The 144,179-nt window shown below is 38.5% G+C and overlaps 1 non-coding gene and 2 pseudogenes across 1 annotated transcript; 2 read left to right on the top strand and 1 right to left on the bottom strand.

The window, feature by feature from the left end:
• The first annotated feature begins 17,887 nt into the window (after positions 1 to 17,887).
• On the top strand, positions 17,888 to 18,410 carry LOC112317667 (phosphatidylethanolamine-binding protein 1 pseudogene; annotated as a pseudogene).
• A 71,954-nt stretch (positions 18,411 to 90,364) lies between these two features.
• On the bottom strand, positions 90,365 to 139,593 carry LOC112317721 (transmembrane emp24 domain-containing protein 2 pseudogene; annotated as a pseudogene).
• Positions 97,260 to 97,394, top strand: LOC112317897 (U4 spliceosomal RNA). The gene has a single exon (XR_011651172.1). It is a non-coding gene; the product is annotated as a U4 spliceosomal RNA (small nuclear RNA).
• Positions 139,594 to 144,179: the final 4,586 nt, after the last annotated feature.

Raw genomic sequence — 144,179 nt, 5'->3', positions numbered from 1 at the left:
GTATATTTTTTCCATGTGGTACATGAAGGATGAGGCACAGAACAATTCTCTCAACCCTGAAAGTCTGTGACAACAATAAAAGTTAAGTTAAAAAAGAAAGAAAATGGAATGTTCTATATACTTAATATAAAATAAACAAGTAGAGAAAATTGATTGTGTTACCAGATATAAAAACATTTACATATAATTTTAAATTTGCTAAATGGGTGTCACACACCAGGTGATGTCTTCTTTTCTATTAAATATATAGAAAGTTACAAGTCCTCCCAAAGTAAAAGTTAAAATATACAAAAAAATAAGCTGGTATGATTGTGCCCATTTTGCATAAGTGCAAACTGAACCTCAGAGAGACTAGGCAACTCACCTCAAGTTATTCACCTACTAGGGACTCAGCTCAGAAACAATTTCAGGGAAAAAAAACCAAAATCAAGGAAAAGAGTTTGAAATCTGTTGCAATCATCCAAGAAAGAGACCATTGAGGATGGTTTGAATTAATACTACAAAGATGCATATATGAAAAGTTTGTCTGGGAGACTTAGCAGAAATAGACTGGATAAGGCTTGGTGACTTACTAGATGAAGCAATGACTCCGCAAATAAAGATAATCTATAAAGTGCCATTTTATAAGGAAAAAATGGAATCTAATCACTATAGAAGGAGAGTTTTTACTCCATGGATTCAGGTTTACCATGTACGATCTTTGGAAATAAATACATATAATACAAGTCTATTACACTTTTAGTCTATAACATAGATGGAAGTTCTGTCCCCCACTGCTAACACCATTGTAAACCAAATTTCCGCCAACCTAAGCAGTATAATATATACTGACAAATAGGAAACTGTTTCTAAAGTAATTGCTGGGTTAACAGTTTACTTGTGTGGTTTTATTTGTGCTTGCTTCCAAACAATGGAAAATAAATGAAATAAGCTATTATATTATAGCTCATTTCTTCATCAATATAGCCTGGTGGGGATCAAAGGAAGATGGCAGCTATTTTCTATTTCTATGTAAATTCAATACCAACAAGACTTAGTAGCTTTAAATTTGGAGAGCTACTAGATATACATAAAATTTTCATGAGATGAAGTAACAAACAAATTAGCAATTTGATACCTTTGACCATACAGTCCTTAGCATATCCAAATGTACCAGGTTTTATGGCAATTAACTGAAACTCCAAACTAAGAACACAATAACAATACACACAAGTGACTGAAGGGAAGTTTATGTTTATCCCTGTGGATATCTGTGTTTTCTAAACAGAATGTCAGCTTTCCAAAATGTTACAATTTTCAGGAGACCCAAGATGGCAGAGATGTAAGTGGAAGCTACACTAACTTTCCCCCGGGACCAATCAGGAACTACAGCTAAATTGTAGAGAAATCATCCAGAATAACCAACTGAACAAGAGCAAGAAAGAAGTCTTATAACCAACAACAAACAGAAGAAACCACTTCACCACAACATGACTGGTAGGGAGTATGGAGGAGGCGAGAGAGGGCTGGCTGGGCTCCCACAGGTGGCAGCTGAATTTCTGGAAGGATATTTCAGTGGCCAGGAGTTCCCCGCGAAAAGTGTAGGGTCCAAACCCCAAGCTGTGTTCCCCAGCCTAAGCAGCAGAGCTGGGAAAGGAACACAGACAACATACAGCTTGAAAAGCGGCAGGGTTTCTTTCCACCAGGGAGAAACAGTAGCAACACAGAGAGCCTCTTAAAGGGCCAGTGCACAAAATTTCATTTGCAGCCACTTACCCTGGGCTCTGGCAGAAGGAGGGCAGAGGTGAACTAAAGATACTTGAGGAGAGTCTGGGACTGGTGGCTCTGGGGAGATAACCAAAGAAACAGCTGCCAAGGTCCATGTGCTGAGTCATTCCCCATACTGCAAGAGCTATCTTTCTCAGGCAAATCACTCCTCTCCCAGTGGCATCAACCTGAGGGGAATAAATAACCCCAAGCACAAGAATTACTCTGCCCCACCCTGTGGAGCTTAAGACAGGCTGCTGAGCATAGCTTGAGGCTATATATCAGTGATTAATTTAACTACTAAGGCTTATCTCTGAGAGCTCTGAGACTTTAGCTGACCCTACAGTGGCCTGATGCTGATAAAAGCCCTGTTGGTGTGCAGCCTGGTTCTTTCTACAGACAAATAGGTGAAGCAGTGGGAGCCACATGCTGTGGATCACTGAAAGCTCCAAACAAGTTGCCTAGGGCAGTCACGAGCAGCATCTGACAAAGGCCTATACCTGAGTCTTTGCAGATATACCTAATGTATAGAAAAATATAAAGAAGCAGCCAATGGGAAGATAAAGTAATAGACCCCAAAGTAAAATAACAAGAGAATTCTTCAAAAGAACTATGTGAAATGGAGGCAAGCTGTTTATCAGATAGAGAGTTTAAAGGAATGATTATAAGGATACTCAAAGCATGAAAAAAGGCATAGAAACCATAAAAAAAAGACCAGTCAGAAATAAAGAATGCAATATCTGAAATAAATAATACACTGGAAGGATTAAACAATAAGTTAGATGAAGCAATGGATAGAATCAGTGATTTGGAAGACAAGGTATAAAAGGGAAAAAAAAGAATTTTAAAAAATGAGGAGAGCTTAAGAAACATTTTGGACAACGTGAAGTGTAACACCTGCATCATGAGAATACCAGAAGGAGAAAGAGCGAGCAAGGGATTGAGAACCTATTTGAAGAAATAATGACTGAAACTTCCTTAATTTGAAGAAGGAAAACAACACACAAGGCCAAGAGGATCACACAGTCCCAAACAAGTTGGACCCAAAGAGGTCTACATTGAGACAGATAATAATTAAAATGACATGGCTTAAAGACAAGAAGAGAATCCTAAAAGCCACAAGAGAAAAGGAGGCAGTTACAAACAGGGAGCATGAATTAGATTATTATCTAATTTACCAACAGAAATATTATTACACGCCAGGAGGGAGTGGCATGAAATATCCAAGGTTAATATTCAAGAAACGTTCAAGAAAACATAGGTAGCAAAATCTTGGATATTGCTCATAGCAATATATTATAGGGTGTATCTCCCCAGGCAAGGAAACAAAAAATAAATAAATAAACAAAGGTCACTACACAAAACTAAAAAGTTTTTGTGCAGCAAAAGAAAATATCCACAAAATAAAAACACAACCCATAGAATGGGAGAACATATTCACTGATATATCTGATTAGGGGTAATATCAAAAATTTATAAAGAACTTACAAAACTCAACACCAAAAAACAACCCAAATAAAAAATTGTCAAAGGACCTTAATAGACACTTCTCCTAAGAGGACATACAGATGGCCAATAGACATATGAAAAGATGTTCAACATCACTAATCATCAGTGTAATATAAATTAAAACCACAGTGAGATACCATCTCACACGCATCAGAATAGCTATCATCAATAAATCAACAAACAAGTGCTAGAGAGGATACGATGAAAGGGGAACCCTTTTGCATTGCTGGTGGGTATGCAGATTGGTGCAACCACTGTGAAAGCAGTATGGAGATACCTCAAAAAATTAAAAATGGATGTGCCTGTTCACCCAGTGATTCCACTTCTGGGAATATATCCTAAAGAACACAAAACACTAACTCAAAAGAACATAAGCACCCCTATGTTTGTTGCAGTGTTATTTACAATCACCAAGATATGGAAGCAGCTCAGGTTTCTATCAGTAGATGAGTGGATAAAACAACTATGGGATGTTTACACAATGGAATACTACTCGGCCATAAAAAAGAAAGGTTTACCCTTTGCAACAGCATGGATGGACCTGGAGGACATTATGCTAAGTGAAAAAAGCCAATCAGATAAAGACAAATACCACGTGATTTCACGCATATGTGGAATCTAATGAACTAACTGAACGAACAAGCAAAATAGAGACTCATAGAGAGCAGGATGACAGCTAAGGGGAAGATGTTAAAGGGTGGAGTGACTGAGGGGAAAAAAGGACTCATGGACATGTACAACAGTGGGGTGATTGGGGGGGAGGGGCACATAAGGGGACTAATGGTAATAGAAAAAATACAATAAAAATTTTTTAATAAAATAAAATTTTAAAATGTTATAATTTGCTAGATCCTTGAAAGTCATATGACTCCTATGGTTCTCCTACTGGCCTGCTAACCACTCATAAATTTATTCTTAAAGGCTTTTTTGTTTCATATATTTAAGGACAAACTCATTTAGAAAAATAATTTAAATAAAGTAATCATTTACTTTGCTAGAAATTCAGAAGGAAATAATACACTTTGATAGGGTATAGGAACACTTGAGTTAAAGTAGTGTAAGGATATCACCCTGACAGAGGATTCTAAACTAAGATCTAAAAAATAAGATGGAGGCTGCAATATGAAGAGATGAGGGCAAGCTTCTTAGGCAAAAGTGTCATCAGCCTTACCATTTGGAGCAACAAAAAGCCTTGAACACAGAGTGTTTAGGGTAGGTCATGGAGCTCGGAAAAGAAATATAGGCCTGGAATGTATCATGGAGGGTCTACATGACCAAGAATTACTTGTTCTGGCTTGAACTGCAACACGCAGTCATGTTTTAAGCCATAACAACCCCCCAAATCTTTCTGCTTGCTTTCAAACATTGACTCCAGTGTATCTCCTCAGCCTCTGAATCTTACCAGGTCTCCCAGTCTAACCCAACACTTCATGCCTTGTGCTGAATTACTTAATGGCCAACTCAGCATCACTGCCTCCCCCTTTTTAAATTTCCTTTGATTGCAGAGGGAAAGCTGGGTACTACATTTCCCAGAATCCCCTCCCCTCTACTTTTCCTAATTAGACCTTGTCACTCACTGAGTCTTAGGGAAAGGAGTAACCATTTTTGAAAGGCAAGTTCAGCCACACGCTGTGAAAGTCAAAGCAGGTCCTTGATAAGATCTTGAGATGTACGCACTTCATGCATTATGGCTCAGATTGCCAATGGCAGCTTCCTCTGCTCCTCTGATCTTCCAACAATTCTAGGAGCCTCAAGTTCCTCAACCTAAAACCCTTCAAATCTGTGCCGTAGAGGGCAGCTTTTATATTTCATACCAGAAAACAGAACTTCAAAAGATAGGAATGTGGAATCAAATCTATGGGCTGATTAGATTTAAAGGTGGTAATAATGTCACTACCAGTAAAAAAAAAATGAAATAATAATAATCCATGAAAAATGCTACTGCATGTATCAAATCTCATTGCATGGAATCAAGTGCTTAAAAATGTCAGTTTGGAGGAGAAAACCAAGATGGAGGCATAGGTAGAGACACTGCGCCTCCTCGCACAACCAAAAGAAGGATAATTTAAAAATAAAAAACAACCAGAACTGACAGAAAATCAAACCACACGGAAGTCCAACAACCAAGAAGATAAAGAAGAAACATTCATCCAGACCGGTAGGAGAGGCGGAGACGGGCAGCCCGGGCAGACAGGACGCCCAGCAACATAGCCGGACCCAGAGACTTGGAGGATTGTGGGACGAAGGGGGCAGGCAGTGTGACTGCTAGCAGACCCTGCGGCCCCACACTTGTGCACAGATAAACCGGGAGGAACGGAGGGGGACTGAAACAGACTATGCAACCCAGGGCTTCAGCTCAGGGAAGTAAAGCCTCAAACCTTTGATTGAAAATACTCTTGGGGGTTGAGAAGGCAGCAGGAGAAACTCCCAGCCTCACAGGAGAGGTAGTTGGTGTCAGGATGGGCGGGGATATCCGCCTGGCAGCCTGAGCCTGAGGGGAACCACCCATGATGGACTGTGCCTTTGTTCAAGGAGACCAATCCCTAGCCCCCATGTAGAGAGCCAACCAGAATTTGGTGCATAGAACCCCCCCATATTCCTTGCTTGGGCTCGACTTCCCCGGCCCAACTCTGCGGACCAAGGAACCTCACCCAGGTGCTCAAACCCCAGTAAAGCTCTGTGCTGCCTAATTTTGTGGCTGATTGGCATTTCTTCCTTGGCGGAGTCTAAGAAAACCTTTCATTTGGTGCCCAAACCCGGGAGGAGTTGTTGTCTGCTGAAGACCACTCCTCTCCCTACTCCCTGAGGAGGCCTCGTGGCCACCCCACCAGTCTGGACTAAGAACCAGGGTATGTGCTGTTGCCCTTACATTTCTGGTCCCCGAACACTGATTCTGGGACCCTGTCTGCTGGGAGAAACTGCTCTCCCACCAAATCGCAGTGCTGCGTCAGGGTGACCCTTCCGGGAGAGGCTGCTCTCCTTCCACTGAGGGGCTCTAGGCACCGGAGGAGATGTCCTTGGGCCTAGATCCTCATTTTTACCTGACCGGATCAGCAACTTGGGTTGAGGGACGCCGATTCCCACTTGTTAATCCTCAGGGGACCAGGAATGGAGGGGCAGGAGTCCAAACCAGACCCTAAGTCACCTCTAGGGTGCCTCCTGAAAAATTTGCCAGCTATTGATCCTGGCCTCAAGCGAAAATGGCTGATTCTTCTACCCACTATGGCCTGGCCATTATATCAGCTCGATAATCACAAAACCTGGCCTCCTGAAGGTACTTTCGATTTTGTTACCCTTACTGACCTAGATAATTTTTGCAGACGGGCTGGCAAAGGTCTGAGGTCCCATACATTCAGGGCTTTTGGGCCTTGCGCTCCCACCCTGATCTGTGTGCCCAATGTTCCACAGCTCAGGTTCTCCTGGCCTGAGGGAACTCTGACCTGTACGGCCTCCTAAGCCAACTGCCCCAGAACCCCCTTCCTCCTTTTCTGATTCCCCTGAAGATCTTGCTTCTTCTCCTCCTCCTCCTCCTTATCAGCTCCCACCCATGGCTACTCCAGCCCCAGCCCTCCCCTCTCAGCTGGATTCTGCCCCTCCCTCTGAAGACCTTTCCTCCCCAGTCAGCTCACACACCCACTCTCGCCTGAATCTAGAGCCCCTAGACTCCCATATTTTCCCCCTCCGGGAAGTGGCAAGAACAGAGAGTGTTGTTTGGGTCCATGTCCCCTTCTCACTAACTGACCTCTCTTCAACTGAGAAACGCCTAGGCTCTTTCCACCTCTAACAACTGTAATTCCCAAAAGGAGGGCTGTGCCTTCCCCTTGCCCTTCATCTCAGGCAGTCAATTACGATAAACTCAGAGAAGTCACCCAAGGCCCCGGAGAAAATCTGGCCCTATTTCTCAACAGACTAACCGAGGTAATGGTGCTCCATACCCACCTTGACCTGGCTTCTAACACTGGGGCTAGCTACTCATTTTATCTCTCAGTCAGCTCCAGACATTAGAAGAAAATTTAAAAAGGCCGAGGATGGCCCCCAAACCCCCATCCGAGATCTGGTAAATATGTCATTTAAGGTTTTCAATAATCAGGAAGCAGAGGCTGAGGCTGCCCTCCAGGCACGCCTACAGCAAAAGGTGTCCCTGCAGACCCAAGCCATGCTAGCGGCCCTGTGGCCGACAGCAAACACCGGCATGGGGGCGAAGCCTAAGTCTGGGCCAAAGAACGCCCCACTGGGGGCCTGTTTCAAGTGCTGCAAAGAAGGACACTGGGCCCACCAGTGTCCTCAACCTCAGCCACCAATGAAACCCTGACCCGATTGCCGACAGCTTGGCCACTGGAGGGATGCCTGTCCCCTTAGAGGCTCGCCCCGGCTCCTCCATGCAGGGGACCAGCCAATCAAGGTGCGGACTCTTCCCTGGCTGCACCGGAACTTCTCCAACTCCTAGACGACTGAAGCGGCCTGGACTCAAAGATCCCCATTACCCTCATCACCCTCGCCGAGCCCAGGGTAATGCTGCAGGTAGTGGGTAAGTCCATCTCTTTCCTAGTGGACACGGGGGCTACCTACTCTGTTTTACCATCTTTTTCAGGACCTCTCACTCCTTCCCAGATCTCAGTCATGAGGGTTGACAGGACCCCATCTGCCCGTGGTGAACCCCTCTGCTTAACTGCAGTCTGGACGGCTTTCCCTTTTCCCATTCATTCCTTGTCATACCCTCCTGCCGTATCCCACTTCTAGGAAGGGACGTTCTCCAACTACTAGGCACCACTCTCCAGGTCACACGAAACTCTACCTCTTCAACCTCCCTTATCCTTCCGCTGTTAGAAAATCCAACTCCTCCTCCAGCTCCGCCTATTTCCCTTTCCCTCGTCAACCCACAAGTATGGGACACTTCTACCCCAACCATAGCTTCCCATCACCCCCCAGTTGTCATCCATCTAGAACAGCCGACCTCTAGCCCCTCCCCTCTATGCCTCCCGAACAGCCGGAAGTAGACAGATCAAACACAGAGCCCCTTATCCTATCAAAGAGGTCAAAATGTCAGGACGGGCGGGGACATCACCTGGCAGCCTGAGCCTGAGGGGAACCACCAATGATGGACTGCGCCTTTGTTCAAGGAGGCCAATCCCTAGCCCCCACGTAGAGAGCCAACCAGAATTTGGTGCATAAACCCCCCCCATATTCCCTGCTTGGGCTCAACTTCCCCGGCCCAACTCTGCGGACTGGGGAACCTCACCCCGGAGCGCAAACCCCAATAAAGATCTGTACTGCCTAATTTTGTGGCTGATTGGCATTTCTTCCTCCGCGGAGCCTAAGAAAACCTTTCAGTTGGAGAGACCCACAGGGGCCTAGAGTGTGCACAAGCCCACCCACTCGGGAATCAGCACTAGAGGGGCCCAGTTTGATTGTGGGTAGTGGAGGGAGTGACTGGAATCCCGCAGAGAGTGGAGCAAGCGCCATTGCTCCTTCTCAGCCCCTCCCCCATGTACAGTGTCACAGCACAGCGACCAGTGTTACCCTGCCCCGGTGAACACCAAAGGCTCTGCCCCTTTACATAACAGGCATGCCGAGACCAAAAAAAAAAAAAAAAAAAATGTCCCTCATGAAAGAACACATCAAAGCTCCAGAAATAATTCAACTAAACAGTGAACAGATAGCCAACCTATCAGATGCACAGTTCAAAACACTGGTTATCAAGATGCTCACAGAATTGGTTGAATTTGGTCACAAACTAGATGAAAAAATGAAGGCTATGCTAAGAGAAACAAAGGAAAATGTACAGGGCACCAATAGTGATGCAAAGGAAACTGGGACTCAAATCAATGGTGTGGACCAGAAGGAAGAAAGAAACATCCAACCAGAAAAGAATGAAGAAACAAGAATTCGGAAAAATGAGGAGAGGCTTAGGAACCTCTAGGACATCTTGAAACGTTCCAACATCCGAATTATAGGGGTGCCAGAAGGAAAAGAGGAAGAACAAAAAATTGAAAACTTATTTGAACAACTAATGAAGGAGAACTTCCCTAATCTGGCAAAGGAAATAGACTTCCAGGAAGTCCAGGCAGCTCAAAGAATCCCAAAGAATCTGGACCCAAGGAGCAACACACCAAGGCACATCATAATTACATTACCCAAGATGAAACAGAAGGAGAGAATCTTAGAAGCAGCAAGAGAAAAGGACACAGTTACCTACAAAGGAGTGCCCATAAGACTGTCAGCTGATTTCTCAAAAGAGACCTTACAGGCAAGAAGAGGCTGGCAAGAAGTATTCCAAGTCATGAAAGGCAAGGACCTCCATCCAAGATTACTGTATCCAGCAAAGCTATCATTTAGAATAGAAGGGCAGATAAGGTGCTTCTCAGATAAGATCAAGTTAAAGGAGTTCATCATCACCAAGCCCTTATTATAGGAAATGTTAAAGGGATTTATCTAAGGAAAGGAAGATGAAAAATAGGAACAGTAAGAATGACAGCAAACTCACAGTTATTAACGACCACACCTAAAACAAAAACAAAAGCAAGCTAAGCAAACAACTAGAACAGGAACAGAACCACAGAAATGGAGATCACACAAAGGGCTATCAATAGGGGAGTGGGGAGTGGAGAGAGGGGGGAAAGGTACAGAGAATAAGTAGCATAGATGATAGGTAGAAAATAGACAGCGGGAGGGTAAGAATAGTATAGGAAATGTAGAAGCCAAAGAACTTATATGTATGACCCATGGACAAGAATTATAGGGGGGAATGTGGGAGGGAGGGGGTAGGCAGGATGAAGGGGGGGAAATGGGACAACTGTAATAGCATAATCAATAAATATATTTTTTTTAAAAAGAAAAGAAACAACAACAACAAAAACACATGTCAGTTTGAAGGAAACAAACTTGTTGATATGGGCATCCTGAATAAATAATTCTGGAGTCAATGTTTTAGCTTGAGATAGAAATGTTTCTACCAGTTTCTACCAGAGAGAGAAAGAGAGAGAGCAATCGACTTGTCGTTCCGCTTATATGCATTCATTGGTTGATTCTTGTACGTGGCCTCACAGGGGATCAAATGAATCCACAACCTTGTTGTTGTATCTGGGTGATGCTGCAACCAACTGAGTATCTGACCAGGGCTTAAAACACTTTTTTTATTCTAATTCATTGTTTATAGCAATGGCTGAAGTTTTTCTCAAACTGTGTTCCATGAAACACAGGTATCTATCAACATATTAATAAAGATTCCAAAAGCAAAGTTTCCATGGTTAAGAAAGTTTGGGAAAAACTATGCTAAACATAGTAAAATAAGTCCTTACTGTGGGATTTTTCTGAACATTTAAGGTGTCAATATGTACTGCAAATGCCTGACAGGAATAAATATATATATATATATATATGGCATTTTCCAAACTTGTTTGCCTATACACCTTTGGGGGGAACTTTCAAAGTCTACCAAACACCTATATTCAGTAAGACATTGGCTTCCACAAAGTGCCAGTTAGTTAGCACTGTATTCAAAGCTTCCTTACCTACAACTGGGCCTTAGTTTAGCTTTCTGTCTTACCTCCCTACTACCAGCCCCAGAACAACCACACTGGACAACCAGCCACCCCCGTTTGTCACCTCCACACTGCACCGTTCTACCTACTGTGCCTATTCTGTTCTCTCTGCCAACCAAACCCTACTTATCATCCCAGAGCAAAGTCATCAACCTCCTAAAATTATTCAGGCTAAATAAACCCCTTAGTCCTCAGTCCTCTTAGAACATCTTTGAGTATGTGGCAGTATGCATACAGATGAGATAAACTGTGTATGTCTCTCAGGCTGTGAGCCTTCTGCAGGTAAGGGGTGTGTCTAATACATTTGTTATGCATTTAAGAATCTTCCATAGATAGCATAGTAAGCGCTCAATTTGTTATTGTAGAAGTTACATGATCTGTAATTTAGCTTTTAAAGAATTTACTATATTTCTTGGAAAATCAATAATTGATGTTTTATATATAGTAACAATTACTTAAAACTTTTGATAAACTGCAAATTCCTTATTACCTAATTATGCTGAATAACAATTTGAAATGGGGCTTTCAGAAAGATTTTTAACATATCTACTAGTAAGTCTTTCTGAAGGATACAGACCAATCAAATTGAAATTAATCTACTTATAAACTGATAAATTGAATGTGAAGAATGAACATGGATAATTATACAATTACCACCCAAATTATTGATTGACAGTTACAGCCTTGAAATATGGTCCATAATTTGTAATGAGTAAAAAGGGACTACTTCTCCTTTACCCCCAAATTTCCTTCTCCCCATGACATATCTTTGTTTTGTTTTGTTTTGTTTCCAAAGTCATTGTCTGAGTCAAACCAAAAGAAAAGCATGTGGAGCTAAGGAGTTCAAAGGTAATGAATGAGGACCAACATTTTTAAGGAGAAAGAACTTTCAACTTGCATTTCAGAAATCTACAGGCAAAGTAAGCTCCCCCAAAATATGAAGTTAATAAAACAGACCTCTTCTGCATCCATTCCCCATTTCCTCCCTACCCCTTCCCTCTGTCTTCCTCTTTCCCTTCCTGAACTTTTCAGCCTGAAAGGCTTTGAGATTGGACAGAGCAATGCAGATAGCTATGCAGGGACACTTGATGTAGGGTGTTGGGACTCAAACTCTCTGGTGCACTGAGTATTCTACCTACTAATCATACAACTAGAAAGTTTGTATTCATCTTATAGTGTGAATGCTTAAGACCCTGATGAGGCTTAGGGAAAAGCTGATGGTCTTCCAACCTGGTATTGAGATGGAAAAACAGAGCTAGGGACAATTTCTCTGATGTGATCCTTTAATGTGCCCCTGATTATGCCAGGGCAAGGGCTGGTTTTCCTAAAGCACAAAGTTTATTATAAACTCAGGGAACCGGTTTCCCTCTCTTGCAGTCTGATGCCTGGTGCTGCTAGATCTGTTTGCTGCCCCAAAGTGCAAAGGCAATAGGGATACCCAGTCCAGCTACTATTCTTATCCCTGTGAGTTTCTGTCAGTAAACCCTGTTCCAAAGAACTTGAGATGTGTGTGCTGTCTGGCCATTCATCATCACTTTTTTATTAGGGCTCAGGGGAGTAATCTAGTCTTTGGATAATTTTTTCTATAATATTAACTCTACTGTTAATTGAGCATTCCATCTGTTGATCATAAAAGAGAAGGCAAGCCTAACCCAGTGAGAAAGTATGAAGTTGGTTGTTGACAGCTTACTTGACAGTTTTACACAGAAGACTGTCTGATGGGATTAAATTCAGAAGCAAAAGTAAATGCCACTTTCCAATTATTAGCCTTGAATTTTTGTTTTCACTGAACCATTTCCAACTCCCGCATGTCTTCTCTCAATTGTCTGAAGACATGACCATTACTCTAATTACCTCCTTTTTTTTTATTAAGACAACCCATCTTAACAGTTCATGGTTAAACATTCTTTCTCATAATTTTGCTAAGAGAAAGAGCTAGAGAGATTTTCATGTTTAGTTATAAGTGTTAACAACAACACCACCCAAAAACCTAGCAAGTAAAGGCAATAGCTAGGCCTATACAGTATTTGGAAGGATTCTAGGTTATGCCTAATAAGGCTCAATTTATAAACATGATAAGAATTCCTACCCACACAAAAATAATAATTACAGACAGACTGCACATCTTTAAGGACACAGAAAAGAGTCGTAAGAGCAATGTACTAGCAAAGTAAGAGAGTGTTGGCTGAGCTCTGAGGGCATCTATGCAATTAGAAGAGTCTGAAAAGAGGCAGAAATATTGTGCTATTTTAGCTAAACTCAAAAGTTTATATTTCTGTTCTACCAAGAAGATGAGTTCTCTTGTCCACTGGGTTCAAGTGTTATATACCAAAGCAGGAAGTATACGATTCTTAAATAAACATTCTCATGTGTCTTGAATTTGGATTCTTCCATGGATTCTTTTTAATACCCCAAGCCCTCGATGAATCACTGTAGAGGCCTGGTAAGTAAATGTGACTATTATGGCACTAATGTCATCCTGTCCTTTTGCTTGTTTAGGGCCAGGTTCAATTCCTGGTCAATAATAGGCTTACAAGTTTATGCCAAATAGAATTAATATAGGGAGATAATTCTGAAAACTCAATGTGATTCTTAAAGGCCTGAGTACCCATCCTTTTCATGTGTAGCCCAAGGAAGTTGGCCTGCCCCATCATAGGCTTAAATAGCACCTTGAAATAGGTCTTCATAGAAACTCTAGAAAAAATTATTTTCAAAATACATAATGGAGATGATTTTAAATAACTTTGGACATCACCAAAATAAATCAAGACTTATAGCAAAAGAATCTACCTTTGCTATAAATGTTACCTTCTGTTCCCTTTGGTGCCATAGATTCACAAAGTAGTCCATTCTAAAGATACCATTTTGCACCTAACCTCTATTCCTTCCCCCCTCCTTTCTCCTCCCCCTACTTTTACCCTTAAAACTCTATTGAGAGCTTATCACTTATTAGATAAATTGAGATAAATATACAAAGATAATGTGGATGTACAAGATAATGTACTAAGGGCCATCTGTTTCCAATATCTTACATGAAATCATCTCCCACTAGCCTCATAAATGTCAAGATTTCCCAAAAGTCTTATTTCCTTGTTGAAACTAAGGCTTCAGTATCCACATATACACTGATGACTCCCAAATGCATAACTTTAGTTCAGAACTCGCTACTGGCTTTCGACACATATATTCAATTTAAGAATGTTTCCACTGTGGACATGCCATTATGCACATGTCTAAAATAAAACATCTTCCCCCAAAACACCTGTTCATTTTTCCGCATTTCCTATCTGTGTACTAGCATCACAGACCTGTTGATCCAGAGACGTGGAAGACACACCAGAGACATCACTTTATCGTCTCTTTAATCTGCCCCTTCTCTCCCCCCACCATTACTGCCTTAGTGTCCTCTGCTCTTTTCCCCGGGATATTGCAGTAGTGTCATAATTAGATGGCCTGCTCACAGGCTTGCCTGCTTCCACTGCTTCTCCCAATTGTTGCCAGAACAACGTTCCTAAAATGTAAATATCATTTGTCTCCTCTGCTTAAAATCCTTTTGTATATCCTTGTAATTTTCACATGAGATTTCAAAAGTCTTCACTTTATACACATAGTTCTTCATGACCAAGCATTTACCTACTATAACTTTTTTATCACTCCATCGCATGCTACCTTCCCTAAGTCCCACATTGACGGATTTATAATGATTTAAACATATATGCTCTTTCAGACTTTTCTCCACTCAAGTGCCTTTTCCTTCCATTTTCAAGCTAATTCTTACCCTTTCAAATCTCAACTCAACAGCATCACTTCTGGAACCATTTCAGAATCCTTCTTGCTTCCATCTGATTTGTATTCTCACTGAGCATGCTTTTGTCATACATAGCCTTTATCTGACAAGACTAAAATAGTTGATCTACAAATTGATCCCCCCTATTATACTGTGAGCTCCTCAGGCCTCTACCACATCTGCTTCTCTAATCTTATTAGTGCCTAGAATAGTGCCTGGTAAACTCATTCTTCAATGCACAGCTGATGAATTAATTGTTGAAAGAAGGGATACAAAGCATGTGCCACATTTAGCAAAATTCTTAGACTTTGGGAAGTAATCTTTACTCCAGGAAAATACCTAAGAAAAAATTTATGTGATAGTTTAGGCCAGGTTTCTTTCTCCTAAGATAACATTTAAGGGATATGAGAAGAATCTTCATCAAGATTTTACAAAGGGTAAAGAAAGAAAAGTTTTCAATTTATATATATATGAAATTCAAAAAATGTAAATATAATAGTCCAAAGGGCAGAAAATGAACATAAAAAATCATGCAGAATGTTTTTTAAAATAATCTTTACATATATTCCTCCCTTCAGTCACATTAACACAGTATAACACTCATGAGAATTAGAAATTTCAAGGAGAAAAATATAAAAAATGCAAGTCACTACTGTATTAATTTTTTTACATGCTCTCTAAAGAAAACTCACACATGATGAAATAGTGTAATGGAAGTTTTCAAGCTATCCAGGGAAGATTTGGGGCTCACTAAGAGCACTGGCACTAACGCTTGCTTCCTACTGATAAATGAAATCTCTAGGACTTTTCCTGAAAAATCATGAGCGTAAGTACTGTTTACAGTAGCAGAACTAGTCACCCATTAGCTTTTAGATAAATAAAGAAGTATTAATATTCTAGCTACTACATCAAGAATGACCCAGGCAACAGGTGCCTTCCACAGGATATAGTCATAATATTCCTATTCACTGCATACCCAATTATTTAAATTGAGGTATAACAATTTACAAATAAATCACTTTCCTTTAAAAATACTTATCAAACAAATAAAGAGATTACATTTTAATGAAGCCATTTTCATGTAAATTATTGGGCATTGTTTCAATCCAAAGCAATATTATGAGTTACCAAATAATATACATGTTGGGAAAGAGAAGACTGTTATGTTAAAGTCACTCTATGTCTTAGAAGTTAATGACTATCCCCAATGGTCATTGTTAAGTTAACTTAAGGAGTACTAAAGTCCAACAGTAAGTGGAATTTCAGAACCATTGAAAAGTGTTAAGTAGGAAAATGAAAAGGTTGCATTTGAATTTTAGCAAATAGCATCTGGATACCCCTGGGAGAACAAATTATATGTGAACAATGCTGGAAGCTGACAAGTTTTAGAAAGCCATAGTAATAAGGCAAGATACAATGATGCCCTGTGCTAAGAAAAGGTGTCAGGAAGTGGCAGAGGACAGAAAAATTGACATGGCACAGTATCTCATGTTTACATGTCAAGGAGGCAGATGGGAGAACCACAGATGACACTGGGTTTGTGTTTGAACACCTGTGTGATTGGTGAGGGCATTCAATGTGACTGGAACAATGGACCAAAACACAAACTTTGTGTGAAATATGATGACTTCAAACTGTAAGAAGTTCTCTAGCAATACAAGTCGTAAATGATATGTGGCAAAGAAATGGCAGAGTCTCAGTGCCATAAGGGTTCTGAGGAAAGGTAGACCTTATGTGGGCAGAAATGTCCTCATCAGGAACAGGTTTATCCTGGACCTCTAAAATCCAGAAGGAGGTCAATAGACAGAGTGAAGGTATGAAGGCATTAAAGGTAAAGTCACATGAGCTAAGCATCACAGAAGCCAGAAACCACATGTTGTAAAACTTACCACAAAAATTGGTGGAGAATGTGGTACTTAGCAAATGAGTAGAAATTAACTAAGATCAGAATTTAAGAGTAGATATATTCAAAATACATAAAACACTGAGGAAAAGCAGTCTCTCTTCTGGGTTATAACATTCAACATGAATAGCATATGGCCAAGTTCACTATATTTTGCCTTACATTCCCCTTCAAATAAGGCAAGTCTCTCTTTCCTACTGCAAGTTGATGATGTTTACACCAAGGAGTGACATCAGTGAGCACTTAAACAGGAGCAACACACTAACTGGGAAAGGCTATAAGGCTTTTAAAAATATTCATACTCAACTATTCTTTCATTATGCTTACAAAGAAAGAAGGAATAAGAAAAAAAGTGAATAAATAAGCATGGGCAAAAGAGGATAATCTATAATTTATTTATATTACTTAGAAATCTTTGACAGCATTGCTTAATGAAGACTACTGAGAATTTAATGTGCATTTGTGGTGTGAAAAATACTTTGTCATGAATGGAGTGAATTGGTTCAATGTCAGTAGAAAAGGGTTACTGATAAACAGGCACTGTTTTAAAAAATATTAGCACCTATTCTGTTCCAGGCAATTAATATAAATTCATTTAATTTGGTCCATCCAAACTGGAGAGCATTATGCTAAGTGAAATAAGCCAGGAGGTGAGGGACAAATACCATATGATCTCACCTTTAACTGGAACATAATCAACAAAAGAAAAAAGCAAACAAAATATAACCAGAGACATTGAAATTAAGAACAATGTAACAATAGCCAGAGGGGAGGGGGGGGAAAGTGGGGAGAGGAGTCTACAGGAGCTACCATAAAGGACACAAGGACAAAATCAAGGGAGAGGGTAGAGGTGGGGGAGGAAGGTGGGATTGGCTGGGGTGGGGTGGAGGGATGGGGAGAAAATGCAGACAATTGTAACTTCATAAAAAAATAAAATAAAGAAATTTTTTTAAAAATTTAGTCCATCCAACAACACTATGGAAGAAATGTTACTGTTGTCACTAGTGTGATGAGAAAAGTGAACATTGAAGACCAAGAGAAAACCTCTGATTGAATCTGAGGAGGATCACATTAATTTTATCAATCAAATAGGACTTTTATAAGAAAACTGTTTTAAGAAACCATTTGTAATTCTGAAATTATGACCTTTAAAATCTCTGGAATGTTTGTTTGTTTTACCAGAGAATGGTACATAGAAGGCAATGTTAATTCTCCAATTTCAATAAATTCTTTATTTATGTTTAAATAATATTAACCTACAAAGTATTGACTTTTAAAAATGCAACCAATACAAAAATCAAAATATGGCACTATGAGTTTGCAAACTGTTTAGAGTAGGTGCTATTGATCTGCGCCTGGACTTCCGCATCTCTCCCAGTTGTCCTCCCACTTGGCCCAGAGATGCTGGTGGACCTCAGCCCATAGTCCATGCCCTTGAGCCTGCAGGAAGTGGACGAACAGCCACAGCACCCACTGCAGGTCAGATATGCTGGGGCAGAGGTTGACGAGCTGGGAAAAGTGCTAACGTCCATCCAGGTTAAGAACCGGCCCACCAGTATTGCATGGGATGGTTTTGATCCGGTAAACACTACACCTTGGTGTTGACAGACAGGGATGCTCCAAGCAGAAAGGACCCCAAATATAGGCAATAGCACCATTTCCTGGTGGTCAACATGAAGGGCAATGACATCAGCAGTGGCACAGTCCTCCCCTATTATGTGGGCTCTGGGCCTCCTTAGGGGGAGGCCTTCACTGCATCATCTGGCTGGTTTACCAGCAAGACAGGCCATTCCATTCTCAGCAACCGATCTGGGTATATCTTTCCACAGAAAGTATGAGGTCAGGTCCCCAGGGGCCAGCACATTACCAGGTGGAATGGGACGACTATGTGCCCAAGTTATATGAACATCTGTCTGGGAAGTAGGGGAAAGCCAGGAGACAGGTAATCCCCACAGGCCCCAAGCAGTGTTCTCAAGTTCAGTGACCCATGTGGATTCCTCCTCTTCCCTGTTCCCATTCTCACAGGTGAGACCAGAGCAGACAGTGGTGCAGGGTGACATTTCCTTTTGCCTATCCTTTATTATTGTACAGGGTCACACACCCTGGTTCATGTTTTGATCAAATTTGAATTCCATTTTTGGGACTACTTTGGTACTATGATATAATCATCATATTGTTAATATAAGAATAGCAACCCAGAATTTAAAGGAGAAAAAAATTAGATAAGAACAGGTCTACAGTAATATTGCAGAGCATCAAAAAATAGAACCAGAGACACTGAAATAAAGAAAAAACTGTCAGTAACCAGAGGGGAGGGAAGAGGGAATAATGGGCAAAAGAAGGGGAAGGGTCATCAAGGAATGTGTATAAAGGACCCATGGACAAAGACAACAGGTTGGGGAGGGTTGAATGTGGGAGGTGGGGGTGGGTAGGGTGGAGGAGAGTAATGGGGGGGAAATGGGGACAACTGTAATTGAACAACAAACAAACAAACAAACAAACAAATAAATAATTAAATAACATCTTTAAGAGAGAATAAAAAAAAGAAATTCACTGCCTCTGCCTTTGTGAGCTCGAATTCAGACTGTGCATGGTAGCATATTCTGAGATGTGTTTTCACAGCCCTGTCTCTCTCTAGGCAACCAGAGGCTGGCATGTCCACTAACCCCCAATACAGTACATCTTGGATTGGTTACTAGGTGATTAGTATCCTGATCCAGCTCTTACAAAGCAGTACTGGAAAGCGCAGCAGGGAGAGCTGTTTTCCTACTGAGGCACAGGGTCTAGAGGAGCTGCAAGGCTGGGTGAGAGGTTATCAGAAATCGCCAAGTCTGAGTAAATACATTCGCATGTTAAACTGATCACTCTTCATTGGTGTAACAAAAGCCAGTCTGGAGTTGTTGAATGTTGTGTTAATTCTGTTGTTTGCTTATAGTTGAATAAAAATAAAAACATTCTGTAGGCAAAAAAATACGGCATTATGAGCAGACACATTTTATTCTCTCTTCCCTATAAACTTTTCATCAATTTAGCTAGTGATAAAAATTTTAAAAATTCTATTGGCTACATTCAGGGTTATATAATGCTTTTGTGCATTGCCAAAACAATGCTTTCAGTGGAATCCAGAGTATTTCATCAAAATGGAATTGTGAGATAGGCAGTATAAGTTTATTACATGTTATCTGAAAAAAAAAACAGAGTTATGATATGATACTGATATAATAACCCCAACAAATCTTATCATTTAAGACAACCAATTTCTAAATTGGCTACCAGGCCCAGCTAGGACTAAAAGTTTACAAGCTAACTCTTGTTGACAACCCAAATTTTTACTGTTTTATTTATTTTTTTTAATCTAAAGTCCCCTGTAGGGCATTCCTACCAATGAAGCTAATCAAAGTTGTTAGGCTGTAGTGACAACTACATTTCAACAGCACTGTGGTTTTGCTTGCACTCTCCATTTCAGGTAAGCCCAATGAATATAGGAATACAGAGTTAGGGGGAAATTAGTTGAAAAATATGACAATATATTCAGTATATCTGGTCTCATTTTTAATACATTGATTTTCTTGCTAAATAAACTTCATAGCACACTCAACTACAGTGGATTACATCTTTCCAACTTGAAAAAATATAGATAATTACCACTAGTATGTGATATTTCACAAATATTGGAAATTCTGTTTTTAAAAAATTCAGAGCATCTAGAAGGAAATATATCAACATAGCATATATCAGTACAAAGAAAGAGGGTCACATGTCTTCCAATTGCTGTTGAAGAACAGGTCTCATATGATGGTTCAAATGTATTCAAATCCAAATATATTAACAACAATAAAGTAGTAAAAGAGGTGCTTATTGTAAGTTTTTCAGAAAGTAAATAAATATATTAGAGCTCCATCTTCCTTGTTTTTATTCCTTAGAGAAAAGTCTCTCTTAACCTTTCTTTTTTTTCATTAAATACTATTTTATTCTTTTTTTTCAATTTTTAAACCATATTATTGTTGTTCAATTACAGTTGTCTGCATTTTCTCCCCACCCCTCTACCCCACCCCAGCCAAACCCACCTCCCTCCCCTGTTTCCACCCTCTTGGTTTTGTCCATGTGTCCTTTATAGTAGTTCCTGAAAACCCTTCTCCCCACTATCCCTTCCCCCTCCCCTCTGGCTATTGTTAGATTGTTCTTAACTTCAATGTCTCTGGTTATATTTTGTTTGCTTTTTTTTTCTGTTGATCATATTCCAGTTAAAGGTGAGATCATATGGTATTTGTCCCTCACCACCTGGTTTATTTCACTTAGCGTAATGCTCTCCAGTTCCATCCATGCTGGATCAAAAAACTATGGTACATTTACACAATGGAATTCTACGCAGCAGAGAGAAAGAAGGAGCTTATATCCTAACCTACTTTCAAGGAATAAGACTATCACCCAAAGTCCAAACCTGGTATTTAAAAAATCATGTAGCCTTGAAAAGATAATTAGTTGAGCATCCAGAAATAGGTGTTATGTCTAGCCTCTCTGCTCTGCATGTCTTCTCTCTGAACCAACGTCTAACTCTCACATTTGTGCACATGTGTATAGATGTATAACTCTCCTTTTAACTTTTCTGATGCCATGAACCTAAAGCCATTTTAATATTTTAAATGAAGTTATACATTACAGCCTTCGTTTATTTGCTTTATTTAATCTTTTCCTGTGGCTCCTGAAAACTTCCTACACTGTGGGGTGAATCTGAACAACCCTCACCCAGGCAAAAAGCAATGGGTGGAGACAAACACTCAGGCCCCACTGGCACTGCCCCTCTGTATTGCAGTGAGTATAGCCACAAATGAGCATATATAAAGATGCATCACACAGAAGCATATAAAACACTTTCATAGTTGTTACCTTGCTTCATACTCAAAGCAACTCTGCAAAGTTGGTAAGATGCATATAACACAATTTACACATGAAGAAAGTAAAGTTTAAAGCAGTCAAGTAGTTTGCTCACATCCAAATATCTAGTAATCAGTGAATTCAGGTGCTTTCATACCAAATTCAGTGTTATTTTACTAAATTACAATATTTCCCTAAACCATGTTACAAAAGAAAGGATCTCAGCCTGAAATATGAAGAAGTGGATGTGAGGAAAAGAGAAGAAACTAAAACCCCAAATTTTTACCAGAGCAAGTTCTCCTTAATTGAAATGGGGAAAGCCAGGAGGGAGGAGCACTGTTGTTGGCAACATAACAAATACATTGTATACTTTACATATGGAGATTTACATTATTTTGATATCTCAATGTTAGTTACAACACTCAATAAGTATACACACTTATGCAGGGGGTTTGTTACACAGAATAAATTCTAGAAATAAATAGATTCATAATGTTTTAGAAATATATTAAGGCTTTTGAAGTGTAATGCCATGTTGACTTCTAGAAACATTATAATGAATTTTACAAGCAATGTATAAGAATCTCCACTTTCTACTACTATAAAGGACACATGGACAAAATCAAGGGGGAGGGTGGAGGTGGGGGAGGGAGGGGGATTTGGCTGGTGTGGGGTGGAGGGATGGGGAGAAAATGCACACAACTGTAATTGAATAACAATAAAAAATTAAAATAAAAAAGAAAAATAGAGATGTTTATCAAAGAAGATACAAGATACAAGAAACATTGTAGAAGGACAATGATGCCTCAGTCCCCTTCAAAGTAGGCACCTTGGGACCTCACACAGTTCTAACTGACATCAGCTGCCCCATCATATTTTCCTGTATCTCATCAATGGTCTGAAATCTCTTCTCTCTTAAAGGTGATTTTAGTTTGGAGAAAAGCCAAAATCACAGAGTGCCAAGTCTGAGCTGTAGGGGCCTGAGTCACTTGGGTGATTTGATGTTTCACCAAAACACTCTGCACAAGACAGTGATACATGAGTGGGCACATTGTCATGATGAAACTGCCAATCTCCAGTTGCTGTGGCCTTCTGAATCATCCAAATAGTTTCTACAGAGGAATGTTTAAGCTTAATGCCAAATTTGATGCAGATTCATTGCTCTACTCACTCAGTCATTTTGAATGTGATGGCCACAAAGTACACATGCTCACTCAGGGGTGTCTACTGTCCGCACTGACCTGTACAGTGAAGTTGTCATTGTTCACACATGCATATTCCAGTCCACTCTCCTTGGCTGCCAGTTTACATTGATGTTGTGCAAGCCATTCTTGTTATATTAACAATGGCTGGACATTTTTTGGACAGATTTCATATGTGCAGAAACAAGCATTATAGCAAAATATCCTTTAATAAGGGCTGGTTAAATAAATATTGATATGACACTATAATAAGCAACATGTAACAATGATAATTTATGTTCAAATTTGTGTAGAACTTAAAAATGTCTGAAAAACTATCTATTAAATGTTGAAAATGAAAAAAAAAAGAATCTCCACTTTCTAAAACCATTCCATCACTATTTTAAATCTCTATTAATTTATGGATACAAAATAAAATTTTAATGCTTATTTGGTGTTTCTTTGATCACTGGAGATTGAACATTTTTACCCATATTTTTAATCATAATTTTTATGTGTTTGTGTGTGCATTGATTGTTTGATCATATTTTAGCAATTTATGCTAATAAGGTATTACTCTTTGTTAAATTATAAGCTCTCTTCACATACTTGGGATAATAATGCTCTTTTCAACCACCCCAAAAAGTTGTGTGAGAAAATAATACAGGCCAGAGTAGAAATAAATGACATAGAGACTAAAAAGAACTTACAGAAGATCAATGAAGCCAGGAGTTGTTTTTTTGAAAAGATAAACAAAACTGACAAACCTTTGACCAAACTCATCAAGAAAAAGAGAAAGAGGACCCAAATAAATACAATCAGAAATGAAAGAGGAGAAATAACAACTGACATCATAGAAATAGAAAGGATTGTAAGAAAATTCTGTGAACAACTATATGCTGACAAATTGGATACCTTAGACAAAATAGATAAATTCCTAGAAACATACAATCTTTCAAAACTGAATCAGGAAGAATCAAAAAATCTATACAGACCAATTACAACTAACGAAATTAAAGCAGTAATCAAGAAACTCCCAGCAAACAAAAGTCCTGGACCAAACGGCTTCACAGGCAAATTTTACCAAACATTCAAAGAACTAACACTATTCTTATCAAACTATTCCAAAATATTCAAGGGAAGACTTCCAAAACCAGATAAAGACACTACAAAGAAAAAAAATATATAGGCCAATATCCCTGATGAACACAGATACTAAAATCCTCAACAAAATATTAGTAAACCAGATTTAGCAATACATTGAAAAAATCATACACCATAACCAAGTGAGATTTATCCCTGGGATCCAAGGGTGGTATAATTTTCACAAATCAATAAACAAAATGAAAGATAAAAGTCATGCAATTAAATCAATAGGTATAGAAATAGCATTCAATAACATCCAGCACTCATTTATGATAAAAAAAAAAATCTCTGCAAAGTGGGCAGAGGGATCATACCTCAACATAATAAAGGCCATATATGAAAAACCTACAACCAACATCACACTCAATGAGCAAAAACTAAAAGCATTTCCCTTAACATTCCCTTAACAAGACAGGCATGTCCACTTTCAGCATTCTTATTCAACATATTACTGGAAGTCCTAGCCACAGAGATCAGACAAGAAGAAGAAATAAAAGGCATCCAAATAGGAAAGGAGGTAGTAAAACTATCATTATTCACAGATAACATCATATTGTATGTACAAAACTTTAAAGACTCCACCAAAATGTTACTTTATCTAATAAATTAACTTGGTAAACTAGCAGGATACCATTTTCATAGTTGTTACTTACCAGGATACAAAATTAATATTCAGAAATCAACTGCATTTTTATATACCAATGATGAACTATCAGAAACAAAAACTAAAAACGATCCCCTTTACTATTGCAACAAAAAGTATATAAGGTATCCAGGAATAAATTTAACCAAGGAGGTTAAAGACATGTACTCAGAAAACTATAGGGCATTGAAGAGAAATTCAAGAAGTTACAAATAAGTGGAAGCATATACCGTGTTCATGGATTGGAAGAATTAACACCATTAAAATGTCCATACTACCCAAAGCAATTTATAAATTCAATGCAATTCTTATTAAAATACTAATGGCATTTTTCACAGATCTAGAACAAATATTCCAAAAATGTATATGGAACTAAAAGAAAAATAACCTCAGCAATCTCAAGAAAAAGCAAACTTGGAGGTATCCTGATACCTGATATCAAAATATACAACAAGGCAGCTTAGTACTGACATAAGAACAGGCATATAGATCAATGGAACAGAACAGAGAGCACAGAAACAAATCCACAACTTTATGGTTAATTAATATTTGACCAAGGAGGCAAGAGCATACAATGGAGTAAAGACAGTCCCTTCAATGAATGGTGTTGGGAAAAATTAAACGGGTACATGCAAAAAAAAAAAAGTGAAACCAGACCACCAACTTGTACCATACACAAGAATACTCTCAATATGGATAAAATACTTAAATATAAGTCACAAAACAATAAAAATCCTAAAAGACAATACAGGCAGTAAAATCTCAGATATCTCATATGGCAATATTTTTGTTGATATATCTGCTAAGGCAAGGGAAACAAAGGAAAAAATAAACAAATGAGACTACATCAAGTTAAAAGGCTTCTGTACAGCAAAGGAAATCATCAACAAAATGAAAAGGGAACCCACTGTAGGAGAGAACATACTTGCCAATAATACATCAAATAAGGGGTTAATTTCCAAAATAAAGAACATACACAACTGAACACCAGGATGACAAACAATCCAATTAAAAAATGGGCAAAAGAAACCTGAATAGACACTTCTCCAAAGAGGACATGTTGGCCCATAGACATATGGAAAAATGATCGATGTCACTAATCAATAGGGAAATGCAAATTAAAACCACAATGAGATATCACCTCACATTGGCCAAAATGATTACCATCAACAAATCAACAAACAAATGCTGGCGAGGATATGGAGAAAAGGGAACCCTGGTGCACTGTTGGTGTGAATGCAGACTGGTACAGCCACTGTGGAAAACAGTATGGAGTTTCCTCAAAAAACTAAAAATGGGATTGCCTTTTGACTGAGTGATCCTACTCCTGGGGGTCTATCATAAGAATCCTGAAACACAAATTTGAAAGAATATATGCACCCCTATGTTTATATCTGTGTTATTCACAATAGCCAAAACCTGGACACAGCCCAAGTGCCCATCAATAGATGAGCAGATATAAAAGATGTGGTACATTTACACAAGGGAATACTATGTGGTTGTAAAAAAGAAGGACCTCTTACTTTTTTTGACAGCTTGGATGGACCTGGTGATTACTATGCTAAGTGAAATAAGCCAGCCAATGATAGACAAGTACCATATGATCTCACTTATATGTGGAATCTAATAAACAAAATAAATAGACACAGAGACATGGACACATGGAATAGAAGCAGCTATTAGGGTAAGGGGTGGGGGAATGGGTACTAGATGAGAGAAGATCAGAGGATTAGCCAAAGAAAATATACAAAGTCAGTCTAACCATTATTAATATAATGAGAACAGTTTGTGTGACATTGATGTAACCTGGCAGCCAAAGAGAGTGGACTGAAATGCACAATTGTAAATACTTACCACTTCACCATCCTAGTCAGTGGGGGCAGTAGACACCATTGAGTGAGAATGTGTGCTGTGTGGCCATTGCATTCCAGATGACTGAGCAAGTAGAGCAACAAATTTGCATCAAATTTTGCACTAAGCTTGAACATTCTTCCACAGGAACTATTCAGATGATTCATAAGGCTGCAACTTTGGGCAACTGGTGACTGGCAGCTTCATTATGACAACATGCCTGCTCATGCATCACATCTGGTGCAGAGTTTCTTGGCAAAACACCAAATTTCACAGGTGACTCAGGCCCCCTACAGCCCAGATTTGGCACCCTGAGACTTCTAGCTTTTCCCAAAACTAAAATCACTTATAAAAGAGAAGAGATTTCAGACCATCAATAAGATTCAGGGAAATATATCGGGGAAATTGATGGTTATTGGGAGAACTGTGTGAGGTCCCAAGGTGCCTAGTTTAAAGGGGACTGAGGCGACATTGTCCTATGTACAATGTTTCTTTTATCTTGTATCTTCTTCACTAAATGTCTCTCCTTTTTATATTACATAGCTGGATACCTTCTGTACAGACCTCGAATGCATAACCTGTTGACACAGAAAATAGTGTGGTGGTGGGCTATAGGAAGAAAGGACAGGGATGGGTGGAAGTGGGCAAGGCAGGGGAAACAGGGACATCTGTAATAGTGTAAACAACAAAACAGAGAATAATTATGTGAGATGATTGTGTACAGGTATTCCTAGAATATTTTCTAAGCTACTTCTGATCAATGAAAATATTTTACAGGCAATAGTTTCCATGTAAAATATTCCTTATAGTGCTGAAGAGATAACCTCACAGATATAAATATTTATAAATGAGGAAACATGGAAAGCTTTTACTATCTTGTCTAAGATCACAGAGCTAGAGAGTAACAGAACCATGGCTTTTATTGTTATTGGAAACTAGAAAGGATCCTTGGAAATTGTACTTTATACAAAGAGAATGAACATTTCCGGTCTTACTACAGAACTATAAGTTTTTATTCACTCTAATCTTATCCAGAGAATTTCACATTGTTTAAATTTGTCAACAATGCTTGCTAAAAGCAGCTCCCCAAAATGCCTTAATTTGTGACTTTTTAGAATAAGAGACTACATGTGCAAATGATTTAAATGTGGAAACCACTTTTAACCTGGCATCCATATTTGAAAGTAGAATATAAGACTCACATGTGCCAACTGTCCCTATCAAAATAAGAAAACATAAAATAGAAGAATATTCTAAATATTGAGAAACCTGGCAAAGATTCCTGATGAGTCATAGACAATTAGTGTAAATATTGCCAATGATTCATAAATGGTAAATGCTTGGGAGTAAAAAGTCAGATGGAGAGATAAGTGGAAAGAAGACAAACTGGCACGACCATAAATGAGAACTAGGTTCAGGACACGGAATCTTGCCCCAGAATTGAGAATTGGTATATAGCACTCAAAACATTTTGGAGGCATCTCTTAAGATATGTACAGATATGTACCATAGGAGAAATTACATCAGAGTAGGCATTAAGGCACATGAAATAACTAAAAGTTAAAAACAAAGTCCTCACAAAATGAAAACTGTGTGAAAATATCTCTCTCTCAAAAAAAAAAGCCATTTTCCACCATACACATCAATGGTGTTCAATACTGTCTTAAAAAATAATTAAAAAATAAAAAACAATAAAAAAGAATGCATACTAGTCTTTAGAAGCACAACATAAATACAAGAGCACTGGTTTTACTTTAATGAACTACTTTTCTGTACTGAGCAACTGAGTTGAATGGATACCAGTGCAAAATCTTAAGACTGAGGGCCCAGATTTCAATGTAACAACTTGTAGTGGTAGGATCAACTATAACTTACCAAAAAAAGACAAGAAATACAAGAGGATTTTCAAAGACAACATGAATGCCATGAATGATATTTAGACAATTGGAAAATGTCAATCCACAATTGAAAACTTGATTCCAAGGAATCAAGGAATCAAGAAAATAGGTAATGTTTTTAAAGTTTTATGAATAAACTAATATACTTAGTATCACCCTACTAATTCTGAGAAACAAAATAAATTTATGTAATAATGTTTTCTTATTTCTGCATATACAAAAGGCTAGATTTAAGGGAATTTTTCTGACAATTTAAATGTCCAGTTTAAAAAAAAAACATATACTCTCACTTATTTACACTAGAAAATTAGGTCCTTGGAGGCAGAGGTTCTTTTTCACCTCTGCCTTCCCAAGTAGCTGGGATAGTATCAGACAGAGTTGGCACTCAGTTAACATGTACTAAATAAGTAACTGAATCATTTCCAATATGGAAATGTTATACCATCTAGAAAGATATAGTGATAACTACACTAGCTTAGTTTCATTAAGCATTTTCCCAGATACAGTTCAGTTCTTACTAACCTATGACAAGTCATTCCAAATTCAAATCTAATACAAGACTTCATTTATTTATAAACATCTAATAAGAACTTCATTATCTCAAGCACAGGCACTCTTTTGGGTTCTCTCTGGGAAATTAGAAATGAGAGACTGAGATGGGAATTAGGCAGTTGCTGCTTTGAGAGCTCACATTCTTTTTTTTTTTAGTAACAAAATATATTTATTCATTTAAAATATTTTTCAATTACAGTTGATGTACAATAGTATATAGATTCAGGTGTACAACTTAGTGATTAGATATTTATATGACTTACAAGTGGTCACCCCAATAAATTTAGTACCCATCTGATACCATACATACTTTCTACATTATTATTGACTGTATTCCATGTGCTGTTGTTTAATCCTCACGAGGATAAAATGAATTAACACATTGAGAACAGTGCTTGAAATATGTTTCTCCTTCTCTTCCTCTTCTTTCTTCTTTTTGTTATTATTATTATTGCCATCTACATTAGAATGTGAGCTCTCACTAGATAGTGATATATGAAGCTCTAAAAAAAAGTACCCTAACCCTGAATTGAAGGATCAAGGCATAATGGGGTAGAGAACATGGGTTCCCTGAAAATAGGGGAATCCAACCCAAATCCTTCAAAAACACAGGGAGTCGGGGGCATGAAGGAATACCCACAGAGGGGAAAGTACAGAATTTGAGGCATAACAAAGGCAGATTAACAGCTCACGCCTTCCTGAAGGAAGAAGCCTGCTGCTGCCCAGGGCAAATTGTGTACACGGCTGTGAGAACATACACCAGCAAAGTAACTCAGCAGAGTGACTCATGACATGGCCAGAGGGGAAGCTCATGTGACACCTGCCTGAGCTGTGGGAGTAGTGGATGCCCACCCGGATGCCTGTGTGTGGCTGGGACCTCTTTCCCTGACTGACGATGTCAGCCAAAAGAGGGTCAAAGACACTGGGAAGCTGACCAAAATGGCAGGCAGACACTAACACACTATAGGAAGGGCTGGATGTTCGGCCGTACAGGAAGTTCTGAACCAAGCCTTTAAAATTAGAGCAGGCCGAGTAACATGGGGTCTACCATGAGGTCCGGAGGTCTGCTTGTAGAAGAGGGTGGCAGAGCTGGCAGAGCTGGCAGAGCTGGCAGAGCTGCAGGGGCCCTGCCCAGCCAAGCTCCCAGACACACTGCTGATCTGATGGCTGGAGTAAAGGGAGCTTCAGAGGAGAGAAACAGACACTGTGGGAAGGACTCAGGCCAATGCACACAGACTCATGAGAGATGCTTGGAGCTGAACTGTGACCAGGAATGCTGAGCTGCAGACTTCTGCATTTCTGAAGGATGGTACCTTTGAGTGGCATATTCTGAAACTTGTCTGGCTTAGTAGAGGGAGGCAGGGTTATTCATTTTGGGTTTTTTAAGGGAGAGGAACTTAATAGCAGAATGGTCCCCCTCCTCTCTTGCTTGTGGGCCCAGGAGATGCCAGGCCCACCAGGGGCTTAGAGCCCCCATGGATGGAAACCCACTCTGGGAGGCAGAGTCCCTGGCTGGGTTGTGTGCCTCCCTGGGCCCCAATACCTGGGACACCATGATCCAGTGCAGCATGGCACACTGTTCTGGGACAGCTACATGGCACACTGTTCTGGGACTGCTACATGGAGACCAAGAGCCACACATCCCAGATCCTGAAGGAGAACACTGCTGCGAGAAGATGGCAACTCTGAAACCCACAAATGCACATCCCAGAGAGGATGGAGACCTGTCTGCATGACCAGCTGATGGACAGATAAGGACATGGGAAACTTCTGGGTATGGTGTTGGCTTGTAGTTTTGGGGGAAGCAAGGGAAGTTCTGGGTCTCATGTAAGAGGAGAGTTCAAAGCAGGAGTGGAACCCTGTTAATAAAAACCTATTTCCTTCAACATAAATCGTTGGGTCATGTGACTTCAAGGTGCCAGGTGGCCAAAACCCAGTTTGCATGGTTACAAAGGAAGTCCTCTTGGAAAAAGTAACATCTGCACTTAGCCTTGAAAAATGCATCAGGCTTGCCAGACAAGGAGAGGATGGGGTAAAGGGGATACAGGTTGTGCTACACAGTAGAAAAGGCAAGGCTTCGGTTAGTTTGTAAAGAAAAAATGAAGATAAGCCCTCCCTTTTTCCTCGCCACCCACAGATGCATATAAATCTCATATTCCCTCTAATTAAAGACACTGACAATTATCTAGATTTTTCACTATAAAATGTAGATGAAATCTACACCTTTGAATCAATGACACTCTACATGCAGGTTTCTATTAACAATGTGACTTCACAGAAGCACAGGAGCTTCCTGGACATGGACATAAGACAATTTTAAAAGAAAGCCTGCGATGTTTCAATTGTATATTTTTACTTGCCAGGTTATACTTACCCTTGTTTAAAAATAATATAAGAAAGTTTATAAAATATCTGCCATATAAGAGTTTTTAAAAATAAAATCTAAGACAAAGATGGAATGAAGACTTCTTAAAAGTGGGAAAGAAATTTGGCTCTGAGATTATTAGTGATTGATCTAGCAAAGTAAACACAATTAGTTATTCAAAACACAGTTTTTCTTACATGAAAATAAACAGTAACTGTCAAGAAGAAAAATTATCTTCCCCTACTAAGCTTTGGAAACAGTTTATCCTTTCATTTCTTATAAAGAATACATTTTGAACCATGTGATTTCACTCACAAGTGAGATTAAAGAAAGCAATAAATAAAAAACAAGCATGCTCATAAACACAGGCAACAGAAGGCTGGTTATTAGAGGGGGAGGTAGGCAGGGGGAGGATGAAGAGGATCAAACAGATGGTGATGGAGAGGGACTAGACTTTGGGTGGTGAGCACACAATGCAATATATAGATGCTGTATTATAGAATTGTATATTTGAAACTTACATAGTCTTATTAACCAATGGTGCCCTAATAAATTTAATTTTTAAAAAGTGAATGTTTCTTCTTAAAACATCTACTAACTACAATTTATTAAAAAGCAATTCAAGGAGGTGATAAAACAATTCACTCTAAAATACAAACATACCTCTCTGACAATCTGGCTTAATTCGTGGATAAACCCTCATGTCTAAAATGGGGAAAGGATGGACTGTGTATCACTCATGTAATCCTGAGGCTGAGAAAATGGACAATCTCAACCTACAAAAAGCATTATGTGGTAGTAAAATCAAGAGAATACTCTCCTCACAAAAACCTGGACTGTAGCTATTGTATTTTTCTAATTGGCTCAATCAGCTGAGAGTTTAACATCATTCTGTTAATACAGAGAGGCTTAATCACAATATATTTACAAGTAAGGGTGCTCTTATAAATATTTAACCACTAATAGTATGGCATAACATACCAACTTTAGTGTAGAATGGGGCCCAGTAGTCCCCCCTACTAAGCCAAATCTTAACCCTTAAATTGATGGATTATGGATAGGTATAGACAGGTCCGGGATTAGGGGCTGAGGTGCAGGGGCAGCTGGGGCTGCAAGCAGGTACTCAGAAGGCTTGGAGGAAGCAGCTATTCTGTGTCATGTATGGAAGTGCTCAATGTTTTAACAACCACTATTGCTGTACCAGCCAATGCTGCTGAATTTCAGTAATCAGTAAATTCTTACTTTTGTAAGAATTGAGTTCCAGTAAGAAAAAACTATAGTAAGCCAAAAACACTGGGTAAAATTTTTATTTTACACTGCAATGTTTTCTGCCACAATTCTAGTCATTTTGTGTCTCCTTTGTTCCTCCTTATTTATATAAAATTCCTCTAATAGTATCTATTCTATCTCTTACTTACCCTCAAAATAATATTTTAAAACATATTTTTAAAAACCAGTTAAGATTATTTTGGAGCCTGGAAAAAGGAGATGCAGGCAAGGGCATAGTCATACTGAGTCTTTAGTTGTATTAGCCGCTGTGCACAGGCAGGGGGAATGTGAGGCTTGGCAGAGGAGAGCTAGTGAGGTGTTTTAAGCTCAACTTATATTCTCGAGGGCACACAAAGTGAAAGATATTAGAAAAACAAGAATAAAAGATTTTTAAAAATTAAACATAGACTCTGTGATCTGTGGGAAAATATTAAGCAGATTAAAATAAATTTAATTTTACCTTCAGAAGAAGAAAATAAGACAAAATAAATAAGAGCAAAAGTAATTGATTGATATGGATGGCCCAAGTCCTTTACTCTGATATTCTTTTTTCATTTGTTCCTTCTCTTCTTTGGTTCCTTTTTACTCTTTACCTGCTGTCTTTTGGACTAAGAAAATATAGTTAAGTATTCCATTTTATCTCTTCTCTTGTTTATTTAACTATATTTCTTTGCTCTTTAGTTAGTTGCTTTAGAGATTAAAATATTAATTCTTAACTTATCACAATCTATGTCTCTTTCTGTAAAGTGAAAGAAAACATCAATGATAAACTTCCATTTGCATCAATTGAAGATGGGCAATGTATTTGTACAGATACTTCATAAAAGAAGTTATATTAATACGCAACAGGCTCATGAAAATACATTCAACAGTATTAGTCATAAAGGAAATGCTATCATTAGTGATAGCTCCTTGATAGTCATAAAGGAGCTACCATTACACACTCACTAGAATGGGGGAAAAAAGACTTCCCATGCCAAATGTTGGCTAGGATACAGAGCAACCGGGACCCTTCTACATTGTTGGTGGGAACACAAAATGGACAATAATTTAGGGAAACTGTTTAATAATTTCTTGTAAAGTTACCCATACTCACACCCCACAACCCAGTCATGCCACTTCTAAGTATTTTCCAAAACAATAAAAACACATGTCTACAAGAAGCCTTGTATAAGATTGTTCTCAGCAGTTTTATTCATAATGGCACTACCTTAAGTGTTCTATACCTTGGTAAGTGTGGTTACATTGGAGTATGCATCTCTTAAATTCATTGAAATTAAAATGTGCATTTCAAAGTAAACTCATCGTATTTTAAATATAAAAATATTAACTAATAACAAAATCATAACTAAAAATTGTCAGCACATGTATTACTCACACTTAGATGTAAGAAGTAAGTCATGCTAAACTCAGAAACGAATGTTTATTTAATGTCTATGGTCATTTTTTGGTGAGGAAGTTCTTTGCCTGTCCCATATTTCAACTATATTTACTTTTCCAGTCCCAATCAGTAAGTGCTGTCTTTGTTCTAAATTATATGAACGAATCCAACATAGTCAAAACTCTCAAATCAATTTGTAACCACATCAAAAAACTACAGCATGATAATCTACATATCTGAACATCAACTGCAGATAAACCAGAAAAGTGGCCTTCACAATCCATTCCAGGTAAAAATAATAGTCTTAAATTTGTATAACACGATGAAATGAAGTTTCCTTTATCTATAGGTTATTTAATTTGCAATGGAAAAAATTAAAATCATGACAGAAATCTTAGCAATGTTTTTACACTTGAGCAATGATATGATAATAATCTTTGATGTCCACCAAGATAATGTGGACCTATTCTCTAATTAAAAAATCATACATATTCTCTAATTATAAAATCCCATACAAGGCAAGAGGCATTAAGGTTGTCCTGTACTACTGTTTCCAACTTTTCCCGCACCACCAGGCCTCAGGAATTTTGTTACAAGCATCTTGGCCAAATGTGATTAGCAAGAGCAGTAAATGACCTTTCTACTGTATCACTGCAAGCTGTGATCAGAAGCAGTAGTTTCCTTCCTAACAGTGACACTTTCTAACACTGGACTTCTTGCTAGTCTGCTTATTTCTCTTGCCTTGGACTGTGTTGGCCAAATTTTTGTTACATTTTTTCCAAAACGTAAAAGACACATTTTTAATTTTCAATGATAACTTTACTGATTTGGATATTTTGAGTAAGTCAGCTATCTCCCTCTATTAGCTTCCATTGGGTAGAGACCAGAGGTGTTGCTAAACATCTTCCAATACATAAGACACCCTCACAGCAAAGATTTATTTGGCTACAATGTTAATAGTGCCAAGAAACTTTGCAAACCACTTTTGACAAGTATCATCAGTCACAGCATCTTCACCATACACTGAACAAAAAATTTTTTTGGCATTTCAGTTGCATGACCCTCTCTGAAATAATAAAGCATAATATGCAGAAAATGTTGCATAACCCATCTTCAATATTAAAATGGCTGTAGAAATTTTCACCAATTTTAGTAAGGTTTTTAAAATTATGCTGATATGACAGCTGTCACAATGCAATCTAACAATATTGTTTTGAATGAAGTTAAAGACAACTGAGTACTACTTGAGCCATCATACAGAAAAAATATAATGGACTTTTTGGCCACCCCAATAGACATTTGTAAGATATCTTTAACATAAAGGAATAATGAAGGCTGACTTTTTTTTTTAAGTATAGGCATAACAAGTAGGATGTACCATAAGTTAAAATCCTTAAGCTATCCGTGTTTTAAAAAGCAGGCTTGACTTCCAGTCAAGATAGAGGCTAGGTAAACATGGCTCGCCTCCTTGCACAGCCACATCAAAATTATAACTAAACTATAGAAACCATCGCTCAGAACCATCAGAAATCGAGTTGAATGGAAATACAACAACTATGGAACCAAAGAAACCACATCCATCCAGACTGGTAGGAGGGGTGGAAACCCAGAGATGCAAATGGATAGGTCCCACAAATTTGTGTTGGATAAAAAATAGGAGGGATATCTCAGGAGTGAGGAGCCCCAGCCCCATACCAGGTCCCAGAGCCCAGGTTTCCAGTGCCAGGAAGATAAGTCCACATAACTTCTTGCTGCAAAAATCAGTAGGGATTGAATCAGTGGGAGAAACTGCTGGATTCCCAAGCAGTTCCCACACACAGGGAACTTTAGGGCGTACACACTCAGACTCACTCTCACTGAGCTCCAACATTGAGATAGCAGCTTGAAAGGCACCAGTGGCATACAAGGAGGAAATTAAGTATCTAGCCTCAGGACAAGACCTTGGGGGACAGCTTTCTCCCAGAGAGAACTGTGGCCAGAGGCCATTGATCCTTTTCTAAGCCCTGCCCTCCCAGAGCCACAGAGCCAGCAGCTGGGTGCCTCATCTGAGATTCCATCAACATGACTTACACTGTTTGCTTCATCATTGTGAGTCCCTGCGGCTCAGCTACACTCAAAATACAACCCCCTCAGCCCGCTCAGTGGCTTTTCCATATGAATGGCTTGTCTTAGCTTATTGTCTTTCCTTAGGAAGTTCAAATCTTCCTAAATCCTTTCAAACAAGCAGCAGCTAGTGAACCTTCAGCTCCCTCACCTCTTGCGAAGTAGTACCAGGCTCAGCACTCGTAGCAGCTAGCCTCAGTTTATAGCCAGGCTTTGCTTGGGCACCTCCAAGTCCAGAACAACTAGCAACCATCTGCAGATCACTTTATCGTTTATCCCAAGTGGCCCCAACAGAACACAGGTGGTAGATGACCTAGGCCTGCACCACCTGGGAAACCCCAGAACCCACACTTCCAGTGGAGAGCTACCAGCACATCAGAGTACCACCACCCAACCATCACCACAAGCGACACACTCAAGGGCAGACGAAGCAGGCTCTGGAGCCCTGCTGATGTACAAGGTCTATCCACAAAGTATCCAGACATGCAATATGAAAAATAGAGACATTTATTGAAGAAGATACAAGATACAAGAAACACTGTACATAAGATAATGACACCTCAGTTCCCTTCAAAATAGGCACCTTGGGACCTCACACAGTTCTCCCAATCACCGTCAGCTGCCCCATCATATTTTCTTGAATCTCACCAGTGGTCTGAAATCTCTTCCCTTTCAAAGATGATTTTAGTTTTGGAAAAAGCCAGAAGTTGCAGTGTGCCAAATCTGGGCTGTAGGGGGACTAAGTCACCTGGGTGATTTGATGTTCTGCCAAAAGTCCCTGTAAGAGATGTGATGCGTGAGTGGGCATGTCATTGTGGTGAAGCTGCCAATCACCAGCTGCCCATAGCTGCAGCCTCCTGAATCATCCAAATTAATTCTGTAGAGGAATGTTGAGGCTTAATGCAAAATTTGATGCACATTCATTGCTCTATTCACTCAGTCATTTTGAATGTGACAGCCAAACAGTACACATGCTCACTCAATGTCATCTACCACAAGCACTCATTAAGTATGGTGGAGTCATCATTATTCACACATGCTCATTCCAGTCCAATCTCCTTGGCTGCCAGTTTACCTCAGTGTCGCACAAACTATTCTGATTATATTAACAATGGATGGAATTTTTCCAGGCAGACCTTGTAAGTCCTGCTCTGGGGAGAGGGCCACTGCACAGCTGATCCTCCACAGAGGGCAGAGGTTGATGGTCAGAGCCAGTCCTTGCATCTGACTGGCCTGGGTAAATCCCTCCCACTGACCTGTCAACAGCAATCAAGGTCAACTACATAAAGAAGGTGTACTCAGGGAAGGTACACCTCAAGTACCTTTTGGGTGATTGTGGAGGCTGTGCTACTGGACCTCACAGGATACCTACTACATTAGGCCATGCTACCAAGACAGGGTGTCACAGCTCTACCTAGTACATAGAAACAAACACAGGGAGACTGCTAAAATGAGGAGAAAAAGAAACATGGCTCAATGAAAGAACAGAACAAACTCCAAAAAAAGAACTAAACGAAATGGAGATTAGCAATCTATCAGATTCAGAGTTCAAAACACTGGTTATAAGGATGCTGAAGGAACTTAGTGAGGGCCTCAACAGCATAAAAACTATCTAGTAAGAAATGAAATATACAGTAATTTAAATAAAGAACAATTTACAGGGAAACAATAGTAGAATGCATGAAGCCAGGAATAACATCAATGATTTTGAACATAAGGAAGCAAAAAGCAACCAATCAGAACGACAAGAAGAAAAAAGAATCCATAAAAGGAGGAGGCATAAGCAGCCTCTGGGACAACTTCAAGTGTTCCAATATTCACATCACAGGGATGTCAGAAGGAGAAGAGAACAGCAAGAAATTGGAAATCTATTTGAAAAAATAATGAAAGAAAATTTCCCTGATTTGGTGAAGGAAATAGACATGCAAGTCCAGGAAGCATATAGAGGCCCCAACAAGATGGACACAAAGAGGCCCACTCCAAGACACATCATAATTAAAATGCCGAAGGTTAAAGATAAAGAGAGAATTTTAAAAGCCTCAAGAGAGAGGCAGTTAGTTATCTACAGGGGAAGTTCCCATAGGACTATCAACTGATTTCTCCAAAGAAACTTTGCAGGCTAGAAGGGATTGGCAAGAAATATTCAAAGTCATGAAAAGCCGGGACCTACGGCCAAGATTGTTCTACCCAGCAAAGATATCATTGAGAATCAAAGGGCAAATAAAGAGTATCCCAGACAACAAAATACTACAGGAGTTCATCATCACCAATCCATTATTATAGGGACTTTTTTAAGATAAAGAAGAAAATCAAAACTATAAACAATAAAATGGCAATAAATAGTATCTTTCAAGAATTGAATCTAAAAGACAAAATAAGCAAACAAGAAGAACAGAGATAGAATGATGGATTTGGAGAGTATTTTGAGGGTTTCCAGGTTGGAGGGGTGTGGGGAGTGGGTGAAGAGGTGAGGGCATTTAAAAAGTACTAACAGGTAGTTACAGAATAGCTATGGGGATGTAAAGTACAGTATAGGAAATGGAGTAGACAAAGAACTTATATTCATAACCCATAGACATGAAAAGTGGTGTGGGGAATACCTGAGGGTGCAGGGAGTGCTGGGTAGAGGGAGGCAAAAGGAGAAAAATTGGGACAACTGAAATAGCATAATCAATAAAATATAATTTAAAGAAGGCAAGCTTGAGCAGCCTCCCTCATACTCCTGTTATAAAAACACACTTGATTCTACTTAGGAAATGCTTTATGTCTAATGAATACAAAACTAAAATATTCCCGTAGTCCTAAACCCGATAGCTTTAAAAATAATAATAGGTCTCCAAAAGCTAATGTTAATAAGTAATGTTGCACATTCTAAGGTGGTACCAATGAAACAGAATGTCACCTAAGGAGACTGGCATCTGTCAACTAAAGATTTCTAAGATGGTTATTTTCCACAGTAAATTCATTGCAGGAGTAAACCATGTTGAGGAGATACCTGAATTTGTGACCACAAATGAAAATAATCAGGTTTTGGGGGGCAGACCACATTAACTTAGCTCTCAGACAGTAAAATGACAATTGGACCAAATCAGAACTTTTTTCCTTTAAACAAGCTACATGAGGATACAAATTATCATAAATTTGCTTAGCAAGTATAGCTTCAAAACAACAGGAGTTAGTTGTTAAGATATAGCTCTCAAGTAAAGGATAGACTTGTCAGCATTATTTCTTCATGAATTCATTCAGTATGTATTTATTGGGCCCCTTCTATGTGCCAGTAAACAAGAAATGCAGAGTGTCTGCTCTCATGGAGCTCACGTTAGGAGACACGTATCTACTTGGCCCTTCTCTCCATCAGCAAGTGTGATTAACAAGCTCAAAATGGGCTCTTCTGACTGTTGTGTATCAGTGTACCCATGGCACATCTTACATTCTCCGTGCTGAGCACAAAATCATCGATGAGGTTTCCTCCCTCCAATTACAATCTCATTGCCATACTTTCTCCTATCAATGACTCTATCGAGTTCACTTCTATTGGTGTTCCCTTACTCATTGGCCACATATTTGCTCTTAGAAATCATTACATCTATTATTTTTGCTTGATTAAACTCTCAGAAGAAAATCTAGATTTCTAAGTTCTTGGAAGGTACTTCACTGGGTCCCCAATCCTGGCACAAAGAAATAAGTTCACTTTTCTACAATAAATAAATTAACCATATATTTGTGCTCTATTTTGTTATTACCTCACCTACCTTAACAAATATTAGACTATAGTGTTCATTTTTTAAAGTCCATTATTCTCTTTTCAGAGGTTAAACTGCATACTATCTGCCACCGTTTAGTTACAAAAACAAAACAAAACAAAACCCTTCATCCTTAATTAATAGCTGCATTCTTAATCCTTTCTCTGTGTACCCATGAGGTCATAGCAGGAGGCTGAATATCACTGAATCTGAAAACAGTTTTCATCTTAAGGGGCCTTTACATGCATGGAGAATCTTGAAATCATGTCCTCGAGAAATATTACTTGGTTATGGCTGGAAACTTTCATGCACTACTTACCAAATTGTATTCATATGGGCAGGCATTTACACTGTGCAACCTAATCACCACTACTGGTTTGATGTTTTGGAGGCAGAGGTAATACGCCTATAATCGCAGCCTGATTGCACTACCCCTCACTGCTTTCACAGCAGCACTCTGCATCGATTCATCATTTCCCTTTCAGGAGAGGACCTTTGCTGCTTTGTTTCGATATGACCTTGAAAGTCTGGCTGGTCTCCACCAGATCAGGAGTAGAGATTTGAATTATCCCTTTGATAATAAATGATAGGACCTGTCTGAAAAACATGAAAGAGCTTTTTTGCTAAAAGGAATTGTGCGTCCTCTCTATACTTGAAAAGTTAAAGTTCTTTATTATAAATCTAGCTTTTTAGCTACATATGCAAGGACAGAGCATTGGCAAATAAGATGTTATAGGACAGTTGTTTCTATTTGTGATCGGAGATACCTTTGGGGTTTCCAGGGTCTTCCTCAGAATGAGAAGGGAGGAATTAGTGGATTTCCCTGGGATTGCCTTCAGCCCCCAACCCCTCCCATATCCTCCTCACTTCAGCCAGGGAAGCCTTTGTGTCTTAACGTAAAACGTATGAAGCTAAGCTTCAAAGACCCTCACTTGCACAGACCCTTCTGAGCCCCCTAGGAACATTTACATGGTCATATGTTTTGTAAAACGTGTGAAAGAAAAGAAAATAACCACAATTAATTAAGGCCACTGTCTTTCTATTACAACTTCCCCTGGTTTTAAGTGGCATTGAAGTGGTCACAGGCATTCTGGGGACTAAAGTTAAGAAGTTTGGGGATATATTTTGTTTAGGTATAGCAGGCAGGGGTTAACTAAAGTAAGTTTACAGTTGTGAGCATGCAAAACAGTTTATTCTTGTATTATTAATTTATTAACTATTGTATTATTTTCCATGTGAACAATTGTAGACCTACTTTTGCCTACCCCTGTATATGAGCTTTATAGTCATGCCTTGTATGACTGAGTCATTGCCAACCACCACAGCACAGGGGTGGTTTCCAGGAATGTTCCCATCACTCACTGTGAAAATTCATCTAGCATCATGACACAAGGGTATACCACCGGAGATGCTACAGTGATAAGAACATGGCCTATGGAAAGAAAGCACCAAGGTTTGAAATGTATGAAGCCAGAAGTTAGTTTGTATAAAATTTCTTTTATCATCAGACATGTAAAAACATAAATAGACCCTTAAGTTCTCACTTATGCTTAGTTTAAAGTGCGAGCTCTATACTTGTATAGAGAGAGGGTAAGAGATAATCAATAAACAAATAATCTATAGACATAAAATCAGATAAGAATACTTCTATAAAAAATAAAGCAAGAAAGGATAGTAGGGTTGAACTTTTAAATAGGATGATAAGGAAAATAAGGTAGCATTTGACCCACTATTTCATAACGAGATGTGGAGTATGCCAAGTATCAATTTTTATTAAGTGCCTGCTATGGGTTAGATGCTACTGACACCACTGTGAACTATGTATGAATAATCCTGTTTAACGGAGCTTCCAGAATACAGGGTTATACAGCCGGTAAAGAAGCAATTGCAATTTAGTGTGTCATGTACTATGGTGGAGAAATACTATAAAGAGACTCTTACTTGACTTAAAGGGTGATAAAATTCTTCCTCATAGAAACACTTTTATGCCAAAGTCTAAAGAATAGGTAGGAGTTATCAAAAGTGAGGTAAAAGGGAGGGAGGATACTGCTATCAGTGTAAAAAACAAGATGCAAATGGCCAGAGACTAAAGAGAATGTGTTCTGTGCAGGGAATTGAAAATGGTTTAATAAAATGCATAAGACAAGAAAATGAGATTGGAGAGAAAAGCGAGCTGCATTCAAATCAAAACTTCATATACCATAGATAGGATTTGGGACTTCAGGATGGTTTTTAGCATGAAAAGATGAGGACATAATGATAAGAATTATGTATATATATTTATCTTTACCTGAGGACCTTGTCTCATTGCTTTTAAACAGACAGAGAGAAAGAGAGAGAGAAACATTGATATGAGAGACAAACATCAATTGGTTGCCTCCCATATATTCCCCGACCAGGATCAAACCGGCAAACCACAAACCTAGTTTTGTGCCCTGACCAGGAATCGAATCTGCTACCTTTTAGTGTACAGCCCAATGCTCCAACCAACTGAGCCACCTAGTTATTTCTTCAAAATTACTCCAGAATTATATTTCTTCAAAATTAGTCCATCACATAGAAAAAAGTGGAAGAATGCAATATTGGAGGGAAAGAAACCAGCAAGGGGTTATTGATATTACCTAGTAAAAAAATAGCAATGGCCAAAAGTTGGAGGTGCAGTTAAGATTCATAGTGGTGATAAATTTGAGAGATATTTAAGAAAGTAAATCAAAGGTGACTACTGAAAGTGAGAGGGTAGAGAGTAGTGAAGGTCAATGTCCAAATTTTTGGCTTGAGTAACTGGTTGCTATCTGTTATGGCCTGAATTGTGCCCTTCCCAAACTTGTTTGTTGAGGTTCTAATTCCCAGTACCTCGGAATGTGACCGTATTTGGAGATAAGACCTTAATAGAGATAATTAAATTAAAATGAGGTAATTATCATTAGCCCTAATCCAATAGGACTAATGTCCTTATTAGTAGAGATTAGGACATAGAAACACACAGACAGAAGATGTGAAGGCAAAGGGTAATGACAAAGACAAGGCAAGGAGAGAGGCATCAGAAGAGCTAGCCCTGCTGATACTTGACCTCAGACTTCTATTCTCCAGAACTGTGAGAAAATAAATTAGTCCACCCAGTCAGTGGCACTATGCTATAAGCAGCACTAGCAAACTAGTATACTGCTCTTCATTGCGAAAGAAAATATACAAGAAATGAGGCAAGTTTGGGATGAGATGTTTCTGAAAATATTGACTTTTAAGTGTTTGTGATACTGGAGGGTGCACCTGTCTACAATGCTGTTGAGCCTTTTACAGATGCAAAATTTTAAAAACTGAGGCATACTTCCACAGTGCAGAATACTCTTCATTCCTATGACAAACAACTTCTAGTGTGGACTAGCTCTCAAGGTTACAAACCGTGCAAGAAAATAATTCTTTGAAGGTGTCACCTACAGCAATGGGGGAATGAATGTGCACACCAAAAATGAATATAATAATCTAAAAAAGATTGGAATAGAAGCCATAAGGTAAGAAAAGAAGGGTTGGAAAAGCAATAAAGTTGAAAAAATAAATTCATGTTAGAAGTGAAAATTAAAGTCATTGAAATAAATAATTCAATGGATAATTTGAAAAGTAAACTAGTGAACTGAAATACATTTAAAGTAATTACCCAAAATATGAAACAGATGGACAAAGAGATGGGAAATATGAACGGCTATACAAGAGTCATGGATGACAGAATTGGTAGCTCCAAGAGATGTATAATAAGAGCTCTCAATGGAGCAAATATAAAGAATGCAAAAAATTATGTTTAAATGAACAACTGAAAATTTTCCTGAATTAAAGAAAGACATGAGTCATTGTCAGATTGAAGACACAACATATCCCAAATAGGATAATCAAACACAGATCTACATGTAGTGAAATGTAGAACATCAAAGTCAAAGAGAATATTTTACAAATTTTCTGAGAAAAAACAAATAACTATATTGACAGGAAACCATAAACAATAATATACTTGCCAGAAAACAATTTTGAAGTGCTGAAGAAAGATCACTCTTTCTTCAACCTATATTCAGCTAAACTATCATTCACAGGTAAGAGTGAAACTAAAATATTTTCCTGCACAGTAAGTCTGAAATATCTGTGACTCAAAGACCTTTGCTGAAATCACTAATACAATAAGTATAGAACTCAGCAATGAGAAAATTGAACCAAGAAGGAAGGCTGGGGAAGCAAGAACCAAGAGTAAGCAAAGAAATTGCTAAATATGATGAAAATTTAAATAAATATTGCTAAAATAGTAATAATAATCATTGATTATAGAGGGTCAGAAAATAGGATGTAACTAAAATACTCAAAAATAGCACTGAAGTTAAAGTATGGAAGGTCAGAATTCAAGTATTTAATTTTCTTATATTGTTTGGGAGAAGAGTAGAACATTTGACACTCAAATTTTAATTTGTTAATGTTCACATTATAAAGGAAGAATAATAGCTAATAAAAAATAAATTGAATGGGGAGAAAATGCAGACAACTGTAATTGAATAACAATAAAAATTTAAAAATAAATAAATAAATAAATAAATAAATAAATTGAATGCATAAATTTTCAAACCAATAAATCAGAAAAAAGGGCTTAATCTGTAGTAGATTCCTTACAGGAAGCATCTAATGTGGGTTCTGCAACTAACCTGGGTCGATTCCCTCTGATGTTCCCCATTGTATAGTCCTATAGCACTGCACTGTTGCATTCACCCAACAACCACAAACAATTTAATCAATGCTTTTTGAAAACTTATACAAAAAAAAAGAAAAAGAGAAAAATCTCTTTAAATATTTATTTATTTGATTGTTTAGGGAGAGGGCAAGGGAGAGAGAAAGAGAGAGAGAGAGAAACATCCATGTGAGAAACACCAATTGGTTGCCTCTCACCTGCACTCCAACTAGGGACCAAACCACAACCCAGGAATGTGCCCTGACTGGGAATCAAACTAGCTACGTTTCACTTTGCAGGATGATGCTCAACCAAGTCGCTCTGGTCAGGGTGAGAAAAATCTTTTTAAGAATCTATTTCTCTTTAATAAACTACCCTAATATAATCAATTACAAATAACAAAACAGTCAATAAATGGGTAATGTAAATTAAATGAAAATGAAACAAAAGAATAGGAAAATTTCCCCCAAACAGTAATGCATTAATAATAAACAATTGATTGTACTATTTATTTTCATTTCTTAGCAACAATAGTAGGTTTTGTTTATAAGTGACTCAGTTGAGATATAGGAGGATCATAGTAGCACAACCAGAAACTTCATAATCACTAATGTAGGTTTCATAATCTCTAAATTTCTAATACATATTTCTAACTCATTGTATAGCTTCATGAGATCAAAAACCATTGGTTTATTCTTTCATTGCTCTAAATATTTTTAATGCCAATATGTCTTCTATTTCAAGCATTGGGACCTCTGGCCAAGATGGAGGCATATGTAGACACACTGTGCCTTCTTGTGCAAACAAAACAAGGACAACAACAAATTTAAAAACCAAAACAACCAGAACTGACAGAAAATCAAAGTGTATGGAAGTCTGACAACCAAGTAGTTAAAGAAGAAACATTCATCCAGACTGGTAGGAGGGGTGAAGACGGGCAGCTGGGTGGAGAGGACTCACAGCAAGGCAGTAGCTAGAGGACCAGGGCGGGCAAGGTGGTAGCTGGTGGACTGGGCGGTCCCACGTTTGTGTGCAGATAAACCAGGAGGAACAACTGGGGAGTGAGACAGACCACACTACCCAGAGTTCCAGCAAGGGGCATATAAAGCCTCAAACCCTCTGAATGAAAAGACCTGTGAGGGTTGAGGCAGTGGGAGAAACTCCCAGCCTCACAGGACAGTTCATTGGAGAGACCCACAGGGTCCTAGAATTTATACAAGCCCACCTACCCAGGAATTAGCACAAAAAGGGCCCAATTTGCTTGTGGGTAGTGTTGGAAGTGACTGAAAGCCAGCAGAGAGCACAGAAGGAGGCATTGTTACCTCTTGACCCCTCCCCCACATATGGCACCACGTGGGTTGCTCTGCCCTGGTGAACACCTAAGGCTCCGCCCCTTAATACATAACAGGCACACTGAGACAAAAAAAAAAGTGGCCCAAAGGAATGCACAGATCAAAGCTCCAGAAAAAATACAACTAAATGATGAAGAGATAGCCAACTTATCAGATGCACACTTCAAAACACTGGTAATCAGGATGCACATAGAAATGGATGAGTATGGTCATAAAATAGAGGAAAAAATGAGGGTCATGAAAAGTGAAATAATGGAAAATGTACAGGGAACCAACAGTCACAGGAAGGAACCTGGGACTAAAATCAACAGTTTGGAGCAGAAGGAAGAAATAAACATTCAACCAGAATGGAATGAATAAACAAGAATTCAAAAAAATGAGGAGAGGCTTAGGAATTTCCAGGGCAACTTTAAATGTTCCAACATGGAATCACAGGGGTGACAGAAGGAGAAGAGGAAGAGCAAGAAATTGAAAACTTATTTGAACAAATAATGAAGGAGAACTTCCTCAATCTGGCAAAGGAAAAAGACTTCCTGGAAATCCAGGAAGCCCAGAGAGTCCCAAGGAAGCTGGACTCAAAGAAGCACACACCAAGGCACATCGTAATCACATTACCCAAGATTAAAGATAAGGAGAGAATCTTAGACACAGCAAGAGAAAAGGACACAGTTACCTACAAAGGAGTTCCCATAAGACTGTCAGCTGATTTCTCCAAAGAGACCTTACAGGCAAGAAGGGGCTGGGAAGAAGTATTCCAAGTCATGAAAGGCAAGGACCTACATCCAAGATGACTCTATCCAGCAAAGCTATCATTTAGAATGGAAGGGCAGATAGAGTGCTTCCCAGATAAGGTCAAGTTAAAGGAGTTCATCATCACGAAGCCCTTATTATATGAAATGTTAAAGGGATTTATCTAAGAAAAAGGAGAAGATCAAAACTATGAATAGTAAAGTGGCAACAAACTCACAACTGTCAACAACTGAACCTAAAAGACAAAAACAAACTAAGCAAACAACTAGAGCAGGAACAGAATCAAAGAAATGGAGATGACATGGAGGGAGGGGTGGTTGGGGGAAAAATGTACAGGGATTAAGAAGCATAACTGGTAGGTACAAAATAGACAGGGGGAGGTTAAGAATAATATAGGAAATGGAGAAGCCAAAGAACTTATATATATGACCTATGGACATGAACTAATGGGGGAAGAATGCTGGAGGGTGCAACACTGCAGGGTGCTGGGGGATAAAGGGGAGGAAAAAATGGGACAACTGTAATAGCATAATCAATAAAATATACTTAAAAAATAAAAAGATCAAAACTATAAACAGTAAAATGGCAATAAATACATGTCTATCAACAATTCAATGTGAAAGACAAACTAAGCAAACAAGAAGAACAGAGACCAAATGATGGATTTGGAGAGTATTTTGGTGGCTGCCAGATGGGAGGGGTGTGTGGGTGAAGAGGTGAGGAGATTAAGAAGTACAAACAGGTAGTTACAGAGTAGTCCTGGGGGTGTAAAGTACAGTATAGGAAATGGAGATGCCAGAGAACCTAGACACATGACCTAGGGACATGAACTTTGGTGTGGTGATTGCCTGAAGGAGTGGGGGCTGCTTTGTGCAGGAAGGCAAAGGGGGAAAATTAAGACAACTGTAATAACACAATCAACATAATGTAATTAAAAGGAAAATAAGTGATTTATATATTGCAGTTGCAAGCTTCCACTACAGTGAAATCCTCCACAATTTTCTAAATGGGAAACATAATTAAAACTGGGTTAACAGTCTGTTGTATTTAAGAGGCACTCCATGCTGTTTCACTAATAAGATGAAACTTTTGACTTGATACCAACATAAAAAAGAAGGAAAAAAAGGCTTTCCAGAGTGTGGTGAAATGCAAATTTGCCATCTGCCTTGCATAGTTGCTGAGCAATGGGTGGAACACTGAGAAAACCTCCCTTAAAAGGTGCTTACGGTCATTCTGTAAGGAAGAAGCAGTGCAGCAAATATAGGCATCCCCAGGGGCATCAGCTTGAAACTGGGAGTTTAGAAAGCTGGTAGCTATACATTCTGATTTTAATTTTTGCCTCTATTTGTTTTATAATTTTAAGATTTGTATAATGTGTGGGTACACTAAGCAATCCCCAATGATCAGTTAGTTTTTTTCTCTACATAACAATTTCCATGTTCCTCAGATTCTGAGCTTGCAACACTATAGGAATTATAGGAATATGCCTGAATTTATAAATAAATAAATTTTAAAAGCCTGGAAATATGTAAAAATAATAACTAAACTATTATAAATTTTAAAAATAATTCCATTTTTTAAAAAAGAAAAAATTACTACAGTACTAGGGGAGACACGGTGGCAAGATATGTGGGAGCAGAGTCCACTTCTCCCTGCGCACGGGTGAAACACCTAGCCAATCTTCTGAGGAACAGAGTGAACAGCCAACGGTACCCTGGTATATATAAAGACTGGAAACCAAAAACTGTGGAGGACATTGAAAAATCAGATGGTAAGGAGAGTGCTTCAGGAGAGTTAGGTCCCTGGGACCAGTGCAGGAACCAGGACAGCTGCAGCCCCAGGCCCAGCACCTGCTGGGTCTGCCACAGGATTCTTGGGAGAGAGCTGGGTTAATGGCTCCCTCCCCTGCCAAACAAGGTTTGAGCAGCACTAGGAGGGACCTGGATGCTTGAAGTCGCAGGGGGGAATAAGGATGAAGTGGCAAACACACAGGGGCAGTGTGCACCCACTGAGACAGTGGATGCCAGCTGGGAAGTGTTGGGTAGTGGCAGACCCTGACCCGTATAGTCCCCAGTCTGGTTGGAGTGTTGGGCTGTGTGAGAGGCCAGGTGCTTGTTTGGAGCGGTGGGCTTGAATACAAGGAATTTTTCAAAAAGAAAAAAAAAAAGAGGCACTCAGCAGCTGTTTAGGAAATTCTCCTGCAGCAGCCACCCCCGCCTGCTGCACTCCTACCCTCACCCTGTCGCAGCAGCTGTGCTCCTGCTGCAGCAGCAGAGGCCAAATACTCACACCCAAAGCCCTGGGGACAGTGTGCACCCTAACCTGTGGCACAGAGGCTGCCATCCCACCCCAGCAGGGGAGGTCAAGCGCTCACACTCCCAGGCCCAGGAATCAAGTGCACCTGACCCTGCTGCCCAGAGGCACCTCCTGCCCAAACCCTCCCCCCAGGCACAGTAGCAGAGGAGGCACACACCCCCATCCCCACGGGCAGCCACGGCAGCACCCCCACCCTGCAGGGCTGACTAGCTGTCTAAGAGGAAGGTGGAGATGCCCCCCAGAGGAGAGCAACAGGGTTCAGGCAGTCAGCAATCCCCAGAAAGACTTAACTCAGTGGGGGAGCTGAACTACCCTGAAGAGATTCTGAGAGTCCTTAGCATCTAGGACAGCAAAGAGCGAGAATGTGATGTGTGAGTTGTCCCTAACTGCTACACCTCGAGGACAGCACAACTGGTGCACTGAAGATGTAGGCCAGGCACAGAAGGGCACTGGGGGCCGGGCAGCAAACTGAGGAACTGGGCTGGAGGCTGGGCAACTGTGAAGAGTGCAGCTCAGACCTGGCTGCCATCCCCCCAGAACCACAGGAAGGGAGAAAAGCAAAACCAATCCCCTCTCAGCCTGCTGCAGCCAGGAAGAGCAGCAGAACTGGCTTGGCCAGTATAAACCCAGCAGGAGGCTCTATTTTTTTTTTTTTATTCCTTCTTCCTTTCTTCCTTTCTTTCCTTTGTTATTCCTTCTTCCTTCCTTCCTTTTTTTTTTAATTCCTACAAGTGAGACAATAAAACCTGGAGCTGTGAAAGGCCCAGAGTTAGACCCAAAGAGGGGTCACCCCAACAACTGAGACAGTGAGACAAATTTTACTTTGCTACTCCAGAGAACTTGCAAGTTATTGTACATTTGTATTATTATTATTTTCATTATTCCTACATCTTTTATTTTAATAGTATTTTTTATTTCTCTTCTTTCTGTTCAGTCTTTCTCACTTGGTTTGTTAAATTGTATTGTTTGATTGATTTTCTTTGTTCCCTCTTTCATAGTGTATTTTTAATTTTCCGTCTTTCACTTTACTTGTGTTCCAATAGCACACTACTCTAGGTCCTGCACTTCCTATTCCTGTTATGCAGATCACATAGATTCTGTCATATGATTGTTGCTCCATTACTATTGTAAATAATTGCTGTCCCAAACAATTGTAAATACTATATAGCACCCCAATTTTACCTCACCTCACTATTTCCTGAACTTTATTACTGTTATGGTTAACTCTATTCTCATGGATACTACACCTATTTTCTTTCCTTTACTCTCACTTTACCTCATAATCTGACCTCCCACAAGCTCACTGCTTTCTAGATCCAACTCATAATCCTTTCCCCACACCAAACAAGAATCTTATCTTTTTTCCACACTTTCTAAAATGTGGCTAGTTGGGTGAAATATCACAGTTAACACTATACATATCCAAAGGATCTCCTATCTCTTCTCTATGGGTTGGTACTTAAAATACCATAGAATACACTCCCGCTGTTTTAAACCATTTTGCCTGCCCCCTCCAACTGATCACAAAAAAGAGTAGGTGGGAGCTGTGAACACCAGTACACCTGCTGGAAAAGGACCCACCAACAAAGGAACCACCAACAGATAACAACAGGAGAAGGTGAAGGAAGGAGTGGAAGCCACACTAACCTCAATCCAGGACCGATCGGGAAACACAACTAAATGGTGGATAAATTACCCACATCAGACAACAGAACAAGACTGAGAGAGAAGCCTCAAAACCTTGTAAATACAGAAGAACTAGCTTCAACACAACCTGTCCACACCTTCACAACAGAATACAAGTCGTGGTAGAGACAGAGACCCTCACCTAACCAGATGGAGGGAAGGACCCACCAAAGAAAGACCCAACAACAATCAAAACCCAAAGACATCCAGAGAGCTAACATAAATGACAACCCAAGACCAGTGAGCTCAGGAGATCAAGGAGACTGCACCAATGAATTTCACAGGTCTCCTACCATAGAAGTTCACACCATAAACCCAGGGAGTCAGAACAGATCAATTTAAGAAGCAGAAGCTAACAAGAAGACTCTCACAAACAATGGGAAGACAAAGAAACAACCCCCAAATGAAGCCTCAGAAAGAATGCTAAATCAAATAAAGCAAGTCAACTATCAGATATTGATTCAAAGCAATGGTTATCAGGTAGCTCAATTAACTCACAGAGAATTACCAGAAACTACAGGGAAACTACAATGAACTCACTGCAAACTATATCAACATGAAAAAGGAAATAGAAACTATCAACAAAGGCCAAGAGGAAATGAAGAATACAATTTCTGAACTGAAGAACACAGTAGAAGGAGTCAAAATCAAGCTAGATGAAGCAGAGGATCAGATCAGTGAACTGGAGGACAAGGTAGAAAAAAACACCCAGAATGAGCAAGAAAAGGAAAAGAGGCTCAGAAAGAATGAAGAGGGGTTAAGGGAAATGCATGACATGAAACATAATAATATCCGTATAATAGGGATACCAGAAGGAGAAGAAGAAGAGCAAGGGATAGAAAACCTCTTTGAAAAAGTAATGATGGAAAACTTCCCTAATTTGATGAGAGAAAAAGTCACACAAATCCAGGAAACACACAGTCCCAATCAAGAGGAACCCAAAGAGCCCCACTTCAAGACACATCATAATTAAAATGGCAAAATTCCAAGACAAAGAGAGAATCTTAAAGGCAGCAAGGGACACAGAGGGAATAACATACAAGGGAGCCCCAAAAAGATTAGCAGCTGACTTCTCAATGGAAACACTCCAAGCCAAACGAGAATGACAAGGAATATTCCAAGTAATGAAAAACAAAGGCCTGCAACCAAGACTACTTTACACAGCAAGGCTCTCAATAAAAATGTAAGGTCAAATAAGGAGCTTCCCAGACAAAAGAAGTCCAAAAGAATACACCTTCACCAAAACGGCTCTGCAAGAGATGCCAAAGGTACTACTTTAAGAAAAGGAAGAAAAAGAGTGAGAGAGAGAGGAACACAGGTGTGAATACATGGCAATGAATAAGTTCCTATCAATAATAAACTTAAATGTAAATGGATTAAATGCTCCAATAAAAAGACATAGAATAGCTGAATGGATAAGAAAGCATGACCAACACATAAGCTGCCTACAAGAGACCCACCTCAGGACAAGAGACCTACACAGAGTGAAAGTGAAAGGCACAAGACAAATTTTCCGAGCAAACGGACAGGGAAAAAAGCAAGGGTAGCAATACTCACATCAGACCAAACAGACTTCAAAAGAAGGGCCATAAAGAAAGACCCAGAAGGTTACTTCATAATACTCAAAGGAAGAATACACCAAGAAGACATAAACATTGTAAATATGTATGCTCCCAACATAGGAGCACCCAAATACATAAAGAAAATCTCGGAGGACTTCAAGAAAGATATTGACAGCAACACAATTATAGTAGGGGATTTTAACACCTCACTGTCAAAGATGGACAGATCTTCCAAACAAAATATCAACAAAGATATTGTGTCACTTCACAATACCCTAGAGGAAATGGACTTAACTGATATATCTAGAGCCTTTCATCCCAAAGAAGCAAAATACACATTCTTTTCAAATGCTCATAGAACATTTTCAAAGATAGACCACATGATAGGACACAAAACAAGCCTCAACAAGTTCAAGAAAATTGAAATCATATCAAGCATTTTCTCTGAGCACAAGGGACTGAAACTAGAAACCAACCCCCAAAGGAAAAAAACTCAAAACACTCCAATTCATGGAGATTGAATAGCATACAATGAAACAACTAATGGGTCAAGAATGAGATTAGGGAAGAAATCAGAAAGTTTCTGAAAACAAATGAAAGTAAACTCACAACAACCCAAAACTTTTGGGACACAGGAAGGCAGTCCTAAGAGGGAAGTTCATAGCAATACAGGCTTATCTAAAAAAGACAGAAACATTTCAAATAAACAACCTAACCCTATGCCTACAAGAACTCGAGGAACAACAACAAAGACAGCCCAGAGCAAGTAAGTAGAAGGAAGGAAATAACCAAGATCAGAGCAGAATTAAATGACATAGAGACTAAAAGCACAATTGTAAGAATCAACAAATCCAGGAGCTGGTTCATTGAATAGATAAACAAAATTGACAAGCCTTTAAGCAAATTAATCAAGAAAAACAGAGGGAGGACCCAAATGAACACAATAATAAATGGAGGAGAGATTACAACTAATACCACAGAAATGCAAAGGATTGTAAGAAATTACTACAAAGAACTATATGCCAGGAAATTTGAAAACCTAGATGAAATGGATACATTTCTAGGAAAATATAACCTTCCAAAACTCAGTGAGGAAGAAGCAGAGAGCCTGAACAGACTAATAACACCTGATGAAATTGAAACAGTAAGCAAAAAGCTTCTGACACACAAAAGCCCTGGACCAGATGGTTTCACAGTAGACTTTTACAAAGCATTTAAGGAAGAGCTAAACCCCATCCTTCACAGATTATTAGAAAAAATTCAAGAAGATGGAAGACTCCCAAACTCGTTTTATGAAGCCAGCATCATCCTCATCCCAAAACCAGATGAAGACACAACGAAGAAAGAAAACTTCAGGCCAATATCACTGATGAACATAGATGCTCAAATCCTCAACAAAATATTGGCAAACTGCATCCAGCAATATGTCAAAAAGATTATACAACATGATCAAATAGATTCACCCCAGGGATGCAAGGATAGTACAATATTTACAAATCAATAAACATAATGCATCACATAAACAAAAGCAAAGTGAAAACTCACATGATCATATCAATAGATTGGGAAAAAGCATTTGATAAGGTGCAGCACACATTTATGATTAAAACACTCATCAAAGTGGGAATAGAAGGACCATTCCTCAACACAATAAAGGCCATATAGGAGAGACCTACATCCAACATCATACTCAATGGGCAAAAACTTAGAGCTTTCCCACTAAGAGCAGGCACAAGACTAGGATGCCCACTCTCACCACTCCTATTCAACAAAGTATTGGAATTTCTAGCTACAGCAATCAGACAAGAAAAAGAAATAAAGACATCCAAATTGGAAAGGAGGAAACAAAACTGTCATTGTTTACAGATGAGATGATAGTGTACATCAAAAATCCTATAGATTCCGCCAAAAAACTGCTTGACCTAATAAATGAATTTAGCATAACAGGGGGATACAAAGTCAATGGTGAGAAATCAAAGTCATTTTTGTATACCAACAATGAAACATCAAAAGCAAAATCTGGGGGAAAAATCCCATTTGATATAGCAACAAGAAAAATAAAGTGCCTAGGAATAAACCTAACCAAGGAGGTAAATGACCTGTACTCAGAAAACTACACAACACTGAAGAAAGAAATCAAGGAAGACACAAACAAATGGAAGCATGTACCATGTTCATGGATTGGAAGAATTAACATCATCAAAATGGCCATGCTACCCAAAGCGATTTATAGATTCAATGTAATACCTATTAAAGTACCCATGACATATTTCACAGATATAGAACAAACATTTCAAAAATTTATATGGAACCATAAATGACACCAAATAGCTGCTGCAATTTTGAGAAAGAAGAGCAAAGTAGGAGGGATCACAATAACTGATATCAAACTGTATTACAAGGCCACAGTAATCAAAACAGCCTGGTACTGGCATAAAAACAGATAGATCAATGGAACAGAACAGAGAGCCCAGAAATAAACCCAAGTCTGTATGGTCAATTAATATTTGCCAAAGGGGAAGAAGTATAAAATGGAGCAAAAATAGCCTTTTCAACAAATGGTGTTGGGAGAGCTGGACAGCTACATGCAAAAAAAATGAAACTCAATCACCAACTTATACCATAAACAAAATAAGTTCAAGGTGGATAAAAGACTTAAATATAAGTTGTTACACCATAAAAGTCCTAGAGGAAAACATTGGCAGGAAAATCTCAGACTTTCCATGCAGCAACATCTTCACTGATATGTCCCGTAAAGCGAGGAACACAAAGGAAAGAATGAACAAATGGTACCTCATCAAAATAAAATGCTTCTGCATGCCTAAAGAAAACAGCATTAAAATGAAAAGAGAACCAACTGTATGGGAAAACATATTTTCCAATGATACCTCAGACAAGGGTATGACATCCAAAATATATAAAGAACTCACACAAGTCTACTCCATGAAGACAAAAAAAACAATTAAAAAATGGGCAAAAGACTTGAACAGACACTTCAAGGAGGACATACGGATGGCCCAGAGACATATGTAAAGATGCTCAGTATCACTAGCCATCAGAAAGTTACAAATTAAAACCACAAAGAGAGCCCTGGCTGGTTAGCTCAGTGGATTGAGTACTGGCCTGCAAAACAAAGAGTTGCTGGTTCAATTCCCAGTCAGGTCACATGCCTGGGTTGCGGGCCAGATCCCCAGTAGGGGTCGCTCAAGAGGCAACCACACATTGATGTTTCTTTCCTTCTCTTTCTCCTTCCCTTCCCCTCTCTCTAAAAATTAATAAATTAAATTTAAAAAAAACACAATGAGATACCACTTCACACTGGTCAAAATGGTCATCATAAACAAATCAATAAACAAGTGTTGGATAGGATGTGGAGAAAAGGGAACCCTAGTACATTGTTGGTGGGAATGCAGACTGTTGCAGCCACTGGGAAAACAGTGTGGAATTTCCTCAGAAAACTAAAAATGGAACTGCCTTTTGACCCAGCAACTCCACTGCTGGGATTATATCCTAAGGGCCTTGAAACTCCAATCCAAAAGAACCTATGCACCCCAATGTTCACAGCAGCACAATTTACAATAGCCAAGTACTGGAAGCACCCTAAGTGCCCATCAGTAAGTGAATGGATCAAAAACTATAGTACATTTACACAATGAAATACTATGCAGCAGAGAAAAAGGAGGAGTTCCTGCTCTTTGAGACAGCATGGATGGAACTGGAGAGCATTATGCTAAGTGAAATAAGCCAGGCGGTGAGGTAAAAATATCATATGATCTCACCTTAAACTGGAACATAATCAACAAGAGAAAAAAAGCAAACAAAAAGTAACCAGAATCGTTGAAATTAAGAATAATCAAACAATAACCAGAGGGGAGGGGGGAAGGGCCAATTGGGGGAAGGGTTTTCAGGAACTACTATAAAGGACACATGGACAAAAAAGGGGGAGGGTGGAGGCAAGGGAAGGAGTGCTTTTGGCTGAGGGGCGGGCAGTGGTGGGAAGAAAATGCAGATAATTGTAACTGAACAACAATAAAATAATTTTAAAAAAAGAATTACTAGTGTACTAGTAAATATTCTACAAAATGAGGGTAATTGTAAAATATCATCTATCACTCCTGCATTTCTTCTATAACATAGTTTATCTCACTTGTTCAATACTGCAAAAAAAGAATTAAATATGACATAGATTTAATACTTTTCATTATATTTTAACTTCACAATTGTGACCTTAATTATTGCAGTAAAAGTCTGGGGGGGGGGACAAAATGTTCATTTGCCATGTATATATTGAACCCTATGAAAATGTAGGCAGATTATCCACACTATGGTGTTAGGAAAGACACAAGGAATCATCAACCTAACACAATTATCTTCCACAACACCTGAAATTCCTATATTGTTATCAATCTCTCTGTTTTGCTCCCCAAAGGTGTCTTATAAAATATAGATAATACCGGGGAAACAGAAAGACTTGTGTACACACCCTCTTTGATCATAATAGCTGGCTTCCATTTTGGATGGTGAGGAAAGCACCCAGGTGAGATAGAGCACAGGATAGGGAGCTTTTGATGATGAGAGTGTGATGCAAGAATTGAAACCACCCAGAGCTTGGGCGCACCAGCAGACCAAGCATCAGATGAACAAGAGATAACACTGTGAGGCTGGATCCATAGACAAAGCTTAAGAACCTCTCAATTTTGCCTCTCCTGCATGTAACTCTGTCAAGGAAGGACTACAGTAACACACAGCCTTCTCCCCACACCACCAATAAGCACTGTTTTTAACTGAAGTTAGGCACTCAATACATTTTTGTGTTTTGTGTGTTTTTATTAATATGTTTTCCATCTTGCTCTATACTTAAGGTATAAAACAAATCATTATATTGACTCACTCATGTTGCATTCTTAAAACCCCAAACACCCTTTTTTAAGCTGAGCAGAAAAACAGCCATGTTACTATAAGAAATTAAAACAAAATTAACTTCACCTTTAAGAATTCACGTTTTTCACTTGTTTTTGGTAGAAATGACCTTACGTGTAAAATGCTAATTTAGCACTATACATGACACAATTCTCTTTATCTCTGGGGGGAAAACTAAAATTAATATTTGGAACACAGAAGATAATCATTTCTTATGAGATAAATGACACTACTCTTCCATATGGCTATTTTTTAATATTTTATTTATTTATTTTTAGACAGAGGAGAAAGGAGAGAGAAAGAGAGGGAAACATCAATGTGTGGTTGCCTCTTGCATGCCCCCTACTGGGGACCTGGCCCACAACCCAGGCATGTGCCCTGACTGGGAATTGAACTGGTGATCCTTTGTTTCGCAGGCCAGCACTCAATCCACTGAGCCACACCAGCCAGGGCCCATATGACTATTAAATATGTCCCTTTTAGGGTTTGCTTGGGGTGTTTTTTTTTTGCAGTGGTGACAAATTGCAAACTTATTCATGCACTGTCATCTGGACTTTCCTTCAGGAAATAGTTTGTATTTGTAACATGGACCAAGTAATTTAGGATTAGAGGAGCAGTCTGTGAATATGCACTTGGGGACATAAAATCAATACTGTTTGATTTATTTACTGGTATCTGTTGGCACTCAAAAAAGCTGTGACTATTTGTGTAGCCCTCAAACTGCAGTAGGTGAAACAATACTGATATGTATCAAAGGTGGACAAGACTAAGACATTAAGTTTTCTAAGCTTATAAAGAAAAATTGAGATTATGAATTAATAATAAATCATGAAGGGTAATGTCACATTTTTTGAAGGCCGTTTCTTCAACCCAAATAGATTGTTTTTTTATTGAAGAACATAAAACAGATTATATTGTTAGATTACTTTCTGTTTAACTACAGGAGCTGTCATAGCCATCCCTTGTCAAATGGACAACTAAAAGGAACTTAGGCACAAATGACAGTACCATGTATCTTTCTGTCTGTCTAGAAAGAGAGAGAGTTAATCCACATAATTCCTGTTCCTTGTGTGGGCATTCACCACAGGGAAAAAGGCAAGGGAAGCTCTGGTCATGGTCTGTAATGGACTAGCAAACATTACAACACTAAGAATCAAGGCATGAAATCCTTTGGTTAAAAGGTTCAGGTAATTTAATTGATAGATACCAAAGATAAAAATGAATCCCTCAGGATCTTTTATGTCCTCTGTCAATCCAGTCCAAACATGTTTTCCGTCTTGCCTATTTACAAAATGGCTTAGGTCTTCCAAAGGAAAACATTTGAAAGTAACTTTTCAACAAAACACATTTAAAAAAATATTGGCTTTTTTTAGTCACAGGAAGAGAAAAAGAATTATTTTTTGGCACTGAGAGGAAGAAGCTCTGAGTTGAAGGCAGGGCTGCAGGATGCCTTCACACATAGAGTATTATGTTTGCATATTCATTGAACATAGTTTAGATAGTGCTCCCACTGAAGATGTGAATTGTGTCAGGAAAATTTCAGGCCTCCTAGCTTCAGAAGGAGGGTGAAATACCTTTAGTGCTTCTCACTACCTAGAGGTCACCTGATTAATGGCTCATGAAGATTAACTATTCCAACCCATGAGAGGCCTCTCTAGGAAGAGTGATGTGGTATTTGATGTCTAAGAGCAATATGGTTAACAATCAAAGCTTATTTTAGAATTGCTATTCTGTATTAAGCAAGCAGTACAAGATCCTCTATCTATGAGGCATTTTACATAAGATTTAGCAAAGGGAAGAGAAAATAATGCGCAAAAAATAAATCACCTATTTTTTCCAAAGGTAGATATCTACATTTACAATCCTTTGTAACTATTGCTGCCTGTGAGAGGTTAATTTAACTCCGAGGTAGTGAGTATGACAAAACAATCAGAAGAGAATAGAGGGTCAAAACACAGATACCCAGAAATAAATGTACACAAACATATCAATGTTATTTTTAAAAAGCCAATGAACAATGAACACTGCATTGATTATTTCCCAAGTTCACTATTTTTAAGGATATTTATTGTTTAAAATTGAAGCATGAGGAAAAAGGATCAGTTTAAGACAGTATCATAATTAAGATTCAAAAATATATATCAATCTGTCATGTTCTTTTTCTTCATAAAACCCTTTAACAGCATCCAATTTCTCATAGAATGTATAACTTTAGCAATGGTCTATAATCTCTTCAGTGATTTCGCCTCACCTACTTTAGTCTCATATCCTACTATTTCTCTACATAGTCTCCAAATAGTGTCAGAATTTTTCCCAGAGTATTATTTTTCATCAGATCTAAGATGCTCTCAATTAGAAGGTGCTGAATTACAAGGCAACTAAGAAAGAAAAATGCTGACCATTACACTTGCATAACACTAGCAATTTTAAGATACAGCTCATCTTAAGAAATATTAAAATATGAAGATTGATGGCTTAAAATTTTATGAAATGTGGTAATTGTTGAATAGACACAAGATATTTATAAGATTTGTAAGTCTTGGAGAATAAAACACAGTGAATTGAACTTCACTGTGACACCCACCTATACTCTCCTACCGTGCTTCCTTCCTCTGTCCTCCCTTTAAAGTGAACATTACCTTGGGTTTTTAAAAAATCATTCTATTTTTATCATGTTAACCACATATACTTATATCACTAAACAATATGTTGTTTATTTTAGAATACTTTGAATTTTACACAAATGTGTTCTTTAGGTATTCCAAAATGTATGCCTTTTGCTCAGTATAATCTTTCTGAGAATCATCCGTATTAGCATTATAACTCATTCATTTTTACAGAATTCACATAAGTATTCCATTATTTATATTTACCACAATGTTTCTCTCTATTCTACTGTTACTGCTGATGTGCTGATGGCGAACATTCGAGTGGTTGCTTTTGGTGTGTGTGCCGTTACACACACGCTGCCAGGAGCACCCTCCCACTTGTCTCCTGGAGTACATGTTCAAGAGTGTCTAGGGAACATATCCAGGAGTGAAATTGTTGTGTGCAAACTAAGGTTGACCCAGTGCAATTTTATTCTACAAGACAGTAACAAATTCTTTTCCAAAGTGTGTGTAACTTACCCTCCCCAAAACAGCATGTAAATATTACAGCTATGTTATTGTGTTCCACTTTCACTTAGTTTTAAGGTATCTATTTTCTCATATCATCAAAAAAATAGTCAATCAACTTTCAGGCCATCTCTTCAAAAAAGTATGTACTTTGGGATTAAAGGTAGAGATTTTGAAGCCAGACTGCTCTAGATAGCTATGAATATTAGTTAATACATGTAACATGTTTTCACTGGTATTTTGGACCTACTAAGCACAACATAATTGTTAGGTGGTGGTGGTATTACACTGAATTACTTACAGAACCCTGAAAACACTTAGAATGTAGTGTATTTTATCTCAGTGTATTGCATATATTAATCCCTTATACTGAACTGCCCTTGTCATCCTCCATCTAAACTTCCTTCTTCAAGAGCAGTTCTGTAACTCTCCATCAGACACAGGCAGAGTTGATCATCCTTACCTAGGGCTAACACTGCTTCTAACATATGACCTATCACATTGCGTTCCAGTCATTTGTTTACTTTCTGTCTTCCTTACTACCATTTCAGTTATTTTGCAGATATACTTTTTTTATTCCTTCTTTCCTGATCTCAGTAGCCCCTTAGTAAATGTTTGATAAATAAATGGATGAGTAGATGAATGGATAACTATGAGTAATTGCAACACCAGTAATACCCACCCACACACAATTATTTATTTAGCTTTGCAAATTTAACTGGAATAAAGAGAATTAAAATGTATACACCACCATATTCTCCTAACAGAACCTTTTTAAACGAATTCTTTTTTTAACATCGAGGATAGAAGGAAATTTAAATGTGACCTTTTAATCTGTATGCAACCATAATAATCTTTTCTCCAACCAACCTTGTAAATTAATATTCTCAGTATTTTCCTCTTCTCTTAGAATTTCACTCCACAGAACAACTGACAGAAAAATGCCTAGAGCATAGGAGCACAGTTATTTAATGGATTTCCTTCCTCCTGTTTTAGTCTTTAAGTTGATTCTAAAAATTGAAAACTTTCTTTTTGTTCTTTAAATTTAGAATGAAGAGATGATTGGCTGCAAAACTTAAACAAACCATAAATTAATTCCACTGCCTGTTAATAGAAATGTCTTCTGCTACTTCCCTATCTTCAAGCCTTGGTGTGAACAGCTCTCATTCACACCAGATAACTCCATTTATTAGACTATTACAGTCAAGCCTTCCTTCCTAGTGTTTCCATAAGCTTCCTTCCTAGTGGTGTCAGTTTTGATATTAGCATTGGGCAGTGAGGTCAAATGTTGCAAAGCAATTTCTCTGTTAATTGTAGCTAGGTCCTTTAACACTTTGTCACATACATGGAATTAAGCTCATCTGGTTGACTAGTGATTAAATGCAGCACCTAGAACTGAACACAAAAACCTAAACATAATCTAAAAAGTTTACAGTTGATTATCATTTATGTACCTATTATCCATTTTACAAGCATGTGCTACTACATATGTTGTTTTATTGTACATTTGTATTAATCCAAGGATAGAAGCTTAAAAAGCTACATGTATTAATGTAGCTAAAAATCTATTTGATATTGGGAAGTAGCCATTACATACTATTAATAGACACTGAGTTTTTCACACATATTTATTTTATTTTTTTCTTTAAAAATATATTTACTGATTATGTTATTACAGTTGTCCCATTTCCCCCCCTTCACTCCACTCCACCTTGCACACCCCCTCCCTCCCACATTCCCCCCCTATAGTTCATGTCCATGGGTCATACTTATAAGTTCTTTGGCTTCTACATTTCCTATACTATTTTTACCCTCCCCCTGTCTATTTTCTACCTACCATTTATGCTACTTATTCTCTGTACCTTTCCCCCCTCTCTCCCCCTCCCACTCCCCTGTTGATAACCTTCCATGTGATCTCCATTTCTGTGGTTCTGTTCCTGTTCTAGTTGTTTGCTTAGTTTGCTTTTGTTTTTGTTTTAGGTGTGGTTGTGAATAACTGTGAGTTTGCTGTCATTTTTACTGTTCATATTTTTTATCTTCTTTTTCTTAGATAAGTCCCTTTAACATCTCATATAATAAGGGCTTGGTGATGATGAACTCCTTTAAGTTGACCTTATCCGAGAAGCACTTTATCTGCCCTTCCATTCTAAATGATAGCTTTGCTGGATACAGTAATCTTGGATGGAGGTCCTTGCTTTTCATGACTTGGAATACTTCTTGCCAGCCCCTTCTTGCTTGTAAGGTGTCTTTGGAGAAATCAGCTGACAGTCTTATGGGAACTCCTTTGTAGGTAACTGTGTCCTTATCCCTTGCTGCTTCTAGGATTCTCTCCTTCTGTTTCATCTTAGGTAATGTAAATATGATGTGCCTTGGTGTGTTCCTCCTTGGGTCCAGCTTCTTTGGGACTCTCTGAGCTTCCTGGACTTCCTGGAAGTCTATTTCCTTTGCCAGATTAGGGAAGTTCTCCTTCATTAGTTGTTCAAATAATTTTTCAATTTTTTGTTCTTCCTCTTTTCCTTCTGGCACCCCTGTAATTCAGATGTTGGAATGTTTCAAGATGTCCTGGAGGTTCCTAAGCCTCTCCTCATTTTTCCAAATTCTTGTTTCTTCGTTCTTTTCTGGTTGGATGTTTCTTTCTTCCTTCTGGTCCACACCATTGATTTGAGTCCCACTTTCCTTTGCATCACTATTGGTTCCCTGTACATTTTCCTTTGTTTCTCTTAGCATAGCCTTCATTTTTTCATCTAGTTTGTGACCAAATTCAACCAATTCTGTGAGCATCCTGATTACCAGTGTTTTGAACTGTGCATCTGATAGGTTGGCTATCTGTTCACTGCTTAGTTGAATTATTTCTGAGGCTTTGATCTGTTCTTTCATTTGGGCCACTTTTTTTTTTTTTTTGGTCTCAGCACGCCTGTTTCTAAAGGGGCAGAGCCTTAGGTGTGCACCGGGGCGGGGTAACGCTGGTCACTGTGCTGTGACACTGTACGTGGGGGAGGGGCGGAGAGGGAGCAATGACACCTGCTCCACTCTGCCAGATTTCAGTCACTCCCTGTGCTACCCACAATCAAATTGGGCCCCTCTAGTGTTGATTTCTGAGTGGGTGGGCTTGTGCACGCTCTAGGCCCCTGTGGGTCTCTCCAGCAACCACTCCTGTGAGGCTGGGAGTTTCTCCTGCTGCCTCCTCAACCCCCACGGGTATTTTCACTCAGAGGTTTGAGGCTTTCTTTCCCTGAGCTGGAGCCCTGGGTTGCAGGATTTGCTTCGCTCCCCCGCCGCCCCTCCCGGTTTATCTATGTGTGAATGTGGGGCCATGGGGTCTGCTAGCTGTTGCACTGCCTGCCCCATTCACTCCACAATCCGCCAGTCTCTGGGTCCTGTCCACCCCAGCTGCCCATCTCCGCCCCTCCTACCGGTCTGGATGAATGTTTCTTCTTTATCTCCTTGATTGTCAGACTTCCATGCCATTCGATTTTCTGTCAGTTCTGGTTGTTTTTGTTTTTAAATTGTTCTTGTCCTTCCTTTGGTTATGCGAGGAGGCGCAGTGTGTCTCCCTACACCTCCATCTTGAATTCGGAACCCACAAATTTATTTTCATTAAATTTCATCTCCTTAATTTTACACCATCATTACCAATACAATAATATGGATTTTTAATTCATAAATTTCTTTAAGGGGATGTCTGACAGTATCATTTGTGTGCTCTGAGCTTACTAGAAAGTCTGATAATAATAGGTGTTCAATATAAATTGAATGGATTAATTCTTGAAAGAATGAACATTCTTTAATATTAAAGTCAGGTACAAGACCAAGGTCATCACTTTTTCTAAACATTTTTATTATTTCCTATTTCTCTTCCTCACAAAATGACATAATCATCTTGTCATAATATCCAAATTCTAAACCTTGGAGTCCTTTTAGATTGTAGCTTTTTATTTTTACCCCCAACATCCAAACATTTACCAACTCTCTATCCACAATGTTGACTAAATCAGTCTTGCTCTTTTTTTAAAATTATTTTTTATTTATTTATTTTTATTGTTATTCAATTACAGTTGTATGCCTTTTCTCCCCATCCCTCCACCCCACCCCAGGTGAACCCACCTCCCTCCCCCACCTCCACCCTCCCCCTTGGTTTTGTCCATGTGTCCTTTATAGTAGTTCCTGTAATCCCCTCTTCCCACTGTCCCCGGTCTTTTTTATTTTAATCAGGGATGCTATTTCAATCCTTCATTAAGAACAGTGACGTTAATAGCTTTCATTGCTAATGAGTCACTTGTCTCATGATATTATAAAATCTTCATTATGAGTTATATCTTGACTTACTGGAAGTGTGCTATTTGTAGAATAGTCCCTTTTCCAGATAAACTGTCACATCCGTGAGTACATTTGCTCAAACAGCCACAGTTAGCAGCAGGATCACATATGCCCTCACAACAGTGAACCTGCCAACTAACGACCAATAGTTTTATATATTCAGAAAAGAAATCAAGAGAATTATAATTAAATACTCAAATTGTTTATGCCTGTTTATTCATGTACACACCAAATGTCAGGTCAATTCTACACTCATTAACTGAGAGCAAATTGGGCCAAGCATTGAGCTATTTTCAAGCTGAATGAGACACAATTCTTGCCCTCAAGTTCACTGTCTTGGGAGAAAGACCACATGGGGGAAAAGCCAGCATAAGGTATCTCTGGTGGGGTAAAAAGGCACAAAGCAGAGAAAAGGAAATATTATTTTTCTAATATAGTACGTTAGAAAAAGACACAGAAATGGCATTAATATTTACCATGTTCTTCTTCTATGTCAATCTCTTTGTTAAGTTTGTTCATATTGCTTTATATGTATTGAAAATGTCCCAATAACTAATGCTAAAGATTTCTTAGTGAATAGAGAGTAATGCTGATGTATTTCAACAAGAAAAACTGCAAAGATAGAATCGATGACTTCTAGCCAAGATGAAACAGTAAGCTATACCACCTCTGCTCCAAACACAGCAATAATAGATGAAATATGGAAAGATAAAGCCAAAAAGAGAGGGCTGAAACAAGATAAATATGTCTGTTTTAACCTGGGCTCCCAAGAATGCATAGCCTTGGGCAAAGACTCACTACTTTTTTAGGTAGTATAATCACATGGAGCACAGAGGAGTGAGACAGAGCAGAAGGAAAAACCAATTTAATGTATTAAGTATGACTGATTGATCATCTCCTAAGACTGTCTTCTGAGAGGCTATATAAATGACTTCCCAACCCATGGAAGAAAGGGAGAATTTATTTGAAGTGTTCCATCTCCCACTGGTTAAATCTTTACTATACAGATCTTTAACTCTCTCCCATCCATCCCTATCACACACACTTCCAGCTTGTACATACTTGAGACCACAGCATCATCTGTCTGTCTTCAACAAAGAGCTGAGGGACAGGAGGGCAGAGACTGCATGGTGAACACTATTTTGCTGCACCTGTGGGAAGGTTGTTTGGCTTCTCCAGAGAGAGTTGGTCAATATAGCAATATCTGTGGCTAAAATAAATAGGCAAAGTTCCTCAAAACAAGTTATGACAAGAGGATCTCAATTGTCTGAAACGCCTAACAGGTGTCTCATATAATTCCTTCAGACCTGAAGTGCAGAGTAATGAGCAGAGCTAAAATCACGGTCTACTGGGCTTGGATTTGAAAGCAGATAGTGACCTATAATCATACATGACAATGATAATCACAAAATGCAGGATAGTGCTTACTCCTAGGGGAAGAGAGAGGGAACAAGATCAGGAAGAAGCAAACAGGGATTCAACAGTGACCCCACGTTTTATTTCTTCAAAAGATCTCTGAGGAGAAAATGGCAAAATAGTACACTTTTGTAAAGTTGAATATTGGGTACATGGGTACTAGCCATATTATTCTCTTGACTACCTGTATGTTTAAAGAATAGCTTAATAAATAAAATTCAAGAAATTGAAATATATGTCACTAAAGTGATACTAATCATGTTACCAATACAAATCATTTCCATTTTGAATGTATTGTAGATATGTGAGTCTTAAAGTCATGTTTTAGTGGAAGATATTCCCCTGTAGTTTATTGGTGCAAAAAAAAATCAGTATGATTTCAAGAATTATTTCTTGCTGACAAACACCAAAAAAAAAAGGATACATTTTGTAATACATTACTAGCTCGTCAGTCTTTAAGACGCCATTAAAATTAGTCTAAAAGGAGGCTTGTATAGATCCCATTACCCAGTCCCTCCGTTTTTACTTACATTGCATCTGGTTTGACCGATCTGTGCAGTTATTTAGTACAGAAATGAAATGAGAATCGAGAACACCATCTCCAAGTCTTTTCATTAATTGCTCAGCCTTTGTGGCTCTCCAGGAGTGCTTTGATGTCATTCTGTTTGGAGTACAGGTGTGCAATGATTCCTCCAATCTTACACTTCTTCTACTTTCACACTTTAAATCTGTGAAGACTCATTTTTTTCTTTCATCCTCAACAGTCCCCTTCAGAAAGGAGTTGTCAGTTTTGTTCGCCAACTTAAAAGCAATGAAATGTTTGAATATTTCTGCTAAACACAGCTCATAGTATATAGTGACTGCTTAATCTGACAAATCTCCTTTGGATAGCTCAAATTAGATTACCTTTCTCAGTAGAATACCCATTACACTTCCTTTAGCGTTGGACAAATCAATCATACTGATTTTTAAGACTTTCTCAGCTAATCTTTGACCAGGTCTGAGGCAGGATTACTTTAAGACTATTTGACAACACAGAAAAACCAGAACTGTAAATATAATTAATGACTTCCTTCTACATTTTCTAGGAGATATTTTCTGGCCTAGGAGATTGGATGCTAGTAACAAGCAAAGGATGAGGGAGGAATGGCAAGGGAAAACTGACATGATAAAGGTAAAGTATGTGGCCCATTACAGTGACTTTCGAGCTCTTTGCAAAAGCAACTGAGTAGTGTCATACCTGCATTATTTGGCCCTGAGAGCAGAATACTTTTCAACACTTCCTTACTCTGTACAACAAAATTATTTTCAGTAATAATCATTAAATGGAATGAGCAATAGGCAAAAAATATATAAAAATAGTGAACACTTTTTATCAAATTTTGAGTGCCTAAATCTGGCCCAGTTTTTAAGCAAATGTTAATAAAACCAAAATGTCTACACCAACTACATCATATTGATGCAATGTTTTATTTCCCTGATTAGTTCTTCAGTTTTAAAGAAATTAAATATAAGAAGAGTAAGTTTTAATTTTAAAGACATAATTTGAATTCAATAACACATTTCATATAAGAACTAAAGTTTGCACTTACCAAACAAAAATATTACTTCCCTCAGTTCTCACTATTTCACCATTTACACTTTAAACACAAATGAAAACTTCAAATCATCACATAGAAAGACAAGATTGAAATAATTCAAGCTCTAGTTCATCATCTTTACACTTGCTTTTGCCACCACTGTTTATCTTGAATCTATCTTTTAAATGCAGGAATATGTATTATCACAGGGGGTTGGAGACAAGCTATGCCCGAAGCGAGCTAGAAAGAAGACAAACCTTTAGAAACAGACTCTGGAAACAAGGTATGTAGTTGACTTCACATGTCAGAGGCCAACTGTAGAAATGAGATTATTCCACAGAAAACACAACACAAAATACATTTATTTAAGGATAAGTTTTAAAGAAGTGATATTTTGCAATTTAGAAATTAGACCAAAAAATATTTTTTAGGCAGGAGTATTTTATCACTGCATAATTTTAGAGTTGGCAATGCATATACTGAGACTTCTTTTTTAAAAATCAGTCTTCAGTTAGTTTTACTAATCTTTTTTAACTATTCTATAGACTGTGCACACCTTAATTCTGTTTTCAGTAGTCCCACTGTTCCACCTCCACTCCTGGTCTACCACTGCAATGAGTAGATGTTCCGGTGGGTTTGGCTGGGGGTGGTTTGTTTTGTTTTTACTTTATAACAGAGAAAAAATAATACTGCAATGGAGATCAGGTACCAGTGACTATACCTTAATCAATCCATCCTAATCTAGTAAATTAAGAGCTCACTGGAGGCAAATATATTGACCAGCTTAGATTTCTGAATAACTAATATTAATATTAAATATATTAATCCAACTACATTGTCTTTTTGCAAAGTTTTATAATGAACATATTACTTTCCTTAATATTCATTTAAGATGAAAATAAGATTATACATAAACCACACAAGATCTGAACTCTCTATTCAGATCAATCCGTAATCTCTTCAAATTTTTTTTCCTTTCAGATTTTGGGATAATGTGGCAATGTCCCTTCCCATGTGAAGATAAAAAGGCTTCTCTCTTGCTTTACTTCTCAAATTACCTAGAGTTCTGGGCACTTCTGAAGGTCACATTGCAGACTACAGCCAGAAATCCAGCACTTCTTCTTGTTATAATTTGTATCATAACATGGGTTTTGGTAAAAATATACACATGTGATCAATTTACAATATGGTGAAAACAGCAATGTGAATGCAAATATAAATGAGGTATAGGAAAATCTTGTATGTGATTTCTGTCACAAAGAGGGAAAAAATATTTTAAGCCTGGCAGCCTTTCAGAAACATTCTTGAACTAATTAGGTAACTTCTTGAAATGGATATGACTGGGACTAGTTGAGAAACTGGGTACTTAGAATGTTCAAAGATATCTATTCTTTTATTTCAGGTAGATAGCCTTTACGACACAAGCTGTACATTGAAGTCACTGGAATCTTTTAAAATTATTAATGCTTGTACTTGAACAATAAAATAATTTTAAAAAAATTATTGATGCCTAAGCTGTACCTTGAGAGATTCTGATTTAATCAGTTGGAGGTGCAGACATGCCATAGGAAATGTTAGCCATCCCCTCGCCATGATTCTAATGTGCTTCCAAGATTAAGAACCGTTACTTTAGAAAATTACTTCTCTATCCTTGGCCCTTAAGTGGCAGCTACAAAATTCCTCTTCGGGTGGGACATGGGAGACTTACAACCATATCCTGAAACTCTGTCTGCATAACATACACACAAATTTTATTTAAGTTATATTATTTGGAGATGATTAGGGGTGTTATTTTGATGTGTGGAAAACAGCCCCTACCACTAACCCTGCGTATCACCCATGTAGAGAACTCTGAACTCAGGCATACCTGAATCATGACTGTGGGTGGCCATAGAGATGCATTGCTCAGATCTCCCTTCAAGAGCATCTTCTCATGGGATTACAAATGACTGTTCACACCTTTGGATCCAACTTGGAACTCACAGAGTTCATGCTTCTCTTGGGCTATTCCAAACAAAGTATGGCAGCTGTACTAGAACTGGGCCATTTCCACCCAATTCAGGGCTTCTCTAATGAGTGTCTTTGTTCAGGGAGTCCATGAGACACTGGCCTGGCTGAGTCTTTCTCAGAACTCTATGCAGTTTGAGGCTCTTCTTCCCAAGATTTCCTTCCTGTTCTATCTTTTCCCAGGTGACAAACCTGCATCATAGTACAAAGACTCTCCTGCTCCCTCCTTTATCTTTCCCAGACATTTCCCTCAATAAATCTCTTATAAATTTAACCTCAACTTTGTGTTCACTTATGTGACACATGAGTCTAACACCACTTGATATGGGACAGTTAATGATCTTCCATGAGCTTAGTGTCTTTCATCTGTTAAAATGGAAAGTAAAATCTATAAAGGATATTGTGAAGATTGAATAAGATATATCCTCAGTGAACAAGGTAGCAAACTTCATGAAACATAGAAGAAAGTCAATAAATATTAGTTTCTTATCATCACATCACTGAATATTTTGTTCTATAACTTCTGTTTTATATAATGTGGCTGTGCATGGGATAAGGAGCAACAGAAAAGCAAAGGAGTTTCTAAAAGAAGATAAATATGTGAGGTGATGGATATGCTAATTAACTAGATGGAAGGAATCCTTTCATAGTATACATGTACATCAAATCATAATAATGTACACTTTAAATATCTTATAATTTTGTCAATTATACCTCAATAAAGTTTAAAATGGGGTTTCTAAAAACAAATGCAACAATAAATATCATAGTAAAAACATATACCATATGTGAAATACTGTTTGTTCAGTTGGCCTGAGAAAGATGCATAAAATGAAAATAAAATATTGGGGGAAATGTTTTCCATATGTCTGTTCTATATACATATTTATTAAATATCATATGTAGAAGTTTTGAGTGTCCAATTTCCTCTCAGATTCAGAGTATGGAAAAACAAGGATGCATGACTGCCACCAGTTAATATTTCTGAGGCTGAAGACAGACTCCTGCAGGTTTCTGCCTGGTTTCAAAGGTGTATATGTGCAAAAAGTATCCACAGTCCATGTCAGTCCGGACAGATTTGCTTCCCACAGAAACTAGTAGCAGATTACTTTTCAGGAAACTTGTAATAAACTAACAGCACTATTAAACCAGGTTGGAGGGAAGGAAGAGGAGAAATAGAGAATTGTATTACTTTTTGCCCCCAAATAGAAATAAAGTAAAAAAAACTGAATTTAAAATCCAGTCAGTTCTGCTAGAACACAGCCTCGGCATTCCGTAACATTACCAAACTGTGTAAAATCATACAATAAAAGCTCTAGGGCTTATGAGAAATGGGGTTAGGGACACAACACTCAGAAATCTCATCAGTGACATTTTTTTTTAATGGTAGGAACCTAATAAAAACAGTAGTGCAGTTTTATACATGTGAAGTGATTACAGATTACATAAATACTACAGTAAATATGGCACTTTACTGGTAGATATCTGAGGGTTATGTGTGTGTTGTATAAATGCCCATGCAGCTGGGGTCAGTTGGCTGCAGTTTATCACATTCACCTAGAGTTTCTTACAAACACAATTCTGCAGAAGCAATGTAAATTTTGTTCTCTCTGCAACATAAACACCTTCAGTTAGTACAAAACCATCTTGCCAGCCAGTCCAGTAGCTCAGCTATAATCTGTCCTTATGTTGTTCATGCAACAGAACAACCAGTTTCTTAAACTTGTAGGCCATAGCACTCAACAGATGAGATAACTCATCCTGCCCAGCTGTTCGGTGAATACTGAAGTCAATGTTTTGCTGAGATAAAGATGCAAACTGTGGCAGTAGAAAAGATAATGCATGCCCCACAGAGGAGGGGGAGGAGGAGGAGGAGGATAATATGCACTCCAATTTACTGCAACTCATCCAACAAATGCAAATACAGGGGACACCTGTGATACACGTCCTGCTGTTAGAAGCCCAAAGGGCAGGAGAGTAGAGGAGGTAGCTAAGTACTAACTGATAGCTGACAACCACCATGGGCATGATGTAAAACAAGTCTATTCATTTACCTACAATAAAAATCACACCTTCTCCTCTCAGATTTAAATGAAGATTAACAACTCTACAGCTTTGTCTTTCAGTCCTCTTCAATATCAATTATTTCAAGACACACCATTTTTTTAAATAGGAGTAGGGAGGGGGATAGAAAGAAAGAAAAGTGTCAACATTAAGGAACTTGATATCTCCCTTCCATCCAACCATTTTTTTATTTTGTTTTTGCAGAGGCAAAGACAAAATTTTTGTCATGCTCAAAGTTCCCTGATATAGCAACAGTGTGAAAAATATATCACACTTTTAAAACAAGCATTATAACAGAACTCACTGTACATTGTAAGGCTCATAAGAAAATTTTTTTCATTGAAAGGGGATAGCTATTTCATTAGAACATAGGGGAATGCATCACTGAACTAACCTTTTAAATAAGCTGTTAATTCATCCTTTGGGTAAAATCTTTATGTACACTAATTTTATATAGGAGTAGAAGGACATCGACAGATTGGGGTGTTCTTTATTATTGTTTCATCATTTCTTTTCTGAAGAAGGCATTGCTGCTCTGATAACTTTCTAACATTATAAAAAAAGAAAACAAAAGCAGGAATTAATTCCTTTTTAGGTTCCAAAATATACATATCTCTTTTCCTTCATATCTACAGTTGATGTTACTAACATTTTTCTATGGTCAAGTTTTCATCTTTGTCTGGGTCTCATGACCTGTGGCTTGCATTTCACATGAATATAGGCAAACAGCAGCTTCTGGCACCTATCATTACCATAGGACCCAGCAAACCCTCTTCTGGGTATCTACACAAAAAAAATTTGAAAGCATTTATTCACAAAGATATATGCATCCCTATGTTCACTACAGCATTATTCGTGGTGGCCAAGACATGGAGACAACTGAAGTGTCCTTTGATAGATGATTTTTGGATAAAGAAGATGTGGTACATATATACTATTAAATACTACTCAGCCATGAGAAAAGATGAAATACTGACATTTGTGACAACATCCATAGACCTTGAGAATATTAAACAATATCATGCTAAGCAAAATAAGTCAGTCAGTGAAAGTTAAGAACCATATGGTTTTACTCACATGTGGGATATGAAACTGAAAGCAATAAATGAGCAAGCAAGAAAATGAAACAAAAAACTCATAGGCACAGACAACAGTATAGTGGTTACCAGACAGAAGGGGGTGAAGGAGTAGTAAAGGGGTCAAATATATGGTGATAGAAGATGACTTGACTTTGGGCGGTAAGCACACACAATATACGGATGATGTATCACAGAATTGTACACTTGAAATTTAAATAATTTTGTTAACCAATGTCACTCCAATAAATTTAATTTAAAAAAATAGAACCATACTTTCTCTAGTCCCACTTAACCATTCATTATGTTAGTGACCATAGACTGTACGTCTCAGAGAGATCATTTACCACTTCAAGACCACTGCTTCTTTAGGAGAAAGTGGAAATAGAGTTTAAAGTTCCTACCAAAATTCTTATGATAGGAACCATGAACTTCAAATTGCAATTTATTTGCACCGAATAAATAGCTAAAGTTTTACCTTCATATGGTATTTTACAAGTTTTTCAAATGTTTTCACAACTATTACCTCACTTAATGTAATTACATCTCCCCGTATCAGTGCACACTGTGAATCATTTTTCTATTCATTCCATTTTTTTCCATTCATGTTATTTGAAATCTTTCCAACCTGCTTTTGGAAAATGAGGCTTAACCAAGCATTTCCAGAAATGTGTTACACTGAGCGTCTGAAGAGATCCGTTACAGTTAGCATATGTAAAGCACCTGGGGAAAATTTCTGCAGCAGAACTGAGATTGGTGATGCATCTGTTGAGCCATTCAACTGCTGAGCTTCTCAATTACTTAGAACACATAAGTCTTCTGTTTATATTTGTTTGGTTTGGATTTTTCATTCTAAAGAGTGGAACTGGTTTCAAGTATAGGCTATCAATGGAGGTCACAGAGGGGTGAGGAGAAAATCCAATCAAGTCCTGTTAAGGGGGAATAGAACTTCTCCCAAGATTTGTCCTAAATACCTATGGCTTCTTGTGGATGAAGATGAGGTAAGTTACCTGACTGATGAGTTTCAGAAAAGAACTGGACATGAGAAGACCAGCTTCTCCAGCCTGCCCCTCTCTTGTGACCCAACTAACTACAGAGTGCAGGCATTCGGTTCCCTTATTCCAAATCCCATGGTGTAGAGGGCAGACTCGGCCTCTGCCCACAAATTGGAAACTCAATTCAAGGGAGTGTTAGGATATAGTGTCGTGATCCAGGAATACTGAGAAAAAGACAGGTGTGCAATTTGGTGAGTGAAAATAACACAGAATCTTAAGACATTGGGTGAGGTCAGGCTATGCCACTTGTTGACTTTGGTTGTTTGCAGGGGCTTATGCTGCACCATGCAACTAGCTTTCACAGTTGTGTGGCATGCTTATAATCAGTGCAGCCTATGTAGTAGCTTTAGATCTTGAACTTTAAGTGGACAGGTCACAATGAGATTTTGCATTTGGTGGGGAGCTGCAGCTTACGGTGGCTTGTCCACAGGTGTGTGGCTCTTTTTATACAGTGAGAGGCAGCATTTACATAGGCAGGGCTTCCCAGGCCTTAAATAAAGTCACATGGGCATCCAAGACCTTCAGAAACTGGCTGCTACCATGTGACCTTGAACTACCTATTGTTTGTAGACAATGGGTGAAACAATTTTTGTTGATTTTACTGTTTCACAACTATAAACGCTGGCGTTGTCTTTAAGTGTACAAGTGTCTAAGTTGTGTAAGTGCTTTCGGAACACACAAGTGTGAGACCCTAGGTTTAATTTTGATGAGCCAGATAACATTTTCTTGAAGAACCAGGAAGAGACCTGTTTTTACTTACTCTCCTAAGACTACACGCTTCAAGAAATAACAGTGACTGCAGGAGTTCAGAAATCTGCTGAAGATGTTTCGCCAGATGGAGTAAGGATAAAGTGGAGAAATTTTCTCTAGGTGAAAGAGTTCTTAGGGCTAAGCAATTTCATAGTAAGAGCAGTGGAACCACCCACTGTGGCACAGAAGAGAGTGTGGGGCTTGTCACTAGAGAGAATCTTCACTAAATCATCATAGGGATGTCCCCAAACAAAAGGCCCAAAGGAATACCAAGTAAGAATACAGAAACCCTTGCAAACTCCTCAGCTTTTCCAGCGTGTCTCAAATACCCCTTTTTAGGAGAAGAGATCATTTCACAGATAAATTTTTCTCTCTAGATCCAGTAATTCCCTAGTGTTGGGAACCGCCCTGCCTGGTTTCAGAGGCTGTAACCCCCCATGGTTAAGGCTGAGTCAGAGTTGGGACAATAAGCCACTGAGGACACAAAGCTTGTCTCCCTGGCAGGTGTGCCACCCCTGCCCACTTCACCCTGCTTGGCCCTGAGCTTGGCCAGTTAGCCAATGACGGTTAAGAATCCTCAAGGGAGGATCAACCTAAGACAGTCTCTGGTCACCAGGAATAAACTCGCAGGGAAGGACTCGGGGGGCTGTGGAAAAAGGGGGTGATGAACCCTTGTCCCTCGGCTTTGAAATAGCCTGAGTCCTCATTCCGTCTGCAAGAAGTCTCCTAATCTCTTGGCTGCCTTACTTCCCTTGTCTGACTTAAGCCTGGAGCAATAACAGAGGGCAGTGTAGTCCTGTGCTGAGAGGGACGGATTCCCTGGGGAATCAGGCCTAAGAAAAATACGTACATTCCTGTGAAAACTACTTAATTTATACCCACAGTTTAAAAGATAAGGGTCCAGACCTGAGATGAGTCTGGTGCCTAAAGTTTTATAGCCCTCTAACTAATTGGCTGTAACTCAGAATAAGCCCTCAAAGTTCTCTGTAAATCATGTATTGTTTAACCCTTACTGCCTAACAATGATTGATGAGCTTTATCTGTATTCCTGTGCGAATGAACCTAATAAAAGCCCATGGAGAAAAAGGCTCTGGGCCCTTCTCCTTTGAGAGAAGCGGCCACCTTTCCTCCCCAAGCAGATCATGTCTTGGTAGTCTTTTTCTTCATCCGTGGCGGACCGGGGGGCTGCGTTAAAGCCCCCCGACACCCTAGGGTCAAAGTAATATATACTATAGGTAATGTCTTAATTGAATCCAAGTTCCCAAGTCATATCCTGAAAAACTAGTATAGACAAAGTGGCATCAGACTAAAATCAAAACTGTCCACCCTGTTCTCAAATCTCATTGAGTCTTCTAGAATCTTTAACATCTCTGGATACTGAATTTGAGAAGCACAATTTTTCCTGGAAAAACTGCTCTGGGGGCTAAGGATTTTTTTTTTTTTTTTGGTCTAAATTAGGTGGAAGTAAGCCCAGTGCTGAAGTAATCTTATGAACCCCTTTTTTAAAAATTAGGTACATCAGAAACTTGGCAATGAATGAATAGAATTTCTGAGGCTGTGAAGGACTACACCCATTCCATGAGAAATAACCCAGGTTGAGCTGATGAAGGAAATTTATCCTAGCCAGCCATCCAGACTCCCTGCTGAGGCCAATCAGAATAAGAAATTGGAAAGGATGATTTTTTCCATTAATTTCTTTGAAATCACAAACATAACATAATTTGATTCTGGGTTTTAATTCATTTGAACTGTAAAATGCAAGGGAGTTTAAATTTGTACATTAATTTTTATTGGGGAATTTAATAATGAACAGAGGTTTATATTTAAATTTAAGGCAGTTAGTTTTTTGGTATGTTCTTATTAGAATAGCTCCATGTGGCCATTCGATATTATTGTAAAACCTCTGATAAGCTTAGACAAGGTATCTGGATAATAATTTGAGTTGGGAATGGAAAGGAGAGAATTTTCAGCTTTAGCACAGACTCCTTTGGACCCTTGTTGGGAAATAAGACATCTCTCTCCCATTTGTCCCAGGCAGACCCACAAAAAGTCAGAGACTGGTGGTAGGACAACAGCTTTGTGATGGTGGAAGCAGGCTGTCTTGATAGACTGCAGGTCTCCTCGAAGACAACAGTCCCAATACTACTTTCCACAGGCTTGATGGTTAAGCTCCATAAAATAAGAAAACAAACCCCTGAAGAATATTTTGAGGTATGGGAGGTGGTGACATTCTTTCCAACACTCATGTTTCTGTAATGGGATTTTCCCAAGATTTCTCACCCCAGAAAGTTAGAGTCAGTTAACTGATGGATGAGCTTGGGAGAACTAGGTAGGCATAGCTCTGCCCTTTTCCTATATCCCCAGGAAGCCAGCTGCCCTGAGAGAATATACACTCTCCACCCATCCTTTAGGTGGAACAGGAGAAGGATCCTCTGAGTTGCCTATCTCTGAAAGAGTCAGGAGCTTGGCAGTAGGATGCTATTGTTGCCCCTTCCTTAAGTCGAATTCTACAATATTAATTTTACCAATCATAAAGGATAAAGGTTATATTTTGATCTCTTTGATTTCTATCACAATTCATACATACAGGTAAGATTGAAATATACATATATATGCACATATGTGATTAACTGAGGCAGGGAAACCAAGGTTGTCACTTATTGGGCTTATTTAAGGATGCACAAGGAAAAAGAAGAGGATTCTCTCACAATGCTCCATCCAGTAAGGTAATGAAGCCTACATCCAGCATTTGGGAGCCGCGGAGTTATACCAAAGCAAGCTACTGAAAACTTTGCTCCCTTCAAGTTTCTAGGCGAGAAAATCTGAGCAAAAAATATGAGCTCCAAGTACAGTAGTATTTCCAATTTCACATATACTTAGGCTTTAAGTCTGTAAAGAGGATCCCATGGATTATTTGAGCATCTAAGCTTAAGAGGCCAAAACTACAAAGTGCCTTAAAGCAGGACTTAGTTTGTGAAAAACTTGGGAAGAAAGCAAAAACACAGTGTGAGGTGTTGGCATTTACACTGTACAATTACATGAGAGGATAAGCTACGTTTTTCTACCTCCCTCATCATCATAACTTTAGCATCAGCTGTCAGGCTGAAACATTTAATATGGTTATTTGCAAGACAGCACTGTATAGAATGAGAAGCTGGAATGCTGAAGAAAATCAAAGAGTGGGAAAGCAAACAGGGTGTTTTCTTAATAGTGTTCAGTTAATCTAAGAAACATTGCCACAGACTGTGGCCACAGTTCCATTGGCTTTTATAGTTTTAGGGTGCTTTTTTATACATTACTCCCAACAATTCTATGACGCAAACCAAATGTACACTATTCTTTCTTACAAAAACAAACAAACAGACAAAATGAATGTTTGGTCATGTCTATGGTTTATTCAAGGTAAAACCATTAGCCACAGTAGGGAGAGGCAGATCAGACCCTGAGGGCTTAAAATCCCCACATTCCTCCTCTTCAGTATTATTTTCTGTATTCCGTGCATTTATACAGATGGCACATTGAGGTATGTTTCTCAGTAAAAACACTGCTCAGAGTCAACAAGGCCCTTTTTGGTCGTCCAGAGAAGAATAATTTAGAGTGGCCTTACTCTCCTAACATGGACAATAAGAAAACCCAATTTTGTCTTATTTCTATCACCAAATGAACTTAAGGTAAAGGGAAGACATGCTCTATATAAATGAAAAACATAAAAGAAAAAATATATCTTCACACTTTAGTGTCACACAGTTGTTGCCAGCCTCAAATGCTTTGTACGGTACCTGAGGGGTGGAACTGACAACATTCTACAGTGAATAATAGCCAGAGCCCTCTTGGCTCCGGCCTGCACCACCCCCAAAAAGCTACCAAACTCGTAAAAACTGTTCCAAAACAAAAACAAGCTAAACAAGCTGGATTAACACTAAAAATTCAAGTGAGATAAGACTGAGCTCTCAGCTCATATAACCTTTTGAAGTTGTATTCAAGTGATATGTGGAGTACACACCATGAGCCAGTACATTATACTTAATCATTAAACCCAACCCAGACTATTTTTTAATTTCCTTAGCTACAAGGAGTTCAGAAAACTTGAGCTAAAGTCTCCCAGATAATTCTGTCTGAAACATTTTAGTTGTTCTTTTCACTTATACAAGTCAAATAAAAAAGCCCTTTCCCCACTCATATTTCAGAAGTATCATGTAGTATGAAAAAAATCCCTCAGAAAGCTAAATCCTCTCTCAGAGATCAAAACTGTAACCCTGAGAACCCCCGGGTTTTGTGTAGTTCACTTCTATTGGAGAATTAGGATTTTTCAGATATCCCCATTTATTTCTTCCTCTCATGCAACTATTGACAGTCTGCTATCTCTGGCATTACCTCATGGTCAGTTGAAAACACAATTGTTTATCTGCAGAAATCTTTTGACTAAACCCATGCTGACTGTGTTTTCTCCTTAGATAATTGGTTCTGCAAAGATGCACTTGCCGCTTAATATGAACTATAGGCTAAAGGCTGTGATTCATAATTGAGTCCCACACTTCATACAACCTCTCACCGACATAACAACCACGTTAAACCCAGAGTAACAAACATGAAGGTTGCACACTTAGTTTAATTGCACCTTACCCAATTACTGAAATACTATTTTTCAGTGTACAAAAATAATACAAGAAGATTGTCATTTTCACTGATCCTTAAAATTAAAACTACCAAAGACAGACAAAAATCACCACACCAAACTTAAGACAACAGATATCTAGTCAAAACAAAACACACATGCTAAAGCCACCTATCTCTTATAAGAAAAGTCATATAGCCCCACAATTTTGTTTGGTAAGAAATATTCACAGATTTTTTAAAACAACAAAATTGGTATGAACCTTAACTTGCTAAAAGGATTGGGTTTTATTTGAATCAACTTTTGCGACTAACTTAAACTATTGCTATTTACTTCTGACATAAATGATAAACGAATAAATTGTATCCAGATACTCACAGCAGAGAGCTCAGTTCTGGCCCCTAACAATCAGACGTCTGGGCTGCAGACTGACTGCTACTGTTGGGAGGTGCTTTTATTTTTCTAACAAAGTAGCACCCTCTAGTGGTTTTTCAAAGTTATTAAGAGGTACACGCCAAGCATGTGACATGATTTGTTTACTATCCAACTACACAACGTCAAAACACTTAGGTGAGAACAAAAACTTACTCTGGGCATTACAGGAAGCACACTGCAACCTCATTCTATGTTTTCTCTAGAGATGATGACTTCTAAAGGAAAAAATGTTTAAACATCACTTTTATTTCACATCTATAGTGTGACTGAGAAAATATAATAGTTTATTATTATTCCCTGGTAATAGCTTATTATTATCCTATTACTATTATTCCTATTATTACTAGTATCATTTCTATTAATATTAATAGAAAAATTGCCATCTACTGAGCATTTACTATATACCAGAAAATGTACTAATTGTTTTACACATTGTGCCTCATTTAAAAGTCACTACAAATATATAACCTAGAAATATCCTCATCCTGTATTATAGACAAAATAATTGAGGTCAGATATGTAATTGCCCAAGCCAACTTACCTAAGCAAAGGGAAAGGAAAACTGAGATTCAAACCCATCTTTATATGTTTGTAAAGACTCTTACAATCCTGATTTAGATGAGCAGAAATGATCACTAGCTTTCACATGTATCCAGTCTCATGAAAGTGTAAATCTAAAGACAGTATTCAATAACAATGAAAATAAAATTGAAAATTTATATAAATTCTTTTAAGTTTATCTTAGGAACTTCCCATAGTCAATAAAAGTCAAACACCAATTCTTGGATGGCAAAGCCATAGTCACTAGAAAGCCAATTTAGTTCTTCATATTTTGCCATATGCCTTACATGGCTTGCTCAGTCGTATTTTATAACATTGAGAGGCATGTATTTATTCTGTTAAATGTTTCATTCAACAAAACATTTACCTCTACTTCTTTACCTCTAGCATTACCTCTACTTCTGACAGTCAATGAACTGAGATTTTTGCACTAAGCAAGTTGTTGCGTGAATATCAGGACTTATCAGGCAAAAAAGACCCCTAAACTAAGCATTTTTTCATGGCTGCAAGACTTATATATTCCATCATAAATGTTGAGTGTGTGGTCCCCAGTAGATGAGACCTTTTTAATATTTACATAAGGCTTGAAAGAACTCTAGGAAAGCAAACAGGGTTTGTTTGCTAAACAAAGAATGTTTACTAAGCATCTACTAGGTTCCCTCACATACATCCACTGTGGCAGAATTCAAACCTATTTCCTTTTTTTCTTAAGCAGAGTTTCTTCATTTCCATTTCCAGCCTACTTTGTACTTCAATGTGACCCATGCACTGGATTCCAAACTAAAACATGAACAGAAGCAATGTGTAGCACTCCATGCCTAGCCAATGAAAACCTTTCTCCTGAGGTCCTCTAGGCTCCTTTGCCCTTCTGGATGACTGGGATGGAACTAGTTCCCAGGTAACCTCAGACACCACATAATGCAGACAGCAGAGCCACAAGATTCAAGGAAGGAGACTAGACCCCTGAATCATTGACTAGAAAAAAAATCTGGCAAAACCCTGATGATCTGGGTCATTCATTTTGGATGTATGGGAGTAAAAATCAACTCCTGTAAGTTCTGAGTTATGAAGTTTTGCATTTGATTGTTGATTACAGCAGTAAGCATTACATTAATGCAGTTATTTAATATTCACAGAAAAGTTAGTTATGTGGGTTTATTCCCATGTTACATATGAAAAGGCTGAGGTTCAGATACTTTAATAACTAGCCCAAGTATTTATAACTAATAAAATCCAAACCTAGGTCAAACCCATATCTCTTTAACTCTAAACATATGCTCTTTAGTCCATGCTATTCTAACAGTTCATCCACTGCCTCTTAACAGTATGAAACCACCATGTTCCAAGTATTAGTCAGTTTAGGTACATGCTGCAGTAACAAATAACCTGGAAAATCTGAACTTCTTAAAATAATAATGTCATTTATGCCTATTCTCACTGAAGATCTTCTTCCTGGGACCCAGGTTGAAAGAACAGCCTCTTTTGATCTCATAACAAAAGAAAAAAGAATGATGGTAAAACTACATGATGGTTCTTAAATGTTACTTCCACTCACATTCCATTAACTTAGCCAGTCAACTGAGCAAAACTGATACCAATGGGATCAGAAAGCATAACCCTCCAACAGAAAAAGGAAAACTACAATTCAGAAAAACAATATATTTGACCACATCATCACTCTTGAAAGCTAAAAGTTAAGATGATGATACAGGAAAGTTATAACAAACTTAAGAGAAAATAAAAATTAAAACTAAATTATGAAAAAGATAAAAATAATCAAAATATCCATGAAGTGATATTCTAACCATGATCACCAACCCAACAAAAAATGTAATAAAGCTAAGTATTAAGTTAAAAGATACGGTCCGAATCCAACTTGCACACTTGAACAGAAATCAGATTGATGAATCATCATAAGATGATTCCATCTCAGTGGAATCTTCTCATTAAACACACACACACGTAGCTATTTTAAACTGTAGGTTGTAGAATAACTCATGTCTACACAGTTATAATATAGTTCACATTATAAGTGTGCACAAAGCAAAGAAGCGAAAGGCGTGTTTGACAATAGAGGTGGGGAAAAAAAGAAAGAGGAGAGAGGGCATTGACAATTATTGAAAAAATTCATAATTTGCTTATAAAGCCATAGACAGGAAAGTGTTGCTTCAATTCTAGCTGGCAGGCAACATTCCCTATTCTTTTCTTTATTTCTATAGTCTTAACTATATTTTTTAATAGTTCATTTTTATTGTATTTTTTCGTGACCATTTATCCCCATTATACCCTCTTCCGCCTCCACCCACCACCCTCGAAAACCACCACACTGTTGTCCATGTCCATGAGTCCTTTTCCTTTTTTGCTCAATCCCTCCACTCTGTAACCTCCCTCCACTACCTGAACTGTCAGCCTGCTCTCTATCTGTAAGTTTGTCTCTATTTTGCTGTTAGTTCAGTTTGTTCATTAAATTCCACATATAAGTGAAATCATGTGGTATTTTTCTTTCTCTGACTGGCTGATTTCACTTAGCATAATGTTGTCCAGGTCCTTCCATGCAGTCACAAAGGGTAAAATTTCCTCCTTTTTAAAGTGAAAGAATTAGGAGAACCAAGATGGCGGCATAGATAGACACACTGCGCCTCCTCGCACAACCAGAACTGACAGAAATCTAACGGCAAGAAAGTCCGACACCAAGTAGATAAACAAGAAACATACATCCAGACCAGTAGGAGGGGCGGAGACGGGCACCAGGGTGAAGAGGACTCGCCTGGCTGTGGCGGGACCCAGACTGGCAGAGTGTGGGAAGAAGGGCGCATGCAGTCCGAGCACTAGCAGACCCTGCGGCCCCACATTGGCGCACATATAAACCGAGAGGGCCAGACTCAGAGTGGCGGAGAGCAGGGCAGGCAGAGCGCGTGTAGCACACCGCAGCCCCACATTCGAACATAGATAAACTGGAGGAATGGTGGGGAGCGAAGCAGAAAGCGCAACCCAGGGCTCCAGCTCCGGGAAATAAAGCCTCAAACCTCTGATTGAAAGCGCCCCTGGGGGTTGGGGCGGCAGCAGGAGAGACTCCCAGCCTCACGGGAGAGGTCGTTGGAGAGACCCACAGGGGCCTAGAGTGTGCACAGGCCCACCCACTGGGGAACCAGCACCAGAGGGGCCCAGTTTGATTATGGGTATCAGAGTGAAAGACTAAAATCCAGAGGAGAGTGAAGTGGGCGCCATTGCTCCCTCTCGGCCCCTCCCCCATGTACAGCGTCACAGCGTAGCCACCAGCGTTACCCCGCCCTGGTGAACACCCAAGGCTCCGCCCCTTAAAGTAACAGACGCGCCAAGACAAAAAAAAAAAAGGACCAAATGACAAAACACTTCAAAGCTCCAGAAAAAAATACAACTAACCAAGGAAGAGATAGCCAACCTATCGGATGCACAGTTCAAAACACTGGTTATTAAGACGCTCACAGAATTGGTTGAATTTGTTCGAAAACTATATGAAAAAATGAAGCCTATGCCAAGAGAAACAAAGGAAAATGTACAGGGAACCAATAGTGATGCAAAGGAAACTGGGACTCAAATCAATGGTGTGGACCAGAAGGAAGAAAGAAACATCCAACCAGAAAAGAATGAAGAAACAAGAATTCGGAAAAATCAGGAGAGGCTTAGGAACCTCCAGGACATCTTGAAACGTTCCAACATCTGAATTACAGGTGTGCCAGAAGGAGAAGAGGAAGAACAAAAAATGGAAAACTTATTTGAACAACTAATGAAGGAGAACTTCCCTCATCTGGCAAAGGAAATAGGCTTCCAGGAAGTCCAGGAAGCTCAGAGAGTCCCAAAGAAGCTGGACCCAAGGAGGAACACACCAAGGCACATCATAATTACATTACCTAAGATTAAACAGGAGAGAATCTTAGAAGCAGCAAGGGATAAGGACACAGTTACCTACAAAGGAGTTCCCATAAGACTGTCAGCTGATTTCTCCAAAAAGACCTTACAGGCAAGAAGGGGCTGGCAAGAAGTATTCCAAGTCATGAAAAGCAAGGGCCTACATCCAAGATTATTGTATCCAGCAAAGCTATCATTTAGAATGAAAGGGTAGATAAAGTGCTTCTCAGATAAGGTCAACTTAAAGGAGTTCATCATCAAGCCCTTATTATATGAGATGTTAAAGGGACTTATCTACGAAAAAGATCAAAAATATGAACAGTAAAAATGACAGCAAACTCACAGTTATTAACGACCACACCTAAAACAAAAACAAAAGCAAACTAAGCAAACAACTAGAACAGGAACAGAACCACAGAAATGGAGATCACATGAAGGGTTATCAATAGGGGAGTGGGAGGGGGAGAGAGGGGGGAAAAGTACAGAGAATAAATACCATAAATGGTGGGTAAAAAAAGGACAGGGGGAGGGTAAGATTAGTGTAGAAAATGTAGAAGCCAAAGAACTTAGAAGTATGACCCATGGACATGAACTATAGGGGGGGAATGTGGGAGGGAGGGGGTGTGCAAGGTGGAGTGGAGTGAAGGGGGGGAAATGGGACAGCTATAATAGCATAATCAATAAATATATCAAAAAATAATAAAAAAATAATAAAGTGGAAGAATTAGTTAAATAGTATATATGAATGACCTATGGACATGGACAATAATGCGGGGATTGACTATGGGGGTGGGAAGCAAGCTAGGCAGAGGGATAAGGGGGAGAAATTGGGACAACTGTAATAGCATAAACAATAAAATATGGTTTTTAGTTTCTTCTTTTTTTTAAGTGTACCATAGTTGTCTTATCCACTCATCTACTGATGGACACTTGGGCTTCTGCCAAATCTTGTCTATTGTAAATAACAGTGCAGTGAACATAGGGATGCATATATTCTTTCGATTAGTGTTTTGGGTTTCTTTGGATAAATTCCCAGAAATGACACTTCTCCAAAGACAACATACAGATGATCAATGGACACGTGAAAAGATCTCAACATCACTAATCATCAGACAAAGGAAAATTAAAACCACAATGAGATATCACCTCACAACTGTCAGAATGGCAGAACTGGCAGAATCAACAAACAACAAGTGTTGGTGAGTATGTGCAGAAAGTGAAACACTTGTTCATTGTTAGTGGGAATGCAGACTGTGCAGCCACTGTGGAAAGAAGTACAGAGTTACCTCAAAAAATTAAAAATGGACCTGCCTTAGTCTTACCTGTATTTTAAAGGAAATTACTTTTTAAACTATGATCAATCTGTCTCATTTTTAGTGTCTCATTAGTGTATTTAATCAGAAACATTAACCCAAATCTTTCATCTCAAATATTTGATCCAATTTACAGTCAATAATGGCTAGTCAAACATAGGAGAGGTGATGTTAATTCTGATTAACTTACCTCTGTTGCATTATAAAAGAAATTAGTCTGAGCATCCCTATCTTTTCTGAAATCATCCTCAATATTCCAGTCTCATTGAATACTTGCTAAATGGATGAGTTTATGAATAAAATGAAAAGTCTTTTCGTTTTCAGCATGATTTTATGACATTTAATACTTAGGAAGCTCTACAGTAAGACTCAGTTATTATATAATTCTCTGGAACCCAGTAAAGAAAACCTAGATGACCCATACAAGATCTGTCCAGAAGGTATCCAGACATGCAATATGAAAAATAGAGACATTTACTGAAGACGATTCAAGATACAAGGAACATTGTACATAGGACAATGATACCTCAGTCCCCTTCAAAGTAGGCACAGTTCTCCCAGTCACCATCAGCTGCCCCATTGTATTTTCTTGAATCTCACTCACAATCTGAAATCTCTTCCCTTTCAAAGGTGATTTTAGTTTGGGAAAAAGCCAGAAGAGGCAGGGCACCTAACCTTGGTTATAGGGGGGCTGGGTCACCTGGGTGATTTGATCTTTTGCCAAAAAACCTCTGCATGAGATGTGATGCTTGAGCGGGTGTATTCTTGTGATGAAGCTGCCAATCGCCAGTTGCCTGTTGCCACAGCCTTCTGCATCATCTGAATAGTTTCCACAGAGTAATGTTCCAGCATAATGCAAAATTTGATGCAGATTTGTTGCTCTACTCACTCACTCATTTTGAATGCAAAAGCCACACAATACACATGGTCACTCAGTGGCATCTACTGCCCCTATTGACTAGTACAGTGAAGTCGTCATTTTTCATAAATGTTCATTCCAGTCCACTCTCCTCAGTTGCCAGGTTACATCGATGTTGTGCAAATGATTCTCATTATGTTAACAATGGCTGGACTTTTTCTGGACAGACCTCATATATGGTGAAAATAGCAGTGCACCAGAACTAAACATCAACTCCTAATAAGTGGAAAGAATGAGAAATAAATCAATAATAGAATAGACAATATAGTCATCTTTAGCAATCATGTACAGAACACCTATGAATTGAGTGCAATTATATTTTTAATATTGGCATTCACCATTAGAATGAAACTCTATGAGATCAAGTCCCATATCTGTTTCAGCTGCCATATCCTTAAAACTTACCACAGCAACTACTGCAAAAAGTGCTAGTAAGTACTCATCAAGATCACAATGAATGTAAGAATGGTTTTATAATTAATGATGTCTCATAAAGGATAGCTTTAATCTTCAGAACAACCCTGGAGTTGAGCTTATTTATCTCAATTTTATTAATGAGGGACTGATGCTAAAAGGGTAAGATGAGTTGTACAAGTTCTCATAACTATTAAGAAGCAGAATCAAAGTGACAAAAATTAGTAGGTAAATACATAATTTATTCTGCCAAGAATAAGTGCTTGATAGTTCAGTGAAAACAATTTCACTGGATTTGTTAAGTTGTGGGGGGGAGAACAAAAAAATAGAAAATTTATTACATAAAATGCAACCAGATAATTTAGTAGATTTTTTCCATGATAAACAACAGAAACTGACAGATAAAAAAAGAGGAAGAGACTTCCAGCCAAGATGGAGAAATAGGTAGATATACTTTACTTCCTTGCAAAACCAAAAGAAGGACAACAACAATTTAAAAACAAAAAATAATCAGAACTGCCAGAAAATCAAACTGTATGAAGTCTGACAACCCAGTAGTTAAATAAAAAACATTCATCCAGACCAGTAGGAGGGGCAGAGATGGGCAGCCGGGGCACAGAGGACTCACGGCAAGGTAGTGGCTGGAGAACTGGAGCAGGCAAGGTGCACTTGGCACACCAGACAAGACAGTGGCTGGCAGACTAGATGGTCCCAGATTTGTGTGAGGATAAACCAAGAGGAACAACTGGGGAGTGAGACAGACTGCACAACCCAGGGTTCCAGCACAGGGAAAGAAAGCCTCAAAACCTCTGGCTATAAAAACCTGTGGGGTTGAGGTGGCAGGAGAAACTCCCAGCCTCAACAGAGAGTTCACTGGAGAGACCAACAGGGTTCTAGAATGCACACAAACCCATCCACCCAGGAATCACCACCAGAAGGACCCAATTTGCTTGTGGGTAGCAGGGGAAGTGACTGAAAACTGGCAGAGAGCAGAGCAAGAGGCATTGTTGCCTCTCGGACCCCTCCCACACACACAGCATCTCAACACAGCAACTTGGTTGCCCCGCCCTGGTGAACACCTAAGGCTCTGCACCTTACTATGTAACACGCCTGCCCAGACAAAAAAAAAAAATGTCCCAAATGAAAGAACAGATCAAAGCCCCTAAAATACAACTAAGCAATGAAGAGATAGCCAACCTACCAGATGAACATTTCAATACACAGGGTGCTCACAGAAATAGTTGAGTATGGTCACAAAATACAGGAAAAAGTGAAGGCTATGCAAAGTAAATTGAAGAGAAATGTACAGGGAACAGTGAAGGGAAGGAAACTGGGGCTCAAATCAATGATTTGGAACAGAAGGAAGAAATAAACATTCAACCAGAACAGAATGAAAAAACAAGAATTCAAAATAATGAGGAGAGGCTTAGGAACCTTCAGAACAACTTTAAATGTTTCAACATCTAAATCATAGGAGTGCCTGAAGGAAAAGAGAATGAGCAAGAAATTGAAAACTTATTTGAACAAATAATGAAGGAGAATTTCCCCAATCTGGCAAAGGAAATAAATAGACTTTCCAGACTTTCAGGAAGCTCAGAAAGTCCCAAAGAAATTGGACCAAGGGAAGCACACAACAAGATACATCATAATTACATTACCCAAGATTAAAGATAAGGAGAGAACCTTAAAATCAGCAAGAGAAAAGGAGACAGTTACCTACCTACAAAGGAGTTCTCATAAGACTATCAGCTGATTTCTCAAAAGAGACCTTACAGGCAGGAAGGGGCTGGAAAGAAGTATTCCAAGTCATGAAAGGCAAGGACCTATATCCAAGATTACTATATCCAGCAAAGCTATCATTTAGAATGGAAGGGCAGATAAAGTACTTCCCAGATAAAGTCAAGTTAAAGGAGTTCATCATCACCAAGCCATTATCATATGAAATGTTAAAGGGGCTTATCTAAGAAAAAGGAGAAGATCAAAACTATGAAGAGTAAAATGACAACAAACTCACAACTATCAATAACTGAACCTAAAAAAACCCCAAAACAGAAACAGGAACGACTGAAGGAAACAACTAGAACAGGAACAGAATCACAGAAATGGAGATCACATGGAGGGCTATCAGCAGGGACGAGGAGGGGATAGAATGGGGTAAATGGTACAGGGAAGCATAAGTGGTAGGTACAAAATAGACAGGGGGAGGTAAGAATAATATAGGAAATAGAGAAACCAAAGAACTTATATGAATGACTCATGGACATGAACTTAGGGGGTGGAATAGTAGTAGGAGGGTGGGTGCATGGCAGAGGGGAATAAAGGGTAAAAAAATGGGACAACTGTAATAGCACAATCAATAAAATATACTTAAAAAAGAGGAAGTGGGATTACGAATATATTTATCATAACTAATAATCCCTGTATGAATAAAGGCATCAGACAGAGGTCCTGATAATGCCAGAAATTATAGGAATAAGAGAATTTAAGTTTTTTGTAGAAAAATAAACTTTATAACTAAAGATATTTTGTTAGCTTACAGATGAATTGCATATATCAGAGACATCATAGATAAACCAACTTCAATACACCATGCAATGGTAAGATGAGGATTCTTACTTCTCATGGTTCTAGATTCTGATTTTCTCTTGTATTATGTCACCTCTCTCATTTGTGTATAACTTATTGTGATATATTAGTCAGGATGAGGGCTTAATAATTGCCTCAAAATGATAATGAGATAATTAAAATAAAAAGATAAAAAAGACAAGATCAAATATTTGCCTTGCTTTTCTATATAAACTGTTTTCCAGATTATCAAAATAATCCATAAAAGAATGTTCCTTTTTTCTTTTTTAATTCAAATTTATTATATAACACTCATTACTTATGGTTTTCCCTTTGCAAAGATTAAAAAATATATACAAGTAACAAGTATACACCAGTCACAACATAATCCTGGATCATCCTCACACCAAAACCAGATGCTCCTTCAATTTTAAATCCAGCATCAGAGATCAAGAGAAAGTCATTTCATTTTATACAAAGCAAAATTCACACGTGCCAAAAAAGACCCCAAAAAAACTAAACTCAAAACTCTAGTACTGACAGTGCTATCAGCACCCTAATTAATGAATGGTCAAATGTCACTGATCAAATATAAAATAGTGGCTGTATATCACTGCAATGAAATCCAAGAGACTTTAACCCCTTTGCTATGAGAAACCCAGATGTTTCCAATTACATGAATGCACACCTACAACATGCCAAGAGTGCAGCAAGGGGGTTCCAGCACAGAAAGAAAAAGAGCTACCATTACTCTGAAACACCCAGGGAATTGGCTTTAACAGAGACTTTTTACAAGGTTAGGCAGAGATAAAAAGAAAATAGTTATTAGCTGCTTATGTCATCAATTTAGTAAAGGTGAAGTCCTATGGTTCAAAGTTCAAATTTAGGGTGGGATGAGAAATGTTGGGTTGTCTTATCTTTAAAGCAAAAACAAGATAAAGTATAAAAGAACCAACCTGGTAGCATACTGCAAAGTCACAGAGCTCTGTCATTAAATGAGTAGAAAATGTCAAGATTCTGACTGTTGTTTCTCATAAGGACTAAACAAAATGAATCTTTAATGACTTGAACTATAGGATAAGGAGTAAAAAGAAAATGCAGACAACTGTACTTGAACAATAATAAAATATTTTTTTTAAAAAAGAATGCAGTCAATTTAGTAAGGCCTACCCTAAACAAACTGCACTTTATGATGAAAACAAAAGAAGTTATAGTAAGGACTACATGGGTACATTCCATTCACAGTGTTCAAGCTCTGGAAGAACCTGTACAATGGAGGCAGAATTCACATAAGAAATTGTGCCAGTGCTATGCCAAATTTCCACTATCATTTTCCTAAAAAGGTGTTTTCCCCCAATATCTATTAATCACAAAAAAACATAAGCTGTGAATGTACAATTCAGAAAATAAAAACTTACAATCTAATGACATTATTATGACCAAGATGTTTGATAAACAGTGAATTACAAATTTTGGACCATCAGGAAAAGGCTTTTTAAACAACCCTCCAGACTTCAAAAAATCTTCAAGTAGTAGATCTGTTCCAGTGTCATAGCAACTAGAACAAGAGCTTCAAAGAAGGCCCAGAGGACCACTCTACTGTTTGTGTTGTTGTTGATGGCTCTGGGTATTCTCTCTGAACTTCCATGTCTTCCTGTTCCTCCTACACAGCTGTCATTGCCACTGCTAGCTCATTAATCATTTCTTCTACCTTGTTCTGTTTCCATGTCTTGTTCTTTTGGAGCGTCCCCAATATCAGTGATGAACATCACTATCTTTAGGGTCATAGCAGACATCCTATTGCTAAAATAAAACTTATGTCTTCCATCCATGTGAAAAGCAAATGTGTATTCCCATCATACTCACAGTCTCCTTTATAAATTCCTTCATTATCAGCCCCTGTAATCTCCACATCAATGTCCAGGAAGCCACCCTTAGCAACCTTGAAGATGAGGCCCACCTTGGTGCATGAGGTGACCCTCCAAAGAAGCACTCCCCAGCATGCCCGCCGATGCTGACGAAGTAGCCCAAGGTTGTGGCCAGGAGGGCAGCAAAGAGCACCAGCAGCTCATCAAGGTCACCATGGTGGGGCTGGGGCAGAAGCTATCATCACTGCCTCCTCAACTGCCACTGTCTGAGCCATAGAATGTTCTTTAGGGATAAATTCTAGCTACTACCTACAGATGGAATGATAGGATTAGAGTGCAACCTTTTTGCAACCTAATGAAATGATGAATCTAGGCAATAATCATCAATGGCTGCTAAAGGCTAAAACCCTTTGAGGGCAGTTGGGTTAGTTACAATGAATGGATCAGCTGACAACATCTGGACTCACTGATCAGTTATCATTGAAAGAGATGACTAGATATCATGAGCCTTTTGTGGTGATTCAGTGAGAAATACATACTACCAATAATGATGTGTTCTTGCTACAAAAGCAAACATGAATCTAATCAAGCCTCTCGACCCAACTGCTCTTTCACTGAAAGTCCAGGGGTAAGAGGAATGTGATAAATGATGCCTCCTGGAATGCAATCAGCTAAAACCAGGACATTAGAAATTCAAAAAACACAACAAGTAAATGGCAAGGGAAAAATAAACAGGAAAAAAGAATTGTTATTAAAGAGTCATATTGTGCTCTGTAAGCATATAAAGAGACATACTGAGCAATGTGGACTTGGTTGGAGCCTGATTCAAATAATTCCAAATGTAAAAGATATTTATGATGCTATCACGGGAATTTGAATACTGATGGATATTTAATGATATTAAGAAATGATTGTTTATTTGTGGAGGTATAGTTATGTTAAAAATAGTTCTCTTTCCCAATGCATATTAAATTTTAACAGATAAAGTAGTAGGCTATCTGAGGTTTGCCTCAACATAATCCACTGATGGGAGAAAGGGCAATATAAAGATTTTAGCTGAAAAAATGGGCCATATGTTGGTAATTGTTACAGCAAGTCAAGCAACATGAGTAGAGGACTCATGGACATGGACAATGGGGGGAGGATAACTGTGGGAGCAGGGCAGGGGAGAGCAATGGGGGAAAAGGTGGGACAACTGTAATTGAACAACAATAAAAAGTAATAAAAACTGGATGATCAGTTTTTATATTATTCTTTTTTCTACTTTTTAATTTTAGATTTCCCATATTGAATGACAGAGAGATCATGTAATACAGTGTATAGAGAACGTATCTCCACATCACAGAATGAACTTTCAAGGTGACGTGAGGAGCCATGTACAGCACTGCAGTAACTGGTTGAATCCCAGTCCCTAGAAATGTAGATTCAGGCTCACATATGATGTGGCTGAAAGACCAAAAAAGGTTTTGCAGGGATCATGACTCACAGCATTATTAAAGTTCTTCTCATCTCCAATATGTTGACTGACTCTGGCCTCCTGAGAGCTTCTTGGTTCTCATTCTTAAATCTAACTTTGATCTCCACCCTACGTATACCTCCATCTCCTGCTGTCATACTGGTCTCCCTTTTGGCAAGAATAATTGAAATATTTATGTCAGAGAACCTGTGCCTGAGGACGAGGGTCACACTGCCATATTTGGATAGTTGTTGCCTGGGCATACCTAACCTGCCTAAGTATCGCTCACCTCTGAGACTCTCTTACTCCTGTTATTTGCCTAGTTGTGCAGTTTTGCATGCTAATCTTTATCCTAATGATTTTTAGTGATCAAATTTTCCTCAGATCTACTAACATCTTCTTACCTAAATGACCTAAATTTTAAAATAGTGAGCAGAAGCATAAACAGCTTCTACCTTTTGTAACAGTGAGCAAATAAAAAGGCAAGGATTTATGAGCAACCTTCTTACTTGTCTCACAGCTTAAAAGCTGCCACTTGCGCTGGGGTTGAGAATGGGAGGCAGCTGCTCCCCTGCCACAAACCTATGACCAGCTGTAACCCATGATCCTGCACAACAGTATGAAACTAAAAACCACAAATCCATAGCAACCACCTTGGTGCCATGCAGACTGTGAAAAGTTCTAGGAAACATTTGTTTATGGTAGTTATGATGATTCATTGCAAACCTGGCTCTGTTTCACCACTGCCCACCCTCACCCAGTTCTGTACTCAAGTCCCCATAACTTCAAGGGGATCAGTATGAAGGAAAAGATACCCCCAACAATCTGGCCTCTATTTTTCCATGAATGTTTATTTTAGAATTACTGGCAATATGCTCTAGTTGTAAAGTCTTTTTTTGTTCCTTTAGGGAAAAGTAACATTGTATGCATTCACGTTGTTCATTTGCAGTAGAGATTACTGGGGAAAGTGCTCAGCCAGTTCAGCAGCTATGAATAAGAGGGCTTCCTTTTATGCAACCCTCAGAATGGAAACATTTTTTTAATTTGGCAAATACATAATTATTATATATACCTGCAAACAACCTTTGGGAGACTAGTAACCCAGATATCTGGGGGATAGATAATAGGGTATGCTATACCATTACAAAGAAAATCATAGGAACTGGTTGTTTTGAATCAAGTATGAAAATCTGGAGAACACCTGCCAGATTCAAGGCCTTAGGCTAGTAGTCCAACAGAAGGTAAAGTTGAAGAGGCCACAAAGAAAACACCTGAAATTTATTCTGGTTATATATAAAGTGGTGTTTTAACTGAGTACAAACATTTACAAAAATGTGTTGATGAGTTATTTTGGGAGAAATATTATGTGACGTTATACATATTTTAATTTATGTGCACACATTATATTTGGCTTTTTCAAAGTCAGAGTCACACTAATATGGAGCCAGACTTTTACAATATAATAAAACTATAATTAGAAATCTGAATATATGAGGTCTGTCCAGAAGGTATCCAGCCATGTAACATGAAAAATAGAAACATTTATTGAAAAAGATTCAAGATACAAGAAACATTGTACATAGGACAATGACGCCTCACTTCCCTTCAAAGTAGGCACCGTGGGACCTCACACAATTCTCCCAATCACCATCAGCTGCCCCATCGTATTTTCCTGAATCTCATTGATGGTCTGAAATCTCTTCCCTTTCAAAGGCAGTTTTAGTTTTAGGAAAAACCAGAAGTTGCAAGAGCCAAATCTGGGCTATAGAGGGCTGGGTCACCTGGGTGATTTGATGTTTTGCAAAAAAACCTCTGCACGAGACATTATGCATGAGCGGGTGCATTGCTGTAATGAAGTTGTCAATCACCAGTTGCCCAAAGCTGCAGCCCTCTGCATCATCTGAATAGCTTCAGCAGAGGAATTTTCCACTGTAACACAAAATTGGATGCAGATTCATTGCTTTACTTGCTCAGTTATTTTGAATGCGATGGCCACACAGTACACATGGTCACTCAATGGTGTCTACTGCCCCCACTGACTAGTACAGTGAAATCACCATTATTCACAACTGTGCACTTCAGTCCACTCTCTTTGGCTACCAGGTTATATTGTGCAAACCAGTTCTCATTATATTAACAATGGCTGGACATTTTCCAGACAGACCTTGTATTTCTAGTTGCTCTTTCTTTTTTAATTATTTTATTGTTGTTCAAGTTGAGTTGTCTCCTTTTACCCCCCCCACCACTCCCCTCCACCCCAGCCATCCCTACCTCCCTCCCCTGCTTCCACCCCCACCATGGTTTTGTCCATGTGTCCTTTATAGTTGTTCCTGAAAACCCTTCCCCCCTTCACCCCCTTTATCCTCTCCCACCTCCCCTCCGGTTACTGTTGGATTGTTCTTAATTTCAATGTCTCTGGTTATATTTTGCTTGCTTGTCCCTTTTGTTGATTAGGTTCCACTTAAAGGTGAGATCATATGGTATTTGTCCCTTACCACCTGGCTTATTTCACTTAGCATAATGCTCTCCAGTTCCATCCATGCTGTTGCCAAGGGTAGGAGCTCCTTCTTTCTTTCTGCTGAGTAGTATTCCATTGTGTAAACATACCACAGTTTTTTGATCCATTCATTTACTGGTGGGCACTTGGGTTGCTTCCAGCACTTGGCTATTGTGAATTGTGTTGCTATGAACATTGGGGTGCATAGGTTGTTTTGAATTGGTGTTTCAGGATTCATAGGGTATAGTCCCAGCAGTGGAATTGCTGGATCAAAAGGCAGTTCCATTTTTAGTTTTCTGAGGAAATTCCATACTGTTTTCTATAGTGGCTGCACCAGTCTGCATTCCCACCAACAGTGCACTAGTGTTCCCTTTTCTCCACAACCTGGTCAGCCCTTGTTGTTTATTGATTTGTTTATAATGACCATTCTCACTGGTGTGAAGTGGTATCTCATTGTAGTTTTAATTTGCATCTCTCTGATGGCTAGTGATGCTGAACATCTTTTCATATGTTTCTGGGCTCTCTGTATGTCCTTGGAGAAGTGTCCATTTAGGTCTTTTGCCCATTTTTTATCAGGTTGTTTGTCTTCCTGGAGTGGAGCCATGTGAGTTATTTATATATTTGGGGGATCAAAACCTTTTCTGAGGTATCATTGGCAAATATGTTTTCCCACACAGTTGGTTCTTTTTTCATCTTAATGTTGTTTTCTTTGGCCATGCAGAATCCTTTTATTTTGGTGAGGTCCAATTTGTTTATTGTTTCCTTTATGTCCCTTGCTCTAGGGGACATATCAGTGAAAATATTGCTGCATAGAATATCTGAGATTTTCCTGACTATGTTTTCCTCTAGGACTTTTATGGTGAAATGACTTATATTAAGTCTTTTATCCACCTTGAATTTATTTTTGTGTATGGTGTAAGTTGGTAATAGAGTTTCATTTTTTTGTATATAGCTGTCCAGGTGTCTAGTTGTTCTTTCAAAAGGCATTAAACCACTATGAGAAACTGCCTTTAAAAATTAATTAATTCCAAAGGTCTATTTGGAAATTGAAATTAGCTATCAAATCTTAGAAACTACAATTTGCCTGACTCTGGAGGAAGAATATCTCATGAAAACTGGGACAAAAGGTTACAAAGTAATGAGGGATGAATTCTATCTCTACTGACAGTGAAAGAGCTGGTCTCTAGCCAGGTTCAACTATAATTTATCACAAAATTAGACCTCCTAATTAGCATTTCTGATCCTCAATTTCACAGTAAGATGAGAGATTTGTACTTTGTGCTTCCAAGATGACTTGTTTGATTTTATAAGTTAAAAATATTGTAAAACTTGAGAATTCTAGTTTTTAAAAATTCAAAGCAGAATGATGACCATCTAAAAAGATGAATGGAATTAGCTCTTAGAAGAATTTTGAAAGAAACTAAAATCTTGCTAGATTGGGGCACTGTATTTTATTTTAAGTTTCCTGGGGAGAGAAATTTTTTAAAATAAGAACAAATTTATCAGCAAAAACAACTTATTCCTAGAAATAAATTAAATAGGAATTAATTCATCTCCTTAGTACATTAGAGAATCTGGCTAACATGGTAAAAAGTGTCATTTAATCAATTATGGTTTTGCAAGTGGCAAGAAAATGTGACTCACATGCAGGTTTCAATTATAAATCCTTTCAATAAAGACAGAGAAAAACAAAAAAAGATTCTAGGACAAGGTTCTGTGGCCTAAAAATGCTGTTCCCTGATTATTTCACCAAAAAATGTAAGAAACTCTTTCTCATATATCAGATGTCTTAAGAGAACTTTATGAAAAGCAGCTTTGTAGTCTGCATAAATTTTCTCTACCTTCATTTGTATTGCATCTAGGCTGTGATATTAGTTGAGGTTCAAAACATACACCTTAGATATCAGATATAAGGAGGTAAACTATTGATTATGTTGTAAAAATCTGGTATTTTGCCTACATAGTAGGCTAACCTGTTCTGTATATAAAGAGGTAGACACTCACCCAACCCCCAACTGAGCTAATTAAACAAGGACTTGACAACTTTTCAAGCACCTGTGCATGCTAATTGTATAGTGCACAAGAGCATTTGTACTTGCAACAATTTGTAGGAGTCTTTTTATATTAGGGAAATAACCTTTGATCTATGATTTCTGTCATTTGTGTTTGTTGTCATTTATGGTTCTTTTATCATATTAACTTATTTTTATTTTCATATGATAAATTTTCTTTTGTCTTGTTTCTGCCATGTTTTCTGTTTTCTTCAATTTTTTTTAAACTTCCATCATCTGAAATTTATTTAACATGTTATGTGAAAAGGGATCTAATTTTGTTTTCTTCCTGAAAAGTTGCCAATTAGTAGGGCATTTTTATTAAATAATCCTGGATTGGCACTACTGGAAATTTGTTTTATTTTTATGTTAAATTTTTCCCTAGAAGAATTATTGGCCAAGACCTGTAGGTGCTTCTTGAAACTCATTCTTTAGTCAATAAAATTAGGTCATTGGCTTACATTGTGATGGTTATCTTTAAGTTTATTATAATATAATATCCTGAAAAATAGAAATCAAGCTTTGCACAGTGGCAGTATCATAGCCAATGAGGTTTATCCAAGGCGCGATTATTGCTGATTGAAACTGAAAGACAGAAATTACAACTTATTTATTCTATATCATACCATAATTCATGGATTACTTCGCACATTTTCAGCATTTGGTAATATGTAAATGAACACTATGGTAGTAGAGCATGTATTCAATTTATTCAAGAACATTGAGGCTATTTTGGAGGGGAAAAAAGGAAGCTGAAACACAACTGCATATGTAGCCATTGAAGACTAATTTTGCATACTATAACGCCATGCCTACCCATTGTAATTAACAGGAAATACCCACAGATTTAGTGTAATCATAATTTGAAAAAAGGAAACAACAGCATAATTGAGCATGGTAACAAAATGAGAGACAAATTGTTGATTATACATCCAATGGGCAGGTACCTTCTTCCTTTATGGGAAATCAGACTTGTTTGTGGCTTAATTCTCTTGTGTCAGAAGGTTAATTCTTAAACTGTGAATTAATTGTAACTGTTATCAACCAAGCATGGTGTCTCTTTCCATTGATAGTGATTAGTTTAGGTCTGAGCATGTGACCCAATTCTGGCTAGTGAGACCTATAAGTAAGTCCACGGAATGATTGCTTAGGAAAGTTTTCTCTGATAATAACATAATAACATGAAGTGCAAGAGAGGCTAGAACCATCCCCACCCCCCCCACTCTGGTTGTTTTTGATCTGTCTCGAAATCACAAATTTCTAAAAAATGAAATGAGATAGGGATCCAAGATGGCAGAGGAGCAAGTGGCAGCTGCACTAACCTTCTAAGAGGACCAATCTGGAATTACAGCTAAACTGGAGAGAACTCATCTGGAATAACCAACTGAACAAGAGCTGGAGAGGAGCCTTGTAACCACAGACAGATAGAAGAAACCATTTCACCACAATGTGACTGGGATGGAGTAAGAAGGAGACTTGAGAGGGCTTACTGGGTTCCCATGGGTAGTGGCTGAAGTGACAGAGGGAAATTTCAGCAGCCACAGCGTTCCCCCTAAGAAATGTAGAGTCTAAACCCCAAGCTGGGCTCCCCAGCCTACAGCACCAGAGCTGGAAAGGAGCCCAGATAATATCCAGCTGTGAAAAGCAACAGTGTTTCTGTCTACAAGGGAGAGACAGCTGGAGACACAGAGAGCCTCTAAAAGGACCAATACACACAATTTCATTTGCCACCACTTACCCTGGGCTCTGGCAAAGGGGGGTGGGGCAGGGTGGACTAGAGATGCTTGAGGAGAGTCTGGGAATGGTGACTTTGGGGAGAGAATTGAGGGAGCAGCCTCCAGGATCCCTGTGCTGAGTCATCTTGCTCAGGCAGAGCAGTACCACGCAAGTGGCATCAGCCTGATGGAAAGCAATGGACACACCCATAGGAATTACTTTGCCCCACCCCGTGGTACCTAAGCATGAGTGCTGATTACAAAGTGACTAGATTAACAACTGAAGGAGAGAGCCACAGACAGTGGATCACTGGTAGTCTCTAACAGGCTGCATAGGGCTAGACTGGGACACCATCTAAAATCATCAGGGGCATATCCAGAAAGAGATGACAGTGCACCTGTACAACAGCACACAAGACATGGTGGGCAGAGTGACTCACAGTCAGTCAACTGGAGGGAAGGACCCACCAAAGAATGACCCCAAAACAACCAAAATCCCATTACAACACGAGAGCCCCCAAAATGTCATAAATGGCATTTCAAGAGCATCAAGATCAGGAGATCAAGGAAAATGCAAGACTGAATCCCACAGGTCTCCTAACACAGAAGGTCACACCACAAAGACAGGGAGCCAAAGCAGATCAATAAAAGAAACAGAAAAAAACAAGAAGAGTCACCTAAATAGGGAGACAAAGAAATAATATCCAATCAAAAGGAAAGCAGGAATCCCCAGAAAGACTGCTAAACAAAATTGAGGCAAGAAATCTATCAAACATTGACTTCAAAATAATGGCTATAAGGGTACTCAAAGGGCTCAGTGAGAACTACAAGGAACTCCAGGGAAGCTACAAGGCACTTACTGTGAACTACATCAGAATGAGAAAGGACATAGAAACTATCAATAAGAGCCAGGAGGAAATGAAGAATACAATATCTGAAATGAAGAACACAGTAGAAGGAATTAAAAACAGCCTAGATGAATCAGAGGATCGAATCAGTGAGCTGGAGGACAAGGTAGAAAAAACTTCCCAGACAGAGCAACAAAACATAAAAAGATTTAAAAAGAATGGAGAGGGCTTAAGGGAGCTGCACGATAACACAAAATGAAATAAAATCCATATCATATAGATATCAACAGGAGAAGAAGAGGAGCAAGGGATAGAAAACCTGATTGAAAAAGTAATGACAGAAAACTGCCCTAACTTCATGAGAGAAAAAGTCACACAAGTCCAGGAAGCACAAAGGGTCCTAATAAAGACAAACCCAAAGAGGTCCACTCTAAGACACATCATAATGAAAATGGCAAAATTTAAAGACAAAGAGAGAATCTTAAAGGCAGCAAGAAAAAAACAGGTAGTAACATACAAGGGAGCCCTGATAAGGTGATAAGTTGATTACTCAACAGAAACACTACAAGCCAGAAAGTAATGGCAAGAAATACTACAAATAATGAAAAGCAAAGGCCTGCACCCAAGACTACTTTATCCAACAAGGCTAACATTTAAAATGGAAGGTAAAATAAGGAACTTCCCAGACCAAGAAAAGAAAAAAAAGCTAAAAGAATACATCTCCACCAAACCAGCATTGCAAGAGATGCCAAAGGGACTGTTTTAAGAAGATGAAGAAAAAGAGAGAGATGGAGAGGAACACAAGAACAAAGGGAAAATGGCAATGAATAAGTATCTATCAATAATAATCCTAAGTGTAAATGCATTAAATGCTCCAATCAAAAGACAAAGGATAGTTGAATGGATAATAAAACATGACCCACAAATATACTGTCTAAAAGAGGCCCACCTCAGCATAAAAGATCTACAGAAACTGCCAGTGAAAGGATGGAAAAAATTATTTCAAGCAAATGGACAAGAAAAAAGTCTGGGGTAGCAATACTTATATCAGACAAAATAGATTTCAAAACAAAGGCCAAAAAAGAGTCAAAAAAAGAGTCAAAGAGTCAAATGCAGTGTTTTTCTTTTGACTCTTTTCTCATGGATATGAGAAACCTACAGCCAACATCATACTCAATGGGCAAAAACTAAAAGCTATCCTAAGATCAGGAACAAGACAAGGATATCTGCTTTCATTCAACACAGTATTAGAAGTTTTAGCCATGGCAATCAGGCAAGAAAAAGAAATAAAGGCATCCAAATTGGAGAGGTGGAACCCAAACTGCCATTGTTTGCAGATAACATGATAGTATACATAGAAAACGACTCCACCAAAAAACTACTTAGCCTAACAACTGAATTTGGCAAAATAGTAGGACACAAAGTCAATATTTTGAAATCAAAGGCATTTGTACACCAAAAATCAAGTATCAGAAATAGAAACTAGGAAAAAAAATCCATTTACTATAGTAACAAGAAAAATAAAGCACATAGGAATAAACACAACCAAGGAGGTAAAATATCTGTACTTGGAAAACTACAGAACACTGAAGAAATTAAGGAATATACCAATAAATGGAAGCATATGCCATCTTCATAGATTGGAATAACTAACATCATCAAAATGTCCATACTACCCAAAGCAATCTATAGATTTAACATAATCCACATTAAAATACCAATGACATATTTCACAGATTTAGAACAAATATTTCAAAAAAAACATAAACCCCAAATAGCTGGAAAAATCTTGAGAAAGAAGAACAAAGTAGGAGGGATCACAATACCTGATATCAAATTATAAGGCCACTATAATCAAAACAGTCTAGTACTAGTGTAAGAACAAACACAGATCAATGGAACAGAACAGAGAGCCTCGATATAAACCCATGTCTTTATGATCAATTAATATTTGACAAATGGGGCAGAAGCATAAAATGGAGTGAAAAAAGCCCTTTCAATAAATGGTGTTGGGAGATCAGGACTGGTACATGAAAAAAAAATGAAATTAGACCACCAACTTACACCATACACCAAAATAAACTGAAGATGGATAAAAGACTTAAATATAAATCACAACACCAAAAATTCCTAGAGGAGAACATAGGCAAGAAATTTTCAGATATCCTACACAGCGATATTTTCACCAATAGATGCTATAGAGCAAAGGAAATAAAGGGAAGAATAAACAAATGGAACTATATCAAATTAAAAAGCTTCTGCACTGCTAAAGACATATCATTAAAATGAAAAGGGAACCAACCATATGGGAAAACATATTTGCCAACAATACCTTGGACAAGGGTTTGATCTCCAAAATATATAAAGAACTCATACAACTCAACACCAGGAAGACAAACAATCCAGTTAAACAGTGGGCAAAAGACTGGAAACAGACACTTCTCCAAGGAGGACATACAGAAAGCTCATAGACATATGAAAGGATGTTCAGCATCACCAGCCATCAGAGAGGTGCAGATTAAAAGCTCAATGAGATACCACTTCACATCAGTCAGAATGGCCATCATTAATAAATCAACAATCAATAAGTGCTGACAAGGATGTGGAGAAAAGGGAACCCTAGTACACCGTTGGTGGGAATGCAGCCTGGTGCAGTCACTCCAGAAAACAGTATGGAATTTCCTCAAAAAAATAAAAATGGAACTGCCTTTTGGTCCAGCAATTCTACTGCTGAGATTATACCCTATGAATCCTGAAACACCAATTCAAAAGAATTTATGCACCCTGATGTTCATAGCAACATTATTACAGTATCCAAGTGCTACAAACAGCCTAAGTGCCCATCAGCAAATGAGTGGATCAAAAAACTGTGGTACATTTACACAGTGGAATAATACATACCAGAAAGAAAGAAGGAACTCCTACCTTTCATGACAGCTTGGATGGAACTAGAGAGTATTATGCTAAGTGAAATAAGCCAGGTGGCAAAAGACATATACCATATGATCTCACCTGTAAGAGGAACCTAATAAACAAAACTAACAAATGAGCAAAACAGAACCAGAGACATGGAAAAAAGGAACAGGCTGACAGTGACTAAAGGTATGAGGGGAGAAGGTTCTAGTCAAAGAACAGGTATAAATGACCCATGGGCATGGACAACAGCATGGGGATTGATTGTGGGAGCAGGGAGTGGGTGGGGCAGAGCAGAGCAATACGGTAAAAATTGGGACAACTGTTACAGAATGACAATAAAAAATAAAAGTAAAAATAAAAAATAAAAAGGGCCTAGGTCCATAAGGATATTGTTGAACCACTAAATCAACCAAACCTGGAACTTCCCTAATGCTAAACTTGTGATTATCTGTGGAATTAAACCCCTTTTGTTTAAGTGAGATACATGGATAGTTGGACTTTCCTTACTCACAATTGAAAGCATCATAACTCCTATCTACATACAGTGAAAAAAAGCACAGGCTTTTGATGAAATCCTAGCTTTACCACTTGCTACTTTTTATATTGAGATAGAAATAAACTTATATCTAGTTTTTTCTATCTGGTTTTGTTTTCTTGTTTTTGTTTGTTTGTTTTCATTGTTGTTCAACTACAGTTGTCCCCATTTTCCCCTCACCACTCCTCCCACCTCACCCACTCCCACCTCCCACACTTAATTCTACCCCCCCATTGGCTTTGTCCATCAGCCTTTTATTCATGTTCCTTGATGACCCTTTTGCTTCTATTCACCTGAAACTAATCCCAATTGAGTTTTTTAATCAATGAAACAGATAATTACAGGCAAGAAAAAAGGATACATAGATACATTAAACACTGTATTTTTTTTAGAAACAGAATTGGATTATGACTTCAGAGGAGCATGAGCCCTCAGTAGATGGGGAATTCTGTACGTCCCAAAAGCCCCAATTTGTGTCAGCTGAAGGTGGACAGCAGAGCCACAAGGTATAAACATACTCACTAAGGTCATACCTTTAGCTGAGTGGTTTCTCACACATGTAATTTTAAGCTAAAAAAGAAACAAGCAGGTGAATATAATTTTAATAATTTTTATCTTTATGTATCCAAAAACTATTATTTAAATATACGATCAACATTTTATAATTAATGAGAAATTTTACTTTTTTAATTTTGATACAATAAATATCTTGTGTGTTCTTTTTATGTCTCTATATATTATATTTATTTTGTTGTTGTTGTTCAAGTATAGTTGTCCCCATTTTCATCACACCACACTCCACCCACCCCAACCATCCCCACCTCCCACCCTCAAACCTACCCCCTTTGGCTTTGTCTATGTGTCCTTTATACATATGTCTTGATGGCCCTTCATCTATTATCCCTCTCCCCCCTGCTCTCTGGTAACTGTCAGTTTGTACTGACTCCTAAAGTCCTATGTGAATTTACACTTTAAACCCATATCAACTTGCACTGGCCACATGTCAGGTGACTAATAGCCATGTGTAGCTATTAGCTACCATGCTGGATAGTGCAGAGCTGAAATATTACTCAAATATGCCTATTATAGCCTCACGCTGATATGTGAGAAAAAATAATGACAACTAAATTAAGACTATAAATCACATTACAATCTAAGGAGTGCTTTTATATTCTATCTCCTAAATTTCAAAACAATAATCTATGGCAATAGTATCACAAATATTATTTTTTCTATCTGACTAGTTAGAGAACTTAATAATTTAAAATCTTATACATAAGATCTTTATACAAGATCATAATCCTAGTAATAAACTTGAACCAAGGATTTCTATCTAGAAATTAGTCTACCTCAGAGAAATTAAATAAATTGCCAGAGATAACCAGTATGTCATCTGCAAAATATGAGTTAAAATCTGGGCCATTTTGACTCCCAAACCAACGCTCGTACTAATACAACAATGGAGAGCCTCTCATACATGTGTATACACAAAGTCTCTTCAGCCTCTTTTTCCCTGAAATTGGTCTGAAAAACAACACTAATTGTGTCACTAAGCAGTGGGTTATTCTTTGTTGAAGTACTGACCATGGCTATTAAAAAACTGATGTAGACTTCTAGCCAAAATGGAGGAGTAGGTAGATATACTTTGCCTCCTCACACAACAAGAAGAAGGACGACAACAAATTTAAAAACAAAAAACCAGAACTGCCAGAAAATTGAACTGTATGAAACTCCGACACCAAGGAGTTAAAGAAACATTCAACTAGACTGGTACGAGGGGTGGAGAGGGTAGATGGGGTGGAGAGGATGCCCGGCAAGCCAGAGAATTGAGGACTGGGTGGGTGAAGAAGTAGCTGGTAGCTGGACAGTCCCACAACCGTGTGCAGATAAACTGGGAGGAGCAACTGGGGAGCCAGACAGACCACACAACCCAGGGTTCCAGTGCAGGGAAATAAAACCTCAAAACCTCTGAGGGAAAATACCAGAGGGGATGGGGATTGAGACAGCAGCAGGAGAAACTCCCAGCCTCACAGGAGAGTTCATTGGAAAGACTCACAGGGCCATAGAACATACACAAATCCACCCACCTGGGAATCAGCACCAAAGGGCCTAATTTGCTTGTGGATAGAAGAGGACATGACTGAAAACTGGCAGACAGCTGAGCAAGAAGCACTGTTCCCTCTCAGACCCCTGCCCCACATATAGCATCACAACGCATCAACGTGGGATGCCCTGAGCTGGTAAACACCAAAGGCTCCACCTCTTACTAGGTAACAGGCATGCTGAGATGAAAAAAAAAAAAAAAAAAGAGGCCCAAATGAAAATACAAATCAAAGCTCCAGAAAAAATACAACTAAGCAATGAAGAGATAGCCAATCTACCAGATGCACAGTTCAAAACTCTGATAATCAGGATGCTCACAGAATTGGTTGAATATGATCACAAATTATAGGAAAAAATGAAGGCTATGAAAAGTGAAATAATAGAAAATGTACAGGGAACCAACAGTGAAGGGAAGGAAACCAGGACTCAGATCAATGGTTTGGAATAGAAGGAAGAAAGAAACATTCAACCAGAATAGAATGAAGAAACAATTCAAAAAATGAGGAGAGGCTTAGGAACCTCTGGGACAACTTGAATCATTCCAACATCCGAATCATAGGGTTGCCAGAAGGAAAAGAGGAAGAGCAAGAAATCAAAAACTTACTTGAAAAAATAATGGAGAACTTCCCCAACTTGGCAAAGGAAGCAGATGACCAGGAAGTCAAGGAAGCTCAGAGAGTCCCAAAAAAGTTGGACCCAAGGAAGCACACACCAAGACACATCATAAGGACATTACCCAAGATTAAAGATAATGAGAGAATTTTAAAAGCAGCAAGAGAAAGGAGACAGTTACCTACAAAAAAGTTCCCATGACACTATCAGGTGATTTCTCAAAAGAAACCTTGCAAGTCATGGGGCAAGATGGGGGGCGAGATAGGTGGGAACAGAGTCAACTTCCCCCTGCACACGGGTAAAACACCTAGCCAATCTACTGAGGAACAAAGCAAACAGCCAACAGTACCCCAGCATTTATGAAGATAGGAGACCAAAAAGTATAGAGGACCCTGAAATGACAGTAAGTTATTGCTTCAGGACAAAAAGGTCCCTGGGACTAGCTCAGGGACCAGGGCGACTGCAGCTCCAGGCCCTCGCCTGCCCAGCCTGCTGCAGGACTCCTGGGATAGAGCTGCGTTAACAGCTCCCTCCCCTGCCAAACAAGGTTGGAGCAACACTGAGAGAGACCTGGTTGCTTAAAGTTGTAGGTAGGGGAATAAGGATGAAGTGGTAAACCCACGGAGACTGTGGGCACCAACTGGGGAGAGTTGGGCACTGTCGGGCCCAGACCTGGACAGTCCCTGGTCTAGCTGGAGAGGTGGGCTGCGTGAGAGGACAGGTCCTTCCTTGTATGGAGCTACAGGATTGAGCAGGAGGATTTTCTGAAAAAGAAAAAGACCCTCGGGGGCAGTTTGGGGAATTCTCCTACAGCTACAGCTCTAGTCTCCTCTCCACCCAGCCACCCAGAGCTCCCATGGGGGTGTGGGGGGCATCAAGCCCAAATCTGAAACACCGAGGAGAGTACGCACCTCAGAGGGCCTCTGAGCACACATCCGAGGCGTAAGGGAGAGTACACATCTCAGGAGGTCCTGAGACCACATCCCAGGCACCGGGGAGAGTGCTCAACACAGAAGGCCCTGAGCGTGCACCCACAGCCAGGAAGAGGGTAAATGCCTGAACCAGTGGGTCTGGGGGCTGCTGGAGAGCTGGGCCAGAGGCTACCAGAGGTCTGCTCAGGAACGGAGAAGAGCAGGGCTAGGCCCTCTGAGTTGGCTGCAGCCAAGATGACCAGCAAAACTGGCTAGGCTAGTTTGAAGTCAGCAAGCTTTTTTTTTTTTTTTTTAAGGTAAATCCTTATTATTTTTTTTCTTTTAACACCTTTTTCATCTCTTTCCTTCTTTCTTGCTCTACTCCTTCTTTCTCTCCCTTTATATCTCTTCTTCCTTCCGTCTTTTATTTTTAATCCCCACAAGTGAGACAATACAACCTGGAACTGTGAAAAGACCAGAGTTGGACCCAAACAGGGGGCATCCCAACAGATGAGACAGTGAAACAAATTTCACTTTTCTACTCCAGGGAACTTGCAAGTTATTGTATATTTGTATTATTATTTTTTTCATTATTCTTACATCACTCATTTTATTAGTATTTTTGTATTTCTCTTCTTTCTGTTTAGTCTTCTTTGCTTGACTGGTTAATTTGCATTGTTTGATTGGTTTCCCCTTGTTCTCTCTTTCATAGTGTATTAATTAACTGCCTTTCACTTCACTTGGGTTCCATTAGCACACTACTCTAGGACCTATACTCCCTATTCTAGTTACCCAGATCACAGAGATTCTGTCATATGATTGTTACTTCATTACTATTGTAAATAATACCTGTTCCATACATTTGTAAATACTACACAGAACCCCTCCCAGATCTCAGCCCACTACATGTTTCCTCAACTTTATTACTGGTGTGGTTAACTCTATTCTCTCACACATATACCTATTTTCTATCCTTTACTCTCACTTTACCTCACAATTTGACCTTCCAGAAGCTCACAGATTTCTAGATCCAACTCACAATCATTCCCTCCTCCAACAAGAGGCTTATCTTCTTTACACCCTTTCTAAAAAGTGTCTAGGTGGGTGAATTATCATGGTTAACACTATACATATCCAAAGGATCTCCTATCTCTTCTCTAAGTGTTGCTAGTTTAAATATCATACAATACACTCTTGCTGTCTTAAACCATTTTGCCTTCCCCCTACAACCTATCACAAAAAAAGTAGGTAGAAGATGTGAACGCCAGGATACCTCCTGAAAGAGAAAACCCACCAACAGCTAAGAACAAAAGAAGGCGAAGGAGGGAGTGGAAGTCACACTAATTCAACCAAGGACCTACCTGAAAATACAAATAAATCGTGGAGAAATTGCTCAGAACAAACAACTGAACAAAAACAAGAGAAAAGCCTCAAAACCTTGTACACATAGAAGAACCAGCTCCAACACAACCTGCCCACACCTGCACAACAGAAAACAAGAGGTGGTGGACAGAATGACCCTCAGCTAACCAGCTGGTGGGAAGGACCCACCAAAGAAAGACCCAACGACAACCAAAACCAAAGATATACACAGAGCCAATATAAACCATAGCCCAAGATCAGTAAGCCTGGGAGATCAAGGAGACTGTACCACTGAATTTCACAGGTATTCTACCACAGAAGTTTACACCATAAAGCCAGGGGGACAGAACAGAGCAACTTAAGAAGCAGAGGCTAACAGGAAGAGTCTCACAAACAATGGTAAGACAAAGAAACAATTCCCAAGTGAAAAGAAAGGAGGAAGTCACAGAAACAATGCTAAATGAAAAAGAGGCAAGCCAACTATCAGATACTGAGTTCAAAGCATTGGTTATAAGGAAGCTCAATGAGCTCGCAGAGAATTACTAAAAACTACAGGGAAACTGCAATGAACTCACTGCAAACTATATCAACATGAAAAAGGAAATAGAAACTATCAACAAGGGCCAGAGGAAATGAAGAATACAATTTCTCAACTGAAGAACACAGTAGAAGGAGTCAAAAGCAGGCTTGATGAAGCAGAGGACCGGACCAGCGAACTGGAGGACAAGGTAGAAAAAACACCCAGAATGAGTGAGAAAAGGAAAAGAGGCTCAGAAAGAATGAAGAGGGGTTAAGGGAAATGCAGGACAACGTGAAACGTAATAATATCCATATAATAGGGATACCAGAAGGAGAAGGAGAAGAAAAAGAGCAAGGGATAGGAAACCTCTTTGAAAAAGTAATGATGGAAAATTTCCCTAATTTGATGAAAGAAAAAGTCACTCAAATCCAGGAATCACAGAGAGTTCCAATCAAGAGGAACCCAAAGAGGCCCACTGCAAGACACATCATAATTAAAATGGCAAAATTCCAAGACAAAGAAAGAATCTTAAAGGCAGCAAGGGGAAAAAAGGAAGTAACATACAAGGGAGCCCCAATAAGGTTAGCAACTGACTTCTCAATGGAAAAGCTCCAAGCAAAAAATATTGGCAAAAAATATTCCAAGTAATGAGAACCAAAGGGCTGCAACCAAGACTACTTTACCCAGCAAGGCTCTCCATCAAGATAGAAGGCCAAATAAAGAGTTTCCCAGACAAAAGAAGTCTAAAAGAATATACCTCCACCAAACCAGCTCTGCAAGAGATGCTAAAGGGGCTGCTGTAAGGAAAGGAAGGAAAGGAGAGAAAGAGGGAAGAACAGAGGTAAAAAAAATCAGCAATGAATAAATACCTATCAATAATAACCTTAAATGTAAATGGATTAAATGCTCCAATCAAAAGACATAGAAGAGCTGAATGGATAAGAAAGCATGACCCACACACGTGCTGCCTACAAGAGACCCACCTCAGGACAGAAGGCCTACACAGACTGAAAGTGAAGGGCTGGAAACAAATTTTCCAAGCAAATGGACAGGAAAAAAAAAAGCAGGGGGATCAATACTCATATCACATAAAATAGACTTCCAAAGGAGGGCCATAAATACAGACCCAGAAGGTCACTTCATAATACTCAAAGGAAGAATCCACCAAGAAGACATAAACATTGTAAATATATATGTGCCCAATATAGGAGCACCCAAATACATTAAGAAAATCTTGGAGGATTTCAAGAAAGATATTGACAGCAACACAATTATAGTAGGGGATTTTAACACCCCACTCTCAAAAATGGACAGGTCTTCCAAACAAAAGATCAACGAAGATATTGTGTCACTTAACAATACCCTAGAGGAAATGGACTTAACTGATATATACAGAGCTTTTCATCCCAAAGAAGCAAAATACACGTTCTTTTCAAGTATACATGGAACATTTTCAAAGATAGACCACATGACAGGACACAAAGCAAGCCTCAACAAATTCAAGAAAATTGAAATCATATCAAGCATTTTTTCTGACCACAAGGGACTGAAACTAGATGCCAACTTCAAAGAAAAAACCCAAAACACTCAAAATCATGGAGATTGAATAGCATGCTATTAAACAATAAATGGGTCAAGAACGAGACTAGGGAAGAAATCAAAAACTTTCTGGAAACAAATGACAATGACCTCACAAGAACCCAAAACCTATCGGACACAAAAAGGCAGTCCTGAGATGGAAGGTCATAGCAATACAGGCCTACCTTAAAAAGATAGAAACATTTCAAACAAACAACCGAACCCTACGCCTATAAGAACTGGAGGAACAACAACAAAGACAGCCCAGAGCAAGCAGAAGGAAGGAAATAACCAAGATCAGAGCAGAGTTAAATGACATAGAGACTAAAAGCACAATTGTAAGGATCAACGAATCCAGGAGCTGGTTCCTTGAAAAGATAAACAAAATCAACAAGGCTTTAAGCAGGCTCATCCGGAAAAAAAGAGAGAGGACCCAAATAAACACAATAAGAAATGAAGGAGGAGAGATTACAACTGATATCACAGAAATACAAAGGATTGTAAGAAATTACTAGAAAGAACTATATGCCAGGAAATTTGAAAACCTAAGTGAAATGGACACACTTCTAGAAAAATATAATCTTCCAAAACTGAATGACTAAGAAGCAGAAAACCTGAACAGACCAATAACAGCAGACAAAATTGAAGCAGTAATCAAAAAACTCCCAATACACAAAAGCCCTGGACCAGATGGTTTCACAGGAGAATTCTACAGAGCATTTAATGGAGAGCTAATCCCCATCCTCCACAGATTATTTGAAAAAATTCAAGAAGATGGAAGACTCCCAAAATTCATTTTATGAAGCCAACATCATCCTAATCCCAAACCAGATAAAGACATAACAAAGAAAGAAAACTTCAGGCCAATATCGCTGATGAACATATATGCTAAAATCCTCAACAAAATATTGGCAAACCATATCCAGCAATACATTAAAAAGATCATATACCATGACCAAGTGGGATTCATCCCAGGGATGCAAGGATGATACAATATTCACAAATCAATAAATATAATACACCACATAAACAAAAGCAAAGACAAAAACCACATGATCATATCAATAGATGTGGAAAAAGCATTTGAGAAGGTACAGCACCCATTTATGATCAAAACACTCAGCGAAGTGGGAATAGAGGGAGCATTCCTCAACATAATAAAGGCCATATATGAGAGACCTACAGCAACATCATACTCAATGGACAAAAACTTAGAGCTTTCCCACTAAGATCAGGAACAAGACAAGGATGCCCTCTCTCACCACTCCTATTCAACATAATATTGGAAGTCTTAGCCACAGCAACAAGACAAGAAAAAGAAATAAAAGGCATCCAAATTGGAAAGGAGGAAATGAAATTGTCACTGTTTGCAGATGACATGATAGTGTCCATAGAAAATCCTATAGACTCCACCAAAAAACTACTCGACCTAATAAATGAATTTGGCAAAACAGCTGGATACAAAGTCAATACTCAGAAATCAAAGGCATTCCTGTATACCAACAATGAAACAGCAGAAACAGAAATCAGGAAAAAAAATCCCATTTGATATAGCAACAAGAAAAATAAAGTACCTAGGAATAAACCTAACCAAGGAGGTAAAAGACCTGTACTCAGAAAACTGCACAACACTGAAGAAAGAAATTAAGGAAGACACAAACAAATGGAAGCATGTACCAAGCTCATGGATTGGAAGAATTAACATCATCAAAATGGCCATACCTCCCAAAGCAATTTATAGATTCAATGCAATCCCTATTAGAGTACCCATGACATATTTCACAGATATAGAACAAACATTTCAGAAATTTATATGGAACCATAAACGACCCCGAATAGCTGCAGCAATTTTGAGAAAGAAGAACAAAGCAGGAGGGATCACAATACCTGATATCAAACTGTATTACAAGGCCACTGTAATCAAAACAGCCTGGTACTGGCATAAAAACAGGCACATAGAACAATGGAACAGAACAGAGAGCCCAGAAATAAACCCAAGACTTTATGTTCAATTAGTATTTGACAAAGGAGGTAGGAGCATAAAATGTAGCAAAAATTCCCTCTTCAACAAATGGTGTTGGGAGATCTGGACAGCTACGTGAAAAGAAAATGAAAATCACCAACTTACACCACACACAAAAATAAATTCAAGGTGGATAAAAGACTCATAACACCGTAAAAGTCCTAGAGGAAAACATTGGCAGGAAGATATCAGACATTCCACACAGCAACACCCTCACAGACATGTCCCCTAAAGCAAGGGACATAAAGGAAAGAATAAATAAATGGGACCTCATCAAAATAAAAAGCTTCTATATGGCCAAAGAAAACAGCATTAAAATACAAAGAGAACCAACAGTTTCGTAAAACATATTTGCCAATGATACCTCAGACAAGGGCCTGATCTCCAAAATATATAAAGAACTCACATGGCTCCACTCCAGAAAGACAAACAACCCAATTAAAAAATGGGCAACGGACTTGAACAGACACTTCTGCAAGGAAGACATAGAGAGGGCCCAGAGACATATGAAAAGATGCTCAGCATCACTGAGATGAAAATTAAATAGCCATCAGTGAGATGAAAATTAAAACCACAATGAGGTACCATCTCACACCAGTCAGAAAGGCCAACATGAACAAGTCAACAAACAAATGTTGGAGAGGATGTGGAGAAAAGGGAACCCTAGTACATTGTTGGGAATGCAGACTGGTGAGGCCTCTGTGGAAAACAGTATGGACTTTCCTCAGAAAACTAAAAATGGAACTGCCTTTTGACCCAGCAATTCCCCTGCTGTGATTATAACCTAAGAATCCTGAAACACCAATCCGAAAGAACCTGTGCCCCCCAATGTTCATAGCAGCACAATTTACAATAGCCAAGGACTGGAAGCAACCTAAGTGCCCATCAGGAAATGAGTGGATCCAAAAACCATGGTACATTTACACAGTGGAATTCTAAGCAGCAGAAACAAAGGAGCATATACCATTTTGGTGGGGGGGAGCTCCGCCCGCAGGGCCCCCTGTCCACCACAGATGAGAATAAGTCTACCAAGAAATGATCTGCTTGGGGAGGAAAGGTGGCCGATCTCTCAAAGGAGAAGGGCCAAGATCCTTTTCCTCAATGGGCTTTTATTGGGTTCATCTTGCACAGGAATACAGGTAAAGCTCACCAATCATTGTCAAGCAGTAAGGATCAAACAATAGATAACATATGAAGAACTCTGAGGGCTTATTCTGAGTAGGGTCAGTTAGCTAAAGAGCTATAAAAATTTGGGAAACAAACTCATTTCATGCTTGGACCCTTATCAGAAAACTGAGGACATTCTTGGCAAAGCAGGTTTCACAGGGTTTTATATATTCTTTCTTAGGCCTGATTGCCCCGGGGAATCTGCCCTTTCCAGCACAGGACTGCACTGCCCTCTGTCATTGTTTCAGGCTTAAGTCAAGCAGGGGAAGTAAGGCAGCCAAGAGATTAGGAGACTTCTTGCAGACAGAATGAGGACTCAGGCTATGTCAAAGCCCAGGGGTGAGGGTCCATCACTCCCTTTTTCTATAGCCCCCCGAATCCTTCCCTGAGGGCCTCCTCCTGACGGTGTCTGTCTTAGGTCATCCCTCCCTTGAGGAATATTACTGGTCATTGGCTAACTGGTCAAGCTCAGGACCAAGCAGGGTAAAGTGGGCAGAGGTGGCGCCCCTGCCAGGGAGATAAACTTTGTCTCCTTAATGGTTTATGGTCCTACAGTCTCTGACAGCCTCAGCCATTGGGGTTTACAACTTCTGAAACCAGGCAGGGCAGTTCCCAACACCCTTTGCAACAGCATGGATGGGACTGGAGAGCATTATGCTAAATGAAATATGCCAGGCAGTGAGGGATAAATACCATATGATCTCACCTTTAACTAGAATATAATTAACAGAAGAAAAAGGCAAACAAAATATAACCAGAGACACTGAAGTTAAGAACAATCTAACAATAGCCAGAGGGGAGGCGGGTAGGGACAGTGGGGAGAAGGGTTTTCAGGAACTACTATAAAGGACACATGGACAAAACCAAGGGGGAGGGTGGAAGCAGGGGAGGGAGGGGAGTGTGGGTGGGGTGGGGTAGAGGGCTGGGGAGAAAATGCAGAGAACCATAATTGAACAACAATAAAATAATTATTTAAAAAAAAAGAAACCTTGCAGACAAGAAGGGGTTGGAAAGAAGTATTCAAAATCATGGTAGGAAAGGACCTACATCCAAGATTACTCTAACCAGCAAAGCTATCATTTAGAATGGAAGGGTAGATAAAATGCTTCTCAGATAAAGTCAAGTTAAAGGAGTTCATCATCACTAAGCCCCTATTATATGAAATATTAAAGGGACTTATCTACGAAAAAGAAGAAAGTCAAAACTGTGAATATTAAAATGATAACAAACACAACTATCAACAACTGAACCTTAAAAAAAGAAAGAAAAACAAAAACAAACTAAGCAACCAAGTAAAATAGGAACAGAATCTCAGAAATGGAGATCTCATGCAGGGTTATCAGTGGAGAGGGGGCAGGGGAAGAATAGGGGAATAGGTACAGGAAATAAGAAGCATAAATGGTAGGTACAAAATAGGAGGAGGATAAGAATAGTACAGGAAATGGAGAAACCAAAGAACTTATATCTGTGACCCATGGACATGAACTAAGAGGGAGGGTGAATACTAGTGGGAGAGGGGTGCAGGGTGGAGGGGAATAAAGGGGAGAAAAAAATGGGACAACTGTAATAGCATAATCAATAAAATATATTTTTAAAAAGTGATGTAATTCACACCCCTCTCCTCTCATTTATATGACACAATCATCACAGCAGTGTTTTAATGAGTTCTTTTTTAAAAAATTTTTTTATGGCAAGAATAGGCACCTGTAATTTGCAGATGAAGGATTTGAGACAAATTGTTAAAAGTATCTTTTGAAAAAGTAAAAGACACACAACTAAGCATAGTGTGACCCTGTTTTTTAAAACAATCATTGGAAAAGGTTTTTTAATGATACATTTGAATTAACATATATTTTATATATTTTTTATAATTATAATAGCATGCCAAAGAAAACAGCAGATTATTACACTGTATTGAAAGAATTATGTGATAGAGGGTAAAGGACAAGTAAGAAAGGGAAAAGCAAATAAAAAATAAGAAATGAAATAAACTGCATCTATAAGACCCTGCTTATGTAAAGTAGTAAGCTTATGTACGTGTGGGGTAGATATATAATCTCTTTAAAGACATGTCATATAAATAGTTTATAGTTAAGAATTAGGCACCAGCATGATTGATTAGCTTTTTTAAAAATTAAAGCACTGAGAATTAACAATTTCTTGAAATTTCAGGAACATAAACTTTTAATATATTTCTTATCATGCAATAGTTATTTGAACATATAAACTCCATAGACTGAAATATAGTCAGGAGGAAACATTTATTGACCCTTTCCCAAGTGCCAGGTACAGGTACTAGGGACACAATAGTGATTAAGACAAATTTCCTGCCCTCAAAGAGTTTATATTCCAATGTGGGGAGGCAGACAGTAAAGACAGTAAACCAATCACAATAATTTTCTGAAAGTTTAAGTGTACTGGTAAACACAGTAATAATTTGGTCTAGGTGTATAGCACTGAACATCATGAGATGTGGTCAGATTTGGGATATAGAAATTTGGAAATACAGGCAATTATAATTACTGGTGGATTCAATATGAATAGTGAGAGAAAAAGAGGATTCAAGAATAATTTTCACGTTTTGGGCCTGAACAACCACTAGGTGGATGATGGTACCATTCAGTGATATGTGGAATGATTAAGAAAAGAAAGGAGTTTTTTCTTTTTGAGAAAACTAAGAGTTCTGTCTTAACCATGTTCAGTTAAAGAAGGCTGAAGGATACCCAAGTAAAAATATTGTGTAAGCAGTCAGACATGATTCTGATGCTCAGGACAGGCTGTTAGAGGGCTGAAAAACTAAACTCTGGGCACTCCAAGTTTAGAGATGTTGTAAAGAAATGGAGCTGGCAAACCTAAGCAGAATTTAAGGAAGAAAATTGATCAGGAACACAAGCCATGAGCAATAGAGAAGGAAAGACAGATTACATTGGCTATAAATACAGGCAGATAGAAAAATGAGGTATATCTTGTTGGTTGTGTCTATGTTCTCTAGGAAACAGAAGACCAAGTTATTGATAGGGAGGAAGAAAGAAAAATCAGTGTTTGAGACTGGAGAGGAGAAGAGAAGGTATGAAATAGTCATCTAGTAAGAATAAAGGTAAATTTACTCGAAAAGTGAAATAGGATTTTCTGACAGTGTTCCGTGCTTTTGAGATCGGGAGTTATAAATCTGAAGCAAGGCCAGTAAGAACGGTAGTGAGACTGTTATCCAGCACTGTCCAGCTGCTCTGGTACAGGGCCAGGTCACACACACAGCTGTGCTTACGAAGAGCCAAAGTTTGGTCAATGGAGGTGTAGAAGGTCAAAAGAGTTAAAGCTGTCAGCAAAGAAATGGTTAGAGTGCCCAAACATGGACTCTAAGTTGGGTAAAAAGGGGGGAAAGAACATTAAGAGGTTACAAATACCAAAAATGTGGAAAAGTCCATTGATATGAAGTCTTTAAGAACTAGAATTATCAAAGTATGAATATGACAGCTAGGAGTTAGCTGGCTGGAATGCAAAGTTATGGAGGAAAATGCGATGTTGACAATCTTACAGTTACTAATGATACCAGGTTTGGATATAAATATATACATGAGTCAGGAAGGCAGGCAAGATAGAGAAGGAGGAAGAGATTCCTGGAGCTAAGAAAGTCAAGCAGCTGAGAGTCCAGCAGAGCATCAAGAGAAGTGGAAGAAAGAAGAGGGAAATGTTATAGTCATCCAGTGAGAGGAAGCAGCTGGGATGAAGATAGCACCAGGAGATGAAGTAATGGTAAGATCTGAAGTCATAAGATTAAAAAAAAAAAAACCCTAGGAGTTTCAAAGAGAAGGAAATGAGGATTCTTAGGCAATGAGAAAAGATCAGAAGCTAGCTATTTGCCTCCAGGCCCCAAAGTTCACACAGAGTATGAGAGAAAATACAGCTACCTCTGCAGGGACAGCAGACAAAGTAGTGTCAAGAAAAGCCGGTATCACCTGAACAAGAATATGCTGGAAATTGAACAAGGGGTGCAGGATATTAAGCAGTTTACAGGTGACCAACCCTTGGTTCCCAAAGGCAAAGTGGGAGAGTTTGGATGGAGAGGGAGAGGCAGGCAGGAGAGAGCATCAGACCAGGGTATGTTTGGAGGAATAAAAGGAGAGTTTTTGAAATAATGGATAATCTGGGAGGCTTTGTCTTTTAATGGCAAGACAAAGTAAGCAGAGGTGTGAGGCTTGTTGGAATTGGTCCTGGGGATCTTTGAGCCTTCAGCTCATGCCCATGGGCAGTGACATTGGCTTCTCAGAGCCCTCAGTGGCTCCTGCCCACAGCTGAGGAGGTCAAAATATTGTGTTCAGGTACCAGATGTCCTTTGTATATAAATGCTTTTTTCTTCTCATCAAAATAAATAAATAAATAAGGGCTATTTCCTATTCTATACTTTACATTGCCATGACTGTTTTGTAAGTACCAATATGTACTTCACAATCTCTTCACCTTTCATTTATTTTATTGTTGTTCAAGTACGTTTGTCTCCATTTCCCACCACCACTTTCCCCCCTCATACACCCCCACCTCCCACCCTCAATCCTTCCCCCTTTTGGCTTTGTCCATGGGTCCTTTATTCATGTTCCTTAATAACCTTTCCCCTTCTTTTCCCTGTTATCTCCCTCTTCCCTCCCCTCTGGTTACTGTCAGTATTGTAATAACTATGTATGGTGCCAGGTGGGTACTGGAAATACTAGAGGGGATGCTTTGTAAAGGACATGATTATATAACCCCTATGCTGTACACCTACAACCAAAGCAAAATATTGGATGTGAACTATAATTAAAAAATAACTTTAACAAAATTTTAAAACCCACAAAAAAAAAAACCAAGGCTAGGCTGGAAAGTAAGGCAATAACCTAGGGTTTGAGAGGCTAAAATAGAAACAGGGAAATACTAAGGAACAAGTTCCAGGGCACTGTTGCTTTCTATATGTACAAACTGAATTAATTTGCAATATAAGAAAGGGAAAGGGAAGGGGAATAGAAAGGAAGAGGAGGAGAAGACAAAAACAAATTTTCCTAAAGCCCAATGCTATTTCTCCTTCTCAAATAGGTAGTCTAGGAGGAACCTGGGCTACAAGGTGAATAAATCATATATTTTCCCCAGCCTGTATCCATTATGACCCATTTGAAGCAAATTTCCTGGACATTTGTTACTACTTATATATAAAATCTGTAAATTTTCAAGTGCAAAAGTAAATATCAAAGACTTGTCACTAAATTTAGAAAGGTGAGGTCAAAATAAATGACAGAAAGAAAACAACACCCAAAGATATGGTATCTATATTTTAATTAAGTAAATAATTTCCTTTAATAAAAAAATTAAATTGACCATCAGTTTTATATATTTTAAGTAACATAATGAGCACTCTTATATTTATGTGAAACAAAGTAGTTTTCCAAATGAAAAGGTCACACATTTCAACAGTTAATTTTTTTGACTTTTTCCAATTATCAGAGCAATGCATGTGGAAAATAAGAAATAATAAAGTCCCATTATTGTAATGTTGCAGTGTATTACAGGAAAAGCGAGAAAGAAGTCTCTTGGGAAAAGTCAATAAATAGGTAGCTTAATAAAATGATATTACACTTACGTTCCTACCTAAGCCAATTTTTTTTTAAATTTGGAAATGCAAAAGTTAACTCTAAAGACAGTTTATTTTCTAAAGATGATTTTACTCAATAGTTGCCAAATAATTACATTTACAGCAACACATGATCATGAAAATGTGCTAAAGTTGGAGGAGCCCACCAGCTGCCCTGCCCACCATTTGGAATCAGAATGACTGAAGGCTTCCAGCCATGCGCTGCCAGTCTCACGTCCTGACTGCTGTTGTTGAGAAGCAAGATGAGGACCCTAGAACTAGTTCCAGATGTCCTTAACACAGAAAATTGTTTTGCCAGAAGATGCTCACACTCTAACATATGCACACCTAGTTTTTCATATAAAGAGAACTTGGAAAGGGATTTATGTCACTAGTTAGTGTTAGGGATGTTGTTCTTTTGAAGTATTAAGCCAAACATATTTCTCATAAGCCAAGTTACTACAGCTCAGGCAACACCAAATTACAAAAAGCAACTAGCCACGTATTATGTGAAACAAACAGGTAAATTCCTCTTAAAAATTAGAGGAGTTCACAAACTTCTAAAGGGGACAGGTACAATCCAAGTAATTAAGAACTCATGTGATTTCAGTAGACTTGGCATTCTATAACCAAATATTCTCTTAACTGGTTGGTAGGTGAGTCAGCCTTATTGCTGGTTAGAAAAATTGAATGGGCTAATGAATGTGAATTGACCATGTACAGGGAGAACACTCAAGCTATGAGAGATGGAGGGCATTTTAAGTTTACATCCTCAAAGTATCTAAAAGAAGTCAGTCCCTATGAATAAGAACTGCACTTGAAAAGCTAGTCAGCATCACACTCTCCATTGGGCGCTGTCATGCAAGCATAACTCAGTCTTTCTTTCCTGTTCCCTCCCTCTCCATAACTGTGTGTGACTGACAAGGCCACAAGTCCCAAGTTTGCCTGATCTCCTGTGTCTGGCGATTACCACTGTTTATTCAAATCAAGCTCTCAGTATCCCTACTCCAAATTCCAGTCTTAGCTTGGGTCTGACATCTATTCATGGTCCAACCAACCATCACAAGGAAGTTAAAGTCATGTAAGGCATGAGACAACTCCTTCAAACGATTAGAGGAAGACAGACTCCATAAGGAAAGAGTGTATGTAGGGAAGAAACAGTTGGAATCTCTACCACAAAAGCATTCATTCTTCACGATCCCATGTGTCCGAATCTATGCACTTGAGAAGCTCCCAGCACATCACAGCATTTGTCAATGATTAGTTCAGGGGTGAACACACAGTGTCAGCAATCAGCCTGGGCATTGCTTTGGGAGAGTAATAAAAGGCCTCTGTTGTATGATTGCATGTTAATTAGGCTGTGTTAGGTCACAGAAGTCTCCCATTTGGACTCTTGCTAATGGTATGAAACTTTTGCCACATACCCTATAATAATCCCAATGAGAAGTCAAATATCCCACATTCCCAGAGGTGTCTTCTTAAAAGCAACAAGAAAAAATAAATAGCTTTGCTTCAAGCTGAAAAAACTACACATATTTACTGTTACATGTATGTATAGTAAAAACAAATAGGTGTCATTGGTTAGTGAGTAACTTCATATATTCTTTGATTCTGAATATTTCTGCTCAGCTGCCTGAGGTCCATTTTTCTTCCTATCAGAGTCTGCATTCTCTCTCAAGACCCAAAATATTTTTCTCTTTCCTGTCCCTCTTGATCTCTGTTGTGTTTGACAACTCTGTCTGAAAGTCTTTTCTGATTTCCAGATCCATAGAGATCCCTGAGTGCACTTTGAGCCATTATTCCCTAGGGCCCAGAGCCACCTTCCTCCACAGAGTAAACCAAACACCTTGTTCCTTTATTCACTTCTGCTCTTATTCAATGGTGGAAGTACACACTTATTACCAACAATAATACTGGGAGTAATTAAGCACCTGTTACTGGCCTGGATAATAATTGAAATGGGAAATTTCAAGTTTTGTCTTCAATTTATTGGTACTTTGTGTTAGCAAGTCAATATCATCATAAAGAGCTCTGCAATTATTTTGTTAAAACAAGTGTGATTATCATATTCTACTCTTCTTCCTAAACATTCAAGCAACAAAATCCTTTAAACTAACGGACCAAATGAGAGAATAAGAAGACAATAATTTTTAATAAAGTCACAGACCATGAAAAAAAGTCTGAGAATAAATATTAGACATGGTATCAAGAAATGGCAACTAAGAAAATGAGTTACTTTCATATGTCAAGACAATGCTATTATATTCAGCATTCCAAATAATCATGATTGAAAGTAGAGCCAAGTCCATTTATTCATAAACACCATTTATAAATGCCTATCTTATGCAGATGCTATGCAGGACAGATTAGAAATTAAAATTATATCCCTTGGGAACCTTACAGTCTAATTGAGAATGGAATGCATAATAAAGAAAAAATGATAGCTCCAACTTTTAGAGACCCTGAATACATTCTATCACATTTTAACTGGCTAAAAGCATTATGCATTTTTTTTCTACCCATTTCATTGATAGCTTAGCTGAGAACACAATTCTAGATTAGAAATCATTTTGATCAGAATTTTGAATATGTTATTCCATTATCTTCTACCATCCAGTATGACTCATGAGAAGATGTGTGTAGCTTTTATTCCTGGTCGACTTTTGTTTTCTTCTTGGAGGATTTTGTGAGTTTCTCTTTGTACTCCATTTTCTAAATTTCATAATGATATACCATAACATGGATCCTTCCTCATCTTTTGTTCTGTGGTCCTTCAGTAGTCCCTATCAGTACGGCATTTTTTATTTTTCAATATTTTCCTGACCTACCTTCCTAATTATTTATTCCCCAGTTTTCTCTGTTTATTGTATCTGGATAGAGGACCTCTTAAAGTTTCTTAACTTTTTAAAAATCTCATAGATTACTTAACTCAAGAAATTTCTCAAATATATCTTTCATTCTATTGAATTTTAAATTTCTGATCCCATAGTTTCCATTTCCAAGAATTCTATCTTTTTTTTTACTCAGTGTCCTTTTTGTTTCATTTATGGAATATATTTCCTCATCTATTTAGGGATATTACTTACAGGTTTTTTTTATTTTACTTTGTTCTTTATATTTTTTATTTTCCCTATGTTCTTTATTTCTACATATTTGGTTTGGCTTCTGCAACTTAAGAAATTGCCTCTAATGTCTCCTTACCCTTGACTATCTGCTCATTTTAAGAGGCAGGCACTAAAAAGCTGAGCAGATGCTCTGTGTAGACGTGGGGTTGTTGGCAGCTTCATTTATGCGGATCTGATTGGGCCATTTCACTGGACCCCCAAAGCATCTGTAGACATTGTCTCATGGACTGGTTAATTTTTCCAGAGAGGAACCCTTCAATTCTTCACCTAAGAGTCTGCCCGTATTATTGGGCTGATTTAGGGAATCAGAGGAAAGCATATTTTGTGGCAAAATATGTAGATTTTAATTTAATATCTTTGTTGTTTTGTGTCCTTCCCCTGAGTTTAGTTGTGCCCAACTTCAGAGCCTGCTTGAATTTCTCTGGGAATTAAACTTAATTTCTCTGGAAATTAAACCTCTAGCCTTCTATAAGTATGAAGAAAGGGCTCAGCAAACTCAGAGACGGGATCTAACTCTTTTTACACAGACTTTCAACCAATCCTTATGTTTTTTGCCCTGCTTAGACTCCTCTCCCTCTTTTCGGAAGTACCTGAATTTTCTAAACTTTTCTAAGGGTTCTGTGACAGACTCAGCTGACCTCTGTGTTCCCTCACTGCTCGCCCAGTTTTTAGATTCCTCTGGTTTTCGGTTACCCATCACATAGTTAGGCTATAGATTAAACATGGCTGTAAATTTTTTTGCCCCATTTGCTCTGTTGAGATGACTACTCTGACTAATAAAACATGGCCAAATGGAGCTGTGCCAGTGGTCAGACCCAGGCCCAACAGAGTGAGCCTCAGTATCCTATCTCTTGGACACTCATTCTAGGAGCCCTGAGCTGCCAGGTTAACAATCCAACAACCCTGCAGGAAAAGCAGCACAGTACAGCCCTGTGGGGGGAGGAGGATCCAGCTGAGCCCAGACTCCAGGCTGCCTCTGCTAAGGTGCATGTGTAAAGCAACCTTGGATACTCCAGATGAGCCCAGTGGCAGATAAATACTACTGAGAGATCACAATCAATGCCATAGGGAATGAAAGAGTCACCCAACTGAACCCCACCCAAACTTTTACCACGGAAATTATGAAGTGTAAAATTATTGTTGTTTTAATCCATTAACTATTGAGACAATTATGCAGCAATAGATAACCCAAACAAACTGCTTTTTCCCCTTTTAAATCATGTAGTTTTCCCCTCCCTAGTCTTTTACATACTTGGGGCTTGTGATTTTTTTTTTAAATCTCTAGATAGTCATTTTAGGAAGCTTTCAGTGGAGGTGCTGGTGGATACATATATACTATATACTGAGCTTAGTGGAAAGTTGCCTCATTTACTTTTTAATCTCTTTGATATTCTGAAGTATGATTTATTTTTAGCATATTTCATTTTTAGGTTTTTGTTAGATGTTCAAAACCTAAATGGAAGTTTTAATGGCATCAGCTATCTCTTCCATTAATTATACTTCCACATACCAAAATCATTCTGATAAAACAATTACATTCCCTCTGGTCTACTAACACATTTGCAATATTAAGATTGAGCCATATTTCTAATAAAGTTTAGCATTCGTAATTCTTCCCAAAAAAGCCTATGACAGATAACAGCAATGAATTTAATGTCACATGTCAAACTCATTTTACAGAACTAAAGAGACTGTCCATTTTTAAAAATCTAGTTAGGGAAATGTCTAATATCATCTTTTAACCCATTCTTAACAGGATCCATCAGTAGTACATGGTAAAAATTGGATCACATTAACACTTTCTGGCATGCATAAGCAGCCAGCAAGGTCATTCATTAGTGTGTGAAATACACCCAGCATTTCAAATAGACAGAGGTGCCATTTGAGAAGGGAACACATTAGTGTTTCATCACAGTAATTCCTGCACACCAACCCAACTTAAAATGCATGATTCTTTTCAGGGGCCCAGTATTAGATGGGAGTACAACCAATAACAGGCACTCCAACTGGTGTTTTCCTGGAAGGCAGAATGCTATCACATAGGCTAAAAAATAATTACAGTGATTTATGGATTTACATGTCACTGACTCCTGCTATCATAAGCCTGATTATGAAAGAGGGAACAGGAAGAAAATATAACCCTAGATATGTCTGTTTTTCATGGTTCATGCTCAATAGACATTTGTCCCTTGCTTTTTTCCTTTGTCCCCCATGAAACTATCTGATAAATACTATATGTGGAGCCAACTCAGGAGAAGGGGAATACAGTGATTCTGGAGTACACTGTAGTCCGGCGCCTCCCAGACTTCCATCTGCATACAAATTCCCCAGGACCTTGTTAAAACGCAGATTCTGATTCAGTAGGTCTCATTGGTGCTAAGATTCTCCATTTCTAACAAGATTCAGTTATCCCAAGCATGATGGTCCATGGAACACACTCTGAGAAGTAAAAGTATAGGCAGATATCATCACATCAATATATCTCTCTTTCCTTATTAAATATCAGAACTTATCCTTTCAGTGTAACAGCTAAATTCAGAAAGTTGGCACTGAAGGTTTAGGGCAAAAGAGCACAGCATAGCCACTTAAAAACTAAGCACTTATGCATGCCTAACTACCTCATTATTTTGTTATTCTTTTAGCTTTATAAAAAATGTTATCACTAGTATATAATCTTCTGAGACTTGCTTTTTTTTAACATGTTTCTAAAATTTATCCATACAGTTGCAGATTCAACAATAAAGATAATGTTTTGATTCTTGGGCTGGGTGGTGAGTTCACAAGTGGTGCTCCAAAAATTAACCATCACTATATATTCTTTTATATATATCAATTATTACATTCTAAAAACATTTTTACTAAATACTTGTTACCTCTATTCTTAAAGTTTCTACAGCCATTAACACTACCAGCAATGTCTTAGTTCTTATCATCCCTTCTATGGAGCCCAAATATCATGTTACTTGGCTCTGATCTCCTTATCTCTCTCCTCTCTTTTGCTTTCCTCTAATTGTAGCCCTTAATCCTTCAATCCCTATTACTGATTTTTCCACATGTGTTCAACATTAACTTGTGATGGACAATGTCACTATCTCAGCAGCTTTATACAGTATTCTTGCTCAGTTAAAAAGCACCCAGATCTAGTGCTAGGCCAAGAGAAATCCTGGAAAGTTCCTCCAAATGCTTGCATCAGGACTTCGGGATATTTTCAATGTGCCCCACTGTCTCAAAAGCCTTCCCCTCCGGATATGTGGTTGAGGGAAAGAACGAGGAAAGTTGCACAGGGACTTTTTATGGCCAGGCCTGTATGTAATACACATCACTTCCACCAACCTCCCACTGGAAGGGCTCAGTGACACAGACCACTCAGATGCAGAAGGACAAAGAGAAACATATGCTTTCCTCATTCCCAAGAGAAAAATAAAATTGTTTTCTAAAAAAAGAACTTACTCTCCCTGCCACCATGCATATCTGTGCCTTAAAAACTAAATTCTCAATAATGTTTATGAAATAAATTGGCATTGGGTAGTTACCCATGAAGAAGAAAACAATTCAATCACATACACCTGGTTCCTTGAGTAACTGCTAAATATTTTGAAACTCCATTTTGTTTTACAGAAAATGTGCCTATATAATAGGAATTCAATAGAATATTCATTGAGATCTATATTAGGATATTTGAGTAATACAAAAGGGAAATTACATTTTCTATTCTTTAAAGGCATGCAAGTATTATCCAGATAGGAAGAAAAGATAGTAGCTATGCAATAATACAGAATCTAAATATCAATTTTAAAGTGACACATTACAAGGCCAACTGCCAAACGATTGTTACAGATGTTATAGAATATGTTTTGATAAGTAAGTGACACATTATGGCTGGGGGAATCTGGAATAATTTGAAAAGGTGAGAAAGAGAGAGAACTTTTTCTCCAAGAGGCCCGAGAGAATAGTTTTTTATTTTATTGATTATGCTATTACAGTTGTCCCATTTCCCCTCCCTTTATTCCCATCAGCTCTGCACACCCCCTCCCACTCATATTCCCCCCTTTAGTTCATGTCCGTGGGTCATACATATAAGTTCTTTGGCTTCTCCATTTCCCATACTATTCTTAATCTCCCCTGTCTATTTTCTGCCTACCATTTATGCTACTTATTCTCTGTACCTTTTCCCCCTTCTCTCCTCCTCCCCCACTGATGATGCTCCATGTGATCTCCATTTCTGTGATTCTCTTCCTGTTCTAGTTGTTTGCTTACTCTGTTTTGGGGGGTTTTTTTTAGGTTCAGTTGTTAATAGCCATGAGTTTGTTGTCATTTTAGTGTTCATATTTTTGATCTTCTTTTTCTTTGATAAGTCCCTTTAACAATTCATATAATAAGGGCTTGGTGATGATGAACTCCTTTAACTTGACCTTATCTGAGAAGCACTTTATCTGCCCTTCCAATCTAAATGATAGCTTTGCTGGATACAGTAATCTCGGATGTAGGTCCTTGCCTTTCATGACTTCAAATACTTCTTTCCAGCCCCTTCTTGGCTGCAAGGTTTCTTTTGAGAAATCAGCTGATAGTCTAATGGGAACTTGTTTGTAGGTAACTGTCTCCTTTTCTCTTTTAAGATTCTCTCCTTCTCTTTAATATTTGGTAATGTAATTATGATGTGCCTTGGTGTGTTCCTCCTTGGATCCAACTTCTTTGGGACTCTCTGAGCTTCCTGGACTTCCTGATAGTCTATTTTCTTTGCCAGATTGGGGAAGTTCTCCTTCATTATTTGTTCAAATAAGTTTTCAATTTCTCCATCTTCCTCTTCTCCTTCTGGCACCCCTATGATTCAGATGTTGGGACCTTCAAATATGTCCTGGATGTTCCTAAGCCTCTCCTCATTTTTTTGAACTCTTGTTTCTTCATTTTGTTCTGGCTGAATGTTTCTTTCTTCCTTCTGCTCCAAACTGTTGATTTGAGTCCCAGTTTCCTTCCTGTCACTGTTGGTTCCCTGTAGATTTTTCTTTATTTCACATAATGTGACCTTCATTGCTGCCTGGGTCTTTTTTTATGCTATTGAAGTATCCAGTGAGTTCCTGGAGCATCCTGATAACCAGTGTTTTGAATTGTGTATCTCATAGGTTGGCTATCTCTTCATTGCTTAGTCATAATTTTTCTGAAGCTTCGAACTGTTCTTTCATTTGGGCCTTTTTTTTTTTTTTTTTTTTTGCCCGTTTCATAGTAAGGGGCAGAGCCTTAGGTGTTCACCAGGGCAGGGCAACCCACGTCACTGTGTTGTGATGCTATGTGTCGGGGAGGTGTCGGAAAGGCAACAATACCCCTTGCTCCACTCCCTGCCTGCTTTCAGTCACTTCCCCTGCTACCCACAAGCAAATTGGGCCCTTCTGGTGCTGATTCCCAGGTGGGTGGGTTTGTGTACATTCCAGGACCCTGTGGTTCTCTCCAACAAACTCCCCTAGGAGGCTGGGAGTTGCTGCCTCAACTCCCACAGTTGTTTTCAATCAGAGGCTTTATTTCCCTGTGCTGGAACCCTAGGTTGCTGCAGTCTGTCTTGCTCCCCAGTTGGTCCTCCCGGTTTATGTGCATGAGAATGTGGGACCCGGTCCGCCAGCAGCCGCCTTACATGAGTCCTCTCTGCCCGGCTGCCCATCTCTGCCCCTCCTACCGGTCTGGATGAATGTTTCTTCTTTAACTCCTCGGTTGTTGGACTTCCATACAGTTCGATTTTCTGTCAGTTCTGGTTGTTTTTTGTTTGTTTGTTTGTTTTTAAATTTGTTGTTGTCCTTGTTTCGGTTGAGTGAGGAGGCATAGTGTGTCTACCTATGCCTCCATCTTGGCCTGAAGTCTCCCAAGACTATTATGAACACAGAGAAGCACAAATAGACAGAATCTAATGTATTTTTATTTTATTAGCTTGGCCTATGCTGCAATAGGCCCATTTATCCTATAGCTCAGCTCCTAGTACAGTTTATGCACTAGTAAAAATAAGGTATTATAATATTCTAATCTAAATGTTATGTTTCCATTTTATCTTAAAAATACCCGTGATAATAAGAAAATAGGCAGGTTCATTTATCCCAAAGGGCCTCTAAATTCAACAGACAACCTCCTGTATTTCTCTTAAAATCAATCACATCCCATAGTGCCTCAAAACGAACTTTAGCAAATAGTGCAACTGTGATGAAATTTGCATATCAGATGTACAGTGTATTCAAGGCTTCTATTTTCCCCACATCAGCACTTCTCTCCTAAATGAGATTGTACATGTCTGGTAATAGCAAAGGTGCAATGCACTGAGAGGAATGTCAACCTTAGTAAAAGAAACAGGTATGTAACTTTCGTCCTCTGGGGCCCCGGTAACAATGTTTAAGCAGATGGTGAAGCTGCAGTGTGATTTGCAGTTATGGTTTGGGGCCAGACACAAAGGTTATTAAGCAAAATAAGAGATTTTCTTACTGTGGTTTTATAACAGGAAGACATAGCCATTTAGAATTATTGAAAGGAAAACTATGGCTCATATTAATCAAAAATCAGTACTACCAAAAATGCTAAGATATCGAAACAAGCCAAAGGAAAAATCCAAAGGTATTCCCGCCTTAACCTTTCAGTGACTTCTCCCATCCCCTTAACAAACTATTCTCTCCTGCTCCCATTACATGCACCCTGTGGCCTCCAGCTCTCTCCCTCTATCAATATGTCCTCTTAGAAACAGGTTTGTTACCAGCAGGTGGCCTCCCTGTCCTCTGGTGCTGTACTTGTCAAGGAAGAAGCATGGGGACTGTGAAGCAGCTGCTGAGAAGCAGAGTGCCAGTGAACAACACACAGTCTCAGAGTGAAACTCATGCCATGCATTGAGAAAGTCAACTTGCTTCAAAGTGGAAGACTTTCCTGTTAAAGTAAATGCACGAGTAGAGTACAATTTACATTTCAATTAATTCTGAAGATAAACTCTCAGCTTATGACAGATTGCTTCCTGATCCATACCACTGTTACCTCCAGCTCAGGTCCAGATGTATTGTACATAGTTACCTTCCCCTACCCTGATGGATACTTAGAAGGAAAAGTTTGAGAAGCACTGTCTCTACACTTGTACTATGTTTTAATGCACTTTAATTTTCAGTCAAGTCCTGTTACGTTCCAGGTCTGTATAGAAAGATCTGTTCTCCACAGAGCAAAGCTTCTCACCTTTTTTTCTGCATGAATACACCTGGGGATAAGACACTTCTGTTAGTACCATAGAGAACAATTTGCAGATGAGTATCAGGATCTTAGCTAAAAGTTAATTCCGATCATTCCCTCAGGAAGAGAGTCTTCATTACTTCACCCCATATATTTCTACCTATTTATTTAACAATAAACATTTAAAGTCTGTTCTCTGTGAGGCAAGTGTTGTGCAATCATTAAGAAACATATTTTTGGCATTGGGGATAAGAGAAAACAGTGAACCATCTATTGTAAAATAATGCAACAATCAACATTTATAGACCTTTCAAAAGACAGTATAATGCATCTAAATATCAAGAGAATAAAGAGAACAATCAAAACAGGCCCAGGAATGTTTCAGATATTGGAGTTAGCAGAAAGGACCCTTACAGCCTTCAGCCATAACCTCCTTTAGTCTGAACGCAGCCTTGAGCGAGTCATATGAGGGACCAGGAAACACGGCCCACAGGGCTCAAATCCCAGCATATAACAGACCAGGTATAAATGAGGAAGAATCTGAGGACAGATAGTCTCTGGGCCAACACAAAAACCATGTAGAATAAGGACTAAAGAGATCATTAGGTTTGACAAGTATGACGTTAATAACTAATCTTTGCAATAACTAAGAAGTACTCAGGAAGAGTTTGTGGGTAAGAATACACAGAGTAATGCATATATTCCTGAAGCATAGAGAGAGTAGATTTAAGAGGACAAATTAAAGGTTTAACCTTGGGTGGTGATGTGGGTCAAAATATGCATTCTCTAATTCAAATGTGCAAAAAAATATTTTAATATAAATGTATTTTTATAACAAAATCCATTCTGTTTTGAGCTCCCATTCCTGTACAGTAGCAAAGAAGAAGAAAAGAAGAAGAAGAAGGAGAAGGAGGAGGGGGGAAGAGAAAGAATAAGAAGAGGAAGAGGAGGTGGGGAAGGAGGAAAGAAAAAGTTTTAATTGTCCCTTAAGATATCTCAGTCTTTTCTTTAAAGTTAACTCAGGCTCTTTCAGACTAGTCTTCAAGGATGTAATCTCGGGATCATGTATTTAGATTCTCCCTTTCCTGCTTGATCTAAATCTTGGGGAGCTTACATATCAATTGGGCATCAATATAAGGGATGTCTAATGTACACTTGTTCCTGCTTTTCAGACCTTCACCTCCTCCTTGAAAACAACAACCCTTATTTCACATGATCCCCTATGTCTGCTACACTGGCATCTGCTAAAAATATGGCTGACTTTGCTTAGGCTCTCTAGACCCCACACTCTACATCCTCCTTGCCCAAATAACAGGGCTCTTCAGTCTACAGTAGAGTTCCTTGTCCCTGTGGGAAGCCCAGTGTCAGGCAGCTACCTGAGTATCACACTTGAGGATGTTCTGCCCTTAAGCCCACACTACCTTCCTCTACCAGGCCTAATCCCCCACCATGATAGTGCCATTTCGTTTTGGTACCATGCAGACTGTGAGAAGGGGCTGGAGGGGTTTTGGAGACACACCCTAGGAAGTGACAAGACACTCATTTCACTCTTACTCTCACTTCCTCTCCCTCTCAACCCAGTAACAGAGGGTGTTCTACTTTCCCTTTTTATCTGACAAGAACTTGAGACAAGATCAAAAGTGAGTGCACACTCCTCCCCTTTGGGGGAAATAAAGGAGGAAAGATACTACAACACAAACTCAATTTTTAAGAAAATGAGAATGTGAGATGACATTTTATTTTATTAAATAACGCTTGGAATGCTTATGTGGTAGATCATGCCCAGATCTGTTCTAGGCCCAAAACGCAACAAAAAATAGAACATAGATATACATGACTAAGGCACAGGTAGGAATGCCTTTACTAGCAGTGCATGAACCACTGATTTGCCCTGTTTCCACCCCGAGACTAATTGTTTGAAAGGCAGAGAAGGGCCCGAGGTTCCTTGTCTCCTCTGAACCGGTAGTTTTTATGTTGCCATGGGCAGCACTGATGACAGAATCTACAAGGCAGCAACTAAAAGAACAAAGCAGGCATCAGGTAATTGCATACCTTTATTTGTGTACTTCTCTGATGACATAACTTGCACAGCTGTTTGCTTGGCAACCGAAGTGAAAGTAACATCAAGCCATTTCTAGTTCATCTGGTGAGCTTTTAACTGACACCAACTCATACCCTTGCCTACCTCAGCTTCTCCCTCCACTGACCCTCTACTATTCTCTTTTGTTTTGTTACTCCAATATCACCTTGCATTTTACCTTTCTTCCTCCTTAAAACTTTGATGAGTCAAATAAGAACTCTTCCCCTAAACTGTATCTTGACATTTCCCACCTAGCTTGTCCTGGTCCCTGCCATGCCAACTTTTCCCTTGGATATCATCCCATGGGCTCTCCTCTCACTGGTTTTCCTGGCCTCAAAGGTGAGTTGAGCCACTTTTTAAAAGATATATGTATCAAAAGGGAAACAATTGAACAATCAACCACTTTAAACTACATTTCAGGAATTTCTGGCCTCGACACATTTCAAGTCAGACTATGCTTGGCTTGATGATATTCCATCACTCTATCTGTGTATAAGACCATTGTATAATAATTAGCTTCCCATGTAATAACCACACGCTTGATAGCTTAAAGTGACATAAATTTTTTCATTTTTTTTATGGTTCCAGACACTAGAAGTCTGAAATCAGTTTAACTGGGCTAAAGTCAAGGTGTCAGCAAAGTTCATTCTTTCCGGAGGCTCGGGGAAGAATCCATTTTTTATTTTTTCCGATCCTCTGGAGACCATCTGCATTTCTTGGCTCATGACATCTTTTTTGCATCATTTCAACCTCTTGCTTCTATCATCACATTTACTTCACAAAACTCCTTCCACCTTTCTTTTGAGAAATTGCTGTGGTTACATTTAGGGCCTGCCCAGGTAATCCAGAATAATCTTCCCATCTCCAGATCCTATTCACATCTTTGCAGCCCCTTTGCCATATAAGGTAACAGTCACAGGTTCCAGGGATTAGGACCTAAGCACTTTTGATGGAGCCATTATTTAGCCTACCACAACTACTAATATATAAAACAGAAAAATGCCAAATGTTAATATCACAATAAAATTGAAAATATTGTACTAGAGTAACACTAAAAAAATAGCTTTTGTAATAAAAAAAATCATTAAAACAGTCATTAAACAAATAATACTTTCATAATATTGACGATGGCTTTCACTGAATACATTTAAAGAACTTCATAAACTTTTCATTCAATACCCAAGTGGTGAGGCCTTCATGAAATGTCATTTTTCTTTTCAGTATCAAAATAAAATCTCACTTATAAAAGGACTGATGAAACAATTTCTACATAAAAAAGGTGTAATTTAAATAAAGCCATGGAGGCATAACAGTAGGTCAGTAGGTCTTTCTAAAATTCTAAACATTATGATCTTTTTCTTTCATGGCTTTGATTATAATTAAAACAAAAATAAGGTGGATGTGATCAAAGTAAAGTTCATCAAGTAGCAAAGAATGTAAATAAAGTTCTTTAAATATTATTCAAAAATGTCTTTCAGAAAATTCTGTGTACTTTTAGTTAGTCACATTTTGTTTTCAAATAACATCTTTATTCTTACAGTGTGTCATCTTAACAGCAAAATGTAGGCACAAATTTTCATAATGGCATTAAAAGAGACTTTATGAACAATATTCCCTGGACTTCTGCAAGGTATAAACATGTAGCCTTCTGTATGAACTCGTCTAGCTCTATGAATCATAAACTGATCTCCAGAGTCATAGTGCTTATTCTGACTTAAAAGCTGTGTAATCTTTAACCCTACTGCTTAGGGTTCTTGTGCAAATAAAATAGTACAAAAGAAAGTACTTAGAATAGTAAATGAGAAATAATAAGCTCCCAATAATTTTTAGTTATTTTCATTATCTCTGTTTTGGATTTACCTGTTTATGCTTAAAAACAAGAAAAATCTGGAATGACCATAAACTACAACTTATTATTAAAAATAAGATTGTGAATTTACTTAAAGTACATGCACTCATCAAATTAGATCATAAAAATAGACTCCCTTAATAATAGACACATTGATCAATAAAAATAGTTTCATTAGAAGAAAATTAAAAATTGAAATAGAAAATAATTGATTTTTGACAAAGCTACAAAAACAATTCAATAAAGGAAGAATAGCCTTACCAACAAATGATTGTGCAGCAATTAAATACCCATCAGCAAAAAAAATCAACCTTAATTTAAATCTTGTACTGTATATAAAACTTAATTCAAAATAGGTGATACACTTAAATATAACACTTGAAACTGTAAAACAACTTTTTGGAAAAAAAATACACAAGAAAAATTCCTTGGAATCTAGAGCTAGGTGATCTTAGAATTGGTACCAGAAGCACAATCTGTAAAAAGGAAAAATGATAAATTGGACCTCCTCAGAATTTAAAATTTTGCTCTGTGAAAGTTCACATGAAAAGGATAAGCATGTAGCAAATATGCACATGAAAAGATGTTCAACATCTTTAGCCATTAGGGAAATGCAAATTAAAACTGCAATGTAGTTTCACTACACACCTATCAGAATGACTAAAAAAAAGTGACAATACCAAAGGTTGACAAGGCTCAGTTCAGAAACTGAACCACTCATGTATAGCTGGTGGGATAGAAAGTGGTGCGGCCATTCTGGAAAACCTTTTGGCAGTTTCTAATAAAAGTGAACACTCACTACAATATAGCTCAACAACTGTACTCCTGGACCTTTATCCCAAAGAAGTGAAAATTTACATCTACACAAAAACCTGTATATGAATGTACCTAGCAGATTTATGTATTCAAAACAGCCAAACACTGGCATCAGTCTACATATTTTTCAACAGGTGAAAGGTTAAACAAACTGTGGTACATCCATATCATGGGATACTACTAGAAATTAATGAAAATTTTTATTATGTAAGAAAATGCAACAACCTGTACTAATCTCTAGAAAATAGTACTGTGTGGGGGAAAACAGCCAATTTCAAAATCCAACTATGATATGTATGATCCCAACTGTATAACAGTCTGGAAGAGGCAGAACTGTGGAAACAGTAAACATATCAATAGTCATAAGGGTTAGAGGCAAGGAGGGATAAATAAGCAGAGCACAGAGGGTTTTTAGGACAGTAAAACTGATCTGTACGGTACTATTATGGTAGATATATGTCATTATACATTTGTCCAAACTTATAGAATATATAATACCCAAAGTGAACTCTATAACCAATGAACTTATATATAAAATAATTTTAGGTGAAAGTGATGTGTCCATGTAGGTTCATCTACAGTAATATATGTGCTGCTCTGGTGAGGAATGTTGGTAATGGGGGAGGCTATGCATATGTTGGGCAGGGAGTATATGGGAACTGTTTTTTCTGCTCCATTTGTTCTGAACCTAAAACTGCTCTAAAAATAAAGTCTGTGTTTTAAAAAAGAAAACTAGTATATGACTCCATTTGTATAACATTATTGAAATGGCAAAAATGAGGAACAGAACAGTGATTTTTTCAGGATGAGCTGGAGGCAGCAGCTGGGTGGGTGTGGTTATAAACTGGCAACACAAAGGATCCTTGTGTTGAAACTATTCAGTACCTTGGACTTCTGGTCAAGATGGAGGCATAGGTAGATATACTTTGCCTCCTTGTACAATCAAAAGGAGGACAACAACAAATTTAAAAACAAAAAAATAACCTGAACTGCCAGAAAATTGAACTATATAGAAGTCAAAAACCAAAGAGTTACAGAAGAAACATTCAACCAGACCAGTAGGAGGAGCAGAGACTGACCACTGGGGGTAGAGAGGACTCATGACAAGATGGTAGCTGGATGACCAGGAGAGGTGGCAGCTGGTGGACTGGGCATTTTCACATTTGCGTGTGGATAAACTGGGAGGAACAACTGGGGAGCAAGACAGATGGTGCAACCCAGGGTTCCAGTGCAGGAAAATAAAGCTTCAAAACCTCCAGCTGAAAAATCCTGTGGGGGTAGAGGAGGCGGGAGAAACTCACAGCATCACAGGAGAGTTTGTTGGAGAGACCCAAAGGGTCCTGGAACATACACAAAGTCACATACCTGGGAATCAGCACCAGAAGGGCCCCATTTGCTTGTGGGTAGCAAGGGAAGTGACTGAAAGCTGGCAGAGAGCTGAGCAAGTGGCATTGTTCCCTCTCAGACCCCTTCCCCACATACAGCGTCACAAAGCAGCAACGTAGGCTGCCCTGCCCTAGAGAATACCTAAGGCTCCACCCCTTAGTACATTACAGGCCCACCGAAACAAACAAACAAAAAATCCCAAATGAAAGAACAGATCAAAGCTCCAGAAAAAATACAATGAGGCAATAAAGAGATAGCCAAACTATCAGATGCACAGTTCAAACCACTGGTAATCAGGATGCTCACAGAATTGTTTGAGTATGGTCACAACATAGAGGAAAAAATGAGGGCTATGCTAAGAGAAACAAAGGAAAATGTACAGGGAACCAATAGTGATGCAAAGGAAACTGGGACTCAAATCAACGGTGTGGACCAGAAGGAAGAAAGAAACATCCAACCAGAAAAGAATGAAGAAACAAGAATTCAAAGAAATGAGGAGGCTTAGGAACCTCCAGGACATCTTGAAACGTTCCAACATCTGAATTACAGGGGTGCCAGAAGGAGAAGAGGAAGAACAAAAATTGAAAACTTATTTGAACAAATAATGAAGGAGAACTTCCCTCATCTGGCAAAGCAAATTGACTTCCAGGAAGTCGAGGAAGCTCAGAGAGTCCCCAAGAAGCTGGACCCAAGGAGGAACACACCAAGGCACATCATAATTACATTACCTAAGATGAAACAGGAGAGAATCTTAGAAGCAGCAAGAGAAAAGGAAACAGTTACCTACAAACGAGTTCCCATTAGACTATCAGCTGATTTCTCCAAAGAGACCTTACAGGCAAGAAGGGGCCGGCAAGAAGTATTCCAAGTCATGAAAGGCAAGGACCTCCATCCAAGATTACTGTATCCAGCAAAGCTATCATTTAGAATGGAAGGGCAGATAAAGTGCTTCTCGGATAAGGTCAACTTAAAGGAGTTCATCATCACCAAGCCCTTATTATATGAAATGTTAAAGGGACTTATCTAAGAAAAAGAAGATAAAAAATATGAACAGTAAAAATGACGGCAAACTCTCTGTTATTAACAACCACACCTAAAACAAAAGCAAACTAAGCAATCAACTAGAACAGGAACAGAACCACAGAAATGGAGATCACATGGAGGGTTATCAATAGGGGAGTGGGAGGGGGAGAGAGGGGGAAAAGTACATAGAATAAGTAGCATAAATGGTAGGTAGAAAGTAGACAGGGGGAGGGTAAATATAGTATAGGAAATGTAGAAGCCAAAGAACTTGTGTGTATGACCCATGGACATGAGCTATAGGGGGGGAATGTGGGAGGGAGGGGGTGGGCAGGAAGGAGTGGAGTGAAGGGGGGGAAACGGGACAACTGTAATAGTATAATCAATAAATATATATTTTTCTTAAAGTGAATTACCTTAAATTTTCCAGCAGGTTGTAATGATGCCATAGAAATTTGCCATAGCCTTCTTAATTTTGCCACTTAACAGTCACTGTTGACTCTGCAGCTAATGTCATCAGCAAATGAACATGGCATGCTCCTACTCTTGGAGAACACAAAGCTATTCTAGCCTTAGAAATTGCCTGGTAGCCAGGCATTGGGGGCGGCCTCCCCTTGCATGTGAGATTGTGCAGCTTTACCTTCTAGAGATCAAAGGAACCGAAGTCCACACGGTCAGGCCCTGCCAGCCTTTAGCGGCTCAAGCATTGTTGATGTCACTGAAATATCTGTGAAAATGGTCTGCTTAACTGGGTTAAACAGCAATTGTTGCTCCAGAGGAAAAAGATTTTATGCCATGGTAAATTATATTATAAAGATGCAGCCAGCCATCAACAAAAAGCAGCCATAAAGCAGGAGGCAGTGACAGTCAGAAAGAGATATAAAGAGATTATCTTTCTCTTTAGCAACTGAAGGGGTGTACTTCCAGCATTCTCTCAGAAATACAAAGAATCGAGCTGGACGCCTGTAAGATACTCACTGCTTAAAACTGAATTTCCAAGTATGGAGCAAGGGAGGAAAATAGAATGGGAGACTGATCTATTTGCTTTTAATTTTGATTAATCTTTATTTTAAAAAACCTTGCTTTGTCTATTTCTCCTCTTCTGCTTTTCCTCCTCTTCTCTTTATTGTTTTTGTTTCTATTTTGTTTTGTTTTAAGAGTCTCATTCAATCTGATCACCCAGCTTTTACCTAAGTGGTTCATTTCTGGACTTCAGACACATCTAAACTTTTAGGCAGAATTGGAGAAATGGGTATAGGAGAGAATAAAGAAATCCATTTGCATTCAGGACTGAAAAGCAAGCCCCTTGGGAATGAATCCGCCCAAAGAATATAAATGACTTGGCTCAATCACAAAACCTTAGTCACCAACAAAGAGAAAACAAAGTGTTTATCATAAGCCATCTGTCCTGACCCCCTGACTCAATCCTAATTATGTATAAATATATATATATTCTTTTCACTAAAACCTCTAATGCACCTAGACCAAGGTAGCACTGACTTAGTATCCACATTCCAAAAAAATAAACAAGCAAGCAAACAAATAACCTAACATGAGAAAAAGACACCGTCTTACCTGCGCAGGGGGAAGCTGAGTGTGGCTGAGGTCCTGCGTTTCACTGAAGGACTCACACAGCACAGGACACCCAAGGGCAGCGTTAGCCTTTGGTGATGGTGCCCGGTGCCCATACCCCATAGGAAGCTGTAAAGCCAGAAACACCTAGCAAAATGCTTTCACATAGCTAGCAATGGTTAAAAAGACCTGTTTATGAGATCACAAGAAACACCCCTACAAATGCCTAAGACATTGTATAGAACAGATCTGAGGGGTAATGGAAATAATGAAATAGTAGGCAGTAAAAAATGCCGAGAAAACATAGTTTACAGTAATTAATATAAATACACTTTTACCCTTGGGTTGATGTAGCTCAGGAACATGTACAAGTTTCATGGACATGTAGTTTATCTTCATTTAACAAAGAAAGTACTAAATTGGAATAAATTGACCTCTGCTCTCCTGCCAAATCTGCCTGAGTGGACCCATATGTATCTTTTTACTCATTACTTAGTAAATACAGCTTTCTCCACTGACAGATTTTAATGTCAGCATATAACTGTGCATGTAAATAAAACTTCAAAATATAATTTCATATACACCAAAATTGATTGACTGCCATCAATGAAGTAAATGCAGCATATAACACAATATCACCTGCCCAAAAACTGTGATTTTTTTTTTTTACCACTGAGCAAACTACCTATAAGATGTGCTCCAAGATAGAAAATAAAAGTTCTTCATAAGAAAACATCTGGGCCATACTTGCAACATTCACTGATTTGTTCTATAATTTACCTAAGATCTAATAAACTCCTTCTTCCTAAAAGGAAACTTCCATGGCCACCTATGGCCAATTTTCCACATCTGAACTGTACTTTTATATAACAATCTTTAAACGGCACTCCCTTCTTTGTTCTATTTCATGTCCTCTTGCTTTTGAACTATTATATCCTTGAAGAGTTTCCTTTCATACACCTTTTCAATACTCCAAACTTAATCTGCATTAGTCATGTTCATCTTTCATTTCTCTCTCAAGAATGAGCACTGACCTCATTTATTTTAGTCTCCACAAGGAGCTATGTATGACCTAAAGATCTCTTATCCTCATGGCTCTCTTTATTGATGCTTCATTACCATTCCTGACATGCGAGTTTCAGAATCATGCACAAAGCTCCAAGTGGGATGTCTTCCTAGGCCTTTGAAATGCTTCATAATGCTGCGTACCTGACTTCCATTCACTTTCCTCATTATTAAGATGCTACTGCTTTCTTTTTGTTTCATCTAGCCTACAAATCTTGTTACTAATATCCCCTTAAGAACTGTTACTTCTTTGCAAACTTTGACCTAATTCTTTGCTCCATTTTTCTAAATTTTTTTCTATGCGGTTTCTAATATGACATATAACAAACACACTGACCAACATTTTCTTAGTATGAAAATCAATAACATAATTAAGTTATTCTGATTAAATCAATTTACATGAATGTTTTATTTTGCCAGAATACCACTTAATGGTCTTTTACACGATGTTGGTCACAAAAAGAAAAGCCAGACAAAATGGAATAAATAGAAAGAGTAGTATGTAACTATTCCAGCTACTGGAAGAGGAACCGAAGAAACTATATTACCAATTGTTGACTAGTAGAGTCAGAGCCATATAAAGAGCACACTGTGAGGATTTTTTTAAAGAATTTACATGACTCAGAAGTGTTTGCAAAGCATGCAAAAATACAAAACTTGCAAGTGAACAATAACTTAAAAACTCAGAACACCTATATTTTATTATCAGCCTTGATAAACCTTTGATACTTTGACCTAATTTCAGCTCTGCTTTTATTTTACAATTCTAAGAATTAAGTAGTGAAAAAATGCCCAAGCCCAAATTGTTCAAAGTCACATACAAGTTGAGTACATTGCTGGAAGTCATGGCAGCCACGTTCACACTGCGGATCATCTTTCGCCTTACTACCTTAGAAAAGACTACCACTTCAAAGTAAATTAAAGACCTATGAGAAAAGCAAACTATAAAGCTTTTAGAAGATAATCCAGGAAAATATCTTCAAGATTTCAGGGAAGGGAAATTACTAACCAGAAAGAAATAATGATAAATTTAACTACACTGATATTAAACATTCTTTATTAAATGACACTATAGAAAGAGAAATGAGCAACAAAGTGGAAAAAGACAAATGCAACACATGTAATTGGCAAAGGACTAGTACAGAGAAGATAAAAAACTATGTCCAATTTATGGGAAAGAAATGAGCCATCTAATAGAAAAAATGGCCTAAATGTATGAACACTTTAGAAAAGAAGGATCTTAGCTGTCACTAAATATATAAAAAGGTGATCATCTTCACTAGTAATCAGATAAATGCAAATTAAAACAGATTGAAATATCAATGCACAACTCCCAGCTTGCCAAAAATAAAGAAGCAAAATAATATCAAGTGTTGGTGAGAATATAAAGCAAATAAAATTTTCATACAGTGCCAATGGGAGTATAAGTTGGCAAAACCATTTTGCAAAAACAGTTTGGCATTAGCTGGGAAAGTGATGATGCACATATTGTAGTTGAAGGGAAAATTGAATTTTTAAAAATCCTGATCTATTTCAAAAGATGGTAGGGAAACAGAAAAGAACTATATATAAAAAGCAAATAAAAACTACAAAATAAGATGGAGGAATTAAATCCAAATATATCATGAATTGCATTAAGTATAAAATACATATTTAAATGTTTAAATTTATGAATAAAGACTGTCATGTATTTATAAGAAATGTTCAGCTATATGATCTTTAGAAGAAACATTTGAATGATTAATATAAAGATACAGGATTTTTTAAAATACTTTATTTATTTATTTTTAGAGAGAAGAGAAAGGAGGGAGAAGAAGAGGGAGAGAAATATCAATGTGCGGTTGCCTCTCACACACCCCCTACTGGGAACCTGGCCTGCAACCCAGGCATGTGCCCTGACTGGGAATCAAACTAGCGACCCTTTGGTTCCTAGGCCAGCAGTCAGTCCACTGAGCCACACCATCCAGGGTAGATACAGAATTTTTAATAAGAAAAAACACCTTCCAGATAAAATCACTCAAAGGAAATCTGGTGTAGCTATATTAAAATCAGACAAAAATGGATGTTAAGGCAAAAAAAATTATCAGATTCAGTACATAGTGTTAATTTTTTTTATTTAAAAGAAGTATCTAACATCTCCAAATATGTTTCTTCCTGATAACACAGTTCCTATGGCAGACAAGCCAGGTATTCACTGAACATGGAACTGCAGTTGGACTATATTTCCAAGACTCCCCTATTAGATGCAGCCATTTGACCATCTCACCAATGGAATATGAATGTTTCATTTCCATGCCAAGGGGATAGTCCTACTATTACTTATTTAGTAATTCACACTTAATGATGATTATGATTATTAGAGATACTTGGATATTAAGACAAAGTCCTAACTTACAAAGAGTTTCAGGATTCTGGGGAGACATACGTAGAAATAAGCAAGTACAATGCAATCATAATTGCTCTGATGTGTTGAAAATATGTACAAAGTACTATAGGAATCAAGAGAAAGAAGTGGTAGGTTTACCTGGGGAAGTTAGTCATGTCTTCATATCACAAAGGAATTGACACTTAAGCTAATTAATGAGAGCAGATAAAATGAGGAGATGGAGAAACCAACCCAAAGGCATGCAGGTCTATGGCTAGCTAGTTGGGAGCACATGACCCATATGGGGAAACGATTTCTGTCCTAGCACAGTGACATAGAGTGAAGAGAGGAGAGACCGTGCTCCAGCAGTGTCAAAGAAGTAAATGGAAATGAATGGCTTACTGAGAAGTACAGCAGACAGTGCATAAAGGATTACACACAGAAGAATGTGGTACCATCACCTGAAAAAGAGATTAGAAAAGCACATTATGAAGTAGTTGTGCCTGAATTTGAGGAGAATGTTTTAAATGAGGGTCTTTTGTGTATACTTTGTGGCGGGGACAGTATGCTTTCAAAGCTTTGCCTGGAGAATGTTTAAAGTGAAAAATAAGAGTGCCAAGGACAGCCTAGTTTACCCCAAATGTTTAGTAACCTGGTGCTAAGTACCAGGAGAATCTGAGGGTCTAAGTTATACGGTGACAAAAATTCTAATTATTTGTAAAATTTCTCCCCAGTAAACTACTAAGCAGACTGGGATAGCGAAGCATGTTTCTAAACCTTTGCTACCAGATTCTTTAGAGGCATGTTAATCCTCTCACAGAATAACAATCTGGGCCATGGAAAAGGAAACAAAAAAAATCTACTTGGTGTTTAATTATTTTTATTTAAGACCCAGTAGAGCAGAACTATCTGTTGCATCAGAATATGGAATTGTGCTTGGGCTCAATCCTTTGCAGAAACATCCAGATTGGACCTAGAAGATGTCCAGAGCAAGCTCCTCCCTTGTGTCCTTTTCCCCAGTGTAAAAGTGCTAAACTATTATGCTTGGGGGGGGGGGAAGAACTAGCCTATTACAAGGTTCAAATTACAGTTCTGACACCAGAGCAAGACTAAAATATAAATTCATAAAATTTTGAATATGCTTCATATTATTTTTTAAGAGTTCTGGTGTCATAGAGAGAATGAAAGGAGATGTACTGGCCCCCAGGAGCAAAAACCAGGAGTAGGTACCTGCAGGACTACTTGAACTCACTACTTTCTTTCTTTTAGGCTTCATTCTTAATTTTTTTTTAATTTTTAAATCATGTTTTATGATTATGCCTTTTAATATAGTTTGATATTGGGTGTTGTGATCCCTCCTACTTTGTTCTTCTTTCTCAAAATTGCTGCAGCTATTCAGGGTCATTTATGGTTTCATATATATTTTTGTTCTATATCTGTGAAATAAGTCATTAGTATTTTAATAGGGATTGCACTGAATCTATACATTGCTTTGGGTAGTATGGACATTTGGATGATATTCCTTCTTCGAATCCATGAACAGGGTATATGCTTCCATTTGTTTGTGTCTTCCTTATTTCTTTCTTCAGTGTTGTGTAGTTTTCTGAGTACAGGTATTTACTTCCTTTTTTAGGTTTATTCCTAGGTACTTCATTTTTTTTGTTGTTGCTATAGCAAATGGGATTCTTTCCTGATTTCTGTTTCTGTTATTTTAGTGTTGGTGTACAAAAATGCCTTTGGTTTCTGAATATTGACTTTGTATCCTACTGTTTTGCCAAATTCACTTATTAGGTTGAGTAGTGTTTTGGTGGAGTTGATAGGGTTTTCTATGTACACTATCATGTCACCTGTAAACAGTGACAGTTTTGCTTCCTCCTTTCCAACTTGTCTGCCTTTTATTTCTTTTTCTTGTCTGATAGATGTGGCTAGCCACTGTCAACAAAACAGTCAGGTACTGGCATAAGAATAGACACATAGATCAATGGAATAGAATAGAGGCCCCAGAAATAAACCCAAGTCTCTATGGTCAATTAATATTTGACAAAGGGGGCAGAAGCATAAAATGGAGTACAAATAGCCTCTTGAACAAATGGTGTTGAGAGATCGGACAGCTATATGCAAAAAAATGAAACTCAACCACCAACTTATACCATACAAAAAAATAAATTCAAGGTGTATAAAAGACTTAAATATAAGTCATTTCACCATAAAAGTACTAGAGGAAAACATAGGCAGGAAAGTCTCAGACATTCCATGCAGCAATATTTTCACCACTATGTCCCCAGAACAAGGGGCATAAAGAAAAGAATAAACAAATGGAACTTCATCAAAGTAAAAAGCTTCTCCATGGAGGGGGAAAAAAACCCATCAGCAAAATGAAAAGAGAATAAACTTTACGGGAAAATATATTTGCCAATGATACCTTGGACAAAGATTTGATCTTCAAAATATATAAAGGAAATAAATCGAACAATGAAATCAAACAAACAAAACTAATTAAACAATAAAGAAGAACAATAACAAAAAAATGTGCAAGTTCTGAAGGAGCAAAGTGAAATTTGTCTGTTGTTGGTCTTCACTTTCTGACTTCTTTTTGGATCTGTCTGTGGTTTTCTCACAGCTCCAGGTCTTACTGTCTTACTCTTAAAAAAGAAAAAAAGCCTCCTGCTGACTTTAAACCTGCCAAATGGGTTTTGCAGGTCTTCCAAGATCCTGCAGGCAAAGGGGAATTGGGCTCTGGTTTTTTCCTTTCCTGTGGTTCCATGAGAATGGGGGCTCAGTCTGGGCTATGATAATCACAGGCCCAGTCTCCAGCCCAGGCCCTCAGCACAGTGCATCCCACACTATCTGCTCTGCGCATTTGCATCAGGCTGGCACCCATAATCCACCTTGTTTTACAACACTTTGATCAGTCCATGAGGTGCAGTGAGTGGGAGCAAATTGCAACCCCCTCCCCTCTTTGTTGGCCTGGGCACTGCATGTGTGAGATGTCCCTGCAGGACAACTCAGTTCCCTTAGTGAAAGAAGTCTCTCTGGGTGCTGTTAGCTCTCCAAGCCCCTGCTGCCCCCTTTGATCAATCCATGAGCCACCCTGA

The sequence above is a fragment of the Desmodus rotundus genome, chromosome 4, assembly GCF_022682495.2.
Source record: "Desmodus rotundus isolate HL8 chromosome 4, HLdesRot8A.1, whole genome shotgun sequence".
Lineage (NCBI taxonomy): Eukaryota > Metazoa > Chordata > Mammalia > Chiroptera > Phyllostomidae > Desmodus > Desmodus rotundus.
Note: the sequence above shows the minus strand (reverse complement) of the source record. Positions and strands in the feature narration are given on the sequence as shown.